The sequence below is a fragment of the Nicotiana tabacum genome, chromosome 13 (assembly GCF_000715075.1).
Source record: "Nicotiana tabacum cultivar K326 chromosome 13, ASM71507v2, whole genome shotgun sequence".
Classification (NCBI taxonomy): Eukaryota; Viridiplantae; Streptophyta; class Magnoliopsida; order Solanales; family Solanaceae; genus Nicotiana; species Nicotiana tabacum.
The window spans coordinates 41,318,296-41,462,474 of NC_134092.1; the positions used below are offsets into that span (position 1 = coordinate 41,318,296).

At 37.6% G+C, this 144,179-nt stretch overlaps 2 protein-coding genes, 1 long non-coding RNA gene and 2 other non-coding genes across 8 annotated transcripts; 3 read left to right on the forward strand and 2 right to left on the reverse strand.

Annotated features, from left to right (window-relative positions):
- Nucleotides 1-29,969: 29,969 nt before the first annotated feature.
- TRNAD-GUC (transfer RNA aspartic acid (anticodon GUC)) lies at nt 29,970-30,043 on the reverse strand. Its single transcript has one exon. It is a non-coding gene; the product is annotated as a tRNA-Asp (tRNA).
- Nucleotides 30,044-55,227: 25,184 nt separating this feature from the next.
- TRNAA-UGC (transfer RNA alanine (anticodon UGC)) lies at nt 55,228-55,300 on the forward strand. The gene has a single exon. It is a non-coding gene; the product is annotated as a tRNA-Ala (tRNA).
- A 26,830-nt stretch (nt 55,301-82,130) lies between these two features.
- LOC107827043 (respiratory burst oxidase homolog protein E-like) lies at nt 82,131-90,216 on the forward strand. 3 transcript variants are annotated; one of them, XR_012697988.1, is made up of 16 exons: nt 82,131-82,603; nt 82,698-83,390; nt 83,682-83,844; nt 84,537-84,585; nt 85,385-85,498; nt 86,139-86,561; nt 86,641-87,024; nt 87,125-87,220; nt 87,442-87,557; nt 87,636-87,806; nt 87,889-88,042; nt 88,134-88,322; nt 88,455-88,583; nt 88,833-88,911; nt 89,575-89,734; nt 89,873-90,216. XR_012697988.1 is itself a non-coding variant. In XM_075227935.1 (15 exons), the coding sequence occupies exons 2-15, from the start codon at nt 82,772-82,774 to the stop codon at nt 89,682-89,684; spliced, it is 2,796 nt and encodes a 931-aa protein (XP_075084036.1). In that variant the 5' UTR covers nt 82,132-82,603; nt 82,698-82,771; the 3' UTR covers nt 89,685-89,838. The 3 variants fall into 3 exon arrangements, 2 of the variants coding, with proteins under 2 accessions (XP_075084036.1, XP_016509586.1); XM_075227935.1 differs by lacking the exon at nt 89,873-90,216 and having other exon boundaries at nt 82,132-82,603; nt 89,575-89,838; XM_016654100.2 differs by lacking the exons at nt 82,131-82,603; nt 89,873-90,216 and having other exon boundaries at nt 82,623-83,390; nt 89,575-89,838.
- LOC142167828 (uncharacterized) lies at nt 89,873-98,227 on the reverse strand. The gene is made up of 2 exons (XR_012697989.1): nt 97,870-98,227; nt 89,873-90,731 (listed from the first exon to the last, which is right to left on the reverse strand). It is a non-coding gene; the product is annotated as an uncharacterized LOC142167828 (long non-coding RNA).
- Nucleotides 98,228-101,426: 3,199 nt separating this feature from the next.
- On the forward strand, nt 101,427-109,630 carry LOC107778186 (peroxiredoxin Q, chloroplastic). 2 transcript variants are annotated; one of them, XM_016598391.2, is made up of 4 exons: nt 101,431-101,815; nt 101,902-102,039; nt 108,735-108,824; nt 109,349-109,630. In XM_016598391.2, the coding sequence occupies exons 1-4, from the start codon at nt 101,630-101,632 to the stop codon at nt 109,565-109,567; spliced, it is 633 nt and encodes a 210-aa protein (XP_016453877.1). In that variant the 5' UTR covers nt 101,431-101,629; the 3' UTR covers nt 109,568-109,630. The 2 variants fall into 2 exon arrangements, with proteins under 2 accessions (XP_075084037.1, XP_016453877.1); XM_075227936.1 differs by lacking the exon at nt 108,735-108,824 and having other exon boundaries at nt 101,427-101,815.
- Nucleotides 109,631-144,179: the final 34,549 nt, after the last annotated feature.

Sequence of the window (144,179 nt, forward strand, 5' to 3'; positions counted from 1 at the left end):
GTTATATTATTGTTGTTGTTGTTCCTAAACTTGTAAGATTCTTGCTTCCTAACGTGTTGTAATTGTCTTCTTTGATTTCGTGTTGTTCCTTCTATGAATTTCTATTGTTACGCTTCTCTGTCATTTTATTATACCGTTATATTCCCTGCCTTGTCTCTTATTATTCCAGTAGGGCCCTGACCTAACCTCGTCACTACTCTACCGAGGTTAGGCTTGGCAATTAATGGGGTACCGTTGTGGTGTACTCATACTACTCTTATGCACATCCTTTTGTGTAGATTCAGGTACTTCCTACCAGACCAGGTATCAATGAGCTAGTCCATACATGGAGACTTTAAGGTACATTTGCCAGCATCCGCAGACCTCGGAATCCCCCTCTATCTTTATTATGTTGTTTTCTTATCTTCATTAGACTCTGATGTATAGGGATATTTAGTATTTCTCTTTAGAGTTTGTGACTTATATCTACCGGGTTTTGGGAGTTGTTTATACTTGAGTTGCAGTTTTTATTTATTACAGTTGTTGACATTTTGAGTTTTAGCTTAATATTTCATTTATTTCACATACTTTTTAGGCTTACCTAGTCTTAAAGACTAGGTGCCGTCACGACATCCTACGGAGGGAAATTGGGGTCGTGACAAGTTGGTATCAAAGCTCTAGGTTCATAGGTGTTATGAGTCACAAGCAAGTTTAGTAGAGTCTCGCGGATCGGTACGGAGACGTCTGTACTTATATTCGGGAGGCTATGAAACTTTTAGGAAAAGTTTCACTTCTTTGATTCCTTATCGTGCGAAATATTAACTTCGGATTCTAAATTTCTGTCTTTCTATTCTCTCACAGATGGTGAGGACACGTACAGCTGGATCGGATAACCAGACTCCCGCGCCCCCTGCTAGAGCTGGGAAAGGCCGGGGTATAGGCCGAGGACGTCAACGTGGTGCAGCCAGAGCACCCGTACGAGATACTATAGAGAAGCCACCAGTAGCTTCAGTTGGAGGGAGGCACCTGAGACGCCTGTTACCGCACCAACCCTCTAGGAGACTCTCGCCTAGTTTCTGAGCATGTTCAGCACTTTGGCTCAGGGAGTGTTGATACTACTCGCTCCTGCCACATCTCAGGCTGGGGGAGGAGTAAAGACTCCCACCGCCTGTACCCCAAAGCAGCGAGTCCAGGTTGACCAGGTTCCTGAGGTCATACCAATACAGTCGGTAGCCCTAGTGCAGCCCGAGGTTAGGGTAGTAGTATCTGAGGAGGAGCAGCTCAAGCTCGAGAGGTACAAAAAGTACCACCCTCCTACCTTCAGTGGCTTGGCGTCAGAGGATGCCTAGGGTTTTCTTGAGGAGTGCCACTGTATCCTTCGTACTATAGGTGTTGCGGAGTCTAGTGGGGTTTCTTTCACTACGTTCCAGCTTTGAGGAGTGGCCTATCAGTGGTGGCGAGCATATGAGTTAGGTAGTCCGACCGAGGCAGCTTCACTCGCTTGGACTCAATTCTCGAATATGTTCTTGAGGGAGTATGTTCCCCAGAGTTTCGGAGATGCATGGCGCGTAGAGGTTGTGCAGTTGCACCGGGGTTCTATGATTGTGTCGGAGTGTGCGGTCCGGTTCAGTTATTTGGCTAGGCATACACCAGCCTTGGTTGCTACTGTTCGATAACGGGTTCGTCGATTTATTGAGGGGCTCAACCCCAGTATCAGATTTAGCATGGCTCGAGAGTTGGAGATGAACATCGTATACCAGTAGGTAGTGGGGATTGCTAGGATATTGGAAGGTATGCTGACTCAGGAGAGAGAGGAGAGAGAGGCCAAGAGGTCTCAAGAGTCTGGCACATATAGTGGTACTCGTACCGCAGCTGCAGCTCGTTAGGGTAGGGGTTATGTGAGTCGCCCTGTTCATTCAGCACTTCCAGCCGCCAGCGGTACTCCGTCCACTCCTAGGCCCCAGGCTCCCTATTATGCACCTCCATTGTCAAGTGCACCTCCTGCACGGGGTGCTTTCAGCGGTCAGTCCAGCCGATCATGTCCGAGCCAGCCACATCAGCTACGTCCTCCGAGAGCTTATTTTGAGTGTGGTGACACTCATCATATGGTGAGGGATTGCCCCAGACTCGGGAGGGGTACACCTCCACAGACCACCCAAGCACCGCGTGCCCCACCGGGTCCTCAGGCTACGATTACAGCACTAGCTACCACTCCACCTACACAGCTGGCTAGATGTGGAGGTCTAGCAGGTAGAGGTCACCCTAGAAGGGAGGCCAGGCCAGATGCTATGCTCTTCCTTCTAGGACGGAGGCAGTTGTATCCGACTCTATTATCACGGGTATTGTTCTGGTCTGTCATAGATATGCATCAGTCTTATTTGATCCAGGCTCCACTTATTCCTATGTATCATCTTATTTTACTTCGTATTTGGGTGTATCCCTTGATTCTTTGAGTTCTCATGTCTTTGTGTCTACACCTGTGGGAGATTCTATTATTGTTGACCGTGTGTATCGGCCGTGTTTGGTTGTTATTAGTGGTTTTGAGACCAGAGCTAATTTATTGTTGCTCAGTATGGTGGATTTCAATGTTATTTTGGGCATGGACTGGTTGTCGCCCTATCACGCTATTCTTGATTATCACACCAAGACGGTGACGTTGGCTATGCCAGGTCTACCGCTGCTAGAGTGGAGAGGTACTTTAGATTATGCTCCCAGCAGGGTTGTCTCATTTCTAAAAGCTCAACAGATGGTTGAGAAGGGGTGTGATGCGTATCTGGCATATGTGAGGGATGTTAGTGCTGATACTCCTACTGTCGAGTCAGTTCCGGTAGTGAGGGATTATCCAGACGTATTTCCGGCGGATCTTCTGGGCATGCCGCCCGACAGGGATATCGACTTTGGTATTGATTTGTTGACGGGCACTCAGCCCATTTTTATTCCATCCTATCGTATGGCCCTAGCATAGTTGAAATAGTTAAAGGAACAGTTGCAAGATTTGCTTGATAAGGGATTCATTTGGCCCAGTGTGTCACCTTGGGGTGCTCCAGTCTTATTTGTAAAGAAGAAGGATGGTTCTATGCGAATGTGTATTGATTATGGCTAGTTGAATAAGGTTATAGTGAAGAATAGGTACCCATTGCCACGTATTGGTGACCTATTTGATCAGCTTCGTGCCACGGTGTTCTCTAAGATTGACTTTCGTTCAGGCTATCATCAACTGAAGATTCGGGAGCTAGATATTCCGAAGACTGCCTTCAGGACTCGGTATGGTCATTACGAGTTCCTTGTGATGTCTTTTGGGCTGACCAACGCCCCAGCAGCATTCATGCACTTGAGGAACAGTGTATTTCAGCCCTATCTTGACTTATTCGTCATTGTGTTTATTGAAGACATTCTGATGTACTCCCGTAGCCGGGAGGATCATGAGCAGCACCTGAGGATTGTGCTTCAGACATTGAGTGAAAAGAAGTTATATGTAAAATTTTCGAACTGTGAATTCTACCTAGATTCAGTGGCATTTTTAGGTCATGTAGTATCGAGTGAGGGGATCAAGGTAGATCCGAAGAAGATTGAGGCAGTGTAGTGTTAGCCCAGACCGTCCTCAGCTACGGAGATCCAGAGTTTTCTTGTCTTGGCAGGGTATTATCGTCGATTTGTAAAGGGTTTCTCGTCTATTGTAGCAACTATGACTAGATTGACCCAGAAGGGTGCTACGTTAAGGTGGACCGAGGAGTGTGAGGAGAGCTTTCAAAATCTCAAGACTGCTTTGACGACAGCCCCAGTGTTGGTATTGCCTACTGGTTCGGGGTCCTATACGGTGTATTGTGATATGTCATGCATTGGTCTCGGCGCGGTGCTTATGCAGGACGCTAGGGTGATTGCCTACACGCCTAGGCAGCTGAAGGTGCATGAGAAGAACTATCATGTCCACGATCTCAAATTAACAGCTATTGTTCATGCCTTACAGATCTGGAGGCACTATTTGTATGGTGTCCCGTGTGAGGTCTACACCGATCACCAGAGTCTACAGCATCTGTTCAAAAATAAGGACCTTTACTTGTGGAAGATTAGGTGGTTGGAGTTGCTTAAGGACTATGATGTCAGAATTCTATATCATCCCGAGAAAGCCAATGTGGTGGCCGATGCCTTGAGCCGCAAGGCAGAGAGTTTGGAGAAGGTTGGAGAGGTGGCTTACAGACTGGCACTACCACCTAGTCTCTCTGCAGTTCATCCATTGTTCCATGTTTCCATGCTCTAAAAGTATCACGGCGATCCGTCTTATGTGTTAGACTTCAGCTCAGTCCAGTTGGACAAGGATCTATCTTATGTTGAGGAGCCGGTGGCCATTTTGGATAGGCAAGTTCGAAAGTTGAGGTCGAAGAACATTGCTTCAGTGAAGGTTCAGTGGAGGGGTCATCCAGTCAAGTAGGTGACTTGGGAGACCGAGCATGATATGTTCAGCTGTTATCCTCATCTTTTCACCACTTCAGGTATGTCTCTATACTCGTTCGAGGACGAACGTTTGTTTTAAGAGGTGAAGGATGTAATGACCCGGCCGGTTGTTTTGAGTGTATTAGCCCTGACCCCCCTAATTATTTCTTTTTCTATGTTATATTGTGGTTACGTGTCTTGTCGAGAGGTTTCATTTTGGTTTCGGAGAGAAATGGGACACAGTCCCAAAATTGGAAGTTTAAGTCATAGGAGTCGACCGTAGTTTGATCTGTGGGAAGACGACTTCGGAATGAAGGTTTGATGGTTCTGATAGCTCCTTATGGTGATTTCGTTCTTAGGAGCATGTCCGAATATTAATTTGGAGGTCTGTAGGTCATTTCGGCGTTAATTGGCAAAAGTTGGAAAATTTGAAGATTTTGGAAGGTTTGACCGGTAGTGGACTTTTTGATATCGGGGTCAGATTCTGATTCCGAATGTTCGAGTAGGTCCGTAATGTCAATTATGACTTATGTGCAAAATTTAAGGACAATCGGACTTGATTTGATAGGTTTCGGCATCAGATGTGGAAGTTAGAAATTCAAAAGTTCATTAGGCTTGAATCGATGCGCAATTCGTGGTTTTAGCATTGTTTGATGTGATTTGAAGGCTCGACTAAGTTTGTATGATGTTTTAGGACTTGTTGGTATGATTGGTTGAGGTACCAGGGGACTCGGGTGTGATTCATATCGTGTTCGGCGTATTTCGAATCATGTAGAGGTTGTTGAAATCTGGTATTCTGGTGTTCTGGTGTTCTCCTATGCGATCTTGATTGGGCTAACGCGATCGCGAAGGGTAAATAGGCATTGGGGAGAAACGATTCTATGCGGTCGCTTGAAGTGGGCTACGATCGCGGAAGGCTGGGCTCCATTGATTCGCGAACGCGTGTATATGGTCGTGTTCGCGTTGAAGAATTTAGGGTCTGCAGGTCACGCGTGTTCATCATTGCGGTCGCGTGGGGTGTTACGCGATCGCGTAGCTTGACAAGGGGCAGTGATACACGTTCGCATAAGTGCTTCCGCGTTCGCGTATTAGGCTTTTGAACTGATGGTAATTTTGTTCTATGCAATCGCGTGGGAATTTCCGTGATCGCGTAGTGTAAACACCTAGGCAACAGATTAAAATTTCAAATCGAGGGTTTGCTCTCATTTTTATTTTGGGACTTTGATAGCTCGGATTGAGGCGAGATTTTGGGGGATTTTCAGAGAAAATATTTGGGTAAGGATTCTTCAACATTGTTGATTAATTTTTACTAATCTATCATTAATTTCTTCATTTAATTAAGGATTTTGGTTAAAAAATTGGGAGGAAAAGGTGTAAAGTTCTTAGATTTTTGGGTTTTGAAAGGCCAAATGAGGCCAGATTTGGATAATTCTTGTATGGTTAGACTCGATATCGAATGGGCATTTGGTTTTTGTAACTTTGGTCGGGTTTTGAGACATGGGGCCGGGTCAACTTTTTGGAGCGATTTTTAAATTCTTTGCCAAAGTCGTATTTTCATTATTTAAATTATTTTTCTATAGTTATATTTATAGTATGTATTTGTTTTGGCTAGATTCGAGCCGATCGGAGTTGGAAAATCGAGGAAAGGCCTTCTTACTAATTGATTGAGCAAGGTTTGAGGTAAGTGACTTATCTAACCTTCTGTGGGAAAAATTCCCCTTAGGATATGGTAGTGTAATGGTAAATTTCATTACATGAAGGCCGTGTACGCGAGGTGACGAGTGCATACTCAGGCTAAATGTTAAAAATCCGATTTTTGCTAAGTAGTTCCTTTTATTTCCTTAATTGAGTTATTCTAGCACGTGTAGTCATGTTTAGCCTAATGTCACATGTCTACGTGTCTTATCTCTTACTTGCAATTTGTGCAACATGCTTAGTTGAATTACCTACTTTCTTTGATTCCGTATTAATTCTTTAATTGTAGGATTCATTGCCTGTAATCTCATTTTTCATTTGTTGTGTGTTGTTTTCGTGATTTTTGTTGAGATAATTGTTTTGTTGTGGCACGAGGTTTCTGTCGTGCGAAGTGTTATTGTGGCACGAGGTTTCTGTCGTGCGAAGTGTTATTATGGCACGAGATTTCTGTCGTACGGTTACTATTGTTTGCATAAGGTTACTGTCGTGCCCCTGTGAGATATTTACTTTAGGGACTACAAGGCGGTAACTCGAGGGTGCCGCTGTTGATTTCCTCTATTGATGTATTGTTGTTGTTGTTATTCCTTAACTTGTAAGATTCTTTCTTCCTTACGTGTTGTAATTGTCTTCTTTGATTCCCTGTTGTTCCTTCTGTGAATTTCTATTATTACGCTTCTCTATCATTTCATTATACTGTTATATTCCCTGCCTTGTCTCTTATTATTCCAGTAGGAATTTGACATGATCTCATCACTACTCTACCGAGGTTAGGCTTGGCACTTACTAGGTACCATTGTGGTGTACTCATACTACTCTTCTGCACATCTTTTTGTGTAGATCCAGATACTTCCTACCAGACCAGGTATCAGTGAGCTAGTCCGTACGTGGAGACTTCAAGGTACATTTTCCAGTGTCCGCAGACCTCGGAGTCCCCCTCTATCTTTATTATGTTGTTTTCATATCTTTATTAGACTCTGATTTATAGGGATATTTAGTATTTCTCTTTAGAGCTTGTGACTTATATCTACCGGGCTTTGGGAGTTGTTTATACTTGAGTTGCAGTTTTTATTTATTACAGTTGTTGACATTTTGAGTTTTAGCTTAATATTTCAGTTATTCCACATACTTGTTAGGCTTACCTAGTCTTAAAGACTAGGTGCTATCATGACATCCTACGGAGGAAAATTGGGGTCATGATAGTAATATCTTAAACCACACGAGATATTACAGTAATAAAGTTAAACATGAAGGAAGGTGACTAAAATTATTCCTAAAAACTATTAGCTAATACACTATTAAAATTATGTTATGAAACAATAAAAGAAGAAGAGGAGTATTGTAGAGAAAAGTAGATAGAGAGAATTCTTATTGATTTGGGATCAATTACAATGGAATAGAACCCATCTATTTATTGGGAAAAAGTGACTTAGCCACCAAGTAACAAAACCTAAAATCTCTCTAAAATAAAGACATTCACCTTAAATACAATTCTATTTATAACACTCCCCCTTGAATGTCTATTCAACAGATAATGTGCCTCGTTAAAACCTTAACTAAAATAAAACCCAGTGGGAAAAAAATTCTATAGAAGAAAAAAGAGTACACATCCTTTTTGTTTCCTCGTTAAAAAACTTGCAAGGAAAACCTAGTGGGACAAAACCTTGTAAGGGAAAAAGAGTACAATGCGTATTAACTCCCCCTGATAAGAACATTAATTCAGATATTTGAGTCTTTGCATTCCAATCTTGTGCATCATCTTCAAAAAATTATTGGTATAGATTTGATAAATAAATCAGCCATATTAACTTGAACGAAAATGTTGCACCTTGAAATCATCATTCTTGATAGAGATGTATTGCCTTCATGTGATCTTGTTGGAATCGTCATTTCAATATCTTCACATAGGGGTAAAGACTCTTACTATCATATTATCATGCTTATAGTTATAGCAAGATACATATGTGTACAAATTGCACTTAGGATGTGGTAATTCAGGACCAAGAAATTCTCCAAAAATTGTATATGCTATTAGCATTTTAAATCATTCTTGGATTATCATATAAGTATAGTCAAATAAGCCATATAAATAGACTTTAGATTTATATCAAGTTTTCATGTCATGCCAGACATATAAGACACAAGAAAGTGACTGTACACACTATTGACTTTATACTTTCGAGTATTTGAACTACATGTCCAACACTACACGTCTTTCATATGAAACCAATTTTATTTGAATTTTGTCTCTTCCATTTGGCCAATATTTATGTGGCTTCATTCGGCAGACTTAAGATTCTCATCTATACTTAGCGCTATCATAGATTTCATCGACGAACATTCTATATCACTTTCAGCCTCTTTTTTCATAAAGACATAACATAGAGATCTCTTCATTTATGTATTAAGGTACCTGAACCTCTCCTGAGATTTTATGAAGTGTTATGTCATGTGAACTTCTAGATCACTTGCCTCTTTATTATGATCATTTGCTCATCTTCTTTATCAAAAATTTTATTTGAAACTGATATGTCTATACGCTTTAAGCGTACCATACACTTTGTCCTTCTAGAATTTATTCTAATAAAAGTATTTGTAGTGAGAATATAGTTACTTTCTTTTGATCAGCAAATGCGTCTGGCATGCTTTGCAATATATTATAGATGAATTATCTTTTTATGAACTTTAAGTTCATATTATCTTATTCGTGGATCTAGATGTAGAAATGATAATTCATTCCACGTAACGTTTTCTCAATTATTTATCATGTCTCTCCCTCATGTTAGAAAAACTAACTTGTTTCCTCAACTTTGGAAACCCGCCTTGTGCGTTATGGTGTTAATTAAAATATACACCGCACATCAATAATAATAAGATGGAATTATTTGGTTCCTGATCCTGAACCACTTATGAGGGGAGAATATAATATACTTTCGTATATAACATATATCAAACTGTTATAGATAACTTTGTTCTCATAAGAAATAGTTTAGATATTAAGTGGAGGCACTCAATAAATTATTTTGCTAAACCAATTGTGATGTAAACCAAATTATCAAGATAAATTGTCTTGAATAGAAAATCTAGAAATTATGCTCTAAATTAAATTATTGAGCAAGTTACCTCACAAACACCAGGTTGCAGGTTAATAATAATCGCATATGTAACCAATTCATAGATGCATCTTATGTGGTATACATGGTAGGTGAATGGGCCCATATTCACGTTTGATATTTCCAGCATTCATGGGATTCAATTCCAATTTTAGTTGATCTACTAATTAATGAGAACAAGCAACATAAGAGAATTCATAAAGAACTTTCGAGTTCTTTAATATTTACCTATGTGAATTCTCTTTTCTTTTTTGCAAATCATACTCAAATTAATATGGCTAAACCAATTGTGCCAACTAAATAAATTATCAATATTGATAAACTTCAGCTTTACACAATGACGTGTGCAATTATAAAAATACTCCAAGTTTATTATGATATGGGTTTTATATCAATAAATATCCAGTTTACTGCGTCATGTAATTTCACCATATTCTTTATTTGTGTAGTACAAATCAGGCAATAAAGCAGGTAGTTTTCATATACATATTACCCCGCTACAATTATAGTAATATAAAGATATTAAATCTTCTGATTATTTATAATCTCAATATAACCAACCGCTTTTACGAATACTTTAGAAACTCAATTAGTTTCTTTGAGACTTACTACAACACAATGCCTTATTGATAATTGACTTTATTCCTTCAAAATAATAATAATTGGCTCTTCTAGATCTCTCAATTAATTTGGTACTTTCACATATTCATCAACATCTATATGGTGAATATCTCTTTTAAAGAGAAAGTTATACCATAATGGTGATGGTCAAAATTATATGCAAATCTGTTTCTTGCATCACTGTTATCCTTTAATAATCACATTACCAAAATATTTTGGCGTACAATAGGTACATGACCAATGACCATTCATGCCATAATAATGACATTATTTTATTATATCATCTCAACCTCCTTCTAGAGGTGAGTGCGGTATATTCACTACCACTAGCACGTTCATATTCTTCTAAGAATAAATATGTATTCATAAATCACATGTTGTCACATTCACATCATGAATGAACCATAATCATCAATATGTTCTTTACAAAATCTCATGTCAAAACCATGACACATATTATTTTCACAGAGTGAAGAATTATTTTGAGAATCCTTATTATTCTCATTACCACAATTATGATAATTATAATTTCGTCCATTGCCACATCCACATCCATTGATACCTTCACAATAATAATTTTTGCTCTTTCATACTTATCACATATTGCTACCACATTCTCTTAAGGGAATGAGAATGAAGCAAATTCAATGGGACGGGTTTCCACTTCTTGTATCCACAATCATACATGAATTTGATCATGGCAAGGCATAGAAATTTTACCACTTCAGGTGGTTGTGATTTCTTACAAACTCCATTAGAGTTATAATCAAAATTTATTAACTTTACTTGTATTTAAAATTAAATTATAGAATGTCAAGAATTTAAAAGAAATAAGGTAAAATACTTACCTTAAATCCAGAATTTATTCTTGAAGGAAGTTCAGGGAATAATTGACAATCATTATACTCAATATTATGTACAAGTTGAGCACCATGCACATATCCCAAAGTCTGGTGATCAAAGCAGATGCCCCTACTCAATTTGTTAGAGTTTCGTGCTGATAACGTGTTATGAAACAATAAAGAAGAATATTGCAAAGAAAGAGAGAGAGAGAGAGAGAGAGAGAGAGAGAGAGAGAGAGAGAGAGAGAGAGAGAGAGAGAGAGAGAGAGAATTCTTATTGATTTGGGATCAATTACAATGGAATAGAACTCCTCTATCTATAGAGGAAAAGTGACTTAGCCACCAAGTAATAAACCCTAAAATCTATCTAAAATAAAGATATTCACCTTAAATACAATTCTATTTATAACAAGTTAGTATTTTACTAGGAGTTTTTGACTAGACACGAAGTTTAAGAAAAATAGAAGATTTTTATAACTTGTGATCTACAATAATTCATAGATATTTGTGTGGCTATAAATCATCTCATTAAGGGTAAAAGAAAATTTTTAATGTTGAATTGTTTTTGAAATTTAGAAAAGGGCTCATTCTTTTTTAAATTGACTAAAAGGAAATAGGTATACTTTTTTTCAAAACAGAGAGTATTAATTAACATAAAAGAAAAAAGACCCTCATGTTAAATCATAGAGAATAGAGGGAGATTGATAGAAATATCCCCGCAAGGGGCTGGTCTTAGCCGAATATCACCAAAATCAGCAGTAATTAAAAAATAGTCCCCGGATTCACACATAACTCTTCAGGGGTTTCTCTATCGGCTTCATCGAAGTCTACTTAATTGTCATACTTTTGCTCCTCAGGATTTCTCTATTGGATTGTTAGAGTTGATGCCATTATTACTCTACCTATTTGTTATGTTGTTCATCGAAGCCTACCTGATTATCATACTTTTGCTCTTCAGGAATTCTCTATCGGGTTGGTAGAGTTGAAGCTACATTTACTCTACCTATCTGTTAAGTTGTTTATCAAAGCCTACCCAATTGACATATGTTTTGGGTTGTTTTAATAAATTATTCTTCAAATTTGCAACTTCAATTTCGATCAAACCCCCTCCCCCCTGAAATCTGCTCCAAATGATCTCAAATTTAAAACAAAGCTTCCAAATATCAATCTTCAATCACCAATTGAGTAAAATAACACCAAATCAAAAAGACCTACTTTGTCTTTTTCAACACTTTCTAAGGTCTAACAATGAAATTTTGAGATTTGTTTTACCGTAAATTACTAAAATATGTGTTTTAACAAAATATTTCAGCATAAATTATCAACATTTAAACGATTTTAATAATAATCGTTTATTAGCTCATATTTTCCATCACCAAACAAGAATTTCAAGCTTTAAAAAATTAAAGAAATATGACAACCAAGTCAAAAGCAGTAACATTTTGCTAAGATCAGTTAAATGGGACATTCTGCCAATATCAATCCTGTTAGGAACACACAGTGCAAATGTTTGGAGAATAGAGGCAATCCTCGACCACCGAAAGCCCAAGAATGGAATTTGGAAGATGGAGGACATTGGCCCAGCAAAGGGTTACACGAGTTGTAGTATCATAGAAAATTACACATTCGGCCATTGAAATAATATTGGGAATCTTACAGAAATGTCCTAACAAAGTCCCAACTTACCAACCTCTAGCCATTAATCATAAATTTACCAAAACTAGCAAAACACATAAAAAAATTAAATACTCAAGTAAATAAGGTTCTTTCTCTCCAAGAATCACACACAAAGATTGTCACGACCCAAAACTCAACCTGTCATGATGGAGCCTATCATGGTACTAGGCAAGCCGACCGCTCAAACATTACCAACACTTCCAAATTTAAAGTATACTAGAACATATTTCAATAAGTGAAAATGTCATAAAACGGGATAGAATGTCATAACTCAATACAAATATGTTTCCCAAAACCAGGGTGTCACTAAGTACATGAGCATCTATACAATACTAAGTCAGATACACTATCTAAGAAAAACAGAAATCGAATAAACAAACTGATGGATCGGGGGGAAGGAGAGTCAAGGTCTGCGGACGCCATGGCAGCTACCTCGATAGTCTATGAATGACTGAACTCTGTGAATCAGCAACCGCTGTGACCAGAAATACCTGGATCTGCACACGAAATATAGGGCGTAGCGTGGGTACAACCAACTCAATAAGTAACAAATCTAACCTTTGGACTAAAAGTAGCGATGGGCTCGAACATTACAGCTCATATACGGAATTAACAATACGGAAATCTAAGGAAAACATGACAGTGATATCTCAGATATTCATAATCTGCAGGTAACGGTACAAGAATTTAGGCATGCTTCCGGGTTAACAATTAAACTTAGAACAGATAAAATATGTCAAGTCTGAATGATATGAGGAACATGATATCTCTTTATTTACATGCCAATATACATGTCGTATGAGATGTAACACAACAAAAGCCTCGTGTACTCACACTCTCGGAGTACTCAACCTGACTTTCTAAATTCTCACTTGTCACACTCAATCACTCAACACTGTACGGTGCAGATCTAGCCCAGGGCAGATCCAACCCAAATGCAAATAAGTCCAGGGCAGATTCAGCCCAAATGCAAATAAATCTATGGCATATCCAGCCCAATGCAAATGAAACAATAGCAACTGCGCTCATTGTGGGTGTGTAGACTCCAGAGGGGCAGATCCAGCGCAAGCGCTATAATAAGCAAAAACCAAGAATGAATCAATAAAGTATGTTGCGCCGTGCAGCCCGATCCCATAAAGGTCACTCACAAATAGTCCATCGGCCTCACTCAGTTATCAATCTCTCCAGTCCCTCGGGCTCACAACACTCGTGCTAAGAAGCCCAAATCAATGATATAATATGTGACTATATACTATAACGGAGACTGAGATTTGATATGCAATGATGAATGAGACTGAGTAGATGACAGCAATTAAGCAAATAACTCAATAGCAAAGATCGACCACTATGGGTCCCAATAGTACCAGCTTATTGAATAAAAATGATCACAAGTGATTTACCTCAAGAAACCCCTTGAAACTCCTCTCAAAAATTGTCTTAGACCGAGTTTGCAAAGTCCAAAATGAGAAAAATCACGAAACCCTCGAATGTAACATTCTGCCCAGAGCTTTCGCTTCTGTGGATCATTTAACTGCACCTGCGGTTCCGCTTTTGCAGTAATTCTTCCGCTTCTGCAGGCCTTCCTCAACAGGCCCATTTTCGCTTCTACAATGCTTCTTCCCCATCTGCGAACTCGCAGGTGTGGAATTTCCCTTCGCACCTACGCAACTCCCCCAGCTGGCCAATCTCCACTTCTACGCCCAATACGCCGCAGCTGCGACCACGCAGGTGCGGAAAATAACCTCGCACCAGCGACCACTGCCCACTTCCTTCCAGGCCGCTTCTTCTATCACCTTCTCACTTCTACGAGCTCGCACCTGCGATCAAAACTCCGCAAATGCGATCGCACCAGAGCTGGTGCACTTCAGCAATCTTTAAATTCTAATTTTTAATCTGTTAACCATCCGAACTCCACCCGAGACCCCCAGGACCTCAACCAAACACACAAACAGGTCCTAAAACACGATATGAACTTAGTCGAGCCCTCAAATCACATCAAACAACATCAAAAACACGAATTGCATCCCAATTCAAGCCTAATGAAAACTAAGGAATTCTAACTTCTATAGTTGATGCCGAAACCTATCAAATCAAGTATGATTGCCCTCGAATTTTGCACACAAGTCATAAATGACACAACAGACCTACTCAACCTCCCGGAACCAAAATCCGAGCTCGGTAACTACAAAGTCAACTCTCGGTCAAACTTCTAAATTTTCAAAGCTTCTAATTTTCCAACTTTCGTCATTTCAAGCCTAAATCAACTACGAACCTCCAAATCACCATCCTGACACACTTCTAAGTCCAAAATTACCCGACGGAGCTATCGAAACCATCAAAACTCCATTCCGGAGTCGTTTACACATAAGTCAACATTCCATCAACCTTTTCAACTTAATATTCTAACCTTAAGACTAAGTATCTCATCGCATTCCCAAACATCCCCGGAACCTAATCAACTACCCTGGAAAGTCACATAACAACAATTAAGCATAAAATGAGTAGTAAATAGGGAAACGGGGCTACAACACTCAAAATGATCGGTCAGGTCGTTACATCCTCCCTCTCTTAAACAAACGTTCGCCCTCGAACGGGTCTAGAAACGTACCTGGAGTCTCAAATAGGCATGGATATCTACTCCGCATCTCTCGCTCAGTCTCCCAAGTAGCCTCCTCAACTGGCTGACCTCTGCACTGCACCTTCACTGAAGCTATGTCTTTTGACCTCAACTTTCAAACCTGCCAATCCAAAATGGCCATCGGCTCCACATCATAAGTCAAATCACCATCCAACTGAACCATGTTAAAATCCAAAACATGAGGCGGATCGCCAACATACTTTCGGAGCATAGAAACATGAAATATCGGATGAATACTCGACAGACTAGGCAGTAAGGCAAGCTTGTAAGCCACCTCTCCAATCCTCTGAAGCACCTCAAATAGCCCAATATACCAAGGGCTCCACTTGCCCTTCTTCCCAAACCTCATAACACCCTTCATGGGTAAAACCTTGAGCAGTACCTTCTCTCCAACCATGTAAGCAACATCACAAATCTTCCGATCGGTGTAACTCTTCTGTCTAGACTGCGCCATGCGAAGTCGATCCTGAATCAATTTAACCTTGTCCAAAGTATCCTGAACTAAGTCAGTACCCAACACCCTAGCCTCACCCGGCTCAAACCTTCCCACCAGAGACCGACACCGTCTCCCATACAAAACCTCATACGAAGCCATCTAAATGCTCGATTGATAGTTGTTGTTGTAGGCAAACTTTGCGAGCGGCAGACACTGATCCCAAGAACCCCCAATATCTATGACACAAGTGAGTAGCATATCCTCCAATATATGAATACTGCCCTCGGACTGTCCATCCGTCTGAGGGTGGAATGTTGTACTCAACACTGATCCTAAGAACCCCCAAAATCTCGTTGCACTGCTCTCCAAAACTGCGATGTAAACTGTGTGCCCCAATCTGAAATGATGGACACCGGCACACCGTGAAGGAGAACAATCTCGCAGATGTAGATCTCAGCCAATCGCTCTGAAGAATAAGTAGTCCCCACTGGAATAAAGTGTGCGGACTTGGTCAACCGATCCACAATCACCCAAATAGCATCAAACTTTCTCAAAGTCCATGGGAGAACTACAAAATCCATGGTAATACGCTCCCATTTCCACTCCGGAATCTCAAGCCTCTAAAGTAATCCGCTCGGTCTCTGATGCTCATGTTTTACCTGCAGATAATTTAGGCACCGAGCTACAATCCCCACTATATCATTCTTCATCCTCCTTCACCAATAGTGCTGCCTCAGTCCTGGTATATCTTTGCGGCACCCGGATGAATGGAATACCGTGAACTGTGGGCCTTCTCAAGAATCAACTCACGTAGCCCATCTACATTAGGCATACAAATCCGACCCTACATCCTCAGCACTCCATCATCCCCAATAGTAACATCCTTGGCATCACCATGCTGAACCGTGTCCTTAAGGACAAGTAAATGGGGATCATCATACTGCCGCTCTCTGATGCAATCATATAAGGAAGACCGAGAAACCACACAAACTAGAACCCTACTAGGCTCTGAAATATCTAATCTCACGAACTGGTTGGCCAAGGCCTGAACATCAACTGCAAGCGGTCTCTCACCAACAGGAATAAATGCAAGGCTACCCATAATCACCGCCTTTCTACTTAAGGCATCGGCCACCACATTGGCCTTTCTGGGATGATATAGAATGGTGATATCATAGTCCTTTAGCAGCTCCAACCATCTCAGCTGCCTCAAATTTAGATCCTTTTGTTTGAACAAGTGCTGGAGACTTCGATGATCCATAAATACCTCGCAAGAAACACCGTAAAGATAATGCCTCCAAATCTTCAATGCATGAAAAATGGCTACCAACTCCAAATCATGAATGAGGTAGTTCTTCTCATGAAGCTTCAACTGACGCGAAGCATAAGCAATCACTCTACCCTCCTGCATCAAGACACACCCAATACTAATCTAAGAATCATCACAATACATTGTATAAGAGCCCGAAGCTTAAGGCAAAACTAGAACTGGAGTCGTGGTCAAGGCAGTCTTAAGCTTCTAAAAATTCTCCTCACGCTCATCCGGCCACCTGAATGGAGCACCCTTCTGGGTTAATTTGGTCAAAGTCAATGCAATATATGAGAAACCCTCCACGAAGTGAGGATAATAACCGGCCAAGACGAGAAATCTCCAAATCTCAGTAGTTGAGGACGATCTGGGCCAACTTTGAACCGCCTTTATCTTGTTTGGATCCACCTTAATTCTTTTCACTGGACACCACGTGCCCCAAGAACGCCACCAATTTAAGCCAAAACTCACACTTAGAGAACTTGGCATAAAGCTTCTCCTCCCTCGGCCGCTGCAATACAATCCTCAAATGCTGGGCATGCTTCTCCTGGCTATGTGAGTAAACCAGGATATCATCAATGAATACTATGACAAACGAGTCGAGATATGGCTGAAATACATTGTTCATCAGATGCATGAATGTTGTTGGGGTGTTGGTCAGCCCATAAGACATCACAAGGAACTCATAATGACCATAATGGGTCCTGAATGCCGTCTTTAGAAAATCTGAGTCCCGAATCTTCAATTGGTGATACCCAGACCTCAAATCAATCTTAGAGAATACCCTCGCTCCCTGAAGATGGTCAAATAGATCATCAATACGCGGCAAAGTATACTTGTTCTTGATTGTAACTTTGTTCAACTACATATAGTCGATGCACATCTGCAGAGTACCATCATTCTTCTTCACAAACAGAACTGGTGCACCCCACGGCGACACACTAGACCTAATAAACCCCTTATCAAGAAGTTCCTGAAGCTGCTCTTTCAATTCCTTCAACTCAGCTGGTGCCATATTATACGGAGGAATAGAAATGGGCTGAGTGCTCGGCACCAAGTCAATATCCTTGTCGGGCGGCATGCCCGATAGGTCTACAAGAAACACATCCGAAAAGTCTCGCACCACCGGAACAGAATCAATAGTAGGGGTATCAGCACCAACATCCCTCACAAAGTCGAGATATGACAGACACCCCTTCCCAACCATCCGTTGGGCCTTCAAATAAGAAACCACCCTGCTGGGAACATAATCTAGAGAACCTCTCCACTTGATCCTTGGCAAACCCGGCATCGCCAATGTCACGGTCTTAGCATGACAATCCAGAATAGCATGACATGGAGATAGCCAATACATACCCAAGATCACGTCGAAATCAAACATACTAAGCAATAAGAGATCAACTCTAGTCTCCAATCCCCCAATAGTCACTACACACGACCGATATATATGGTCCACAACAATAGTATCACCTACCGGTATAGATACATGAACAGATTAAGCTAAGGACTCACGGGGCATGTCCAGATAACGAGCAAAATATGACGATACAAACGAATAAGTGGAACCATGATCAAATAATACAGAAGCATCCCTGTGGCATACTGAGACAATACCTGCGATCATTATGTCTGAAGCAACAACATCTGGTCTGGCAGGAATAGCAAAAAGTTGAGCCTGACCGCCACCTGATCAGCCTGCCCCTCTAGGGCAACCCCTAGCTGCCTGAGCCCCACCCAGAGCTGGCTGGACGGGTGGTGAAGTAACTGGTGTTGAAGTCGTGGCCTGAATCCTTTGCTAAACTGGACCTCCAGTAAGGCGGGGACTGATAAGCAGGGGTTTTGACTACTTATTTGCATATTTTTACTTTAGTTTTAGCTCAAAAATGCTTAAAGATATTCCCGAAAACTGATGAAATATGCTTACTTGCAGGAGCATTGGAAAAAGATCCAAAACGATGAAATTCAACTCAAGAAGGAGTATTTTTGGACAAGAACTAAAACCAAGCAAAAAGAGCAAAGTGCGGACCGCACACTATTGAGTGCGGCCGCAGACTATGAAGGACCTCTGACAAAATTTATTTACAAAGTGTGGACCGCACAACTATTGTGCGGACCTCACAACTATTATGCGACCGCAGAAGAAGGTTCAGAGAGATGGAGTTCTGAGTCCATGAAGAAGTGTGAATCGCACTATTATTGTGCGGCCACAGAATTCAAAAGTGCGGCTGCACTCAGAATTGTGCGGCCGCAGAAGTCCATTCTGTCAAGCCCAGCTTCAAAGTGCGGACTGTACACAGAATTGTACGGACCGCACACAGAATTGTGCGGCCGCAGAACCTCCGCTGGGGCAATTTTGTTCTATAATTTCAGCTGTCTATAAATAGTTCTTTTTGTCAAATTTAGGTCAAGTTTGAACTCTAGAAAGTAGATAGCCATTTTTCCTTTACTGCTTTGGAAAACTTTGTATTAGTTTATCATTTTAACATTGGATTTTCATCCCTTTATCATTTAATATGAGTTTAATCTTATTTCCTTCCTTAGTTTCTTCATTTTTACTTATGAGTAGCTAAATATCTAGCTAGGGTTGTGACCCAACCCTAGTATGGACACCTAATGGGTGTTTGATTTAGGGCTTGTTTAAGGTTGGGTGTATGATATTTAGCCTATTTCTGGCTTGAATTTAGGAATTAATGGTTGCAAGTATTGATTCATGCCTAATTGACTTAGTCTCTACTTGATAAAGAGAGACTAAATCTAGGAAACCTTGGCTAACAGGAAATTGAGGTGCACTCAAGAAATTGATAACCCCAATTAAAGGGTTGAATCTAGAGATAGTAAGACCCGACTTGAGCATATATCAACGGTTTTGTGAATTACCTATTTGGACTTGAGAAAGCCAAATTGGGCAAAACCACTCTAACTACCGAGAGGTATCGAGTGGGTAATCGCGTGTTGATTGCTATATTACACCCCGACCAACGAAACATGCCCTAAAGCCCACAACCCATTAGGTAACCACCTAGGTGGAAGTCACAACCCTAGATCTTTTATAAACTTAAAAAATAACAACACCAAAAATAACGTTCTATAGCTTTACATTTTTAAACAATAGAATAAATTTTAGAAGTAGAAAGAAACAACCAAGTATATGGAAGTGCATTTTAGGCATGCCATACACCTAGTCTAAGTATATACCTAATCCAATATAAGCTCTCTGAGGAATTGACCCCGACTCAAAGTTGGGTAATTATAATTGCATTGACCGCTTCTCACTCCCAATCAGTGGTGTGAATTTAGGCGACATCAATTTTTGGCGCCATTGCCGGGGAGCTAAAAATGGATTTTAGCTATATATTTGGTTTTGTGTGTGACTTGTCTTCTTTTCCTTCCGAGTTACTAACCTTTTTTTTGAATCGATTGTAGGTACAAAAATGGCTCTCAACAATGATCCTCTCGAAAACTTGCCTTTGGGGGAGGAAGTGGACGATGACCAAGGTGATGAGGTTCCTCTTGAACCTCAAGCAAAAAGGCGAGGCCGACCGCCTCATGACAATATTCCCGTCCCTCCCCCACCTCCACCAAGAGCGGCTCCACACCGGGTGTTGCCAAACGAAGGATATGCAAGTGCCATAGTCCCACCCCATATTAGGGCGGGCAACTTCCAAATCACCAATGTTATGCACACATTGCTATAGCAACGGAGATTCTTCACCGGGGCTCCGAGTCAAAATGCATACAAAAACTTGAACGGGTTTGTGGACACTTGTTGGGGAAGTAAACAGACCAACGTCTCCAAGGATGATCTAAGGTTGAGGCTATTTCCCTTCTCTCTATGGGGGAAAGCCTTGGATTGGTTAGAAAGATTGCCAAACCATTCTATCCATACATGGGATGAATTGGCAGAAAAATTCATTGCCAAGTTCTTTTCTCTCGGGCATATGGCTACTCTTCGAGATGAGATTCTAGCATTCAAGCAAAAACCCAGTGAGCCTTTGCACAAGATTTGGGGAGAGGTACCGTACTATGGTGAAAGAGTGCCCAAATAATGACATGACTGAGGCTATGATTCAACAAACTTTCTACAGGGGGATCAATACTACCAATCAATGCGTGGTCAACCAACATGCTGGTGGGAATTTCATGAAAACACCATATGACAAAGCTTGTGAGATTTTAGATGAAATGGCGGATACTTCATCGGCATGGCAAAGTAGAGCTAATGTTCCTCAAGGTGATCCAAATATGATTCACCTACACAAAGAACTGCATGATCATGGTCAAGAAATTGTCGGGTTGACCACAATAATGAATCAATTAGCCAAAGCTCAACTCAACGAGTTCAAGGTCCTAAGCAAGTAAATGCAATGGAAGGTGTCAACATGAAGGTGAACATGCGAAGGCAAAAGGGTCAACAAGTGCAAAACCGTGTGGAACAATTTGTGCAAGATGATAGTAGGTTTGACCAAGACGAATCATACAATGAGCAAGAAGAAGAAGTGCAATATGTGAACAACTACCAAGGGCAAAGAAAAAACTCTCAAGGCCTGAATCAACAACAATGGCGATCTCAAGGAAATCAAGGAAATTAGAACAATCAAAACCACCAAGGTAATTGGAGTGGTGGTAACAGCAATCAAGGTAATTGTAACAATAACAATAATCAAGGCAATTGGAATAATCAAGGCAACCAAGGCAATTGGGGTGGCAACAATCAAGGATATTGGGGAGGCAACAACCAAGGGGGTTGGAACAGTAACCAAGGGAATCGGGGGCCGGGCTTTCAAAGGCCCCTGATGTATCAACAACCAAGCAACCCGCCTCCTTATCCGTCTCATGGTTCTAGCTCTTCCAATAATGAGATGGGACGGATTGAAAATATGTTCAAATAAATGATGGAGAAAAATCCCGACTCCGATGCTCAACAAGCCTCCCACAATACTTCAATCCGCAATTTGGAGGTTCAATTAGGGTAAATCTCGCAAGCTTTAAACACCCATCCTAAGGGGGCACTACCTAGTGACATGGTGGTAAACCCGAAGGGTGGGAATAATATGGGACATGCCATGGCCGTAACCACAAGGAGTGGAAAAGGTGGGGAGGCAACAACCTCAAACCAAAGAAGAATTGTGAATGATGATGTAGTGATTCAAGAAGATGAAATTTCAAGCAATGTGGTTCAAGCTAATGAAGAAGTGACAATTGATATTGATGAAAATGTGAAGGAGACACAAGAAGAAGTGAACCCGTCTAGGGAACACGTGATTGACATACCGAAACTGGTAGGGTTAAAGACCAAGGAACCAATGCCAAGGCCTCCTCCTCCATACCCTCAAAGGCTCGCCAAGCAAATAGCGAGAACCAATTCAAGAAGTTTATTGACATGATGAAGAGCTTATCCATTAATGTGCCATTGGTTGAGGCATTGGAACAAATGCCCGGCAATGCAAAGTTCATGAAGGATTTGGTGACAAAGAAAAGATCAATGAATTGTGAGACTATTAAGATGATACATCAAGTGAGTGCTATTGTGCACTCAATGGCTCTGAAATTGGAAGATCCCGGCGCTTTCACAATCCCTTGCGCTATTGGGAGCACCGACTTTGCCAAAGCTCTATGTGATTTAGGGGCGAGTATCAACTTGATGCCATACTCGGTGTTCAAAACTTTGGGAATTGGGCAACCAAGACCCACATCTATGAGGTTACAAATGGCGGATCGACTATGAATAGACCATTGGGTATTATTGATGATGTGTTGGTTCGTATTGATAAGTTCATCCTCCACGCAGACTTTGTGATTCTTGATTGTGAAGTGGACTATGAGGTGACTATTATCTTGGGTAGATCTTTTCTTGCTACGGGGAAGGCTCTTGTTGATGTGGAAGTCGGTGAGCTCACCTTCCGAGTGGGCGATGACAAGGTGGTTTTCCATGTATGCAAATTTATGAGGTAACCAAATAGCAATGAAGTTTGTTCATTTGTGGACTTAGTGACCGAGGTGATTGTTGATGATGATAGTTCCATGATGAATATTAATGATACTTTGGAGGCCGTATTGCTTAATCATGATGATGATGAGAAGGAAGGCTATGTGGAATGTGTAAATGCATTGCAAGGAATGGGGTCATACACTTATGAACCCTGAAAATTGTCCTTAGATCTTGAGAACTGTAAGACTCCTCCAACAAAGCCCTCAGTCGAGGAGCCTCCCACTTTGGAGTTAAAGCCATTGCCTCCACATCTCAGTATGAATTCCTTGGGAAATTTCTACTTTACCGGTTATTATTTTCTCTTGTTTGACTAACGTGCAGGTAGACTCTACTTTGGCAGTGCTACAAAAGAGGAAGAAATCTATATGATGGACATTGGCAGATATTCGGGGTATAAGCCCCGCCTTTTGCATGCACAAGATTATTTTGGAGGATGCCAAACCCTTTGTTGAACATCAAAGAATATTAAATGAAGAAATGCAATAGGTGGTGAAGAAGGATATCATAAACCGGTTGGATGCCAGGGTTGTTTACCCCATTTTCGATAGCTCGTGGACCTCTCTGGTGTAATGTGTCCCAAAGAAAGGGGGCATGACTGTGGTCACAAATGACAAGAACGAGATGATCCTCACAAGAACGGTGATCGCGTGGAGAGTGTGTATGGACTATCGGAAGCTCAACAAAGTCACTCGGAAAGATAATTTTCCACTCCCATTACTTGATCAAATGCTTGATAGGTTGGTCGGTTGAGATTTATATTATTTCCTTGATGGATATTCCGGCTACAATCAAATTCTTATTGCTCTGGAGGACCAAGAGAAGACTACGTTCACTTGTCCCTATGGTACTTTCGCATTCTCGCGAATGCCATTTGGGTTATGCAATGCACCGGCGACTTTTCAATGGTATATGATGGCTATCTTCACCGACATGGTGGAGGATTTTCTTGAGGAATTCATGGATGACTTTTCTGTGGTCGAAAATTCTTTTGATGATTGCTTGAACAACTTGGATAAGGTCTTGGCAAGATGTAAGGAGACAAACTTGGTTTTGAATTTGGAGAAATGTCACTTTATGGTCGAAGAAGGCATTGTCCTCGGCAACAAAATTTCAAAGCATGGTATCGAGGTCGACAAGGCCAAAATAGAGGTGATCTTTAAACTCCCACCCCTACATCTGTGAAGGGAGTGAGGATCTTCTTGGGTCATGCGGGGTTCTATCACCGATTCATCAAGGATTTTTCCAAAGTGGTGAACCCCTTGTGTAAACTATTGGAGAAGGATGCCAAGTTCCATTTCAGCGAGGACTGTATGAAGGCATTCGAATTTCTCAAGTTCTAATTGACTACTACTCCTATTATCACCGCATCGGATTGGAGCTTGCCTTTCGAGCTCATGTGTGATGCAAGTGATGTGGCGGTTGGAGAAGTTTTGGGGAAACGTATCAACAAAAACTTCCATCCGGTCAACTATGCTAGCAAGACAATGAATGATGCCCAAGTCAACTACACAGTGACCGAAAAAGAGCTACTTGCTATTGTCTTTGCTATGGAGAAGTTTCGCCCGTACTTGATGGGTACAAAGGTGATTGTCCACACCGATCATGCGGCGCTTCGGTACTTAATGAGCAAAAAGGATTCAAAGGCAAGGTTAATGTGGTGGGTGATTCTATTGCAAGAGTTTGATCTAGAGATTCAAGACTACAAGGGTAGTGAAAACCAAGTGGCAGATCACTTGTCTCATTTGGAGGAGGAGATGAGGCCACATAACAGCCTTGAGATAAATGATTCCTTCCCCGACGAGCAACTTCTAGCTATTTCAATGACTGGGATGCAATGGTTCGCCGACTTAGCAAATTATCTTGTGAGTGGTATTGTACCGAATGAGTTCTCTTCAAACCAAAGGAAGAAGCTCAAACAGGATTGCATTGACTATTATTGGGATGAGCCTTATCTCTTCCGAATTTGTACCGATGGTGTGATTTGACGATGTGTACCGGAGGAAGAACAAGTGGAAATTCTTGAGGCTTGCCACCCTTCACCATATGATGGTCACCATGGTGGAGCTAGAACGGTAACAAAAGTGTTGAGTTATGGATTCTATTGGCCTACTATTTACAAGGATGCTAGCGATCTCGTCAAGCATTATGATGAATGTCAAAGGGCCGGTGGGATTTCTAAGAAAAATGAGATGCTCCTCACCACCATCTTGGAGATTGACATTTTTGATGTGTGGGTCATTGATTTCATTGGTCCATTCGTGAGCTCTTGTGGGAACACTTATATTTTGGTAGTTGTGGATTATGTGTCAGAGTGGGTTAAAGTCGTGGCTTTACCCAACAATGAAGCTCGAAGTGTGGTGGCATTTTTAAAAAATAACATCTTCACAAGATTCGGTACTCTAAGGGCCATTATTAGTGATGGGGGATCGCACATTTGCAACAAAGCTTTTGATACCTTACTCACCAAGTATGGTATCACTCATAAAGTATCAACCCCCTATCATCCTCAAGAAAGTGGGCAAGTGGAAGTTTCCAACCGGGAGATCAAGAGCATTTTGTCAAAGACAGTGAATGCCAACCGGACGGATTGGTAAAAGAAACTTAATGATGCTCTTTGGTCTTATAGGACGGCTTAGAAAACACCAATTGGTATGTCTCCATACCGGTTAGTGTTCGAGAAAGCTTGTCACCTTCCGGTGGAACTTGAGCACAAGGCTATGTGGGCATTGAAAAAGCTTAATCTTGAATGGGATGTCGTTGCAAACTTAAGGGTGGCACAATTGAATGAGCTTAATGAATTCCGGTACCATGCTTATACAAGTTCGTTCATACATAAGGACAAGATGAAGTACCTCCCTGACAAGTACATCCGGAATAAGGAGTTCAAAGAAGGTGATCTTGTGTTATTGTTCAATTCTCGGTTACAAATGTTCCCGGGAAAGTTGAAGTCTAAGTGGAGTGGTCCGTTTGAGGTTGTGAATGTGACACCCTTTGGTGCATTAGACTTGAAGAACAAAAATGATGAAGTGTTTAGAGTCAATGGTCACTAGGTAAAGCATTATCTTGGCAAAGTTGATGATGGCCACGTCGTGGCATTAATTTATTTCAAGTGATTGATGGTAATCTGCGTCGTGCCGCGACGTTAAATCAAGCGCTTCTTGGGAGGCAACCTATGTTTTTTTTCATTTTTTATTTATTCTTTTTTAGATAGGTTTTGTATTGAGCTAACTGGTTTTGAAGTGAATTGCAGGAATGAGTGTGCATTGTAGGTAATGTGTTCGAAAACATTGGCCAAGTGTTGAAAAAAAAATGCGGACCGCACAATTTTGTATGCCACAGCAGAGAAGAATCTGCTCCCGCACAATTCTTTGTGTGGCCGCACAACTGGAGACCCAAAAATCCAACTCTCTGAAGTTTTGAATTGCAAAGAAAAGGCCATTATGCGGCCGCACTCACTTTTGTGCGGACCACGGAACTTCAGCAAGGTTCAGGTAAAGAGTCTACGGCCGCACTCAGCTTCAATTTTGACCGACTTTGCTCAACGTATAAATAGGACCTCATTGCACTATTCACAACTTTACACACTCTAAACCTTTGAGACCTAAGCAAGTAAAGTTCACACAAAGTACCTCACACTCCATATTCATTTCATCAGTGTAAATTCTTACATGCATCCTTCATCACTGGTATGTTCAATTCATGTTTAGATTTTTGAATTTTTTAGTTTTTGTTCTTAATTAATATAGTAATATTTAGGCCTAAAATGTCAAAAGTTCTTCATGTGCGCTTGAAATTGTATGGGTAATTTCATGTGTGCTCATTGGGGACTGGGTAGATCATTTATCATGTTTAATTTGCAAATACAATGTTGAAATTGTGCAAAAACTGCAAAACCTAAGTCAGTGCCATTTTATTTTTGAATTGTACAGCCGCACACAATATTGTGCGATCCGCAGATCTTGAGTTAGGGAAAAATGTGATACATAAAAAGTGCGGACCGCACTCAAAATTGTGCGGTCTGCGAAAATATGCGTGCAACCGCACTTTGGAACTTCAGAGAACCAGTAGTCTGAACCTGGTTTTGTGCAGCCGCACTCAAAATTGTGCGATCCACACTTCAACATGTGCGACCGTACTTTTAAATTGGGTGATTGTGCGGTCTGCAAAAAAATTATGTGGTCCGCGGAAAAATATGTGCGACCGCACTTTGGAACTTCAGAGAACCAGTATTCTAAACCTAGTTTTATGCGGCCGCACTCAAAATTGTGCAGTCTGCACTTCAGCATGTGCGACCGCAGTTTGAAATTGTGCGGTCCGCACAAGGCAGTTTGCGGCTGCACTAAATATTGTGCGGTCCGCACTGTCTCTTTTGTACATTGATTTCCTGCATATGTTAACATGCTTCTGAACTTTAACTGACTTATGTGCTTCGTATTGCAGTGGTTCGATCACGAGGCAGAGGTGATACATCTAAAGGGAGGGGTAAACCCTCCCGAGGCCGAGGAAAGGGCACTCAACCTCTGGGAGTGCAATCAAAAGCAATAGCCAAAAGGCCGACCACTGGGAGAGGGTCACTCAGTAGAGGTACAGCCTGAGGACCAGTCCCAACCGCCACAATTCACTAGGATATACCAACTGCGCAATGAACCCTCCACCATAGCAAGTTCTTCTGAGGGTTCCGATGCCGGAAGCCAGGTTTCAGAGCCCTCCTCTACACACACTCCCTCTGCACCAGTTGTAGTAGATGATGATTATGTTCCTGATGATGGTAGGGGAGGTGACACTAGAGTGGGCGGCCTAGAGAGGTAAAAGAAGAAGGAAGTATGGGAAGATAGGTTCGTGAGTTTGACTGCCTTCACAAAGTTTAGAGAGTGGTGGCCTCAGAGATCACTCACACTTGAGCAATAATTCTTGCTGAAGGATTTGGATAAATACAATCCAAATATCCTTAAGCAGTTCAGGGAGCGCAAGGGGTGGATGTGGTTCACCCAGAGTGTTATAGATGCAATGAGAACTTAGTACGGGAGTTTTAAGCCAATGTGGCACACATCAAGAAGGGTACCAAAGTGACCAAAGTGAGAAATTTGAAAGTCAGATTTGACATAAGCACTCTGAACACTTACCTGGGATTCGAGGAGGTAGAGGCAATCCAGTACTTGGAGAAGCTTGTTATGGGTGATGCCGCTCGCCCTTGGTTAGCAGAGATTTTAGCTCCTCCAGGACCACCACCATCGTGGATTATAGCAGGGGTTCCTATTGCACGGGCCATGCTCAACTTTGAAGCAAAGGGGTGGCAAACTTTTGTGTGCAGCCGTATTGACCCAAGCCAGAATGAGAACAATCTTCCGATTCCCCGAGCAGTTTTGGTGGCATCTATCATGGTAGGGTACCCAATCAATGTGGGCGCCATCATGTCGGCCAACATGTCAGTGGTTGTCCGGAGAGGTCAAAGATCCTACCCATATCCCAACACCCTCACAGATTATCTCACGGATGCAAAGGTGGAGCCAAGGAGTTTTGATACAAAAGTGCGGGCCAAGAAGCCCTTCTCATGGTACTCCTTGCAAGCTCCGGGAAACCCAAAGTTCAAGGGTAAGGCAACTGCCACCATTGGCCAGTCTGATGAGCCATCGGTGGTGGTTACAGATTCTGCTGCTGATCCATCTACATCTCCCATGCCTTCAACAGTGGCCGGTCCTTCCACCGAGATAGCTGACATACCACCCCCTTCATCTTCTAGACCATCAGCATTAGTACCAGTGCCTGCCTCATCCACATATCCACTCACTGCGCTGTGAGTCTCCCAGACATTGGCGAGTCTCAACAACTGGATGCAGACAGCTACTTCAAAGTTGTCTGACATATCCAGTGTTGTTGCAGCACAGTCTTCTACATCAGCAGCACCACAGGTTCCTCCGTCAGTGAAGGAAACATTAAAGAAGATCCTGGACAACCAGAAGACCATTATGGATACACTGGTGGCACATGGGGGAGCTATTGAGGAGTTGGGCAAACAGGTGAAGAAGATGAGGAAATCCTAGGCCTCGAAGAAATCAGTGGAGAGATTGAGAAAGGAGGTGACAAAGATTGCAGCAGCTGGTGATTTACCATTTGACGTACTAATAGAGACAGATCCATCAGTACCAGCAGACCCAGCAGCACCATCAGCAGAGGCACCAGCTGGCCAGTCTGACGAGCCAAACCTTGCTGCCCATACTACCGAGGAGGTGCTTTAGATGTCCACCAACCTCGTTGTTCCCCGAGCAGAGGATGATGAGATCCAGTTGGAGGAGCTCGAGGGTGGTGATGATGCCATGCACCCTGAGACCACATAGGGAGTTTTCTTTACTCTCTACCCTCCCTTATTTTGATTTTGCTAAGCATTGGGGATAATGCTTATTTTTATTCAGGGGGGTGGTTTATTTTGGTTGGATTGATTTGATGACATTGGCCTGTAATACCTTTAATACTATTTTTCTTTTATCTTTATTTTCTCGTTCATTATGTATATATTCCTCCCTCTCTTTTGATGTATATATTCTATTCCCCTCGGTTTGTATATTCATTTGTCTTACTTTCAGTAGCTTATTTCATAGCTTCTTTATTTTGTTTTCTTAGTAGTGTAGCTTCTTATTTATGTTAATAGCTTCTTTTTTATTCGGTAGCTTCTTTTTATGTTTAAGTGAGCAATAAGCCTTTGGTTTTCTTAATGTCACGGTTCTTTCCAAAGGTGGGTTTTGTGTGAACCGGGTGACTCTTCCCAACGATGGATAGCGTGACAACCTTCTTAAGAGATTGAGTCTGTTTTTGATGTTTAGGTAAGTCTCGCCTAGCCTCTCCCGCCGTTCTCCAGGAAACTAGCGGCTCGCAGCTGTTCAGCCGCTTCTCTAGGAGATAGGAGATGTGCCGCTGACTGGGTTCAGGACACAACCATCGTCCGAACCGTCTGCTACCAAGTCCATGGGTTGGAACCCATAACAAACTGAAAAAGCACTTCTGCCGGTCGACGAATGCGTGCGGAGGTTGTAGCAGTGTTGAATGAACGGCTGATTTGGAACCAGACCGGGTAACTTTAAAGGTGGTCCGAGGAATTCTACCGTACTCCGTGCAGCTATGGTTGTTGATCCTGCAGAGTCTACCCAAAGGTTCAAGCCAGATTGTAGGAAGTGGGCGATACGTTTTCTCCCTGTCCCCCTTTTCACAGAAAATGGAGAGATGAATTGATATATTTATTGAATCCGTCGGGACTGACGGGGCTCGAACCCGCAGCTTCCGCCTTGACAGGGCGGTGCTCTGACCGATTGAACTACAATCCCAGGAAAATTAGGTGTACAGCCTAAAATAAATTTAGATTCGAACCATTTAGTTTCGCTGTGTTGTAACAGAGACACGAATGATATACTTAATTATTATTATTATCTAATTATATATAATAATTATTAAAATTAAATGTAGTAGACTCATAGTGGGCTAATTCATGAATTGAATCAAATGGGGCCTTTTAATTTAACTAATTTGAACTTAATTAAACTAAAGAGTCACGCTCTTTAAACGCCCTATAAGAAAAGAAGAAGAAAGAGGTCGAGATGAATGGAAGATGCTTCTGGAACTAGTTTTTGATAGGGTCTATCTTAGCTCGAAGGAAAGAACAACCAAAGTGACACCCTGAAACAGTAGTGTTAATGAATAAAAAAGGGTCAAGCATGCTTCACTTGGTACCAACACACTTAACTACACGCTTATGGTTTAAAATAAGCTTTTGGAAAGAAATGGCTCTAGTTATTGACCTTGTAACTCTTGTGTTAACTTAGGCAATCATCGGTTAGTTTAGTTGAATCATTAGTGATATTCAATCTTGAATACGGTTGTTGTAGGCCCTCGACTCTATCCTCTTTAACAATCCGGTTGTGTGAGAGGTGAGATATTTTGTTACAAGTCTAAGTACCCATGCGAATGGTCTAGAACTTGCCCAGAATATGTTTCTAGGCAAAATTCTAAGTTTTTTTGGCTTGAGAAGTGATTGTAGGCTCTTCTTGGCCCGTTTTGAAACCTTCCATGGCCCACCAATGATGTTATCCTTAGTCAACCCTTCTGAGACTAAAGCCTTTTTCATTCGATAATTATGTTACAAGCCTTTACCCATTTTATATTGACCCTCTTTTGGCACCCAGCTTTCCATAGCACTCATGAGAAACAAATGGTGAAAACATATGTTTGGGGGAGAGATGAGGAGTTTGAAAGTGGTATCAAGGCATAATAAGAGAAAAGAAATGAATAAAAGGAAAGGCAAAGAAAAAGAAAGAAAGAACAAAAGAAAAATACAAAAAGAAAGTGAATAATGTGAAGGATTGAAAGGATTCAAAAGAAAGTAAAAGTGCAAAGCATGGAGAAAACAAAGAAGGAGAATATGAATATCATGACCAAGAAAGAGTGATGTCAAGTCTCTCTAGTTCCCCTAAGAAAAAAGAAAATGACTCAAAGAGTCGGCAAAGTATGAGCCAAAAAAGAGAAAATAGAGTGCTAAAGGAAAGATGAACCCGTTTCATTCCAACATTTCCCTCCTTAGTCCAAAAGCCTTCATTACATGCCGAAAAAGCCCTACGTGATTTCAAGCCGAATAAGCTTACATTAGTGATGATCTACATGAGGGGCAATCATATGGTACTTAGAACCATATTTGTGACATTCTTTTGAGAGTGATGAGCGAATCTTTCACGAATCATTGAATTGAGTGCTACGTTCTTGAGTGAGATGAGCTTACGGAGGGTATAGGAGGAGGATTTTGGGATCCACAGTGACCTACATTAAAGTACGGACTTCCTTGATGAGTAAAGTCAACTCTTGATGCTCAAGTGTCACATTAGAGCTATTTGTTCTTTAACATTCAAAACAGGGCCTTGTTGATAATTCATGAGTGTGTGGGTAATTGTTGGTCTCAATTGATGTGTGTTTGATGCAACTTAGGCCAGCTGAAATAGCTCTTTTCTTGTGGAGGTGGGAATTACCTTATTTACTTGAGGACAAGAAAAAGCTTAAGTTTAGGGAGTTGATAAATGGGGATTTTGACTTCTTATTTGCACTCTTTTAATTTAGTTTTAGCTCAAAAATGCTTAAAAGTTTTCCCAAAAACTTATAAAATGTGCTTACTTGTAGGATCATTGGAAAAAGAGCCAAAACGATGAAATTCAACTCAAGAAGGAGTATTTTTGGACAAGAACTAAAACCAATCAAAAAGAGCAAAGTGCGAACCGCAAAATATTGAGTGCGGCCGCAGACTATGAAGGACCTCTGACATAATTCCTTTGCAAAGTGCGGACCGCACAACTATTATGTGGCCGCAGAAGATGAGGTTCAGAGAGATGGAATTCTGAGTCCATGAAGAAGTGCGGACCGCATTATTATTGTGCGGCCGCAAAATTCAAGAGTGCGTCTGCACTCAGAATTGTGCGACCGCAGAAGTCCATTCTGTCAAGCCCAGCTTCAAAGTGCGGACCGCACATAGAATTGTGTGGCCGTAGAACCTCCACGGGGGCAATTTTGTCCGATAATTTTAGTTGTGTATAAATAGTTCTTTTTGTCCAATTTAGGTTAAGTTTGAACTCCAGAAAGTAGATAGTCGTTTTTCCTTTACTGCTTTGGGAAACTTTGTATTAGTTTATCATTTTAACATTGGATTTTCATCCCTTTATCATCTATTATGAGTTTAATCTTATTTTCTTCCTTAGTTTCTTCATTTTTGCCTATGAGTAGCTAAATTTCTAGCTAGGGTTGTGACCCAACCCTAGTGTGGACACCTAATGGGTATTTGATTTAGGGCTTGTTTAAGGTTGGGTGTATGATATTTAGCCTAGTTCTTTCTTGAATTTAGAAATTAATGGTTGCAAGCATTGATTCATGCCTAATTGACTTAGTCTCTACTTGAGAAAGAGAAACTAAGTGTAGGAAAACTTGGCTAACAAGAAATTGGGGTGAACTCAAGAAATTGATAGCCCCAATTAAAGGGTTGAATCTAGAGATAGTAAGACCCGACTTGAGCATATATCAACGGTTTTGTGAATTACCCATTTGGACTTGAGAAAGACAAATTGGGCAAAACCACTCTAACTACCGAGAGGTATCGAGTGGGTAATCGCGTGTTGATTGCTATATTACACCCCGACCAATGAAACATGACCTAAAGCCCACAACCCGTTAGGTAACCACCTAGGTGGAAGTCACAGCCTTAGATCTTTTATAAACATGAAAAACAACAACATCAAAAATATCATTCTATAGCTTTACATTTAGAAACAATAGCATAAATTTTAGAAGTAGAAAGAAATAACCAAGTATGTGGAAGTGCATTTTAGGCACGCCATACACCTAGTCTAAGTATACACCTAATCCAATATAAGCTCTCTGAGGAATCGACCCCGACTCAAAGTTGGGTAATTATAATTGCATCGACCGCTTCACAATCCCAATCAGTGGTGTGAATTTGGACGACATCAGCTACAAAACTTCTTCACATGACCAACACTCCACACTCAAAACATCCTCTCTCAGAAAATGGTGGAAAGTACTGAGGAGGACCCTAAGAACTAGAACAACTACCAGAAGAACCCGGTGCAGATGAACCCTGAACTAAAGGTGCATAAGATGAACTCTGAGCTGGGAGTGCACTGAGAGATGACTGACCCGATTGAGCACTGTATGATCCTTGGCTAGCTGATGCGCCATGATGAAATGGACGAGCCATCTGATAGGGCCTATAAGGACGACCCCTGCTGTGGTGGAACTGACCCCCAGAAGGAACACCGCTGAAACCACCCGAACCACGAGGCCTCTTGACCTTCCTCTCCTCACGCTTCTGAATATGATCCATCTCTAGCCGCCGAGCAATATCAACTACCTCATTGAACGTAGCACTTGATACACTCTCCCGAGTTATAACAAAATGCAACTGATAGGTGAGGCCATCAATGAACCTCCTAATCCTCTCCCTCTCAGTGGGAACCAACCAAACTGCGTGACGAGCCAACTCTAAAAATCTCATCTCATACTGGGTCACATACATGCCATCCTGACGTAGCTGCTCGAAATGCCTATGTAGCTCCTCCCTACGGGTCTGTGGCACAAACTTCTCCAAGAAGAGAATGGAGAACTCATGCCATGAAAGTGGTGCTGCACCGACTGGCCTGCGCCTCTCATAGGCCTCCCACCATCTGAAGGCAACCCCAGTAAACTGAAAAGTAGTAAATGAGACCCCATTAGTCTTCAGAATACCTGTCGTACGAAGAATCTGTTGGCACCTATCCAATAAGTCTTGGGCATCCTCTAACTCAGCCCCTCTGAATGATGGAGGTTGGAGTCTCCCAAATCTCTCTAGTCTCTTATGCTCATCATCACTCATAACGAGACCCACCTAGGCCTGAGCAATTGAAACCGGATGGGCTGGTAGTACCCTCGATGTCTAATGTCCCTGCATCACCTGCTCTGGAGTACGGGTGACGGGAGTCTGAGTACCTCCCCCAGCCTGAGAAGTGGCTGGCACAGTCTGAACAGAAACCACCTGAGCAAGGCTAGAGTAGATAGTCAATATGTGGGCCAGAACCTCCTGAAGGCCTGGAATCACAATAGGCACAGCCGGTGCCTGAGCTGGCCCTACTAGCTCAACCATAACTGGAACCTGCTCCTGAGCTGGAGCAACTAGTGGATCTGCAGGTGCTGCTCTATCTACTGTACGAGTTGCACCTCTGCCCCTACCGCGGCCCCTACCATGACCCCAGCCTTTCGTGGCCCTAGCTGGCGATAGTATTGGTTGTCTATCCGGTCCGGTAGCACGTGTCCTCACCATACATGAGAGAATAGAATAATAGGAAATTTAGTTCCCGGAATCAACAAATTCGCACGATAAGAATATAAGAATATGAAGTTTTCCTAAGGGTTCGGCAGCCTCTCGAAGATAACTACAGATGTTTCTGTACCGATCCGCAAGTCTCTACTAAACTTGTTCATGACTCGTGAGACCTATGTAATCTAAGCTCTGATACGAACTTGTCATGACCCAAAACTCAACCTGTCTTGATGGCGCCTATCATGGTACTAGGCAAGCCGATCACTCAGACATTACCAACACTTCTAAATTTAAAGTATACTAGAACAGGTTTAAATAAGTGAAAATATCATAAAACAGGATAGAATGCCATAACTCAATACAAAACAAATTTCCAAAACAGGGTGTCACTAAGTACATTAGCATATATACAATACTAAATCTGATACACTGTCTAAGAAAAACAGAAACCGAATAAACAAACTGAGGGATAGGGGAAGGAGACTCAAAGTCTGCGGATGCCAAGGAAACTACCTCGATAGTCTCCGAATGACTGAACTCTGTGAATCATCAACCGCCGTGACCGGAAACAACTGGATCTGCACACGAAGTGCAGGGTATAGCGTGGGTACAACCAACTCAAAAAGTAACAAATCTGACCTTTGTACTAAAAGCAGTGATGGGATCGAACATTACATCCCATATACAGAATTAACAATATGGAAATTTAAGGAAAATATAACAGTGATATCTCAGATATTCATAATCTGCAAGTAACGGTACAAGAATTTAGGCATGCTTCCGATTTAACAATTAAACTTAGAACAGATAAAATATGTCAAATCTGAATGATATGAGGAAAATGACATCGCTATATCTACATGTCAATATGCATGTCGTATGAGATGCAATACAACAAAAGCCCCGCATACTTAGAAGTGTTACTTATCTCAAACCGTGCAAATCTCCACTCCAACAAGCCCTTGCCTCGCAAAATGGCCTCTGAATGCCTCGAATCTAGCCACAAATTATTCGATACAATCAACACGAGCTAAAGGGATCAATTCCACAAGAAAAATACTAAGTTCTTAATCAAAAGTCAAAAAGTCAACTCAAAAGTCAAAAAGTCAATTCAAAATTCGTCCCCCGGGCCCACATCTCGGAATCCGAAAAAGTCACAAAACCCGAAATTTCATTCAATCACGAGTCCAACCATATCAAATTTACCAAATTCCGATACCAAAACACCACTCAAATCCCCAAATTAAACTCTCCAAATCTCTAGCCTCAAACTCCCAAATTCCACCTCAAAAACATACAAACTAGGTGGGAAATTCAATGGAGAAACAAGATTATTGAATAAAAATGATCACAAATGACTTGCCTCAAGAAACCTCTCGAAATTCATCTCAAAAATCGCCTTAGACAGACTTTGCAAAGTCCAAAATGAGAAAAATCACGAAACGCTCGAATTTAACATTCTGCATAGTGCTTTCGCTTCTGCGGATCATATAATCGCACCTGCGGTTACGCTTTTGCGGTAACTCTTCTGCTTCTGCGGACCTGCCTCATCATGCCCCTTTTCTCTTCTGTGATGCTTCCTATGCATCTGCGAACTCGCATGTGCGGAATTTCCCTTCGCATCTGCGCAATTCCCCTAGCTGGCCAATCTCCGCTTCTGCGCCTAATGCGCCGCATCTGCGACCATGCAGGTGCAAAAAATAACCTCGCACCTACGACCATTGCCCACTTCCTTCCAGGCCACTTCTGCGATCCCCTGCTCGCACCTGCGATCAAAACTCCGCAGGTGCGATCGCACCAGACCTGGTGTACTTCAGCAGTCTTTAAATTCTAATTTTTGATCTATTAACCATCCGAACTCCACCCAAGGCCCCCGGGACTTCAATCAAACATACCAACAAGTCCTAAAATATGATACGAACTTAGTCGATCCCTCAAATCACATCAAACAACATCAAAATTATGAATTGCACCACAATTCAAGCCTAATAAAAATTATGGAATTCCAACTTCTACAATCAATACCGAAACCTTTCAAATCAAGTCTAATTAACCTCAAATTTCGCACACAAGTCATAAATGACACAACAGACCTATTCTTACTCCCGAAACTAAATTCCGAGCCCGGTAATCATAAAGTCAACTCTCGGTCATACTTCTAAATTTCCAAAGCTTCTAATTATCCAACTTTTGCCATTTCAAGCCTAAATCAACTACGGACCTCCAAAGCACCATCCGGACATACTCCTAAGTCCAAAATTATCCAACGGAGCTATCGGAACCATCAAAACTCTATTACGGAGTCGTTTATACATAAGTTAGCATCCGGTCAATATTTTTTACTTAAGCTTCCAACCTTGAGACTAAGTGTCTCATTGCATTCCGGAACTAAATCAACTACCCCAGCAAGTCACATAACAACAATTAAGCATAAAATGAACAGTAAATGGGGAAACGGGACTACAACACTCAAAGCGACCGGTCGGGTTGTTACAAAGATCCTCTTTCATATTTTTAAGCGAGATTAGCAACATTAGATGCAAGACGGAAAGAAAATTTTATGGATGAGGTAGTAAATAAGGTGATGAAATACAAATATATATATATATATATATATATATATATATATATATATATATATATATATATATATATATATATACACACACACACACAAAAGCTAAGAAAAAATAAATTTTTTCAATGGGTATGGTTGAGATTCATTGAAAACATATAAATAAGTCAATATACAAAATTTGAGGAAGATTGGAGGACTGATTTGGTATCAAAATTCATAGTTAAAATCTAGTTTAAAAAAAATTTGCGACACATGTATCAAACATGTATCACGCATGTATCTCACACGCAGGTATACATGGATATACATGTGATACACATTTGATACAAATATAATACATGTGTGATACACAAGTGATACACGGTGTGATACATATATTATTTTTTCATGTTCATCTTCTACTTCGAATTTACAATTCAAACCACGTCAAAACTCCACCAAATCATCACAAACTGAGATTCAAGCGCCTTAAAATGTACCCAATCTATTCTAATAACACCCACTAAAAAGAAAGCAAAATTTTGACCTTCTTTTGGCTACAAATAGCTAATTGGTTAATATTAGTAATATTTTATGAATTGACCAATTTTTATAATAAGCTACTTATAAATGGACATAGCCGGTATTTCTTCCTATAATTTTTAGTATTTCAAATTTGAGGTCCTTTGTTTTTGTAAATAATTGTTTGCCCAAAATTTCAAAGGAAATAATTTGTACTTCAAGTAAAATTTTGAAATAATTATTTGAGATGTATTTCAAATGAAAATTTTCAAATCCAAATCTCATAACACAAATATCTTCAACTTTCATAATTTTTTGGTATGAAGTTCAGGCCAAACGCAACTGAATCAAGACTAACTTTAAATATTCTGTTTTCAACGACTCAAACTTTGTGATGCATACTAAACAAGGTCTTTATGAACATTATCTTTTGGTAAATACATCTGTTCTGATGCTGCTTAATTCAAGAAAACAACACGCATTGGACCGATATTTGAAATAATTAGTTTTTCTGTATGTGCGTTGCACGTGTATCACTTATTAATAATCACAAATTATACATATTAATTAATGAAAAGCATAAATAGAACTTCAAGTTTTTTCATTAAGATTCAATTGTTTATTTTCTATTTTCCTTCTTGGTTTCCCCCAAGAGGCGTACTCTCCGGCCAACTCTATTTCTTCTGGCCATCTTATTATCAATTAAACTTCGGTATATTTCCCTTCTGACATTTGATTGCCCTAGTATACGATGCATAAAGCAACACTCTTTTATCAACTTTATTTTCTCTATCCGCTTCAACTATAACAATATCAATTGCAACTCGGTATAATTGTCTTCTCAAGGTTGATTGTTCTTTTTTGAAATATTGCAACCTTATTTTTTTATTTTAATGTACATATCATGCACGAAATCATCAGCTTCATCATGTACTCCTATAATTAAAATTTAAACATTTTGATAAGTGTTAAGAGTTTAAATCTGATCAGTGATGATAAACGGTTAATATGCATAATAAGTCCTTTTTCTAATAAATGAAAAATCATGAGGTGATCAAATAAGATAAACTTAAGGTAGAAGTCCCAAAGGTGACCATGTACTATTCAAAATTACTTGATTTTTTAATAAGGTCGTAGAGCTAGATAGCTTCCTCGGATGAGCCTTTTTCCATATTATCACAATAATGAGCTCATCTTTCTCTTCCCCTTTGGAAATGAAATTAGATAAATGCAACGTAAATTCACAAAAAGATATGTATAATATATGAGAATAAATTAAGATGTGACTTAAATAAAGAGAAAAGAGCAGAAAGAATTGATACATTTATCAACATGATAGACTTTACTGTTGCTTTATCCCCTCTAGTTCCCTGAAACGATTCACATGTAATAAAAATATATTATCACAATTTATAGTAAGTATATTGCCAATAATGTAACTTCAAGAATTCAACAAAGTAAAAGTATGCAGTAGAATGTTGACTCGCATAATTATTGATAAACATATATTGAAAAAAATATTTTTCAATATATATAGAATCTAGTCTGCAAGAGCAAAAAGCATATGATAGCAAAACTGTAAAAGTAAAATATGACTCTGCAATTTGTTTGACATAGTTCAATTTGAATCAAAATTTTAAAAAGACTAAAGGCGTGTAGGCTTAAATATGAGCAAAGTACAAATGTGATTCCAATATAATAACTGCAAAATTGTAAGAATATAAAAGATAAATAATTCGTAAAAAACTTGCTCATTTTCTTGATAACGAACAAAAAAAAAACAATCACTCTTGAACATATCAATACCCATGCGTAGTACTGTAGTAGGATTGTTCTGTGCAAAGAGTAGATGCCATAAATATCTGAAAGATTATGATAAAATATGATCCTTCGTAGATCTTATTCATCTGGTTTGAAATTTAAATACTTCTCATGATTAAAATATGATGTTGTAATGAAAAGTGAAATTCATTTGCCTATATGCTTATTTTGTGTGCCTGTGTGCTTGTTTGTTTTTGTTTTATTTTGTGTGAGTTGGTCTATAGGCAAAAGAAATTCTGATTTTATTTAGTCCGTTCTTGTACGTTTCAATGATTGTTCCTAATATCTCAAGTATTGCTATGGGTTTTCCAAATACAGTACGTCTTTTTGGAAAAATTTCTTAGAAGCCTATTAAAAATCTACACAAACTTTAAACCTTCGACTTGGAAATTATGTATTAGAAAACACTACAAAGTATGACTTTTCCTTAAAGTTTTAGCTTGATCTTCTCTGTTTGGCAATAGATTTAGGGGAAACTTAAGCTTGTCTGTGGGAAAACAAAAATCAGTTTTTATTCACTAAAATATTGTACGTTTTGGATGTAGCTAGTAATTTCTCAAATAGTATAGGGCTGTTCAAACACTTAATTTTCTGGAAAGCTTTCTTTAATGTCTACTAATATAGTCACACTTTCGGCCTTTGGCTTGCAAAATAATGTATCAGAAAATTGCACTAACATAACAAATTATGGCATTGATCATGTACAAATTCAGATTATAAAGCACTTTGTAGAAGTTAAACTGATAAATTACAGCCATAACATCTAGAAAACGACTGCAGAGAAACATAAAAATATAAGAGCATTAAATTTGAAACTCAATTAAACTCTAACCAGGACGGTAAACTTCAAACTAAATTGAAGTGCAATCACCTCGGAATTAACCACTTTGGAGAATGAAATTTAGCTAAATAACAAACTCAATTAAGGTGCGCATATCAGAAAATCAATGGACAAAGCAACATAAGAAGTATGTACATATATGAATATCTTCTACTATATAAATATAAAGAACATACAAGTCGATTTCCACAGAGATAAACATCGCTGACAATTTAGTCCTAAAAATAGATAGAGGAAATAATAGCACAAGTGGAAAAAAGTAGTATAAAAAGAAGATGAGAGTTTGGTGCATGATAAATAAGAGGGCAAACGTGCACAAAAACAGAAGATGGAGAAGTGAGAAAGAAGAGTTAATTTCAGTTATGATCATCCAATTTATCATTTATTTCATAAAAGTCACTTAATTATTTTTCATCACTTAAAAGTCACTCAACTTTATATTTTTAACTTAAAAGTCATTCTAGTTCAAAACCTACAAAATATCCAATAAAAAATATGACATGGCATTACATTTAATTAAAAAATCTAACAATAATGTCACATAAGCTTAAATAGACCATATCTAAGTTAGACTCACTTCTTCTTCAACCCGATTTAACCTATAACCAAAATAAATTATTAATATTTGAACAATTAACTGTTCACAAAATAAATGTAATGCCACGTCATATTCTTTATTGGATATTTTATAGGGTTTGAACTAGAATGACTTTTAAGTTACAAAGGTAAAGTTGAGTGACTTTTAAGTGATAAAAAGTAATTAAGTGACTTTTGTGAAATAAATGATAAGTTGGATGACCATCAGTGAAATTAACCCCGAGAAGGAATTGTCATCCAAGAATTTGATTTTTAAAGACAAATGAATAAAACGATGGCAACTCTTCAAGACTCTCTTTAAACATGTTCTGTAGGTAAGAAACGGTGGGAACAGCTCTCTTGAAACGGCATCTTTCTGTAGGTTTTTTTTATGTGGGATTTTTTAATTTTATGAAATAAGTTAATTGCAATTTAGTTAAATATTAGGGGTATTTTAATAATTTGACTTTAATATTTTTAATATAGTACTAGATTTAGTTTACGTGCGTTGCACGTATTTTTCGCGTCTATCAATAAATAAGTGTATAAAATTTAGAGTAAAAATAATTATGTGTAATAGCAATTGACGTCGGGATAGTGCTACATTCATTTAATTAAAAAATAAATGTTATTGACAAAATAGTTGAATGCAGGGTTATTAGATATCTTCTGAACTTGCAAAGATTAAGAATTTAGGTAGGTTAATTATATAATTTTTGTATTTACATATATTATATTGTACGAAGATAATTATGATATGTTATATGTTTATATCTGATCTAATATCTCTTTATAGACGGCGTTCTTGGTGCAAAAAATATTATTCCAAGTATTAAGTGTTATATATATATATATATATATATATATATATAGTATGTATATCATATAGTATGTATGATTATCCTTGGTAAAATATTTCTTAAATTATATGCTTTTTTGGATTTGGTTACGGTTATTCGAATGAGTGAATAAATTATGATAAATTTTTCTTCTCTTATTAATTATTTAGTACTTTTATCTCCCTTTTCAAGTGTTATTTTCCCTCCTCTACGTATATTTATTTTTAAACTTCTAATTATTTAACTTTTCAACATCAATTCACTTTTTCTAAAATAACTATTTTTCTTATCTCTTTTGATTGATTCATAAACGGGAAAGTAAATCTTTTTAATTTTTCTCCTTGGTACATGAATTTCATGAAAACATTTAAGGTCTCTTATTATAGTTTAGCTTTAGACAATCAATTTTATTGCGCCCCTACGATTAGCTATGAAATTTTATTTAATTAATTTTATATTTTTTTTTCTATTCTTCAATCTTAGTGATTACTTTTCTTACAAGTCAAGTCAGTGTAACGACCCGACTAATCGTTTCAAGAATTTAAGTCTCGTTCGGTGTCATAAGGCCCGGAGCAACTTCGTATTATGAGTATTGACTTGCGTGCGTGGTTGAATTCAGATACCGGATGGTTCAGAGTGATTTGGGACACTTAGTCCCTAAAAAGGAAGCTTAAGTCTTAGGATTTTGACCATAGTCGGAATTGTATGAAGACGACTCCGGAATGGAGTTACGCCGGTTCTGTAAGCTCTGTATGATGATTTAGAACTTAGGAGCGTGTCCGAAAAATTATTTGGAGGTACGTAGTAGAATTAAGCTTGAAATGGCGAAACTCAAAATTTTTAAAAGTTTGACCGGGGGTTGACTTTTTGATATCGGGGTCGGAATCCGATTCTGAAAGTTGGAGTAGGTCCGCAATGTCGAATGTGACTTGTGTGCACAATTTGAGGTCAACCGGACGTAATTTGATAGGTTTCGACATCGATGGTAGAAGTTGAAGTTTCAAAGTTAATTAAGTATGAATTAGGGTACGATTTATGATTTTGATGTTGTTTAATGTAATTTGAGACTTCGAGCAGGTCCGTATTATGATATGGGACAGGTTGGTATGATTGGACGAGGTTCCGAGGGGCTCGGGGTGGTTTCGGAACAAATTGGAGCTGTTTGGACTGCTGTTGCTGAAGTCTGGTTTTCTTCTTCGCGAACGCGAAGGGAGTCCTGCGTTCGCGAAGAGGAATTTAAGGGGCTGCTGGTTTGGCCTTCGCGAACGCGAAGCAGGGGACGCGACCGCGAATGCGAAGAAGGAGCTGGGCAAGCCTTCGCGAACGCGGCCAAGGCAATGCGAACGCGAAGAAGAAAGGAAGAGTGGGGTCTGAGGTCATTTGGCCTTCGCGAACGCGAAGCGTGGAACGCGAACGCGAAGGAGCTGATCAGTTGGTCATCGCGAACGCGACGAGGAGGTCGCGAACGCGAAAAAGAAATGATGGGGCAGAAACAGTTGGCCTTCATGAACGCGACGAGGAGGTCGCGAACGCGATGAAGGATTTGAGGCAGTTGAGTTTTGGCCTTCGCGAACGCGAAGAAGGCCTATCTAGGCAGAATTAAAAGTCCCAAAAACGGGGGTCTGAGTTCATAACTCAAAATCAAATTTGGAGCTCGGTAGGAATTGATTTTTGGATAGATTCTTGCGTGGGTGTTTGGGGTAAGTGATTCTTATCCAATTTTGATTAATTTCCATAATTATGCCTTTGAATCCATCATTTAATTCGGATTTAATGGGGGTCGAGTTGTTATTGGAATTCGATAAAATTGGTATGGTTGAACTCGTATCGGAATGGGTATTCGAATTTCATGAAAATTATGTCGGGTTCCGAGAGGCGGGTCCCACGTTGACTTTTATTGACTTTTTGGAATAAATTTTTAAGTCGACGTATTATTATTCTGAATTATTTTTGATGAATTTTAATGAAGTTATACAATTAATTTGGATAGATTTGAGCGGTCCGGAGGTCAATTCAAGCAAGAAGACGATTTTAAAATATCGGCAGAACTTCAAAAAAGTAAGTATCTTGCTTAACCTCGAGTGGGGAAATTACCCCTTAGGCATCGAGTCTTATGTGCCATTTCTGAAATGTGAAAAGCCGGGTATGCGAGGTGACGAGTACATACTCGGGCTTATATGTGCAAATTTTATTGGATTAAAGTTTTAGGCATTATTGTGTAGTAAACTGGGTAATTGTGGATAATTACTAAATCATCTGTTTGTCATGCCTAAATCCTTGTTGTTGAATTTATTTTTATATGACAATCTGATGTGATTGCTACTTGAAATATTTAGGAAATTTCGTGAGAATTGTTGGTTTAATATTTCTTGGAAATTAATTTCAATATGAATTTTTCCTATGCAAACGATTAATTAAATGAACTTAAGAAGAGGTGTTAATATAATTATCTAAATCTGAATTTAATAAAGGCGTGACATATGTTGATTATTTTTCTATCTCGGTTGATTACTTTTGAGGTTTTATATATACATTGTGTGGGCCTTGGTCTATTGGTTGTGAAATTAATTGATTTTGTTATATTCTTGGAATTTGTTGTGACCATTGGGCAAATTGTAATGTGAATTGATTTTGTTATTTTGTCGTAATAATTTGCCGTGTTAATTATTGTGTTGTGTGAGTTATTATTTTGAAGAGATAAGGGTGGCATTTCACTGTTGTTGTGTTTGTTGGAATATTGACTGGGCAGAGCGATAAGGGCGGCTATAGGAGCGATAAGGGTGGAAATATGAGTGATATGGGTGGCTATTGATATCGTCTAGGCGGAGTGATAAGGATGGCCATAGGAGCGACAGGGGTGGCAATAGGAGCGATAAGGGCGGCTATTGTCAGGGACGATATGTAATGATGTGGAGTTGTGGTGTTGGTGATTTTCATGTGATGTTGTGATTTTCTTATGTTTATTTTTATTCCTTATGCAATTTGTCTTGTTGTTGATAAATTGATAATAATCTGATTTATGTTGAAATTGGGAGCCTGTTGCTATTGCCAGATGGATTACCGTAAGTAAATAATGAGGATATTGGCACGTAAATTGTCCGTGCAGTTGTGATATGAAATGTGGGTACGAGGTGCAGTGATTAAATGACAGTGATATTTGGCACTTGAATTGTCCGTGTAGTTGAGATATGAAATGAGGTCACGAGGTGCCACGGAAATAATATGATTTGATTATAGGCACGAAGTGCCGTGGAAATATGAAAAATGGGTTGTGACCCGTATTTACGAAAAATATGAATATAGGCTGAGACCCGTATTTTTTATGACTATGAAATGAGGTGTCACATGGTGACCCTTTTAATTGAAAGAATTATATTCAAAATATTTATTTGGAAGGAGTTTTATTTGAAAAGAATTATATGAAAGAATTATATTTGAAATATATTTATTTGAAGAAATTATATTAGAAGAGTTTATTCGTAAGAATTATGTGTGAAAGATATTTAATTGAAGAACTTGATTTAACTGGGTGTAATTATATTTATCAATTATTGTGCGATATTAATGGTGATTTTATTGTCTTACTGTGCACATTGCTGGTTGTTTTATGTTGCCCTTATCGTTATTTATTTCCTATTATTTTGTATACTATATTGCACGGGTTATTAGACTAGCGAGTGTATTGACTGTACCTCATCTCTACTCCACTGAGGTTAGTCTTGATACTTACTGGGTACCGACCGTGGTGTACTCATACTATACTTTTGTATATTTTTGTGCAGAGCCAGATATTGGAGATATCGGACTTGGGCAGAGCTTAAGCGAGATCGTAAGGATTCAAGGTAGAGTTGCTTGGTCGTCGCAGTCCCTTGGAGTCTTTTCATTTCATTGTACTGTTAATTTTGAATCAAATAGCATTGTATATTAGGTCCTCGTGATCATCCCATGTATTCAGTTAGAGTTCGTGACTCAGTACTACCAGTCTTGGGAGGTTGTATATTCTTATTTGTTCCGCTGTTAGTTTTGATTACTTATTTTTTTTTAAATGGCTTCAAAATGTAATTGAAATCGGCTTACCTAATCTTAGAGACTAGGTGCCATCACGACGTCTGTGGCAGGATTTTGGGTCGTGACAAGTTGGTATCAGAGCTCTAGGTTCACAGGTTCTACGAGTCACGAACGAGTCTAGTAGAGTCTTGCGGATCGGTACGGAAACGTCTGTACTTATCTTCGAGAGGCTACAGAACTGTTAGGAAATTTCCATTTCTTTCATTCCCGTCGTGCGGAATTTGTTGAATTTGGAATTTGAACCTTTGTATCTATATTCTCTCACAGATGGTGAGGGCATGTGCTACTGGGTTAGCTGAGCAGGCATCCGCACGTACTGCTAGGGCTGCAAGAGGTCGGGGCCGAGGTAAAGGCCTAGGAAGGGCACGTGCTGCGACTAGAGCACCTGTCAGAACAATAGTTGAGGAGCCACTAGTAGCTCCAGTTGGGGGACAGGTACCAGAAGTACCTGTTGTTACCCCCGGTCTTCAGGAGACCTTAGCACAATTCCTGAGTATGTTTGGTGCATTAACTTAGGTGGGATTGATCTCTGTTGCACCAAATATTTCGCAGATTGGGGGAGTAGCTCAGACTCCTACCAAAACTCCAGAGCAGCAGGTTCACGTTGGTCAGGTTCTGGGTATAGTAACGGTACAACCTGTTATTCTGGTTCGGCCTGAGGTCAGGCCCGAGGCATCAGAAGAAGAACAAAAAAGACTTGAAAGGTTTAAGAAATATGATCCACCAACTTTCAGTGGCACAACTACAGAGGATGCCCAAGGATTTCTGAAAAATTATCACCGTATTCTCCGCACCATGGGTATTGTGAAAGTGAGCGGAGTTGTCTTTACTACATTTCAACTGTTAGGCGCAGCGTATCGGTGGTGGCAAATCTATGAAGAAGGTAGACCAGTCGATGCAACACCACCAACTTGGACTCAATTTTCGGAAATGTTCTTGAAAGAGTTTATTCCCCAGACTCTCCGAGATGCGTGGCACACGGAGTTTGAACGGTTGCATCAGGGCACTATGACAGTGTCAGAATATGCTATCAGTTTCAGTGAGTTAGCCCGTCATGCACCTATCTTAGCTCCTACAATTAGAGAACGGGCCCGCAGATTCATTGAGGGCTCGATTATTATATTAAAATATGCATGGCTAGAGAGTTACAAACTGATGCTCCATTTCAACAAGTAGTGGAGATTGCAAGGAAGATTGAGGGTGTTTTAGGCGAGGAAAGGGAGTCTAAGGAGGCCAAAAGGTCTCGAAGATCTGAAGAGTTCAGTGGATTTTACTCTACGGCTAGAACCCATTATAGCGGAGGCTCGATCAGTCGGTCAGCTCAGTCCACACATCAGATTACTCGGGGTGCTCCAGTATATAGTGCACCACCGACACGAGATTCTTATAGTGGTTATTTCAGTTATCCGGCACAGACTCAGTACGAGCAGTCGCGACCTCAGAAGGGTTGTTATGAGTGTGGTGATACTAGGCATATCATGAGAGATTGTCCCAGACTTAAGAGGGGTGGATTTCATCAGAACACTCCAGCTACGAGCTTTATTCCAGTTGATACTCCACGTGCACAGTCAGCTAGAGGTGGAGGACAGGCGGGTAGTGGGCGCCTAAGAGGTGGAGGCCCGACCCGTTGATATAATCACTATGATATTGGCTGAGGCCAATGCACCAGATGGTGTCTTTACAGGTACAATCCTGATTTTATTATAAAAGGATATTTTTTCTTAATTTGATTTGGTTCTGAATATTGAGGTGAGTCCTCCTATTATGCTCCACTTATGGGTGAGCTTCGTAAATTTGTGACTCACTTATATGTTTATCCCTGTTGGGAGATTTAAAGATGTGAACCCGTGTCTGCCATTTTATTATTGTACACCATTGAGGGCTATAAGTTCAAAAGTATTTTTTATTATTTATTACAGTGGGTTTAATGTGTTTCGAAATATTTGATTCCAATTTTTATGAATTATATGCCCTACCAATATGAGGGTTCATTATGTGTTATGAAAACTGTTTATGAAATTTATTGAAAAGAAGAAAGAAAGGAAATTGAAATTTCAGTTGGCACAATGTGCAAAATACTTGTGATTCGGAGTTGAGGACGAGATCCTCGTATTTTTATATGGTGTGAAATATTTAAACCGGGCTGCAAGCCACGATGGAAGTTATATAAGGACGAGGTCCTCGTGGTGAAATATTTATGAGTTTAAATTCTCTCTTTGTAAAATTTAATTTGTACAATAATATTAATAGGGAGTCATGCCTGTTAGGCTTATTTTGATAATTCTTGTATATTTTTTGCTCATATTCAGCTATTTTCGTGTTATAAACATTGAGTTTTAGCCTATGAGATGAATGTCCAGGTGGCGTTAAATGTTACTCAAAAATCCGAGTAAGTAATCATGAGGTCTGCATGCCTCACATTCTGTTGTCAGTGTTGTGAAAATTCGAAATGAGGTGGGGGTTAATATGAGATTAATTGATGATACTGAAATTAATTATGAACAGCTTTTAAGACCAGAGATGTGGTGATGAGTGTATATATGATGTGCTTCATGTCCGGATATCATTATGATAATGCAGTGCTTGTAATGTTGAGATTAGTGTTATTGATATATTCATTGTGGTGCTTTGTTGGGTTGTGGATATGTTGTTAGGAGTTATTTGGTGTTACTCTGGCAGGTGGCTAGGCCCATTTGCAGGGGAGACTCTGCCGAAATTTCTGATAATTTTGGGAGTTTAGAGGATTGAGACGTGCAAAGAAGAGACAAAATTATGTTATGTGTTTGAGGGCGAATGATCCTAAGCGGGGAAGAATGAAACACCCCAGAAAAATTTTGAAGTACTTCAACACTATCAAGATAGTTGATGTGTGCAAAGGCACGAGTTGCTATAGCCAGTTGAGACTAATACCGTGCGTCGAAGTAAAAATCAGGCATTTTGGAAATGATTGGAGGGTTAGAGATTTTTCTCTAAAGCTTATAAGAATGGAGAAAAGAAATAATCTCAATTGAGATGGTGTTGTCGGACCCGTGTTAAATTGCGGGAATATAGAATCACCCACAAGCAGGTGTGCAAGAATATACTCAGTAATTTAAAGACCTCAGAAAGATTCTTAGCACGTTCGAGGACGAACGTTTGTTTAAGAGGTGGAGAATGTAACGACCTGACTTGTCGTTTCAAGAATTTAAGTCTCGTTCGACGGCATAAGTCCCGGAGCAGCTTCGCATTGAGTTGCGTGCGTGGTTGAATTCAGATACCAGATGATTCAGAGTGATTTGGGATACTTGGTCCCTAAAAATGAAGCTTAAGTCTTAGGATTTTGACCGTAGTCAGAATGGTATGAAGACAACTCCGAAATAGAGTTCTGTCGGTTCCGTTTGCTCCGTATGATAATTTTGGACTTAGGAGCGTGTCCGAAAAATTATTTGGAGGTCCATAGTGGAATTAAGCTGGAAATGGCGAAACTCAAAATTTTGGAAAGTTTGATCGGGGGGGGGGGTTAACTTTTTGATATCGGGGTCGGAATCCAATTCCGAAAGTTGGAGTAGGTATATAATGTCGAATGTGACTTGTGTGCAAAATTTTAGGTCAATCGGACGTGATTTGATAGGTTTCGGCATCGATGGTAGAAGTTGAAGTTTCAAAGTTTATGAAGTTTGAATTAGGGTGTGATTCATGATTTCGATGTTGTTTAATGTGATTTGAGGCTTCGAGCAGGTCCGTGTTATGTTATGGGACAAGTTGGTATGATTGGACGGGGTCCCAAGGGGCTTAGATGTGTTTCGGGGTGATTTCAGACCAAATTTGAGTTGTTTGGACTGCTATTGGTAAAGTATGGTTTCCTTCTTCCCGAACGCGAAGGGAGTCCCGCGTTCGCGAAGAGGAATTTGAGGGGCTGTTGGTTTGGCCTTCGCGAACGCGAAGCAGGGGACACGAACGCGAAGAAGGAGCTGGGCAAGACTTCGCGAACGCGGCCAAGGCAACACGAACGCGAAGAAGAAAGGAAGAGTGGGGCCTGAGGTCGTTTGCCTTCGCAAACATGAAGCGTGGAACGCGAACGCGAATGAGCTGGTCATCGCGAACGTGACGAGGAGGTCACGAACGCGAAGAAGAAGTGATGGGGCAGAACTAGTTGGCCTTCGTGAACTCGACGAAGAGGTCGCGAACGTGATGAAGGATTTGAGGCAGTTGGATTTTGGCCTTTGCGAACGCGAAGCAATGGTCGTGAACGCGAAGAAGGCCTATCTGGGCAGAATTAAAAGTCCCAAAAACGGGGGTTTGAGTTCATAACACAAAATCAAATTTGGATCTCGGTAGAAAGCGATTTTTGGAGAGATTCTTGCATGGGTGTTTGGGGTAAGTGATTCTTATCCATTTTGATTAATTTCAATGATTATGCCTTTGAATCCATCATTTAATTCGGATTTAATAGAGGAAAAGCAAGATTTTTGTAAAATCTTCAAAAAATAAAAATTTAAGATTTGGAGGTCGAGTTATTATTGGAATTCGATAAAATTGGTATGGTTGAACTCGTATCGGAATGGGTGTTCGGATTTCATGAAAATTATGTCGGGTTCCGAGGGGCGGGTCCCGCGTTGACCTTTGTTGACTTTTTGGAATAAATTTTTAAGTCGACGTATTATTATCCGAAATTATTTTCGATGAATTTTAATGAAGTTATACAATTAATTTAGATAGATTTGAGTGGTCCGGAGGTCAATTCAAGCAAGAAGGCGATTTTCGAATATCGGCATAACTTCAAAAAGGTAAGTGTCTTGCTTAACCTCGAGTGGGGAAATTACCCCTTAGGCATCGAGTCTTATGTGCCATTTGTGAAATATGAAAAGCCGGGTACGCGAGGTGACGAGTACGTACTCGGGCTTATATGTGCAATTTTTATTGGATTAAATTCTTAGGCATTATTGTGTAGTAAACTGGGTAATTGTGAATAATTATTAAATCATCTATTTTCCATGCCTAAATCCTTGTTGTTGAATTTATTTTTATATGACAATTTGATGTGATTGTTACTTGAAATATATATGAAATTTCGTGAGAATTGTTGGTTTAATATTTCTTGGCAATTAATTTCAATATGAATTTTTCCTATGCAAACGATTAATTAAATAAACTTAAGAAGATGTGTTAATATAATTATCTAAATCTGAATTTAATAATGGCGTGACCTATGTTGATTATTTTTCTATCTCGGTTGATTGTTTTTGATGTTTTATATATACATTGTGTGGGCCTTGGGCTATTGGTTGTGAAATTAATTAATTTTGTTATATCCTTGGAATTTGTTATGGCCATTGGGCAAATTGTAATGTGAATTGATTTTGTTATGTTACCGTAATAATTTGCCATGTAAATTATTATATTGTGTGAGTTATTATTTTGAGTAGATAAGGGTGGCATTTCACTGTTGTTGTATTTGTTGTAAGGGTGGCTATTGATATTGTCTGGGTGGAGCGATATTGATATTGTCTGGGCAGAGCGATAAGGGTGGCTATAGGAGAGATAAGGGTGGCTATAGGAGAGATAAGGGTGGCTATTGTGAGGGACGATATGTGATGATGTGGAGTTGTGGTGTTGGTGATTTTCATGTGATGTTGTGATTTTCTTGTGTTTAGTTTTATACCTTGTGCAATTTGTTTTGTTGTTGGTAAATTGATAATAATCTGATTTATGTTGAAAATTGGGAACCTGTGGCTATTGCCAGGCGGATTACCGTGAGTAAATAATGAGGATATTGGCACGTAAATTATCCGTGCATTTGTGATATGAAATGTGGGTATGAGGTGCAGTGATTAAATGACAATGATATTTGGCACGTGAATTGTATGTGTAGTTGTGATATGAAATGAGGGCATGAGGTGCGGAAAAATAATATGATTTGATTATGGGCACGAAGTGCCGTGTAAATATGAAAAATGGGTTGAGACCCGTATTTACGAAAAATATGAAAATGGATTGAGACCCGTATTTTTTATGACTATGAAATGAGGTGTCACATAGTGACCCTTTTAATTGAAAGAATTATATTCAAAATATTTATTTGGAAGGATTTTTATTCAAAAAGAATTATATGAAAGAATTGTATTTGAAATATATTTATTTGAGGAAATTATATTAGAAGAGTTTATTCGTAAGAATTATGTGTGAAAGATATTTAATTGAAGAACTTGATTTAACTGGGTGTAATTGTATCTATCAATTGTTGTGCGATATTAATGGTGATTTTATTGTCTTACTGTGCACATCGATGGTTATTTTATGTTGCCCTTATCGTTATTTGTTTCTTATTATTTTGTATACTATATTGCACGGGTTATTAGACTAGTGAGTGTCTTGATTGTACCTCGTCTCTACTCCACTGAGGTTAGTCTTGATACTTACTGGCTACCGACCGTGGTGTACTCATACTACACTTCTGCACATTTTTGTGCAAAGCCATGTATTAGAGATATCGAACTTGGGCAGAGCTTAAGCCGGATCGTAATGATTCAAGGTAGAGCTGCTTGGTCGTCGCAGTCCCTTGGAGTCTTTTCATTTCATTGTACTGTTAATTTTGAATCAAATAGTATTATATATTCGGTCCTCGTGATCATCCTATGTATTCAGTTAGAGTTCGTGACTCAGTACTACCAGTCTTGGGAGGTTGTATATTCTTATTTGTTCCGTTGTTAGTTTTGATTACTTATTTAAAAAAAATATCTTCAAAATGTAATTGAAATCGACTTACCTAGTCTTAGATACTAGGTGCCATCACGATGCCTGTGACGGAATTTTGGGTCGTGACAGTCAGTCTAACAAATTGACATTTAATATTCTTTAATAATCCGTCATATTATTCGAAGTTTTGATCCATCAATGAACAAAAGTTTATATTTCGAGACATGTTTAATGAATATTATTTCCTTTTCTTTTCTTCACCTGCTAGGCTCCTTAAATTTTCAAATTTTAATAAAATTTAGTGACTTAAAATTAAAGATATTCTTCAGACATGCATCGTCATAAATTCAAGTTTTTTCAAGTGAACTATTTGATCATTTACTCGTAAAATATGGCCAGTGGTACATGATACATATAAAAAATGACAATCAGACCATACCCCCGAGGGTGGCCAAGTTGATTGAGCAGGAAATCCCCAAATGGGAGGTCGTAGGCTCAAACCCCATGCATGCTTTCTCGGTGGAGCGATTCCCTAGTTTACAAAAAAAAATTATATATCTAAATAATGTCCACGCTATAAAAGGTTACAAAATATGATTTAAAATCATAGATGAGTTAATATACGTCTAAAATAAAGTTTATTATGAAAGAATGTAACATATATTACACTAGTATTAAGAAAGTTGTCACATTTGGTTTTATATTTGCTGAAGTAATTCTTTCCAAATTTATTTTATACTTGAGGGAGTAATATATCTTTTCGAAAAAATTATTAAAATATATATTATCTAATTTTATTTATCTGTAGGCTATAGAGTATTTGACTTCATATCCAACGTATCTATACCCGATCCAACATATATATATATATATATATATATATATATATATATATATATATATATGTGCGCATGGTCATCACCAAGAGGAGTTTTGAATTGTCTACCACACAAATAAGAATTATTAATACGAAAAAGTGGTTTCAAATAAAGAACACAATTCAAAGAAGAAAAAGATTATATAAACTAAAATTTAATTGATTTTAAAGTCCTAAATATTAGGACTTTCAACATAATTCAAATAATTAAGGAAAATTTAATAATTAAAATTTTAAATTTCTAAATATTAATTAATAGTTAAATTATAACTTTTTCCAATAAAATATATTTATTTTTACCCTTTAAAATAGCTTTCATATTAAATAAAATAATTATTAAATTATTTCTCTAAAAATTAGAAATTTAAAATCAACTAAAATTTTGCATATTAAACCCTTCTGTGTTTGAACTTCTATGCAATAAGTCATAATATATAGGGCTCATGCATTCTATAAGCATGAAGAACCGAAACAAAATATTTCATTTTATGAGAAAAAGAAAACTTAAGGCTCAACAAGATGCAATTTTCTTCGTTGACCAATGAAAAAAAAGATGTCATCGTTTGTCCTAATTTTAATTTAAAAAACATATTATAACTTATAGACGAAATCTGTTCTTAACGAATTGTCATCATTTTTTAATTATTTCAACAAATGATCATTTTTGATATTTCTATATATATAATTATTTAGCAAATACTATTTCAGATCAAATAGATATCAGTACCGCTCATTCAATTAGAAAAAAATATTAAGAAAAGAGGAAGAAACTTAAAAACCAGGAAGAAAAATAAAAACTTGACTACTCATATAGGTTTAACCAAAAATATTTGGGCGACACATAACAAAAAGACATACATTAGCAAATACTATTTCAGATCAAATAGATATTAGTACCGCTCATTCAGTTACAAAAAATAAACATTAAGAAAAGAGGAAAAAACTTAAAAATCAGGTATAAAGAAAAATAAAAACTTGACTACTCATGTAGGTTTAACCCAAAAAGTTTGTGCAACACACAACAGAAGACATACATTACAGATTTTTAATAAAGTTTCAAAACAACTATTTACTAAGATAATTTTAAACTGATATTGGTACATGGGATATCATAAATAAAAATCAAAACTGACAAGCACAAAAAAATTACCTCCACACACGTCCACGTTATCAAGACTTTATGATAAAAAATATAAAATACTGACTCCTTTTATAGAAGTGTTTAGCTCCTTATTCTAAACGGTTATGATTTTAAAATTGTAGAAAACCTAACTTCTTCTTTTTTGTGTGTATCCTTCGGCAATTTTAGTAAAAGAAGACTAAACCTAAACTAACATTAATTGATGCTTCTTGTTCGATTTTGGTAAAAGAATACCAAGCCTAAAGCAAAAATAAATGCTGCTTCTGATTTCGTTTTGGTTTAAAATTCTAGACAACAAAAATTTAACTTTGTAACCTACGGAAACTATTATAATTACTAAAAGAATACTAAACCTGGTGTCATTAATTGTTGTTCCTTATTTACTTTTGGTTTAGAATTCTGGAAGACCAAAAAGTGGCTTTAACTATGATAAAAGAAACTAAAACCAGACTAACATTAATTGCTCGGAAATTCTGGTTAAAGAATCCTAATCTAAAATGACACTTATTACGGAAGAAAAATATAATGCTAAAACCTAAAGTGACATAAATTGTTGGGCAATTTAATTTTGGTTTTCTCGAAATACCTTTTTGTATTATAATTACGAATTTATCCAACATAAATTGTCCTTACACAGGGTAAAAAAAGGTGAACGACATTTAGCTAAGAGTTCGTGTTTTTAATATAGTATAAATATAGATAGATAGATTAAGTGTTGTAAGAGTATTGTGAATAAATTCATAACTTGGGGATGTAGCTCAAATGGTAGAGCGCTCGCTTTGCATGCGAGAGGCACGGGGTTCGATCCCCCGCATCTCCACTTTTTAATCTAATCTTTCGAATATTATTTTTTAATTAATTAATTTCGCAAATCTTAAGTTTTTTTAAAAATATATATATACGATCTTTTATAAAGGTAAGATTTTTCTGATCTCACCCCTACCTCCAGCTTACTACGAAGACCAGCAAAGCAACATAGCTAGCTAGTGCCTCAATTAAACAGTACAACGTTTTTGACTGGACAGCTCTCCAACCTTTTTCCTTGTAATATACTCCATTAGAATTATCTCACTTAGGAAAAAGCTTCAAGTGTACTAGTCCACTAATTAATTCTAGTAAGTTGTGTTTGTGAAAGAGAAGTTTGCAGTCAATTAATTAAGATATACTAGAGGACATAATCTCACGAAGTTTTCAATTGCTTCAATTATACCAGAAATTTGGAAAACAAAGTCCTTGTAAGGTATTAGGAACCATTAGAGACAAGGAGGTGCAGTTTATCTTGATGGTTTTAATTAATTAAACCAATGTCACTATCAACGTATAGAATCCCTCGATTTCTTTCTCCTTGCTCTTTATCTCTTCTAGAATTAATCATCATTTACGAGTAACCAGGAATTTAAGCCTTCTGATTCTGATATATGACATGGACATAAAATTGATATCCATATCTTAGTTCTTGCTTTGCATTTTGAGCCATTTTGGGCTATTCGACCAACTGGGTTAATGGACCAACGTGCTTACTCCTAGAGAAGTAGAGTAATACAGGCTTCACAATTTCTAATGGATTTCGTAGAGCTATCAAATTTATATGGCTATACTTTAGTTGTTTCTCTAATATGGGACTGCTATAAAGTGCAAAAGCAATCTTATCTGAATTTAACTTATGTATACCGAAAGTGTAAATCGTTTTCACATTATCAATATAATCTAGCATAACCTATTGTAGTAGGTCTGTTGATCCTACTCCTTCCGTTCCAATTTATGTGAACATATTTGATTGGGCACGGAGTTTAAGAATAAATGAAAAAATTTGGAATTTATAGTCCTAAACAAGTCAAAAAAGGACCCGGAGTATTTGTGTGGTTATAAACGCTTCTCATTAAGGGTAGAATTGGAAGTTTAAGCTAAATTGTTTCCAAAATTAGAAAGGGGTCATTCTTTTTTAAACGGACCAAAAAAAAAATAGGTTCACATAAACTGAAACGGAGGGAGTATTATTTAGGTTACGTACCAACTCGTGATCCTATGGTTCGTTACATGTAAACTGAACTCGGTGTACTGCAGTTACACTCGTTTTGTTATAGATGTTAAAAGTGCATTCTATATATGGGCGGCTCAAGAACACGCGGGGCCTAAAGCCAAAGTTTAATATGAGGCATAAATTTTTAAAAGAAAGTTATAAGATTGTTTTTAGTTGAAGTCTATTTTTTTAACTTTTTGAGATACAAAATTATTACTAATCTTTTTTATAATCGATTTTTTCTAATAATTCCTTTTCAATTGATAATATAGTCAATTCATCATTTAATCTTTCTTGAGAAATTGTTGATCTTAGATAAGATTTTATAGAGCAATAAAAGAATAGAACAATTGGAAGCTTAAAAGTATTGTTGAGCTATTGAAATCTTGGAGAAAGAAGGTAAGTAAGAATCTAAAAGATAAAGACATAAAATAAGTAGGGGTTTATGAAATATGAAGAGAATGGAAATATGAAAGAATGCCTTGGATAAACTAAGGAAGAGAGTAAATTAAATTTCTTACACGTTATCCAATGAAAGAGTAAAAAGTAGAAAATTGAAACATTAGAAAAATTATTCATCAATTAATCCATTTTTAAGTAAGTTAAGTTATTACTTTATTTATATATATAAAAAGTTTTCTTTCTTGTTATATTAAAAACTCCACTTTTTTATTAAAAGTACTAAATATTATTTTTTAAATACCTATAAACCTATTATTTTTAAAAAATGAGGCCTCCCAAATTTGGGTGCCTAAGGCACAAGCCTTACCTTCCATAAAATTGGAGCAGGCCCTAATTTCTATATAAAGGGTTAGCATGTAAATTGGTCTTCAAGTGGAGCTGAAATTGTTGCTATCATTATTTACCAGCTGATTAAGAACGCTTGCCAGTCTTTATCACCAAAATGAGGGAAATTAAGGTCAGGTAGAAAGTAGAAAGATTGAATAGGATACTACTACTACTACTACTATAATTTTAATCTAAATCCAATAATAGATTAGCACTCATCCTAGAAGTTGTTTGCCTTTAGCTAGGTTTCAGCAAAATAAAGGGCATGCGAAGACAAGTTCAGTCATCATTTATTAGACATAAACAAAGGCCAAGGCTTATGAATGTCCGTTGGTTGAGTTTTAGCTTTCAAAATCTAACTTACTACAACCTTAGCTTCTTTGTTTTTGCATGAAATACAACAAATCAAAATACTAGTCAGCTTAGCACAGGTTGGTGATTAGTTTATTTATGGAAGAAACAAATTATAGGCTGCTCGATCTAAGATTAACTCATCGCGTAATGAGATGGTTCTAATTGTTATATTCAATTACGAACGCACACTTAGGTAACATAATGCCATAACCCAAGCTTATTCGCGCCTAAATAAAATAAAATAATTTAACTTCAAACAGCTAAAAGTAAAAGTGAGAATATAGTTCACTTAAGTACTTATCATGGCTAAATAATAATGTGTATATGGAAGGCATATATCCTGCAATTACGTGCCTTGTTCTAATTATATATGCGTCCTTTGTACATTGCATGAAAAAAATTTAAAATCACGAAAAGATTAACCTTAGAGTTCAAAAATTTAATTCTGAGCTCTTTACTAAAAATCCCACTGGGAAAAACGATAAAATTAAAGAAGAATACGCAATATTGACGAAAAAACTGTGATTTAGAATAGTTGATATAATTGGGATAATAATTGATATTGATGAGTATGTTTTATTACCGTAAGCTATAAATCCTACGGTCAAGAAGTCATAATTTGAACAACAAATCATGAGTTCAAAACATAATGACTCTATGGTAATTAGCGTCTAGTTAGATCTTTCTTATTCCCTGTTATAATAAGTTTTGTAAAATGCACTAAAAGGAGCTACACAAACCTTGGGGAGGCCAGAGAAGGAGATATTAAAGCTGGATGATAATATAATTACTATAAGTATTCATTATCAGTCTTTGCTCTCAAGGCATAATTTTCCACAACTATGATTTTCTACATATGAAAGTTAGGCCTTGAGCCCATGCACAGTACAATACTTGTAAACCTTAGGTTGATAGATACATACTTTTCAAAAAGAAGCTTAGTCTAGTTATTGGTCGTAATTTGACTAGAGCCCATGCACAGTACAATACTTGTAAATGAATTTTGTTTTTTCTTCCATCTAGAGAGAGGGTTTAACTTAAAAAAATAAATAATACAAGACAGCTCACTTACAGTTCGAGAGTCAAACTCCAACACGTCATCAATATTTAAAGCTACTATCTTAGAATTTCAAATGTTTGATCACATATGGAACATGTCAACATCAACTCACGCACCAACTTCTGTAAAATAATTGGTATCTTACTTCATGACCAAGAATCAGAAAATAATAAATCTTATTTAAGCAAAACGTTTTTAAAGCTTCCATTGCATGCCATAATATAGATTATATTACTATCAATTCACTAGTTTGGACACGCCTTCAAATATTTACACCTCGTTGAATTAGGCTAAATGAATATTTAATATTCATGTTGTGTATTTAGCCTCGTCACTGTCCATTATTCTTGAAAAGAAATTAGTTGAATATTCATGCATTTTTTTGTTTTTTGTTTTTAAGTTTTACATTGACCAGACATCTTTGTTCCAAAAGATTGATGTCACGTTGTCAACAAATAACAATTGTCTGTGGATCAAAACTAACACCGACTAACTTCGGTAGGTATTGGGATCTGTCCACGGACAACCGTCCGAAACTCATGGCAGTGCTATCTCGTGATCACTCAATCATACAACTATTGCTCCAAGAAACCAAAATGAAAAGAAAAAAGAACCATAACAAATGGGAAATATTGGAAATAGATCTAGTAACAGGAAGGAAAAAAAACTAATGAGCAAAAGAAACAAGAGCTCGTTAGAAGGAGAGATTTACAAGAAGTCAAGAACTAAAGCTTGCAGGAAATAGAGACTAATAAGAAGGAAAAAACCGGTTATTAATTCCAGCAACTGAATACGGATTTAGTGTGTGATTAGTATGGAGATAAATATTTTCCGAAAAATGCGCTCAAATTTTGTTTGCTTAAATCTTTTGAAAAATATGAACTAATTTAAAGGAAAATGACTTTTGTAGAAAAAGTAGGAAAAATATTTTCCGAATCTCCAAGCATGTTTTTAACCCTCCCCAACCCACACCTTCTCACCTCACCCACCTTACAACCCCTACAACTCTGACAAACCGCCTCTCTGCCACCTCCCCGCCAGCCCAACCCCCACCAGCGACCACACCTCAACCTCGACCACCACTCTAGCCCTAACACCCTACTACCCTCCCACCCCAATCCCAACCTTAATCCTGACCCTCGACCCTGACCCTGACCCCGACACCGACCTGTGACCCAACATCGACCCCCTAACAAACAACCCACAACTCGCCCTAACCTCTCATTTGATTTCACCACGCGCTCGACCCTCGACACAAACCCTTGACTCCCGACCCCTAATGTAGGCGCCTAATAAGTGTGAATTTTAACCACTTATAAGTGTCTTCTTGCTATTATTTTTAGTCCGAATGTACTGATTTTGTCCCCTAATCAAATGAAAATGATTGAATTGCAGTGTGCTGGAAAGTAAAAGTTCAATGAAGAGAAATGACTAAAAAGGACATGTTCTAGCCAAATCCAGTGAAGAGGAGGAGTGTTGAGATAAGTGTGGTCCGCAGAATTATAATTGCGGCTGCAAAAGCAATTGTGGTCCGCAAAAGAAGAAATGCGTCCGCAAAAGAAAAACTGAAGCTTCAGGAATTTTAGGCAAAAGTGCGGTCCGCAGAATAAAATGTGCTCACGAACTTGTCCGCAAAACAGGTTTGTACTAACAAGCTTGAAAGATCAGAGAATGAGTTGTTGGATAAGTCTGAAGCCTCCTCAAATGCGATCTGTAAAACTTAAAGTGCGGACGCAAAAGTTGATGTGATGCCGCAAAAGCTGAAGTGCGACCGAATAACTTTCCCTAGTAAAAGCACAGGTAATATCAATCCAGCAAAGTGCAGACCGCAAAAGCCGATGTGCGGCCGCGAAACCCTACGAAGGGCATTTTGTCAGAGATTTTGGGAGCCCTATAAATAGAACTTTATGACTTCTTAAAGGTATCTTTTCATTGTAGCATCTAGGAGTTAGTTACCTTTAGCTATATTGAGAAAGTTTGAATTACAATTGGAGAAGATTATCCAGTCTTTCTTTTATTTTTGATTTTATGTCTTTGATTTCTTCTTATTTTTATCTTTCCAAGTATTTTATTATAAGTAGCAAGATTTTTATCTAGGGTTGTGATCCAACTCTATTGTGTAAATCTTATGGGTTATTGTTAGTATGCTTGTTATTGATTGGGTTAGTGTTATTTAGCCTTGTTTATGCTTTAAAGTTAGAATTGGTAGTTGCAAATATTGATTAAAGTCTTTTTACCTTGTTCTTACTTGAGAAATATGAACTTACTCTAGGAAATATTGGCTAACAAGAAAATTAAACTAGTTGAGTTATTGATTAGTTTAATTAACGGATTTGAACTAGAGATAGGGATAATCTAACTCGAGCTCATATTCAATTGCACATATAGCTACCCATTTGGACTTGATAAAGCTAAATTGGGCATAATCACTCTTTAACCGAGAGGTATTGAGTGAGTAATTGAGTATTTTGAGCCATAACGACCGCGATCTATCAAGCAAGCATAAATTGACCTTACTCATTAAGTTTACACCTAGGATAATATTATAACACTAGGCATTTATAAAACATCAAAAATATTTTGCTTATTACTTGGTTGCTAGCTTAGTTCACAAATCATCTTAGTTTTATTAGTGAAATTGATACACCACTTTGTTTGAAAGATAAATTGAGTTATATCAAGTTTCTCACTTAAATATTTACCATAACACCCATATTAAACTCCTTGAGGTTTGACCCTGACTCGCGTTGGGTAATTATTATTGTAAATATATGGCATTGCATGAAATTCTACGGACCGCACTTTTATTTGTGCGGCCGCAAAGATAGATGGTGGGCAGCAAAGGATGGATTGTGGCGGTAGAATCTGATTGCGGACCGCAAATGTAGGGGCATCCCAAGTGCAAAAATGAGGAGCCTTTGAACTTTTCTGACATCAGGCGGAGCCAATTTTGCGGCCTATGACACAATTATGCGGCCGCATGAGAGCACCTTTAGAGAAGTCATTAAAAATAGGTTGACATAAGTGAGTTCGCACTTGAGAAAGTGCGGACCGCACCTGAAAAAGTACAAACCGCATAGCTACAGGCTCTCTACCGCCCAAGTAACAGAGTGCGGACCGCAGTTGAAATTTGCAGCCGCACTCACTCACTCTCTCTCTCTCTCTCTCTCTCTCTCTCTCTCTCTCTCTCTCTCTCTCTCTCTCTCTCTCTCTCTCTAAACTGACCTAGGAATAAGTATAAATAGAATATTAGGTCCCCCTTTTACACTTTTCTCCATTTGACCTAATCAACAATGTTTGACTAAAAACTCAACTGCACGCACGGTTATTCACTTTGAGTCACTCTCGTTCCAATCATCAAATTTGCACTGGCACATTCTGGTATGCAACACTTCGATCTTGTTTAATTTTTTTTTGAATTTTTTTATTTTTAACTTCTTTTTTAGGCCATCTATGATTGCATCCCTTTATCTATTCTATGTGGGGTAACTTAAGAATGGGGTATTTGTAAAATAATGTTTGGAATGGGTTAGAATTGTTGCTATCATATTTTTAGCCTGTTACCCAGTTAGATTCAACAAAATTGCATAACGTAGATGTTCACTGAGCTTCGTACTTAGTTGTTCCCGTTGGTTCTTGATTGTGCGGACCGCATTTGAAATTTTGCGGTCTGCATTGTTAGTTTAAGCCTCCTGGACGATTACTTAAGTTCTGCGGCCGCAACTTTATTGTGTGGATGGCAGTGGGAATCTTGCGGCTGCAAAGAGAGGTCTGCACTATCCTTCAAAGAACTTCTTCTCTAGGACCTAAGTATTTTTACTCAAAGTGCGGACCACACTTTTAATTTGGCGGATCGCAGTTGGATTTCTGCGGACCGCACTTCCAACCTACCCTCTGCATGTTTTATAATGAACTCCCCCCTACTTTTATGCTTTCCCCTATTGTTATTGTGACTTATAACTACCTTGTACCTCATGTCAATGACTTGTATAACCACTAACAACTCTCCTTGTGTGTCAACAAACAATGGTATGATCAAGAGAAAAGGCGTAGACTTCAAAGGGTCGGGGTAACCAAAGGGCAGAGGTAGATTTTAGAAGAAAACAGTCGGTTGGGGGAGAGGAAGAAGCTTGTCAGACTCTGATTCATATGTCCTGTCTACGGAGGCCTCTGAAGGCAACTCATTGCCTCAATCTGAAGAGCACAATGAGGAGAAACCCCTACTACAGGGTCAGTCTGAGCCCCGAGTTAAGCCTTCAAAATCTCAAGACAAATCCAAGGCACAACCATCACTATACATGAGTCCAATACACCTGCACCTGACTCTAATTCTGATGATTCCCTTGACGACGAAAAATGGGGAAAAGTTGTAAGGGATGGGAAAGAAATGACCAAAACTAATATGGTCTAGGAAGACCGGTTCTTGAGTTACAATGCATTTGTTGACTTCAAAAAGGGGTGGCAAGAAAGATCCCTAACTCATGAGAGGCAATTCCTCACAAAAGATCTAGACAAATACAATATGACAGTATTGGAGCAGTTTACAAAAAGAAAAGGTTGGATGCAGTTCACTGAAGTGCTAGTTGATGTCAAAGAGCAACTTGTCTGAGAGTTCTACGCCAACACAACACACATAGTCAAAGATGCCAAGGTTACCAAAGTGCGGAACCTCAAGGTTTAATTTGATTAGAAAATATTGAATGCATATCTGGGACTTAAGAATATCTGGGCCTTGAGGATGTTGAGCCAAAGGAGTACCTAGTCAAGCTAAATGAGAAGGAGGAGGTCTGACCGTGGCTTGTTGAGATTCTTGCACTAGAACCTACCTCTCCTATGATAGGTTCCGGATTTCCAATCTTCCTCAAGACCTTGAGCTTCGAGGCAAAGTGTTGGAAAATATTTGTGTGTACAAGACTTGACCCGTGCTTGAAAGAAAACAATCTACCATTATAGAGGGAAGTTCTCATGGCTTCCATCATGGCCGGATATCCAATTAATATGGGTTCCTTGATGTTGGCCAACATTACTCTGGTAGCACAACAAGGAAACACCTCATACCGTACCCCTGCACCATCAAATAGTACTTGACATATGCAAAAGTGGAGCTTAGACCATTTGACACCAAGATTAAGCCAACTGTCCCCTTTGATATGTATAAATTACAAGACCCCAGAAATCCCAAGTCCCAGAAGAGTAGCCAGCCTCGCACTACTACTAGCTAGTCTGATGAGCCTGTAGTAGCAGCTTCTGGTCCTCTTGATATCCCCTCATCTTCAGCTGAGCTATCTACTCATTCTATGGAAACACATTCTGAGCCACCATCAGCTCATGCTCCACTACCTACACCAGCTCTGAGGCTCGTTCCTATGCCTACTAGCCAGTTATTTGCCTTGTGGGTTTCTCTTATATTGGTGAGTCTTAAAAACTAGATGCAGATAGCTACATCAAAGTTTTTCGAGCTATCTAGTGTAGTCACTAGGCAACCCTCTACATAGCCAAACACTCCTGACACTTTTGAGAAGCTTGCAAAAATCTTGGACAACCAAAATGTGATCATGGTTTCTTTGGTTTAGCATGGTGCAATGATGGAGAGGTTGACCAATCAGGTGAAGAAGATGAGGAAGAATCAGGCCAGCAAGAAGTCAGTTGAGTCACTGCGGGCTGAAGTGAAATAGATAGCTGAGGCAGGCAACTTGCTCTTTGGCATGTTGACCTAGCCACACCCAGCTTAGACTTCTCAGGATGCCCCTACCACTCACACTGACCTAGTCTTGCATCCAGCACTACTGCTGTGGTGCGTGACATGTTCACATCTCAGGCAGCTCCCATGGATGATGATATTATCCATTTAGTTGAGCCAACTCGGACTGACCCACCTGGTGATACCCTGATAACTGAGGATGCATAGGGAGTTTCTTTTCTCCTATCTACTCTTTGATTCTATTTTGTTAAACATTGGGACAATGCTTACTTTTACTTAGGAGGGTGGAGAATTTGACTTGATTGGATGAGTTTTTATGACTTTGGGATGTAATAATTGGATGATACATTTTGACAGTTTTTAGTAGTTTGATACATTCAATAATAATCAATAGTTTTATGTTGCTAGTGTAAATAGCTATGCATTTATTTATTATTATTGTTAATAAGCCTTTGGTTTTCTTCATGCCACGGTTCTTTCCAAAGGTGGTCTCTTGTGTGAACCGAGTGACTTTTCCTAAGGATGAATAGTGTGACAACTTTCTTAAGGGAATTAATCTGTTGTATGTTTTGGTGGTGGTAGTAGTAGTAGTAGTAAGTACTAATGAATAAAATCTCTAATCAAGATCTTCTAAATGAAAATGGGTTATTTATGCTTCATGAGGCACCAGCATAACTAATTGCATGCTTACAGTTTCAGACAAGGTTGTTCTAAATCATTTTTTAGGAAGTAACTCTAGTAAAGTGACTTTGAGGCTCTTGAATTATCTTTGATAACCATTAGATGGTTGAGTAGACCATAGATATCTTTGACTCGGCTATGGTTATTGTGGATTTTAGACTCTATCTTCTTTTACGGTCTATTTGCATGGGAGGTGAGGTAAAATTTTGTTGCTAGTCCAAGTGCTTGAGTGGATAGTCTAGAGCTTAGCCCGAATGTGCTTCAAGGTAAAATTTTGAGTTTGCTTGGTCTGAAAGATGATTGTAGGATTTTCTTGGACCATTTAAGCTTTCAATTGCCACCATATGATCATTATCCCTAGTCAACCCCCTTTGAGCCTTTTGCCTTTCTCCTTTGGTAACCTTGCTACAAGTCTTTCACCTTTTGTTCATGATCTCTTCTTGGCACCTAAACCTTCCTAAGCACTCATATATAATACGTGGCTCAAGGCCTATGTTTGGGGGGAGATTTGAGGAATCTAAAGAGTTATCAAGGTACCAAAAATAAAAATAATTATCTTCATGAAAGAAAAAGAAAGAAAAACAAGTAATGTGAACAAAAAGGAGACCAAAAAGGGGGAAAAGAGAGTTTGATGAAATAGAGTGAGCCAAGTATCTCTAGCATAAAAATCAAGGAAGAAATGAATAAAATTATCAACAAAGAATGATGGCAAGTCTCTCTAGCCTCCAAGAAAAAGAAATTTACCTCTAAGGGTCTATTTATGATGTTCTATGACAAATGTGAGCCAAGATATGGTAAGTGAAATGCTTAAGAAAGAGTGTAACCACTTGTATCTCATATAGTTTCCTACCAAACAAAAAGCCTTCATTACAACCCGAAAGAAGTCCTATTTGATTTCAAACCTAGTATGCTTATATTAGTGGAGATGTAAATCAGGGGTAAGCCTATGGTACTTGAAACATAACTTGTGACCATTCTTTGTAAGAGAAGAGTGAAACCTTTGATGCACTAGAAATTTAGTGTTGAATTTTGAAGTGAGCAATTCAAATGGAAGGTAGAAAAGAAAAAGTTTGGAGTCTACCATGATTAACATGAAAGAACAAGAATCCTTGATGAATGAAGTTAACTCTTGAGACTCAAATGTCACACTAACGTCACATGAGATGAGCAAGTTACACCTTTTTTAGAAAGTTGACACCTTGTTTAGAATGCATGAGTATTGTGGGTAATTGTTGGTTTCGATTGAGTATAAATAACTTGTGGGTGACTCCTTGAAATGACCTTAGAATGTGGGAATGAGGATGCTAATCTAGTCGTTTGAGGAAAAAGCAAAGACTTATGTTGGGGGAGTTAATAAGTATCAATTTTAACCACTTATTAGTGTCTTCTTGCTATAGTTTCTAGCCTGAAAATACTGATTTTGTCCCCTAATCTAATGAAATGATTGAATTGCAGGTGTGCTATAAAGTATAAGTTCAATGAAGAGAAATAAATCAAAAAGAAGATGTTCTAGCCAAATTCAGTGAAGAGTAGAAGTGCTGGGATAATTGCGGTCTGCAGAAGTACAACTACGATCCGCGAAAGAAGAAATGCGGCCGCAAGAAGAATTGAAGCTTCAGGAACTTTAGGCAAAAGTGCGGTCGTACTTGGTCCGCAAATTAGGTTCGCACTGACAAGCTTGAAAGATCAGAGAATGAGAAGTTAGACAAGTCTAAAGCCTCCTCAAATGTGGTCCGAAAATTTTAAGTGCGGCCGCAAAAGCTGATGTGTGGTCGCAAAAGATGAAGTGCGAGCGCATAACTTCCCCTACTGGAAATATCAATCTAGCAAAGCGCGGACCGCAAAAGTCGATGTGCGGCCGCAGAACCCTCTGAAGAGAATTTTGTCAGAGATTTTGGGATCTCTATAAATAGAACTTTATGAATTTTTTAGGGTATCCTTTCACTGTAGCAGCTAGGAGTTAGTTACTTTTAGCTATTTTGAGCAAGTTTGAGCTACAATTGGAGAAGATCATCCACTCTTTATTTTATTTTTGATTTTATGTCTTTAATTTCTTCCTATTTTCATATGTCTATGTCTTTTATTATGAGTTGCTAGATTTTTATCTAGAGTTGTGATCTAACTCTAGTGTGTAAATCTTATGGGTTATTGATATTATGCTTGTTATTTATTAGGTTAGTATTATTTAGCCTTGTTTTTGCTTTAAAGTTAGAACTGATGGTTGCAAACATTGATTCATGCCTTTTTGACCTTGTTGTTACTTGGGAAAGAGGAACTTAGTGTAGGAAAACTTGGCTAACAAGAAATTGAACTAGTTGAGTTATTGATTAGTTTAATAAACGGATTTGAACTATAGATAGGGATAATCTAACTTGGTATCATATTAATTGCACTTATAGCTACCCATTTGGAATTGAGAAAGCTATATTGTGCATAATCGCTCTTTAACCGAGAGGTATTGAGTGAGTACTTGAGTATTGAGAGTCATAAGGTTCGGGGTTGGGTTGGGTCGGATATCGAGATCGGGGGTCAGAATTGGGGTCGAGAGTAGGAGTCGAGGTCGAGATCAAGGTCAGGATCGAGGTCGAGAATCAGTGGTTGTGGTCGGGGTTGAGAGTTAGAGTTGAGAGCTGAGAGAAGGGTCAGATATTAAGATCGTGGGTCGAGGGTTGGAGTATAGGTTCAAGGTTAGGTCAGGTTGGCTGGAGAATAGGATCGAGGATTGGGGATTAAGGTTGAGATCAAGGTTGAGATTCGGGAGCTAGGTCGGAGTCAGAGATCAGGATCAAGATCGGGGTTGATCGAAAGTCAAGAGACGGGATCAGGATCTAGGATTGGATCGGGGTCAAGGGTTAGGTGTCGAGGGTTAGGGTCAGAGTGGGTGTTAATGTCCGGGTCGGGGTTTGCCTAGATTATACATAAATACTCTTGGAAAGATATTTTTGGTTAGTACTACTAATCAAACACTAAAAAATAAAGAAGAAAACTAACCAATTATTTATTAGGAAAACCTTTTCTAGGGAAAACCTTTTTCGTGGAAAATATTTTCTTTCGTACCAAATGATCTCTTAAAGTGTTGGGATTTGAATTGGGGTTTTTTTAACAATTAACATGGGATATAGGCCCACCCGTGCATCTTACACATACTTTTATTTTTTATGGGGTAAAATTAACGAATTACAGGTGGACATTCGTCGAGCTGACACGTAGCAGTAAAGGCAGGTAGGATATGAGTCAGCAAATAACTGGCACCGGCTACAAGCATACGGCCGATGTTGTATTATTTTCGAAGACATTAAAATTGGAGACGAGAGTTTGAAAGCAAGATACCGGTTGAAGAAGGCAGGATTAAAGGAGCAGCTGTTACAGAGAATATTGGCATTTACACACAACTGTTATGCAACCATCAAGAAAGGTCTTTGTTCACCTTAAAGAGGAGCTTGATTTGGGGATCTTGTCTCCCTTAATTTAGCTATAAATAGAGAAATTTGTACTCATTAAAGGACACGAAATACTTGTATGAAAAGGCTAATATTACTCTCTTATTCTGCTAAACATTGCTCTACTAAAATTTAGCTCCTTATATTGTTCTTGTTTCCGGAGAAGTTCAATTCAAGGCCCAGGCTTGTTTTTCCTTCAATTATTTTTATTTTATTCAATTTTGTTCTTCGTTACTTTATATTCTCGGATCAATTTAACTCACGTAACTATAAACCACATTACAAATTCAACTATACCGTTTTACGGGTAAACAGTTTGGCACCCACCGTGGGGCATAGATAGTTGCGATATCACTTTGATATATTCATCTTTTACTAATGTACTTTGAAGTCTTTCTTTAGTAGAGCAAACCACTAATACGGCGTCTAGCGATGTCAACAACTCACTTAATATTGGGAAAAATAATAAGCACAAAGATAATTTATGTGGTGGAAATCAACAGGATGATTCGACTAGTAAATCCCGTATCTATAGAAATGAGACAACTCTTGTCCGGGAAAAATAAAATACTCGGTGTGCGAGGAGTCCTACCCCTAATAATATGGATGACGAACCCATTGTCGAGACGGTAAAAGTTTTGAGAGCTCAGCAAAGGAAAATCATGAATCATCTCTCACGACAGGACCATATAATGATTGAGATCCAGAAAGCACTATCGGTTTCCTCAAATAATTCCAATTGAGGAGTTTGAGCCCCTCCATGCATGCCTACAAATCAGACAGCACAAAGAACCGGTAATATTGCTTCAAGGGAGGAGTTCAAATTTAATCATAATCAAGCAGGTGGTGCAGGAAGCGGATCCAGGAATGAAAACAACACAGATGATCCTTTTAAAATCGAGCTCATGAGGTTTATACGGGAAATGAATGTTCAGATTGATCAAAATGCTAAGGAGTTTCACGCTCGAATGGATCAGATCTCCGGGGCACCTCTGGTCCTAAAGAGCCCAGGCTCAAAGAAATATACCTAGTTGTTATTCAAACCTAATGTGGCCCCCAAGTTGATTCCAAAAGATTCAAGATGTCGGATGTTCCAAAATACGATGGAACATCATATCCACATGAGCATATTACAACTTATACCACAATTATGAAAGGAAATGATATGGCTCTGCATGAGATTGAACCAGTTTTGCTAAAGAAATTCGGTGAAACCCTAACAAAGGAAGATTTAACTTGGTATTCACTCTTACCTGAATATTCAATTGATTCTTTTGAAATACTTGTATATTTATTTATCAAAGCTCATGATGTGGCAAGGAAAGTCTAAGTCATAAAGGCAGATATATTTAGAATCACTCAAGGAGACTTTGTGTTACTGCGAGAGTTCGTAATCCGGTTCCAAAAGGAGATGATGTTATTGCCGACAGTACTGGATGAGTGGGCAGCAGAAGCATTCACCAAATATCTCTATCCCTTAAGCTCTGATACTTCAAGGAAGTTGAAAGAAAGTCTACTGGAATTTCAGGAGATCACATGGGCCGATGTCCATCATCATTATGAATAAAATATTAGGATTGAGGATGATCATTTGGGTTCTTTAGTGTCATCTAAGGGTCGTAATCGCGATCAAAATCAAGAAAAGATCAAAAATGATCCTGATGTGAACCGGAGATCATCCAGGACTTGTTCTCAATCTTATATTTCGGCTATGAGAAACAATAAGGAGGCAAGGTTTACAAAACCAATTCGATCATATCCCAATCAAAGGAATCCTAATTTGTGGTACGAGTTTTACGTAACACATGGTCATAACACTGGGGACTGGCGACACCTTCGTGAAGAAGTAGCAATGTTGTTGAAAAATGGTCACCTTAAAGAATTTTTTAAGTGACCGGGATAAGAACAACTATGAGAGGAGTCGAGATGCAACGGAACCGGCAAAACCAACCACATGATCTCCCCGCCTAACAATAAACATGATTTTTAGTGGGGTCGAAGTAAATGGGGTGACATTTTCGGCAGCGAAAAAGATGAAGATATCGGTTACTCATGGAAAGAGAATCTGAGAAGTATCAGAAGATGATGAAATCACCTTCACGGAGAAAATTGTCGACAGCCTTATTTTACTACACAATGATGCTCTAGTAATATCTTTAAATATTTTAGACTTTAAAATTAAACGTGTGGTGTTGATCCAGGTAGTTCAGCCAATATCATCCAATTAAGGGCCTTGGAACAAGCAAAGCTAACTAGAACCATAGTTCTGGCGGTAAATCTTCTAGTTTGGTTCAACTTAACAAGCATAACGACCTGAGGAGAGATCGTGTTGCCTGCATATGCCAAAAGGGTGATGAAATCCACTTTGTTCAAAGTTGTGGATGGCGATATGGGCTATAATATGATTCTTGGTAAGCCATGGATCCACGAAATAAAAGTTATGCCATCAACTTACCATCAATTGTTGAAGTTCCTTATATCGGATGGGATTAAGAAGATTAGAGGTGATCCACTTGTCGCAAGGAAAATGAACGTTATCACCATATCTATTAGCAAGGCGGAGGGAATCAATATATAGAAAATATAGAAACCGGTGTTAACTTCTCCTCGGGTACCAGCAAAAGATGATAGAGAGAAAGAGACATCAGATGTTTACCGGGTGCCCAGATCTTTCCAGGTATCGAAAGAAACGGATGCAATGAAGTCAACCGTGGGAGAGCTTGAGAAAATCGTGTTGTTCAAAGAATTCCCGGAAAGGAAGGTTTACTTAGGAACGGGGTTGACCCTCGTACTCAGGCTTAGAATTATTGAATTTCATAAAGCTAACATTGATTGTTTTGCATGGTCTCATTCATATATGACAGGTATTCGACTAGAATTGGTTGTCGACAAATTAAGCTTAGACTCTAATTTCCCTCCAAAAAAGTAAAAGAAGCAGCAGCTAGCCGAGGTTAGGAACAGGTTTGTTAGAGAAGAGATAACCAGGTTGCTAAATATAGGTTCAATACGAGAAGTAAGGTATCCTAATTGGTTAGCTAACATAGTAGTTGTACCCAAAAAGAATAATAAGTTTTAGAATGTGTATAGACTATAAAGATCTAAATAAGGCTTGCCCTAAGGATTCTTTTCCATTGGCAAACATCGACCAAATGATCGATGTTATGGCTAGGCATGAGTTGATGAGTTTTCTTGATGCGTACTCCCGATATAGTCAAATTAGGATGCACCCGGAGGATCAAGAAAAAACCTCATTTATCACAAATTTTGGCACATATAACTACAATGTGATGCCTTTTGGGCTTAAAAATGCTAGAGACACTTATCAGAGGCTCGTTAATAAGATGTTTGAGCGTCAAATTTGCAAAACCATGGAAGTTTATACTGACGACATGTCAGTTAATTATCTAAGTACAGGGGATCATTTGACCCATCTTCAAGAAACATTCGGCATCTTGAGGAAGTACAACATGAAGCTCAATCTGGAAAGGTGCACTTTTAGAGTTGAATCTAGGAAATTTCTTGGCTTCTTGATTTCTCAAAGAGGAATTGAAGTAAATCCCTACAAGATTAAGGCCATAGAAAATATCCTTGACCAACTGAAAAGTGTTAAGGAGGTGCACAGGTTGACTGGCAGGTTGGCAGCCCATAGCAAATTCATATCAAGGCCATCTGAGAAATGTCACAGTTTCTTTTTACTATTAAATAAGAAGAATGACTTCTCGTGAACTCTGGAGTGTCAGCAAACGTTGAAAGACTTGAAGAGGTATTTGTCCAGTCCTCCTTTTGATGTTTAGACCAAATAAGGTAGAACGATTGTTAATTTGTTTAGCGATATCAGAAGTTGCGGTAAGTGCAGTTCTAGTCCGAGAGGAAAGGTACGCGATTCCCTATATATTATGTTAGTAAAATACTGTCATGTGTGGAAACACGTTATCCACACCTAGAAAAGTTGTCTCTAGCTCTCGTAGTCTCCTCTCAAAAGCTTAGACCCTACATTCAATGTCACTCGATAGCCGTTGTGATGACTTTTCAGCTAATGAACGTCCTTCATAAACCTTAATTATCGGGTTGTTTAGCTAAATGGGTAGTTGAAATTAGTGAATTTGATATTGAATATAAACCTAGGATTGCGATTACGTCACAAGTTTTGGCCAACGTTGTGGCTGGTTTTAGTTCGAGAATGATACCTTTAGCTGCAAAAAGAAGCATTTATGGTATCGGGAACTATTTTCGGTGTTTGGACCTTGTTTACGGATAGAGCTTCCCACGTAAAGGGTTCTGGTCTTTGGATAGTGCTAATCATTCTTTCAGGAGAAACCATGAGACATTCCATTAGAACTGTTCCATTGAATAACAATGAAGTCGAGTACGAGGCTATGGTTGCAGGACTTGAATTAGCCCGAGGACTAGGCTCCGAGGTGATTGAAGTAAAGTGTGATTCCTAGCTGGTGGTAAATCAGATATATGGATCTTTGATGCCAAAGAAGAGAGCATGCAGTAGTACTTGACTAAGGTTCAAGTTTTACTCTCCCAGTTCAGGGAATGGTCAATGATCCATATTCCAAGAGAAAAGAATGTGGAAGCGGATGCATTGGCTAACTTATGTTCGTCCACAGTGATGAAAAGTGTTGAGTCTAGTGCAGTTGTTCAGCTGTTACATTTGGTCCTAGACGTAGATGGCTATTGTGAAGTTAACTCAACCAATTTGGACTGGGATTGGAGAAGTGTGTTTATCAAGTATTTAAGGCATGGAAAACTACCAGGTGATTCTAAAGCCTCCGGGGCACTACGAACAAAAGTTGCCCGGTATTGTCTCGTTGATGGAAAATTATACCGAAGGTATTTCTAGGGTCCGTTGGCTTGGTGTTTAGGACCATCAGAAGCTGACAATATGATGAGAGAAATTCGCAGAGTTTGTGGAAATCACTCTGGTGCAGATTCGTTGTTTCCCAAGTTAATGAGAGCCAGTTACTATTGGCCCTGGATGGAGCAAGATGCAAAGGTGTTTGTACAAAAATGTGATAAGTGCCAACATCATTCTCAATTGGTGTATCAGCCGACGGAGCTTTTACTTTCAGTGGTGTCACCATCGCCATTCATGAAATGGGGTTGAATATAGTTGGTCATTTGCCTCAAGGGCCCAAGCATGTAAATATTTATTTTAATTTTGAGTGATTATTTCACAAAGTGGGTTGAAGCAGGTGATTTCAAGAAGATTGGAGAACGAGAAGTGATTTATTTCATTTGGGATCATATCATTTGCAAGTCTGAAGTACCAAAAGAAATTGCTTGTGATACTGGGCCACAATTTATAGGTTCCAAGATTACAAAATTCTTAGAAGGATTGAAGATTTAAAGGATCACATCCTCCCCATAACATCCAAGTGCTAACGGTCAAGCGGAATCAACTAACAAGGTGATAATTGAGAACCTCAAAACAAATTAGAGGATGCTAATAACAGATGGCCAGAAGAGTTGCCGGGAGTATTGTGGGCGTATCGAACAACGGCAAAGTCAAGCACAGGAGAAATGCCTTTTTCCCTTGTGTAAGATGCAGAAGCTTTGATTTCGGTGGAGATTGGGGAACCGACCATTAGGTATTACCGAGAAAATAAGCAGGAGAATGATGAAGCAATGTTGATTAAGTTGGACTTACGTGAGGAGCACAAGAACTTAGCTTATGTAAGAATGGTGGCCCAAAAGAAAAGGATGGAAAGATACTATAACCGCATAGTAAATCTTCGCTATTTCAAAATCGGAGACTTGATTTAACGGAAGGTAACTCATAATACCCAGGAAGTCAATGCTGGAAAGTTGGGACCAATATGGGAAGGACCTTACTGGATTTCAGCTATAAATGGTAAAGGAATATATCAACTGAAAAATCAAGATGGAGTAAAATTACCAAGCAACTGGAACTTGACTCACCTCAAAAGGTATTATTGTTGAAGATCCTTAATGAAACCGAACGTATGCGATGCACTCTTTTTTCCTTCATCCATTTTTTGTCTCAAATAGATTTTTCTTGAAAGGTTTTTAATGAGGCAACAACGTAAAGCATCCTCCGAAGAAGGATCGTCGATATCAGCAAGAACTCCAGTGTTCGAATTCTCATACTTTGCATCCGAACACTGGAGAGGAGTTATTGTATAATAGAGCACTAAAAGTGTCAATGAAATTGGGGACTGCTAGAACCGAGAATTTTCTCTTGAACTTAAAAAGTTCAGTTACTATGAAAGACCTCGAGTCAGGACAGGGGAGGGTATGACTAGCTCTGTAGAAATAAGTTGTACAAGTTAGCTGCATATATTGGCAGTTTTATTTACTTAAGCGAAGAAAATGTACAAATCTTTTGGCTTATGTAAATGTACTTTGAAACGAAAGGAATAAATAAAAGTCCTTTTATTTTTATCTTATTTGTTGTCCGAATGATATGACTTGGTCTTTTTCCGTTGAATGTTACTTAAACTTCAAATGCAAGTGCCGGAATGAACATGAGACATCCTTTTCAAAAGAGGTGTAAACATAAGAGCCCTCTCTTATGAAACCCTCAAATTAGAGGGTAAAAACCGGAAGTATGAATGCCCGGTACTAAAGTTGACCGAGTGTGAAAAATTCCCAAATTTTGCCAATAAAAAAACAAAAAGATACTTTTGCATAGAAGTTAGGAAAAATGAGTATCTTTTATTTCGAAAAATCCTGAACCAAATAAAGGCTCTGGGGTAATTACAAAAGAAAGAGAGAAAAAATACATTAGTTTGCTTTATCAGTAGAGTCTGAAGGGCGAGAAGTCTATGCTGCATCTTTTGAAGATAAAGGTTGCTCAGCATCCAATTCAACACCTTCATCTTTATCTTCTCCTTCATCTTCAGTTTTCGAGGACTCAGAGCAAGTGCTCGAGGAGCTTGAAGCAGTGGGCCGAGTAGGAATGTTCTCGAAGGAAGTTATCTCCAAATTAAGGGCTTTAACAATGCATTCATCTGTATTTAAAATGCCTTCTTTGACATCCTCCAAAGTTTTTCTCCTCATGTGATAAAGTGCAGGAGTTTTGTTCAAGCAAGAAAGAATCTTCTTGATCTCGGAGTTTGGTTTGGAGTCTTTGGATTTTCGATAGAAACCGCTCGTTATCAATCTTCAAGATGTCACATGTCCGGGAAAGGTCAGTATTGATCTTTGCATGTTTGCGATTTTGCTCCATGACCCTTTTGAGCCTTTCCTCCATTCTTTCCCTCTTCTCCTCGGCCGCAATAACTTTCTCGGTTTTGGAACGTAAGTTTGCTTCCAAGTTGTTACTTTTTTCCATGGAATAAGACTCGTATTAGGCTGCCAAAGTTATAGCATACTGCAGCTCAGCCCACTTGGCCTTTAACTCAGCAAGTTCAACATGCAACTGAGTGGCCTCTTGGCTATGGGCCATTTTTTCTTGCTCGGTTTGCTCCAATCGGGCTTCGAGTTTGCCTATCTGAGCAAGCCTTGCCTCTAAAGCCGGGAGGTGTTCCGCTTGTTGATCCCGTTTAACAGCGATTGGATCCCGTTCAGTAGCAAGTGCCTCTTTATCTTGGATCAACCTATGTAAGCCCTCAAAGGCGAGGAGTTTAGCCTTTAAAGTTGGAGATTAGAGTTTCCAAAGGCGTAGGTTAGCAAGTGAAAAGGAAAAGAGAATGATGAGATGATACCTGAGCAGCAAGGTGCATATTGTTGTTGATTAAATATTCCGCAGAGAGACCACCCATTTTTCTTCGATCTTTGTACGAAACCAAAGGTTTCAAGTAGTTGGCTACTCCCACCAGTTTGAAAAGCAAATAGAATTCATCTGAAACCAAAAAGGTAACACTGCGTTTATCGTTAGGATTTCGGATGGACATCGGGAAGGCATTTTCTATATTCCCTTGATCGGGTGATCGGGAGAAGCACATCTTCCTCTTGTTCGGTTGGCATCGGCTGTGAGGTAGGAAATGATGGTGCAGGAGCTGGTGATGGAATAGAAGTTGGAGGAGCATCAGAAGTAAAACCCTTCTGACCGGAGGCAACAACTGGAGCCCGGAAGCGGGACTCAACATTCTCAACTAAGTCAAAGTCCGTAAAGAGTCCTTCTACATCTTCCGGTTGAGCTGGGGGGGTTCTTCTTTTTCTTCTTCTATGAAGAGAAACTGCTTCACCATTATCCTCAATTGTATCTACATGGACCACCGTGGTCGGTCCTTCTAGGATATTTTCCGTGATTGGAGGCTTCTCATGTTCCTTCACCCGAACCAAGAGCGGCATCACGAGCCCTCTTTAGGTCAAGGGATTCTTGAATTCATTGTTGAGCCACCTTCGGGTCATGTGAAACTACGACGATAAAAGTCAAAATTCTATATTGCATAGAGTTAGAGGTTAAGAAAGGAAAGGGGAAGTTTTTATTACAGGAATCAAAGGCAAGCCACCATGCGCCATATTACCGGTCCTACTTGAGCTAAACAAAATCGATAGTTCCAGAAAAACTCCAAGATCATTGGGTCAATTTCCTTGCAAAGTCTTAAAGTGAAAGGGTACGTGTAAACGTAAATGTACCCTAGTTTGCTTAAAGTAATCCTTGAAAAAAAATCGATCTACTTTCATTTGGTATTTTGGCCTAAATTCCTTGACTCTGGGTGGATGAAACCTCAATATCTTTTCAGCCACAATCCTCTTTTACGACAAGAATACTAGCCGGGAGAATAGAAGAAGGATATTCACCAACATCTCTGTTTATGTCGTTATCGGGGTCAGAAGATTCCTTTTGAATATGGAGATCCATCTTCCAAGATAACTGAGAAGGGATGATTGTGTTAGTAGAGGGAGGACCGACATCGGATTTCTTTAACTTGTTCTTCTCGGATGGGCCGCCACATATGCAAGTGCCTGTGTAACCAAAGGAATAAATAGCAGAAGACATATTGACGGAAAGTATGAATTTGTAAGTTTTTACTAAGAAAGGGGGAGTTGCAAAAAAACTTAAAGAAGACTCAAAGAAAAAAGTTTGTAATAATTAAATATGAAAGTGGTGAAAAGGGGAGAAGTTTATATGCGGCAGAATGTAAGGTCATCATTACCTAGGTAACTGACAAAAATACTTGTCGAATCAAAGGACAACACGTGTTCAGTTCATTAAATACAAAGACACGTGCGTCCTTTCAAGTGTCAGAGACTGTTAAAGAACTTTTTCGCCAAGAAAAGAGGTCCTATTTACTTCCCCGTCACATCAAGTTGAGTCGCCGAAAAGTAGGGGAACTATCTGTATGGAATAAAATTAACGAATAACAGGTGGACATGCGTCGAGTTGACACGTGGCAGTAAAAATAAGTAGGATATGATGAGTAAGCAAATAGTTGGCACCGGCTACAAGCATGCGACTGATGTTGCATGAGTTCCGAAGACATTTGAAACCGGAGATAAGAGTTTGCAAGCAAGATATTAGTTCAAGAAGGCATCATTAAAGGAGCAGTCGTTACAGAGTATCTTGAAATTTACACACAACGGTTATACGACCATCAAAAAAGGGTGTTTATTCACTTTAAAAAGGATTTTGATTTGGGGATCTTGTTTCCCTTAATTTAGCTATAAATAGAGAAATTTGTACTCATTGAAAGACACGAAATACTTGTATGAAGAAAGGCTAATATTACTCTTTTATTCTGCTAAACATTGCTCCGGTACTCCATAATTTCGCTCCTAATATTATTCTTGTTTCCGGAGAAGTTCAATTCAAGGCCCCGACTTATTTTTCCTTCAATTATTCTTATTTTATTCAAGTTTGTTCTTCGTTACTTTATATTCTTGGATTAATTTGATTCACATGTCTATAAACCACGTTACAAATTCAATTATACTATTTTACGGGTAAACATATTTTTCGACAATCTCTTCGGCATTACGTTATTCCTTGTCTTTAACCGCCATTAGCTAATGAATACTTTTGAATACATCTAAACTGGTATTACGATAGTAATTTAATTGTGTTTTTATATATCCCTATCGGTTGGAAAACCCCCCATTGATTTGAGACACAATCAGAATTCACAAAGGATTTCTTACGCGGCTAACTGTTCCTTATGCTCTCTTTAGCTAAAAAATGGAATTCATCAAACATTGCACAACTCGTTATTTAGTATTCTACTTGGCCTACTTAATTAAAAAATAAGGCATGCATAATAAATGCCTATTTTCTCTATTTTCTGAAGAGTATATGCTATCTTTAATTAGAAGAGGCGATAGCGCCTAACTTAAAAATAAATGTTCTTTCCATTCTTTACCTTTAAAGCTAGGGGAATATATAGCCTGTGGCGCAAGGTGAAAAACAGAAAATGCCATCACTAGATTGCAACTTTTATTAACTTCTCTTTACTATTTAATCTTGTTTATATTAAATCATCTCCACAACATTAAGAGTGCTGACTAATGATTATAGTAGTAACTAGTGTTATACCCGCATCATGCGCGGACAAACTTAAAGAATCTTATGAAATTATGATCTCATATATCATATTATTTTAATAAATTTTAGTTGCTATTTTATTTTTTAATACAATGTGCAGAAATATAACAAAATTTATATAATTGAAGGATACACATCAATAAATTATTGATTTGTTATTTTATTTTTTATTAAATTAGCAAGCACTTAGTACTAAATATTTACTAATATAACTTTTTATTAACTTGTCAATTGGCTTAATATTTTGTTACTGTTTTTCTATAATATAACATAGATATATATTTTCTTAATCTAAAAATATTTTTATTATTTTTTATGTTTAAAATTCTTTAACTGTAAATTTATCAATATATTTTTTGAGTATTATTTACTTACCTCTCATTTTTATTAATTAATTTAGATTATAAATATTCTAATATTATCTTTATCCCTCTCTTTTTATACATTCTTTTCTACTGTAATATTTGATTAGTCTTCTCATTTTGCATTCTACTTGTAATTAAAATTATGTAATATCTTTTTTTTTGTTTAAATTATAATTTTGAATTCATCAAAAATATAAAAAGATAAGCCTTTTAATTTTTTTTTAAAAATATATAATATATATATATATATATATATATATATATATATATATTATGTATATTATATACAAATTTTATTTTATTTATTTAATTATTTTTCAATAAGGAATTATGAGTTATATTCTTCTATTTAATAACTAAAACTTCCTATATGAAAACATTAATTAATATATACATTTTACGTTATCACTTGAAATTCCTTCTTTCTTTAATATTCTTCCTTTATGACTCTTTGTTTATTATAATTTCAATTATGTGTATATGTACGAATTTTCTCATCATAATTCTACTTATAAGTCTTATATTTCTATATTTTTTCTAAAATTTATATTTTTTTTGTTCCTTGCTTATTTTAATTGTATTATCCGCTACTTAGTATTGTCAAATTATGACATGAAATTTTTAGCAACTTACCACAGTAATATAATAAAATGGATATAGTTTTGTATTACTCATAAAATTTAACTTGACTTTATTTTGGATGACTATTTCTCAGAATTTTCTCGTTGTTCAAATTTATCAATAACATTTTTTAGTATTATTTATTTATATTTTTGTCAAATAAATTTAAAGTATGGATAAAATTATATTATCTCTATTTTCTCTTTATACATTAGTTTTTGTTCTATAATATTTTAACGTTTTTTGTTTAGCTTTTATCTATAATATGAATATTTTATATTATTTTTCTAAATGTGTGGTGTTGAATTAGTTCAAAGCCTAAACAGAGAAGTTTGTTTGTTATATGTCATAAATCTACTAATAACTATAATAAATATTATTTTAGTATCACTTTCAATAAGCAATTAAATTAAATTCTTCTTCCTTTTTGTATTTAGTATGAAAGTTGACTTTTACTTTTTTTATTAAAATTATTACATAAAAATTTACATTATTTATTTATATTTTTATTTGTTTCTTTGAATTATGTCAAATGTCTATATTTTTTATTTTAGTTTTAACTATTATAATATTTTCAGTTACGTGATCTTATCTATATAGAATGACCATATGAATTATTTCAAAAACAAAATCTTATCTCAAAGATCAAATAAGTCTTATCATTTTATATATCTCAATACTGAAATTTTGTATTTACATATTTTTTTCTCCCTTTTGGGGGGTTTTTTTGTCCATATTATTAAGTTACCCATAATTTAGAATTGTTGATATCTTCCGCTATTCTCATTATAACAATGACTTTTGTTTTTGTTTTTCTTGTAATAAATTTTTTTATCTACTTTTATTCTTGTGTTCTTTTATTCTATAGCTTAGATTAATGTTTAAACTTATCAATAATATTTTTGAGTATTATTTATTTATTATCCTTATTTTATTTTTTACATTACTCAAAGTATAAATTTTCTCACACTATCTCCACCCCCTCTTTCTATTATTATTTCCCTTACTATAAAATTTGATATAATTATTTCATCTAGTATTTAATTTAATAATAAACAAAAAAAAGTAAGTGTGCATATGCTCATACTTTATACTTTATCAAAATCTCAAAGTATTTTTTCGTCTTTGGAGTTCTTTTTTGTTTTCAATTCAAAAGCTTGGATAAGTTTTTGTTTGATTTTGTTTAACAGAATAAATAGAGAGAAGAATATAAACTATTATTATTATTATTATTATTATTATATACGTAAATCTTGAACATATAGCTTAACGCATATGTCGTTATTTCAAGCATAAATTTATGTTCTCCTTTATTTTCAATATAGAATATTGAGTTTTAATTTTATTTTAAATTTTTGCTATTTACTGTGTGGAAGAGCAATTTACTCTTTTCTTTTTTTAACAGTTTATATAGCTTTATTCATTTCGTCTTCCTTTTTGTTAAAGTAATTCCTATAACTTTTAATATCCATGAATGTTTCGACGGATTTGTCTTCTCTTTTTTTTTGCCATAATTATAGTATTCTATATGGCAACTGCATCTTTGTAGGAAATTGATGCGTCTTTTAATTATCTTAATAAATTTCTACTTTTCTTTTTTTCATATTTGTCGGGACAAAAGAAACTACTTAGCCGGATATGAAACAATTAAAGATTCATTACAAGATTGAATTGAAGATTGCCATATAAGAGTCAAAACTAAATTTTAAAAAAAATTAAGATTTTCATTAAATGGGATTCCATATAAGTTCTATTTTCTTATTTGAAAATCTCCCCCCTAAACTTACTTTAAGAATGCCAAGTGGCTTTTTAATAGCTTGTCATTTGGCTTAACCATAATGCTAATTATATATGATAACTTTATTCCTTTAATATATATATATATATATATATATATATATATATATATATATATATATATATATATATATATATATATATATTCGAAGGATATTTTAACAGAGAGATCGAATCAAAATTTACAATATAAAAGGTCGATGAATTAAAACCTAGAATACTATTATAAATTTTCAGTTGTATATATTTATAACGTAAGAAGAATTCTATCATTAGTTTCATTTGACAAGTCACAAAGATGGATACCAGAAACTTTATTTTGGGTCTCGCAAGTTGTGTGGTTTTTTTGTTTTACAAACTAGTGGACAGTGGACACAAATCTTACACTTTTTGATTGCAAATTTTGGCCCGTTAATTTGTGAAACAAGAAAAAAGAAAAAAGAAAAAAGAAAAAAGAAAAACTTACATAACTTGTGTGAAAGTGTAAAACACAAAACAAAAATCCTAAAATATACAAAGTCTTCATTTACCATTTTTGTAAATGAAACCAATATGTCGACACGTGGTTGCCTGGCGAGGCCATTGTATTAAGCATATATAACACAATAGTTTACCAGTTACTATGTTGTTATGTGATCACCCGGCTGCTGCTATTCTTCAAAGAACTTTTCAAACAAATCCCACCTACTCTTTCTAATTCTCTCTCTCTATATATATGGCACGAATGTGTATGAAAGAGCAAAACCAGGAAGCGTGGAATTCATGTTAGAGAGATCGGTTGAGATGTGTTTGTTTCAAGCACGTCATTTCAGAACGAAGAGTTTAATCTAATCCCTATGGTAATGTCAAATTCCCCCCCCCCCCCCCCACCCAAAACCCACCCACAACTTAGTAATTTTTCGAGACTACTGAATATATGCACTTAATTAGCAGATAAAGCACTGAAAAGAACGCAGGGAGCTAAAGCTAAAAAAATCTTTACTTACTACTATTTACCGGAAGCGAGAATGCAGCTGATGTCATTTTTAAGGTCATCTCCTACCAGCTCAAAGCGATCCAGTTACAACCGGAACTTTGACATGCCAGAGGATTCTACGGCGGAAACGTCGGAGCATGTTGGTGGCGCAATGTTGCCGATTTTCCTCAACGATTTACAGAGAAACAACGACAAAGACATAGTTGAGGTCAGGCTAGAACTTGATGATAATTCCATTGTTTTGTGTAGCGTAACACCAACTCCACCGCACAATACCAATGTTGCTGCTGGGGAAGAAGAACATTCTCCCAGCGGAATTCCATCGAACAGCACGTATGCATCTGCCATCGCTTCTAGAATTTGCCGGAAATTCCAGTGGCTGAGATCACCGGGAAGGGATGATCACCATCAGTTTCATGGCAACCAGCTGATGACGACGAATTTATCGGCGGCACGAGAGGAGATGAAATCGAAATTGCAGGTGGAGAGGAATAAACCGAGTGCTGGATGCGCGCTTGGAGGGTTGAGATTTATAAGCAAGAGCACGAGAGAATCTGACATTAATGAGCTTTGGGGAAAAGTTGAGACGCGCTTCGATGCTTTGGCCAAGGATGGTTTGCTCTCTAGAGAAGATTTCGGTGAATGCATTGGTACATTCAATTTATTTTTTCTTCCTAACTACTTGCCCGATGAATTTAAAATATATGGAGAGATTTGCCCTTTCATGCAAATCACAAAATGCCACTGCCGGATTCACAATGCTTACAGTGGACACTTCCCTCTTTCATTTTTAATTTATTTTTAAAAAATAACAAATTTATATTTAAAAATAACTTTAACATAGGGTCGTACATAGTAATATCTTCAACTGTAATTATAATAGTTTAATAAATTAATTCTAAAATATATATATATATATATATATATATATTTATGTGCAGGAATGGAGGATTCAAAAGAGTTTGCAGTGGGGATTTTTAATGCATTGGAGCGACGACGACGGAGACAAAAGACGGCAAAAATAAATAAAGCAGAGCTTCACGAATTTTGGTTGCAAATTTCGGACCAAAGCTTTGACGCTCGACTTCAGATTTTCTTTGACATGTGTGTCTCTCTCAATTCTCATCTTCTATACTTTTCGGTTTCCGCTGTCTTCCTCTTCAATTCCCCAGTTTTTACTTTGTTTGTAAGCGTGCATTCGGCTTGCCACACGAAAGCTTTATCGTCCTCTTCTGTGAAATAAATAAATTATGTACATTCACTTCTTCTCGCGTACATCGAATTCTCGCCTGTACGTAATATATATAATCTGATTCTGACAATCTACTACGTCAATAATCCCATTTTTCCCAAATTATATTCTACGAGGTAACAGGTAAAGCAGAAAATATTATACGCCTAGAAGGTACACTGAATCAGATTCTACTGATAAATGCCTTGAAGGACCGAGGGTGTGTTGGGGGAAAAGAGAACATAAAACAAATAAAATGCAAAACAAGAACCTCAATAGCACAAGGCAAACTACATGTGATATTGGAGAATACGCCAATAATTAAAAATAAAATTAAAGTAATTTAATATTATAAGACCTGATTGAGTAAAAATCTCTTTTATCTACGGTTATGTTGGTCAATTTCAAAAAGTTGACAATCCCAATTTCCACGTCAATAATTAGTTCACTCTTACTCTTAGTGTAGACACTTCTCCGTGTAAACATTTATTGTTGTCTAATAGTTCACTGTTTAAACTCTCAACCTTTCATTAATGACGATGTAAATATCGTGCTTTCCTTGTAGGGCTGATAGCAATGGAGATGGGAGAATCACGAGAGAAGAAGTTCAAGAGGTAAGATTATCATTGGTTGAACTTTCTCAATCAAAACAAAAAAGGGTGTACTACTAAAAGAAAAAACAAAAAGAGTGGTTACGTTTTGGTCGACCATATATTACTTGTGTAATTTCCATCAGGAATAGGGCCATCTTAAATTATTGGGAAAATACAAATCCTATTTCTGGGTTTACTGCATAATATTCCCTCCGGTCCCACTTTATTTGTTTTTTTTTGGCCCTTTTGTAATGCTTACCATATTTGATTTTTTTTCTATATAAAAAACGAATTAACTTGTTTTTTTATTTTCAAAGTTGCCTCGTAGAAACAATCTCTATCTCAACAAGATAGAGATAAAATCTACATACACACTACCCTTCCAAATCCCCACTATGTAAGATTACACTAGGTTTTTTGTTGTTGTTTTCAAAATTGCCCTTGGAGTAAAGAGTGTAGGAATATTTGTTATATTTTTAATGAACAAATTAAGGTTAATATGGTCAATTTCGTTGTTAATTAATACTAAAAGGTGTATTATTTAATATGTGTGAAAACAACAAAAAAATCAATTAAAGTGCATCGAAGAGAGTAGTATTTGTAAACCAATTTCGCAAATTTCATCCATAGATAAGGGTAACGAAAAGAATTCCTCAATCAAGTTATTATCAGTAATTATATATAGTAAGTTAAAGTCAAAAACTCAAGATGATAAGTAACTCGCTGCAACATGTCGGACTAAACTAATTGAACATGTACAAATTCTTACATTTTGAATTATCACTATTCACTAATCTGTTTCTTCTTGTTCCTTCACCAGCTGATAATGCTGAGTGCTTCAGTAAATAAGCTCTCCAGATTGAAGGAATGTGCAGCAGAGTATGCTTCTTTAATAATGGAGGAATTAGACCCAGAAGGTCTCGGTTACATTGAGGTATATAACAAGAGATAAAAAAATGTTCGTACCTAGTATCTACTAATTTGCCCTCCTTATTTCCCCAGAGTATTTAAGCACAGGCATATTTAGGATTTTAAGTCATTTTGCAAAGTGCTACTGCAAACACAATTTCTTCATATTTATTTGGGACAAGGAGGGCGGGTCCTGTGTATGTACATTCCAAATACTTTCAACTATATATAGTTTGAGACAAAGACAACTGTATTTACTACCAATAATAACGAAACAGAGACCTCATCTCGAAGCTTCTAGCTCTAAATCATAGGAAATCCAAGCATCCCCTTGGATTTGCCTCCAAATAAGAGAAAATTATCTTCTAGTTTCTCCCAACTTCATACCAAAGAAAGAACAGAAAGGAATTAACACTTTCTCCTTTTCTTCTCTAATCATTGCTTGAACATATCACTACGAAACAGCCCAAGTATAATGCAGCTTCAAGCTCAAACAACATCAGAATACTTCCACTATGAACTATCAAGTCATCATTTTATCTAGGCATTACAACATATAATTAAGCATCAGCACAACACAAATGTGTCTATCTGATTCATGTACCAACACTTGTTTGGTTAGAACTGCAAGTGATAAAGATCTCTTTATGTGCCTTTTCATTCAGTTATGGCAGTTGGAAACACTTCTTCTACAAAGGGACAACTACATGAGCTACAGCAGACCTTTAAGCACAACAACCCTTGAATGGAGTCAGAACCTAGGAATCAGCAAGACCAACATCATAGTAAAGAAAGCAAGTTGTGCCCTCAAATGCCTTGTCTTAGATAACTGGCAGAGGGGCTGGATTCTGCTGCTATGGTTGTCGGTGATGACTGCACTATTCACTTGGAAATTCTTGCAGTATAGGCAAATGGCAGCATTTCAAGTTATGGGTTACTGCTTGGCAACAGCTAAAGGAGCTGCCGAGACTCTCAAGTTTAACATGGCACTAATCCTTTTACCAGTTTGTCGAAACATATTAACTAGGTTACGGTCAACAAGAGCCAGGATACTTATTCCATTTGATGACAACATCAATTTTCACAAGGTAAACACAGCATACCTGAGTTTCTTCTGAATTTGTCAGTAGTATCATATTCTTCTTAACTGTGTCATCAACTTAGCAGATTATTGCACATGCCATAGCTGTTGGCATAATACTTCATGCAGCCAACCATTTAGCGTGTGATTTTCCCCATCTGGTTAACTCATCGCCAGAAAAATTTGCACTCGTAGCTTCTGATTTTGACAAGTTAAAGCCAACTTACAGAAGCCTTTTGATTGGTGTTGAAGGCATAACTGGTATTTCTATGGTAACGTTGATGACTATAGCCTTCACACTGGCAACACGACGCTTCAGGAGGAGCATACTGAAGCTACCACCCCCCCTGAACCGATTAACGGGCTTCAACGCATTTTGGTATTCTCACCACCTTCTGGCATTGGTCTACGTATTGCTAATACTACATGGAACATTCCTGTTCTTTGTCCACAAATGGTATCAGAAAACGGTACGGATTATGAATAGAATTAGTACAAATCGAACATTAAATTTATTTACATTTTTCCATTGATTATATGCCAACAATGTGTCGCTGATAACTATTGCAGACATGGATGTATATCTCCATTCCCTTAATCCTCTACATTGCAGAGAGGAGTTTGAGAATATGGCGTTCAGAAGACTATGCAGTTAAGATCTTGAAGGTAAGTTACTAATGAGGCCTTCAACTCTAGCGAACTAAAAGCAAGATACTGATACATATGGGTAAATAGATGAAATTCATTAACTACTCTTGTATTCTTGGGAAAATACAAGCAACTAGCCCCAAAAGTTAACTGTAAAACCACCTAAAAATATAGAGAGAGGAAGATCAAGAACAAAAATAGGAGGAAACAAATGAAGAATTGATTTTCGGACCTTACAGGTTTCTGTACTTCCAGGAGATCTCTTAAGCTTGATCATGTCAAAACCAGAAGGCTTCAAATACAAGAGCGGCCAGTACATATTCCTGCAGTGCCCAACAATATCCTCATTTGAATGGTAGGTATGGTTGTTTCACATTCAAGCTGACTTTGTTCCACCAACAGGCATTAAACGTACATCTCAACTTTTCTCCAGGCATCCATTTTCTATAACATCCGCACCAGGAGACAACTATCTCAGTGTTCACATCCGAATTGTAGGTGACTGGACAAAAGAACTTAAGAGGGTATTCACAGAGGATAGAAGTTCAGCATGTGTAGTTGGTCGAGCAAAGTTTAATGAACATGAAAATGTTGATCAAAGAGGGTAACTTTACCTGTACTTCTGACCTGTCAAACCTACATCAAGATTTCCCTTCTAAGGTCTAAAAATTCTATGTATTACGCAGCTTACCTCGAATGCTAGTCGATGGACCCTATGGTGCCCCAGCACAAGACTATCAAAATTATGATGCCTTGCTTCTTGTAGGACTTGGTATTGGAGCTACACCTTTTATAAGTATCCTAAAGGATCTATTGAACAATACAAGACCACATGAAAACGTAGTAAATCTTACTTCATCATTAAATTCAAAGCAATAATGTTGAAATCTAGGCTCCAACTAAATATCTTTCTTTCATGATGCTGTTTCAGGATTTGAATACTGAGACTAGCGCATCAGATGATAGCTGGACAAGTTTTGTCTCTTCAAGCACAACATCAAGTGTAAAAAAGAAATCACAAAGAATAAGAAGTGCACATTTTTACTGGGTTACCAGAGAACCTGGATCCTTTGAGTGGTTCAAAGGAGTGATGAATGAAGTTTCAGAGATGGATCACAAAGTAGTAGACACATACTTCTTGATAGATGTCCTTAAACTGCCCACCCCTCTTCGCTCCTCCTAATTGGAATTCTATGTTGGTCTATTTTTGTTAATTGACTCAGTTATCTCCTGTATTCTGGTAATGGAACAGGGTCGGATAGAGATGCACAATTATCTAACGAGTGTTTATGAAGAGGGTGATGCCAGATCAACTCTCATCACCATGATCCAGGCACTTAATCACGCAAAACATGGCGTTGACATCCTGTCTGGCACGAGGGTATGATCCATCACTACCCTCTCCACAGCTTCTCAAAGAGAAATGTAAAAGAAAAAACAAATTGACAAGTAAATGAAAAAGGAAATAAAAAGGTGTTTGGCTTAGCTCAATGACTTAATTCCAGCCAAAAAGGAAAAGGTTTTACTACTATATAGCTGCCAAACCTTTATGAAAGGTCTTCAACAATAGAACAGAAAATAGTAAGATTGCAATACAACAGTACTGACACCAAAACAAATTATATTGCAGGTGAGGACACATTTTGCAAGGCCCAAATGGATGGAAGTATTCAAGAGAATAGCTTTGAAACATCCCTATTCGACAGTAGGTAAAGAATTTCTACAATCTCAACAATGATAAGTTATTAAGCATGGGCAGTTCCAACAAATGATGCCTCCTACCTGATTTTGCTTGATCCCTTCTAGAGCTAATGGTCACAACCCACAAAAACGAAACAACCTTGTTCCAATGAATAGCATTACATCGTAGAGACAAATAATAATTAATATAAAAATTATATACAAGCATGGCGAAGAATCTAAAAATGCAGCAATATTTGCTATATCCAAAGAATAACATGGTCGTTGATTAGACGATGATAGTGGACAGAACTCTACAATGATAGCACATCATCAAGCGGTTTAATAGCATCCAACAATATTCAACGGGGACTTGTATCTTAAGTTTCTTTAGAGAGGCATAGGTCAGCTGTTATAGAAGTCATGGATAGTAACTTTTTTACTTCATGAAGTATTCAAACAGTTAAATCAACTAATAGCAGAAAGTATTTAGCTTCTTAAAGCATTTAAAAGGTGGAACATCCAACCAGGCACTTCCCAGTTAACATTGAATATTCAAAATGAAAAGTGAACAGAAATAGAACCACAGCCAAAAAAACAAAAGAACAAGTAAAAATTAAAAAGAAAAACTGCAAAATGAAACTGGAGATTAAAAATAATCAAAGTAAATTCACTAACAAAAAGATTTGCAGGAGTCTTCTACTGCGGGATGCCTGTCTTGGCAAAGGAGTTGAAGAAGCTATCACAAGAATTAACTTACAAGACATCCACGCGTTTCGAGTTCCACAAGGAGAACTTCTGATATTAGAAATTTTCACTTATAAGCCAAGAGGTTTTTTCCCTTTTAATTTTGTAAGTATTTTGTGATACATTTACATGTATACATCGATTCGGAGAAATGCAAATGCAAAGTATCAAACAAGATACTATGCTGAAAGAGAGTTCTTTCACTAGAAGACTATAAATTTCATTAAAGTAATCATTTTACAGAAATACACAAGAGCCATATTATTGTACCATCATGCACATCTCATGTGCTGCATGTCAAGAATGGTGTATCAAATTCTCAGAGCATTTGCAAAGATCAATAAGTTGCAATTGTTAGGACAGCCAAAGACTGTTACAGAAAGAGGGGCAAGAGCAATAATAAGGAAATAAAAAGAGTGACATCTGCTTTGTTCGGGCACCAAGTTACAAGGCATTCATAGTATCAAGGTTTCTGAGCAGCAATAGGATGTTTCTTTTGTTATTTGTACATAAAATTTGTGATTGCTAAAGGTAAGTTTGTTCTTGTGTATAGTCATTAGTAAAGCCTGCTGATGTATTTCTATCTATTTTTGTTTCTCTTTTTCATTCTGTCAAAAGAGAAGTCCAATGACATATCAGAAATTACACATGGAAGACCCTTATCAAAAAATTACTAATAGAACAGAGCAGTCAATCAGAAAAGCAAAAGGATTTTTTTTTTAAGAGATCGAATAAAGCATCATAACTTTCTGAACTTCCATGAAGAACTCAAGTAATTTGTATTATCTTAGAAAGTCAATGTACTCTTCTTATATCAAATATTCCATGATACATTCAAACAAAATTTCTCTACAACACAGAGAAAATTAGTATCATCACACTTGGACATTTGTCATGCATAATTGATAATAGAATCACAACCTACCTACCAAAAAAGAAAAATCATAAACTCTACATCTCAGAAAGTTATTCATCCTTCAATCTCCTGAGAAATTTGGAAGCCCATCGCCGCACCCTACGCTTCAGTGTATAGCCAACAAATACTCCAGCAATAAAACAAATGGCACAGAGTTTTGAGCAAGTCCACAATGATACCACTTGTCTGCAGAAAAAGATGGACAGAACTTTCCATGTGAAAATCACAGCATTTTCATTACTATCTACATCTTTTCCAACAAGACATTAAATAAATTGATCACATGTACATGATTAATGCATTGGTCACATGGTGGAGGCTTGGATTTAGTAAGGGAAGATCACTTAGATGGAAACAGACCTTTTGATATTGCAAATAAAAGAGTTGCAAAGTTTGGTTAGCTGAAATACAAAAATGATCAAGGATAAGGTGTATGATATTAATAGCAAACTTGAATATGGACTTCCCATCTTGGAAGTATAGAGTTCAGGTACTCATTATCTCTCTGGGTTCACAGATATAATCAATCATATCAATTAACTACCTCAATCCTAAACTAGTTGGGGATAGCAATATGAATTTATACCTTTCTCTATTTGCGCCCATTTCAGATTGGATCTGATAATTGTTATGCCACACAAAGACATGACATTTTTATTGCCTCTACACATATCGTGTATCTATGGGATTTAAAATACAGATACCTTGTTCAACAATTTCTTTGAGTGAGAAAGAATATGCGATGCTAGCCAATTTCTTCGTGTTAGTAGACATCAATCACAAGTCACAAATTGGAAGAAAAAGATTTCTTTTAGTCCCATACCCTACACAGAGACAGGGCCGGCTCTAACAGTGTATGGGGTAAGGCAAGTGCCTTAGGCCCCCAATTTTTGGGGGGCCTCATTTTTAGGAATAATATATATTTTATAGGTTTATAGGTTTTAATATATATATATATATATATATATATATATATATATATATATATATATATAGTACTTTTGTACTTTTCATATAAAAGGAAAGAAAACCTTTTAGATATATTAATAAAATAAAGATTTGACTTACTTAAAAATAGTAGAAACACGTTGGGAAAGTCGTATTGAAAGTATTAAAGCAATAAGATTTCAGTCTCCACAAATAAGAGATGTTTTTATAAAATTAGTAGAAGTTAGTAAGGATCCAAAAACAAAAAGTGAAGCAAGTTGTTTAGCAACATATGAGCTTGAAAATTTTGAGTTTTTATTGGGCATGACTATTTGGTATGATGTATTATTTGCTGTTAATTTAGTTAGCAAAAGTTTACAATCAAAAGATATGCATATTGATGTGGCCATAGATCAACTAAGAGGTCTAATTTCTTTTTCTAAAAAATATAGAGAAGAAGGATTTACAAATGCTATGATTTCAGCTAAGGAAATTTCATTTGAGATGAATATAGAACCTGAATTTCGTAATAAACGTGTAATACATAGAAAGAAACAATTTGATGAGAATGCTGATAATGAAATCACAAAGTCTCTTGAAGAATCTTTTAGAGTTGATTACTTCTTATACATAGTAGATCAAGCCATTTTTTCACTTCAAAATAGATTTGAACAGTTTGATGTATATGAAAATATCTTTGGTTTCCTATTTAGTGGTAAAAAATTGAGATCATTAGATGACGAGAATTGGAAAAAATATTGTCTTAACCTTGAATGTTCCTTAAAACATAACAGTCACTCTGATATTAATGGTTTAGACTTATTTTCCGAATTAAAAGTGTTAAGAGAAATAGTACAAGTAGAAGATAATACTTTAATCGATATACTCAATCAAATAAAAAGACTTAATTCTTTTCCAAATGCTTGTATTGCTTATAGCATAATGTTAACAGTTCCTATAACAGTTGCTTCAGCAGAAAGAAGTTTTTCAAAATTAAAATTAATAAAATCTTACCTAAAATCAACAATGTCTCAAGAAATATTAAATGGCTTGGCTATATTATCAATTGAAAAGGAATTATTAGAAAAAATCGATTATAAAAAAATTATTAACAACTTTGCATCTCAAAAAGCTAGAAGAATAGATTTTAAATAAAAATATATATTATAACGTTCTTATAAATACTTAGGCCCCATATTAAACTTTGGCCTTGGGCCCCGCATGCGCTTGAGCCGCCCTGCACAGAGAATTGCTATTTTGGTTCCTGAATATACGGTAACTCCTTAGTAATGCTGCTCGGTGGGCCGGGCCTGAACCGGACCGGACCGGGCCCGCGGTCCTAACGGGCCTGGTGGGCCTGGTGGGCCGGTCCTGGGTGGGCCGGTCTTGGTGGGCCTCTGAGCCCGTCACGGGCTGGTCTCCATGGTTGAGCCCACGAGCCCGGGACCGTTTGGCCCGGGACCGGCAGGCGGGCCTGGGCCGGTCCTGGCGGGCCTGGCGGGCCCAACGGCTATTTTAAAAAAAAAAAAAAAAAAAAAAAAATCAAACGGCCATATTTAAAATCTAGCCGTTTGGGCTGAAAATATGACCGTTTTTTAAGTTAAAAAAATGGCCATTTGGCCCCCAAACTTTATTTTAACCCCAAACTTTATATAATTACACTTTTCCCCATTTCTCAACTATAAATACCCCCTCATTCTTTCATTTTTATTCACCAATTCATCAATATCTCTCAATATCTCTCAATCTCTCTCAATCTCTCTACTACAATTACTTAATTTATTGTTGAAATTTCGTGAAAAATTGTGAAGTTGTTGAATTGAAGTTTTCAAGTGTTCAACGATTTTCAATTTTCAAGAAGTTGTTCGGCAATCCGGTAAACTCGTTTCAACTCTTACGTTTTTATAATATATTTTTGTGTGGTTTAGTTTGCATAATTATAATTAATATGGCATTTACTTTGAAAAAAATGTTTGGTAAAGGAAAAGATAAAACCGGTGAAAGTAGTGGCCAACCAACTACCCTTCCCCGGCTCCCCGACCTAGAAAAGATAAGCAAGTTGAAAGTAGTCGCCAACCTAGACGTCCTCCTCCTTCCGTAATTCTTGATAGTGATCACCCTTGTTTTCAATTTACCGATAGTGAATTTTATCATAATGTTGCACCAGGTGATAGATTAGATGATGAAATTATGAATGCTCTTTATCCTAATGAAACCATCTTAGAAAATAATGAGGAAAATGAGGATGATGATGAAACTCAAGCACCGGATTTAGATGATACACCTACTAGTCCTCTTAATAACCCAAGTGATGCACCGGTCGACCCACCTGTAGAAACTCCTACTTTTAATAGAGAACCTGCTAAACGCTTAGAAACATCATTAGTTTGGAATTTTTTTACTCAAGTAAGAGAAAAAATAAGGCTAAGTGTAAAACTTGTGGGAAATTAATGTCGCATAAATATGTAGGAGACCGTAGCGGCACAGGTAGTTTGACTAGGCACATAAAAACACACCCTAGAGATAAGGCTAGATTTTTTCAAATGAAAGCGCATCTAGAGGGGACAAGTGTAGATTCTGCGATTAACCCTAGTACAGGTTCAAATCTAGTTCAACCAGGAATTAACACTGTCACTGGAGGTATTTTATATTACGATCCAAATAGAGATCGTGAAGAATTAGCAAAGATGATTACTGTTATGTGCTTACCTTATACTTTTGCTTCTAATCCTAATTGGGTTCATTATATTAGAAGAGTGTTTAATCCTACTTATAAAGGTTGGCCTCGCGCAACAGTTAAGAGTGATATTTATAAATTCAAACATGAATATGAACAATATTTGCGTTATTTATTTACTCATATACCTAATCGGATTTCTATTACTACTGATATTGGTAGAAGTGGTAATGATTGTGATTACCTAACTGTTACAAGTCATTGGATAGATGAAGAATGGATAATGCAAAAACGCATAATTGCATATAGAATAATTAATTCGCGTCACACAGGTAAATTTATAGCTAACACTGTTGCAGATATTTGTAGATATTTTTGCTTTAGCGATAAAATAATGGCAATTTCAATGGATAATGCTTCTAGTAACACCAGTGCTATAGGCATGCTTACAACAACACTAAATCCTGCATTTACTAATATTTTCCATGTTAGATGTATTTGTCATATTTATCATTTAATTGTCGGTGATGGTATGCGAATATTAAACATAGAAATTGAAAAGGTTAGAATGGCTCTTAATTGGCTTTTTATTCAAACCGTAGAAGTAGACTTAGAGAGTATTTTAAAAAATGTGATGAATATGGCCTTAGAGAAAGAAAGGTTCCTAAACCTTGCCCGACTAGATGGAATTGTATGTACGAAAGTTTAGTAGTAGCATATGAATATAGAAACCCAATTAATGCAACGTTTAATTCTCGGGTAGGTGGTGAAGATGATGATGAAATGCTTACCACTCAAGATTGGACTAATGTTAAAATTCTTTTAGATTTTTTAGAACATTTTCAAATTGCAACAAATGCATTTTCTGGGCAATATTATCCTACTATTTCAAACTGTTTAGTTTATATTGCAGCACTATCTGATTTGTTTGTTGAATTTAGTGAGGGTGGGGATATTTATGAACTTGCTATAAATGAAATGAAACAAAAGTTTAAAAAATATTTTTTTCCTATCCCTCCTATTTATGGTCTTGCTGCAATGCTAAATCCTACAATGAAATTGGGAGGTCCTCATTTTTGGTATTCAAATATTTATAAGGCTTTAGATCTTTCAAATGAGGAAATTGCGACACTTGCAGATGCAAAAGCTTCAATTAAGATTAACGCTCAAACAGTTTATAATGCTTATCAACTTGCCTTAGAGCATGCTAGGCCAACTATTCCAACCCCTACTTCGTCTAGCTCACAATCCTCTAAAAGAGTTGCGGGCTTAAAAGCTCTTAAATCTTGGACGGAGTTCAGGGGGTCTCAAGGTGAAAATTATGATGAAACTTCACATCTAAATGAGCTTCAAGTTTATTTGTCTCAGGGACTTGAAAAGGAGAATCCAGACGGCTCTTTTGATCTTTTGGAATGGTGGAAGGCAAGGGAAAAACATTTTCCTGTTCTTGCAAGGATGGCTCGGGATATTTTATCAATTCATGCTTCAACTGTTGCATCAGAGAGCGCTTTCAGTCAAGCAAGACTGCAAATAGGTGATCATAGAGCGTCTATGAGGGATAGCTTGGAAAAATCAGTATTGTTTAGAGATTGGATCCGCTCGGAAAGAAGAAACTTTGGAATTGCAGAAGCACAACCGGCGATAGATGAAGCTTATGAAGAAATGATAGCGGAACTTACGGAGGATTCGGCTTCGCCCGGAAGTGGTGATGAACAAGCTTCTTTTCCACCACCACCAACGCAACCTCCTCCGAACCTTGAAGGATTTATGAGATTTGTTAGAGATAATACATAGAATAATATGTAACTTGTATTTTGGCACATCTTCCTTAGTTTTTTTCCTTCTAATGGTGGTATTAGTACCTTGTTGTGCTCATTCCATTGGGGGAAGGATGACTAAGAAAGATATGTCATTTTTTGGTAATAAAATTTATTGCTTCTACCCATGAGCTTCTTTTCGCAATATTTCTTTGTCTATACTTAGAATTATTTATATGCTACAATATATACATAATATACAATATATATACTACAAGAAAATATATTTATAAGATACAATATATACATAAGATACAATATATATACTACAAGAAAATATATAAGAGAATATATATACATAAGATACAATATAATATACTACAAGAAAATATATTATGCTACAATATATACATAATATACAATATATATACTACAAGAAAATATATAAGAGAATATATATACATAAGATACAATATAATATACTACAAGAAAATATATTATGCTACAATATATACATAATATACAATATATATACTACAAGAAAATATATTTATAAGCTACAATATATACATAAGATACAATATATATACTACAAGAAAATATATAAGAGAATATATATACATAAGATACAATATAATATACTACAAGCAAATATATAAGAGAATATATATACATAAGATACAATATAATATACTACAAGCAAATATATTATGCTACAATATATACATAATATACAATATATATACTACAAGAAAATATATTTATAAGCTACAATATATACATAATATACAATATATATACTACAAGAAAATATATAAGAGAATATATATACATAAGATACAATATATATACTACAAGAAAATATATTATGCTACAATATATACATAATATACAATATATATACTACAAGAAAATATATAAGAGAATATATATACATAAGATACAATATAATATACTACAAGAAAATATATTATGCTACAATATATACATAATATACAATATATATACTACAAGAAAATATATTTATAAGCTACAATATATACATAAGATACAATATATATACTAAAAGAAAATATATAAGAGAATATATATACATAAGATACAATATAATATCAAGAAGTGATATTTATGCATGACAATTTAGTGTTTTACTATTGTTTTGTTATTTTCTTTTTCGTCAAGCACTTTAATAATTAGATATACATATATACTACATATTAATATAGCCATGATACTACAAGAAATTGTCTTTAAAAAAAAAAAAAAAAACCCGCTAGGCCCGCGAAGCCCACGAGCCCGGCCCGTTAAGCACAGGACCATGTGGGCTTAGGCCCGTCACGGGCCGGTTCCACCCATTAGGCCCACGAAGACCGGGACCGCCAGGCCCGGGACCGCCAGAGCCCGGGACCACGAAGCCCGGGACCGCGAGGCCCGGCCCGTTAGGCCCACTAAGGCCCGGGCCCGGGACAAAATACAGCCCTACTCCTTAGTCTAGTTCTACTTTCTTCGTTTATCAAGAGCACAAAGAAATCTTTAATTTCTTAAAACAGTATTAATCAGATTGGTAAGAGATCATGAGAAATGATAATAGTGAAGAAGCTGCAAACCCATTTTTCTCCGAAGTGATTTGGAACGAAGTGGGCTTCTAGTCCCCTTACAATCAAATCGATATTTCGTATTTAGAACTCATTCAGTTACAGGATAGCTAAAATCTCCTCCGTAACAGTACTTTTATGAAGTTTCTAGAAAAAAAATTATCTTAAGAAAATTAAAGAATCCACGTCCCAGTTGAGACCAAAATAACATGCTCTGTTACTCTGAACCCCTCAATTATCATTGGTACGGAGGAGATGTTATTGATAAAAATTTCAACTATAATATATATTTCGAGTTGAAGGCACACAAGAAATTTGAAAAATAATAATAAGCAAACAAGAAACAGAGGAAATTGAGGGGGAAATACCTAGGAGGCCGAGCAAGCAAGAGCTGAGACTGGTCAGCTGCTGAAACGGAACGAGACCCAGATGATTTTGAGCTTGACTTTTCAAGAACAGCAGAAATTGAGCTTAAGTTGCTATCTCCATCCTGTGACATCGCACTGCGAAAAAACCCCTTCAACCCCTCCATAAATAGAGAAATTGGGTTTGAATAACAACTAAATCTTGACCGATTTGGTATTCCCCTTCGACTCTTTCTAGGGTTTTAGGACTTTGGAGTGCTTTTCATGACATCTTCCTTTTTTTCTGCTTAAGGTTTAAGAATTAAGAGGGTGTTTGGGTGTGTTTGAAAAGACTTTTTGACCAATATTGTATAGGTCTATTTTGATGATTCAAATATAATGGTGATGACATTTAGTCCCTCGATTATATTAAAGAGTAGTACATTTAGTATTAGTGACACAATACATTTAAAAATTAACTGTGTTATCCAACTCTGATTCATAAAGCAAATCTTATACTCTGAAGCAAACCGTTTCCTCTCCTTTTATTGGATAACACAAATTATCACTTTAATTTCTCATTTTTAGATAATATCTTCTAAAATTTTGACCTTAAAAATATCTCCCTTTGTACTAGTTTTCAATGAGAAAATAATATTATATAGCCGTTATAAAAATAATAGCCGAAAAAAATATATAAAATTTATATATTTTTATATGTATATATATATACACACACACACACACACATTTTGTATGTTAATATACAAAAATTATACAAATTTTAAATACTTTTTCGCAACCAAATATAAATAATTTCTGACACGAACTAAAAGTGATAATACAACTTGGTTATTCGTTTGCTTTAATAATATGCTTAGAAGTGATCCCGGCAACTCTAATTTTTTTAAATTTTAACTTTTCTTTTTGAAAAAATCAACCGAAATTTTTATATATATATATATATATATATATATATATATACAAATTTTATACATTTTTTCGTCTATTAGTTTTACATCGGCTATACAGTATCATTTTCTCATTGAAAACTAGCACATGAGGAGATATTTTCAAGGTCAAAATTTTAGAAGACATTATCTAAAAATGAGAAATTAAAGTGATAATTTGCGTTATCCAATAAAAGGAGAGGAAACATTTTGCTTCTGAAGCAGAAGATTTGCTTCATGAATTAGAGTTGGGTAACACTGTTAGTTTTTTAATATATTGTGCCAGTGAGACTAAAGGTGCTCCACTTTAGCATACTTATGGGACTAAATATACTCAGGGTTATATTTGAGAGACCAAAATAGACCTACCCTCAAATATAATGGACAATATTGATCAAAAACTCTGTTTGAAAATAAGTCAAATTAACTTTACTAAAAAGATCCATATTTCGAACCGGAGGGAGTAATATTTTAGAATCAAATGTTGAGTTAAAGAGTTTGATTTCTTTTTCTTTTCTTTTTTTTAAACTTTTACTTCAAAATTATTATAACTCTAAATTATGAGTAATATTTAGAAATGAAATGACTTATCTTGACTTATTAGAGAGAACATCTTCGACGATTACATATCAAAAGAAATGTCTTCATTTATAAAAGATATCTTATATACTGAATTGCTTATCATCTCACAGATTGATATTCTTTTATAATCGCGTGAAGCACGTACAATTCACTAGTCTATATATATATAAAAGAGGGACATGAAAGAGTGATGTGGCATGTCTCAAAAGCTAGAAATCATATTTATCTTTTTTCTCCTTTTTTGAACTTTTCTCCTATTTTAATTTTTATCTCATTAATTAATTGAAAAGGCATGTGATGACCCAAAATTGCACCTATTCTTATTACTCTTCAAAAGGCACGTCTCTCTCTCTTCCTAATATCTTAATACTAAATAAAAGTTACTATTAACGAAACAGCGTTACTTCAGTTTCTTCAAATACGTATGTGCCACTGCTTCTTCTTTTGGAAGCCTCATCAGTATGTTCTTTTAAAAGTTTTGTTTGAACATCAAAACATCACTATTAATTTTGTTAACCATGTAATCGTACTGACCAATCACTTTTGTTTCACCCCCCTTACATTTGAGGCAACTTCTCTAATTCTTTTCTTTTCCTTGTATTTTTATGATTTTCCTTCTATATTTACACAGTTGTATTTCAATGGTTGGATGCTAAGATTCCAATATATTTGTATACATGTGCTTTACTGAATTTATGCGCTCACTTTTGTCGGAATGTTGAGCGGCTATTGAAGGTATTTATAAAGCCTTGACTTGGGTTGTTATAAACAATTTATCATTTCTTCTCTTTAAAGAATTACAAAATGCAAAAGGTCCTTTGAATCTTCATATCTCCAAACATGCAAGGGTATTTGAAATATGTAACTTCTATTCTCAAATTTTCACTCATCTCGTTAACAAGTTAAACACATTTACACTTTGGGACGTCTTTTTGTGATCAAAATCCTTAATTACTTTTTTCTATTTTTTTTTTTCATTTTTTCTTTAATTTTCAATTTTCATTATTCTTAAAATTCAGATCAACTCTTAATGCCTTGAGTCTATTTTTTACATGCCTTTATTATTGGGAAGTTAGAGAAGAAGAAAGGGAGAATTAACGCTTTTTTCCAAAAAAAAGTGGGTAGGGATCTATAAAAAAAGAAGAAAAAGAGAGATAAATGGGGAAAGGAATAGATTAGTTAAGACTAAAATTAAAGAAAGATTGACACTATTTGATTTAACAAATTTGGGGTGATGGATTCAATTTTGTGTTTTTCCTTATATTTTTCTGTTGTAATTGTTTATACTCTAATAAAAGAAAAAAATTTAGATACTTGTGAATTACAAAGGAAAAGAAGGCCAAAAAGGAGCCAGCACTATTAATGGTACAATCCCAGTATTTGTAGAATCTTCCTATACTTCTATAAGTAACTCTTTGATACTTCTCTCTCTTTTTCTTAAAAACGTAGTTTACGTCATAACTCTTTGATACTTGTATTATATTCTACATAAAATAAATTACTTATGTAAGTAATATTCAACAATTCCCTTTAGAATTATTTAGGGGAAATTTTTTAAAAGTACAATTAACTAAAATTTTATCTTCCAAAGATATTAAATGAAGAGAGACAATTGTAGTGCGCACAATCTTATTACATAATTGTTAATATTATTTATGAACATTATTTATATAGGAATGTTACACAATTAATTTATCTTTCAAAGATATTAATTGAAGAGAGACAATTGTAGTGTGCACAATCTTATTGCATGGTTGTTAATATTATTTATGAATATCATTTGTATAGGAACATTACACAATTAACTTCTCTTTGAGAAGACTGTTTAAAACTACAAATAGGTATGCAATATTTTATTTATTTGTTTTGTTTCTGCTTAATTTTTCCCTTTGAACATTTGATTTGATTTTATTTTTTGTATATTTGTCTCAGATGATATAGTTTTAATTTTAGTACTGCAACTTTTTTTTTTATATCAATTCAATTACAAAATAAAATATCTAATGTGGTTAATTAACTGGTGAGAAAAACAAGAGAGGGAACTGATGTTGATCGCACTGTCGTAGTTGGTTGGGGTCAGCAACGTTCCACCGCGCAGAAACCAAATTCCCACTTTCGCCACATATACACTTTAGCCTCTTCAATCTTTTACTCTATACAACAAAGCAAACAATCTTGATCTTTATTAGTCACTGCCAAAAAATCTTAGAAAAGTTACTCTCTTTCTTCTTTCAATCCCTCCACCCCCACAAATGGCTTCTTTGTCCATATCTGTAAAGCTGGCTCTTCCAAATTCACTGCTCTATTCTCAAACCCCTAAAACCCTCCTTTGTCACAACCTAAGCATTGTCTCAAGATCCAATTTTTATGGTCTCAAGCTCCTTCATTCCCCTTCTTTGACAACCCCTTCTTCAACTAAAAGTTCTATTTTTGCTAAGGTACATACATTGCTTTCCCATTTTACTGCTTTTTCTTTTTTCTGATTTCTTTAAACACTATTAGGAATTTGTGGCATGTTTGGTAGGTGGAAAAAGGCTCAGTGCCTCCACCATTCACATTAAAAGATCAAGATGGAAAAGATGTGAGCCTCTCCAAGTTCAAAGGCAAGCCCGTGGTGGTTTATTTCTATCCTGCTGATGAATCTCCTGGCTGTACAAAACAGGTAGAGTAAAAAGACACCTTAAATGTGCGTCTAAATTCTGTTAATTTCACATTGGTTTGCACATTTATAATCATAGAAAAAACATGATTTTGCTCGTCTTATTGAAGTACAATCCAAAAATAACTGCACGTAATGCAAAAAATTGCACAAAGAAGGGCCTTCTTAGTATGATGAGCTGATAATTAAAATTAATTAGCTGAATAGATGCGAATGAAATCTTCCTCTTAATGCTAAGTATTTGATTACAAGGTTAGGTTGGATGAACTCTATAAATTTTATCACCGAAAGATATCTACAAACTGAAGTCCTATTCTGTGAAGTTAGATCATATGAGACTACTCTCATTTTTTTTTGGGTAAAAATGTAAATAATACCATTAACTCCCAAAAAACCCATACACCTAAAGAGCACCTATCTTCCAAAACCACCTTCTAGGAAGGGTGCAATGAAGGACAGGCCTCCGACGTAGTCCGTGAAGCAACTAATTACAAAGTAACTTGTGTAGTAAACTATGACAACTGCTAGCTTTCCTCAAATCCTTGAGTAATTCTATTCTTTCTATGTCTATTGTTCCTCTGAAGATCTTCCAGTTTACAATTGTTCCTCTGAAGATCTTCCGGTTCCTTGCTTTCCACACATGGTACACCACTGCTCCCCAAATTGCTGCAATCAGCTCCTTGTGGAATTGTTTCCATTGCCTTCTCTTTATCCCTTCAAGCACCTTATGAACTTCTCCTTGTCGTATAGTAATTCCTGTCCGTTGTTGGATGCCTTCTCGCACAACTCCTATCCAGTCACATTCTGCAGATAAATGCAGAGGGGTCTCCACAGCTTGGCTGGTGCAAAGACGACATGTTTCATCTTCCACTGGGATATGTAGATGCCTCGGTCTATCCTTTGTAAGCAATCTGCCCTGTACAGCTAGCCATACTATAATTCTATGTTTTGGTTGAGCTAATGCAGTCCAGATTAGTTCTGCAATCTTTAGTCTCCCATGTTGTCCCACCAATGCATTATAGCTGCCAGTGATAGAATATTGTCCATCTTGCTTCATGTTGTATCTTCCCTGAGTGTACCAGCCTTGCATGACTTATTTTAGTGCATTCACCTTCTTCCAATACCAACTGCAATCTTGGGGTGGTTTATGAGTCCAAATATTAGTATCAGTCTTCATGTAGATGCTATGCACTCACTTCACACATAAGGAGTTTTTCTTCTCGGCTAATTGCCAGAGTAGCTTCCCAACAGATGCCATGTTCCAACTCCTGCAATTTTTGATATTAAGTTCCCCATATTTCTTTGGCCAACACACCTTTTCCCCTGCCACTAATGATACTTTCTTTTTCTCATCTGTACTTCCCCACAAATATTTCCTGCATTTCCTATCAACTTCTTTGAGAATGCTTTGGGGTAGGATGAAGGCAGATCCCCAGAAGCTATGGATAGAAAATAGAACTGCTAATATGACCTGTAGTCTCCCTGCATAGGAGATCCGCTTTGAGTACATAGTGGTGATCCTATTGGTGATTTTGTCAACTAGTTGACATTCCAATTTACTTCATTTCGTGGATGAAAGAGGCAGACCAAGATACCTGGTGGGAAAGGTACCTTGTGTAAATCCAGTTATTTCAATCAATTGGTCCCTGGTTTGATCATCAATCCCAGCCATAAAGATACTTGATTTGTCCATGTTTGCAACCAGCCCTGAAACATCACTAGAATGTGATAAGGCCTCCATTACTCTTTTGACAAAATTGGTATTTGCTTTGCAGAAGATCCTAAGATCATTTGCAAATATCAAGTGTGAAAGTTTTAATTGTTTACACATGGGGTGGAATGCAAAATCAGGAAGGGCACACATGTATTTCAATACTCTGGACAAGTACTCCATAACAAGTACAAACAGGAGAGGAGACCTAGGATCGCCTTGTCTAAGTCCTCTTTTTCCATCAAAGTAGCCATGCTCTTCCCCATTTACTTTAATAGTAAAGGTTGGAGAGGATACACAAGTCATCACTCATCACTAAGTTTATAAATCTGTCTGGAAATCCATAGCCCCTTAGTACGACCTCTAGGAACTCCCAGCTTACCATGTCATAAGCTTTTCTTAGATCAATTTTCATCAGGCATCTTGGTGTAGTTTTCCACCACAGTGTCTCAATAAGTCGTGGCAAATCAGTACATTGTGTACTATGGATCTACCTTGCACAATGGCAGACTGATTGTCAGCCACAATTACACTTATTGCATCTTTAAGTCTAGTATAGATCATCTTTGATATGCACTTGTAAAGCACATTGCAACATGATATAGGCCTATACTGGTTGGCTCTTTTAGGTGCTGCAGTCTTTGGAATCAATGCTATGTTAGTTGAGTTTAGCTGTTTCAAGAGTCTTCCATTGTGGAGAAATTCCAGAATAGCATCAGTTATGTCTTTGCCTACAATATCCCAGGCTGCCTTGAAGAAACCACTACCATATCCACTTTGGACCTGGACTCTTGTTTTGATCAATTTGGAAGATAGCTTTTTTAACATCCTTCTCAGTGTATGGCTTAAGTAGTTTAAGCTGCTGTATAATGTCCAGTACTCGACCATTCTTCAGCTTACTGTTAAAAGCCTTAACTCTGTGATCACTCCTTCTTCCTAGCAGTTCCTTATAATAATCAATAAAAGTATTGGCAATTGTATCAGGATCAGTCTGCCAATTACATGCTGCATCCTTCAGTTGAGTGGTATTGAGTGGTATCCTGCTTCAATCTTCTATGCTTGATTACAGAGTAAAAGTACTTGGTGTTATCATCACCAAGTTTCACTTAGTTTGCCTTGCTCTTCTGTTGAAGGTACATTTCAGCTATATAGGAAGATTGTCTGAATTTGGTGTATTTCTCTTTCTCAAGTTCTTGGTAAGCAGCATTCAAAGGGTCAGAGTGAAGAAGCTCCTAGGCTTGCCTAAGAGCCTCTCTGTCCATCTCAGATTCAGTAACAAGATTCCTGAAGGATTTAGCATTTAGCTTCTTCAACTTCCTTTTCCTAAGTTTTAACCTTCTAACTACCTGTAGCATTGCACAGCCTTGAATCCGCACATTCCATCCAGCTTCCACCTTGTCTCTAAATTGAGGATGTGTGGCCCAAACATTACAATACTGAAATGACCTCCTGATCCTAAGATTCTCATCCAGCAGTATAATATTTTACTGGGCTATGATCACTTATACTTTCTGGAAGGTAAGTTGATGTATTTAGTGGCATTGTGTCCAACCATTCATTGCTGATGAAAATCCGATCTATTTTTGAAAATATCCTCTGTCCACTATTGCTTCTATCATTCCATGTTTATCTTTGCCCCAGATGAGGAAGCTCAATCCACCAACAAGTGTCCACACAGTGATGAAATTCTGAAACCTCTGCCCAAGTTATTGGATTACCTCCCACTTGATCTTCTGCAGTCAGTACTGAATTAAAGTCACCTATCCATGGTTGCTTGCACACCATACTGTAGTTCACCAATGTGTTCCATAGTTCCTTCCTCCCTTCTCATGTGTTAAAAGCTTACACAAAAGATATGACAAAATCCAGTTTCAATGTAATATATCGTATAGCACAAGTGACAACCTGAGCTGTTGTTCTAATGTCATCACAGTGTAGTAATTTGGCCTCCATGTAATCCATGTTCTCCCATTATAGTGAGCTACTAAGTTAGTGACATATGGACACCCCCCAAACATTTTTCCGGCGGTAGATTCAATCTTGTTACTCTTTATTTTTGTTTCTAGTAAACCAACTAGTCCCACCCTTTCATTACTGCAAAGGAATTTAACTTCTTTTTGCTTATTAGGGCAGTTAAGCCCTCTTATATTCCAGCATAGGCAGTTAACCATTCCCATAATTGGGAAACTTCTGGCCACCCACATTTGTGCCATTACCTTTTGACAGTTGTTTGTTGTTATCTTTATTATTCATGTTTACTATATTATCTTCTGTATTACTTGGACGTTCCTTGTTAGTACCTGAAATGTGTTTGGAGTTACCACCTTTTGTTGTTGGTTAATCCTCAACTATTGCTGCTGTTTAGCTCTAAGTTGCTCGGACTCGGGAGCAGGTGTCCGATATGGGTGCGGATCTAGAGGTCGGATCCTTCGTGATCTGACTTTTAAGATTCGGGGATACGGATCCAAGTGTTGATATGAGTGTGGAGATTCGGCTAAAAATAATTCAAATATCTAAAAATAGAGTTATAAAAATATGTCTAAATTATGTGAAGAACTTACAAGGTATTCCGAGAAGGAGAAAATATTGATCAAGAGTATAATTCGAGAAGGAAATAAAAGGAAAAGAACTGACATATAAATTTTTATATACTAGGTATTCCATTTTCTCCAATTTCACCCTAGCTTTCGTTTTTATTTCAGAAATGGTTATTTCGTTTTGGTCAAAGTACCCAAAATCGGTTGACCGGTTCCGGTGCGGATCCCCCACCCTCACCCCCACCCCCACCCCCACCCATGTCGTGTCGACATGGGTGCGGCACCAAAAGTGAAGAGTCCGAGCAGCTTAGGTTTAGCTTGGTTGCGACCATTTCTCTGAGGGGTAACCCCTACATTATCTTTGCGGCCTCCTGAGTTGGTTTCTACCTCCTTTGCAGTTTCCTCAGTTCCCTTTTTCTCCACTGGTAATTGCTGATTAACAGTCACTTGCTTCTCAACAGTAGGTGCTTTGTCATTCTTCTCCTGAACCACATTTTTTTGGCCTTCTTGAGACAATTGACCTCATCATGGCCATATTTCTCACTGTATTTACACAGGGTTGGCTTCCATTCATACAATACCTTCTGCTCTACCAAACTTCCTCTTTCATTCCTGAAGATAACATTATCTAGTAGGTTAGCATTCAGTTCTACCTCAATCAATAGTCTGGCAAAGTTCAACCCGTACTTGCTTTCAGTGTTTTGATCTATCATTAGTGGTTTACCTACCAAACTCCCCGTCTTACTCAGTCCCTTTGGACTCCAATATTAAAAGTCGAGCCCAGGAAATTTGATCCAAATTGGTACTGTGTACAACTCATCTCTAGTAAATTCCATGTCAGGATTCCAGGCCTTCACAATAAAGGGTTTATTATCAAAATGATAAATCCCCCCTTAATTACCTCATTTTTCCCCGCTCAGAATCAAATCGAACCAACACAATTGCATCTTTTAGCATGGCAATTTTATTGATTCCATGCTTTGCCCACAACCTTCTGATATACCCCTGTGACACAGTGAAGGGAGTGTGAGCACCTAGAACATAACACACCACCACATTCTTCCAATAGTCAATTTCAGAGCTTATGTTTCTAACTCGATGTCAACTATGGTTGAATCTGCAGGCAGTGTCGGAGCAACGTACTCCAATTTAAATCCTGCGTTTGACACTTTCGAGATGTCAAAATTGTCCCAAATTGATTGCTTCTTCTTTGGTACAGTCCTCTCTTCCTCTTCCACCATATCCGCTCATGATTTGTGCCCACTGCTTGCTGGGGAATGACTCCCAGCACTAGTTGAAGCTTGCACAACATTAGCCTACTGTTTCTGAGCTTGCAATTGAGAAATCTGTTCACTCTCTTTTTGATGAGTTACTGTTTCATTGATTTTCTATCCAATCTGAATCTCTTCTTGGATGTCTAAAGCTGCCTTATTCTTCTGCCCTCGAAGGGCATGGCCTTGTGATAATGTCGCCTGAGCTTGGAGAGCCTTCTGCGATGGCATGCATGCCCTCTTTCCCATGGCCGTAGCAGTTTAGCAAACGTGCGCCGAGAGAGAAAACATGCCTAATTTATACTTTTATAGTTATAGTTGTGGAAAATAGTATTCCAATAGACTACTCTCATTTACAAATTATATACCAAAACATACACAAGATATATGAATATTAGATTAACCATGATCATTGGACATCCGTACTTGTCTGAGTGGTCCCCCAACTTCCTTTGGCATGTCCTGAACATGATGAAACATATCTGGGAGGCGGCACTCCTGTAAGGTTCCCTCCATACTTAGTGCTAAGTATTTGACTACCAGGTTCTAGGTTGGACGACTAATTTTAATAGACTAGCAATTTCTCTGGAATAGCAGTGGGCCCCTGAATAGAGTGGCAGGCAAAGCTTTTGGTGAGATTGGAACCCTGCACCTAAGTGATGTTTAGTGAAGTTTACCATTAGACTACAACATGCTTTAACTCCTATTCCGAGTGATGCTCAATTCAAGTCTGACCATTGTGTGGCTTGTCTAATATATTAGACTTTTGGGTAGCTCCAGTATTTCACCTGGAACTTCTTGAGTGTATCTATGTTGGATGGATTATCTCCTGTATTACTGATTCAGAAAGACAGTGCAATTGGTGAAAAATATTATCGTTAGACATAAATTAATTGTAATCCAATCCAGGAAATTTCTCAAATATGTAAACAAATTTATTATTTACCTTAATTTCATCTGAAATAGGTTTGAGACAAGTTAAAAATACAAGATTAGACCTACTGTTTGAATTCTATTTTAGAGATAACTAGAATTATGTCATCATTCTTATTTTATTTCTTTTTTTAGCTGGAAGTTAATTGCTTTACTCCTGAAAGCAAAACTGTTCTCTTCATGCCTCAAAAGTGTAAGCATAAAAAGTTACCATGGTGATCGCAAATGTGTGAACATTTTATACAGGCCTGTTCCTTCAGGGACTCGTATGAAAAGTTCAAGCAAGCAGGAGCGGAAGTTGTTGGGATTAGTGGTGACGATCCAGAATCCCACAAGGTATTATAGATTTACTTGGTTGGTTAAAATAGTTAGCTCGAGTTCGTCTATGATAGGTAGTCAGTAATCTGGAGTTTTGATTCTTATAATCAAATCAAATTACATTAAGCTTGCTCTTCCTATATGTGTCTTTTCGTCTAAAATTTGCAAAGAGTATTAATAGCTGTGGTTTTACCCAAAAATACCTTGTATGTTTGTTTTTATACACAACTGGTCAACTCCCTGATGGTCTGATTTCACAGACAGACAACAATCAGGTTCCTGTTTCTAATTGTACTTGGGAGAGCTGGATAGTTAATTACTTAGGCTGTATTGATTTGAATTTCTATTGGCACCCTGTCAAAATTATACTTTTCTTTGCAAGATAGATTTACATTTCATTACTTCTTATGTCAAGGATGTACACCAACTCATCATGTTTCAAACTTCTTGTATTTTTTTCTTCTTATTATGAGTTTGTATTCTCTACATTTCTGCTGTTCGATATTGCCAACTGTTATAACCGAGGTATTTGGGTTGTACAGGCTTTTGCAAAGAAATACAGACTTCCATATACCTTACTGAGTGATGAAGGCGACCAGGTTAGAAAAGAATGGGGAGTCCCAGCGGACCTTTTTGGTACATTGCCTGGAAGACAAACTTATGTACTTGACAAGAATGGAGTTGTTCAACTTGTATATAACAATCAGTTCCAACCTGAAAAGCATATTGATGAGACATTGAACCTACTTCAAAGTCTCTGAATGTCCACCAAATTTTCTTTGAATATTTCCATTTCTCCCACTAGTTTCCTTTTATGCTTAATATATATATTATGTGATTCTGATAAGATATACAACCACTGTAGTTAGATGTCAAAAGGAATTATCACTTCAGGATCATAGCACAAATTATGCTCTAGATTGTTGAATCACTATATGTGAGCTATGTTGCGCGGGCTCGTCAAAAATATTGTCTAGTGTGTCGGACTCTCCAAAAATAAATATTGTTGCACCTGATAGCAGAATTATTTATTGAGCTCAATCGTATACTATTTGAAGGTTTCTGGTTAACAAATGTTTAGTTCTTACACACCGATTCGCTTAGAAGTTTTACGCTCAGGTGGCTTAAGAATCAATTTCTAGTAGCGCATATAGTAAGTTAAGATTGGTAACTTAGAACATATGGTAGGTAAGATGGTAAATAGTATGTTATAACTGGTTTAAATGTATTTCACTTTAAAATATCAATTATTTTAAGTTATTTTTTGGGTTTGCTTTATTTTTTTTCTTTGGGAAACTATTTGTGTGTTTGGATTTGTTTCCAGAAGAAATAGTTTTGCATGTGTTTAAATAATTATTTTTCCAGAAAATAACCTTTTGGGTTTTTTATTTTACTTAAAATGGAATAGCTATTTTTGCAAGACAAATGTTTTTTTTATTTTTGGTTTTGTTAAAACAGAAAATTTATCTGCATTTATTAAAATAAATGAACAATAAAAAATTGTTCAATAAATAAATGAAATTAGCAAATAGTCACTTTTAATCCTTGCTATTAGAGTTTAATTGGTATTTAAAAAGCAATTAGCATTTAGTTACTTCTTTTACACAAATATTTTTTTGGAGAAAAATACTCCCAATTAAGACATGAAACAATTCCGGCAATTGGCGTTGAAGTTCAAAAATTTTACAAGTGAAACACCAATTTAATATGCTGAATTTCAAACTACAGTAACGATTCATGGGGTTCAAACCTTTATAAGTTCAAACCCTAATAACAATTTATGGGGTTCAAACTTTACGATCTAAGTGCGAAGATTTATTGGAGTTTTAAACCATAGGAATGATTCTTAAGATTCAAACCTTTATAAGTTTAAATCCCAATAACATTTCATAGGATTTGAAAATTCAAACCTTTTTAAATGGAAGTGAATAAGTGATGATTAGAACCTTTTTTGACAAAGCATATGAATAGCTGGAAAACAGAGTTAGCCTTCTGAAGTTTTTGGCAGCCTCTTCATAAATACTCTTATCAGTAATAAGTCAAATAAGTAATTAAAAAAAGTACACATCCGTCGCAACAGAAAAATATCTTGGTTAATAAAAGTCTCACTTAGGCATCCTGTACTTGTGAAGCAATTTAAAATCTATATTTTAAAGAAAGATTTTAAAGAAATTTCTAGGCTTTTTGTCTTTTTCTCTCATGACCGGATTTCTAACCGAGTCGCGATTAGCACTCGGTGTGCCTTAACTTGACCGAGCAACCTTCTAATCTATTCTTTCTTTTCTACTAAGCGGGTCAATATGTAAAACTAGAAGAGACATCTTTCTTCAAAGACTGAAAATTTAATCTAAAAACATTATGCAAAAGTCCAGTTCTTAACATTCAATATCGAATAGAAACAAAATAAAATCTAAACTTTACTTTCTGATTTGGTAACGTATATGAAGCCTCTGTAGAATCTGGGTGGATTGCTCTGGACTCCAGCTAACCCTCAACTAGAAATAATAAAAATAAAATAAAGAATAAAGTCAAGCAATAAATTCTATGGCCTGAGACGAAGCTCATCAAACGTCTGCTAGGACGGGAGGAGGTCATAACTCGTGGCATGCTCGTCTATATAACCTGCGCCTTTATTGATATAAGCCAATGTAGGTTCCATAGAAAATATCATAGACCCAAATTTCACCAAGTTGTGATAGCACCTAACCCAACCTACTAGATAAGCCAACTAACTTATAACATCATCCAAATTGATAATCATTAATAAATCAAGAAGTACAAATGCAGAAATTGATACAGCTATTCCCAAAAACGGGTGGTACAAGTCATGAGCAACTAAGAATTGAAATTTTACAATATTGAGCAAGTAGATATACATCATATGTTTGAATATATATAAACAAAAATACAAATTTTAAACTACCATGAACAAGATGGTAGCTAATAACTGGAACGCTAAAGTCTTCAATGCTCATCCTCGAACTCCACGGCCGCTTAGCCCCAAAATCTGCATGCAAGATGCAGAAGTGCAGTATGAGTACAACCAATCCCATGTACACATTGAGTATCTTGACTAACCTCAGTAAAGTAGTGGTGATGTTTTAAGTCAAAAGATACTCACTTTATAAACCTGTGCAAGTAATGAGCAGAAAGCAAAACAAGAGCATACACGAATAATGATAAAAGGATCAAATAAGAGAAAAACTCAATTAGTTTCACGGTCATAACAATGTAAGCAAAACCTTAGGAAGCAAATTCCTCGAAAGGAGGAGAAATATACAAGAAACAAGTACAAGGCATCATTTCTGATGCATTGTGCAACTCGATCCAATTATAATACCATTGTAGTGTGCAACCCGATCTAATAATCATACCGTTACAACGTACAACTAGACCCAATACATATCGTTACAACGTGCAACCCATTCCTAATCACATCATTCTATATAGAATCGCTCAACATATAGGTAATAGTAATACACCAGGTAGGATACACGTAAATAACAATAACAAACAAGGCAGGTTGCATATAAGTAACAATGATAAACAAGATAGGATATACATAAGTGACAGTAACAAACAAGATAAGATATGTCTGTGTGCGCGTGAGACATTAACAATAAGATAGGATGTACATAAAGTAACAATGACAGACAATGTAGGAAGCATATAAGTAACAATAACAGATAAGGTAAAATGCATGTAAGTAACAGTAATAGATAGGGTAAGATGCATGTAGGTAACAGTAACGACCAAGGTATGATGTATATATATATGTGAATGAGGAAAGAATAAACATAATATAATACATGGCTCTTACCCTCACCAACACAGAAACAACCATCGTGCCATGAACTCTCATCCTCACGGCACAAAAATACTCATCTTGCCAATATCATATCAAATCGCACAGAAACACCCATCATGCTAATATTATATCAAATTACAAGAAAACATCCATCATGCTAGTATCTCTCACCTCACTGCACAGAACACTAGTCATGCAATATGTCACAACCTAAAATCCCAACCAAGGAGTCGTGATGGCGCCTAACACCACTTTCTAGGCAAGCCAGTACTTAGCAACAATAAATAAAGTGTCACGACCCAAAACCATAACCGGTCGTGATGACGCCTAACGCACTTGCTAGGCAAGCCAAACATAACAAAAATAAAATATAAATACTGAATTAATAGAAATTGTACAATTCTAAGACTGACTAACATAAACAACAACGTCGATACATACCAAATCCCCGGAACCGGTAAATACAGAGTCATGAGCTCTAAAACAAAAGTACAAATTTGAAACGCCAAATAACAACACTGTCTGAATGAAAAACAACAACACATAAAGGAAAAGAGATGCCAGACTATGGTCGAGATGCAACTCTACCTCGTCTCTCCAAGATACTCAGCAACAAACCTCAGCTACTGGTGGTTCGGTCAAACACCTAGATCTACACAATTAAGTGCAGAGTATAGTATGAGCACAACTGACCCCATGTACTCAACAAGTATCATAACTAATCTCGGCGAGGTAAAAGAAGCAAGCATTATAAATGATACTCGCTAATCACCTATGCAATTCATAAATTCCAACAAGTATAGAACAATAATGGGATCAAGTCATGAATCATAGATAGAACCACCTTGGTGCACACAATAACATAACGTACTCTGCTCAGTCAACAATCCAGCATATAAAGAAGCTATGCATCAAGTCAGGTAAATAACCAAGGAAATTGCACGTAAAGATGAAATGCAATAACCAAATCAAACACTGGCCAGCCTTTCTTCAGAACTTCAATTAGCGAACCAAATCCCTGATCAGCTTTCCTCAAACATCGTGTACACCATCTAGAAGGAACATGAGAGGGTGACCCTAGGGGGACGGATTCATATCCACACGCAACATAGATAACTCACCTGTTGCACGAATAACTCACATGCCAATAATATCAATATCTCAGATACGCACAGACAACTCACATGTTGCACGGACAAATCACGTGCCAACTCACATGTTGCACAGATAAATCATGTGTCAATATCACATGTTGCAGGCTTAATGTCACAATCTACCTGGCGTGTCCACAGGCTTAATATCATAATCCGCCTGGCGTGGTCATAAGCTACCAGTCCAATCGATATCACACAGAAAGCAGTTATATAAGAATACATGTACATGATTAATGAACATCAAATTTTATACTCTTGGAAAAGTATAAGTGATACGCTAAGGTATATGCATGTGCAAAGTATGCTATCACAACTCAGCCAGGCAAATACATCACGAAAGTAGCAATTTATTAAGTTCAATCAGGAGATTAACCTTTATGTAACCTCAAACATGGTACAAATAGCTCACAAAAGAAGTACAGATAGAAGAAACATCACAATATAAAGCTTAGAAATCAACTCAAGGCATATCATAGCCTATGCACAACCCCGACCATGAATAAATACCCCGATGCATGCACATGGGCTCAACCCCACACATGTGCGTCACCCGTAGCATGCATCTATCACAAATAACTCAGGCAACTAGTTGCCTCAACTAAGTTTAGGTAAGATACTTACCTCAAGCAAACTAAATCAGTACTCTAAGAAGCCCTTCCTACGTGAATCAAGCTCCGAACAACTCGAATCTAGTCAAAATAACTTATTATCATCAATAAAAGCCATAGGAAAAAAATTTCAAATGATAAAGCTATGTTCTTTATCGAAATCAAAAAGTCAACCCGGGCCCATACCTTGGAACCCGACAAAACTCACAAATTCCAAACACCATTCCAATACGAGTCCAAATATATATGTTTCATACAAATCCGACCTCAAATATATCCTCAAATCATCAATTTATGCTTTAGAAAAGGTTTTACTAAAATCCTCAATTTCTTCACTTAGATTCACCAATCAAATGCTCAAATCAAGGTTGGAATCATGAATAATATACAAATCCGAGTAAAAAAACACTTACTCCAATCCAAATTGTGAAAATCCCCTCCAAAATCACCCAAATCCGAGCTCTATAACTCAAAATATATTAAAATGACTAAAACCCTTAAAAAATAGAGTACTTATGGTCTGTCCAGGCATACCCTTCGCGATTGTGGGACCAACTTCGCGATCGCGAAGTACAACCAAACACTGCCCAGATAAAGCCCTATGCGAATGCGAGACCTTGGTCGCAAATGCGATGCAAAACACCCCTGAGCATACGCGGTCCTCCTCTCGCATTCGCGAAGGCTAAAAGCCTGACGCCCAAAGCTTGCCTCCCCTTTTACACGAACACGTCTCCCCTCTCGCGATTGCGAAGACCACTGCCTCTGAAAGCTCCGCGAATGCGAACTCCCCTATACGAACGCGATGAACAACTACACCTGCCAACAGATTTCCCTCAGCGAAGGCGACTGCCCTATTGCGATCGTGAAGAAGGAAACTAGATAACAGATATAAGCAATTCCAAAACATGGAGAAATGGCCCGAAACCTATCCAAAACACATACGAGGCCCTCGGGACCCGTCCAATCACACTAACCAATCCCAAAACCTAATACGGACCTACTCGAGGCCTCAAATTACACCAAACAACATCAAAATCACGAATCGCACCTCAATTCAAGCCTAAGGAACTAATCCAAAATTCCAAATTCAAAACATACGCTGAACAAGCCTAAACAACTCGGAATGACCTCAAATTTTGCATGCAAGTTCCAAATGGCATAAATCATAATGGACCTATTCCAATTCCCGGAACCAAAAGCCGAACCCGATATCATCAAAGTCAACTCTCGGTCACATTTATCAACCTTCCATACCTTTAACTTTTCAAATTTCGCCAAAAAGCACCTAATCAACCTACGGTCATCCAAATCCACATCCGGACGTACCCATAAGTCCAAAATCACCATACGAAACTTTTGGAATATACCTAGAATCATACTTGGTGTCTCAAAATGGTAAGGATATCTGCTCCGCATATCCTGATAGGTCTCTCAAGTATCCTCCTCGACTGGCTGACCTCTCCAATGAACCTTCACTGATGCTATATTCTCCGACCTCAACTTTTAAACATGCCAGTCCAAAATGGCCACCGACTCCACCGGTTGAAGTTTAAAATATGTGACGGATCTCCATAATACTTCTGGAGCATGAAAACATGAAATGCTGGGTGAATTCCTGATAAGCTATGTGACAAGGCAAGTCTATAGGCCACCTCCCCAACTCTCTCATGCACCTCAAAAGGACCAATATACGGAGGGCTCAACTTTCCCTTCTTCTTGAAACCTCATCACACCCTTCATAGGCAAAACTCTGAGTAGAACCTTCTCACCCACCATGAATGCTACATCACGAGCCTTCCTGTCAGCATAACTCTTATGCCTGGACTGTGCTGTACAAAGCTGATCCTGAATCAACTTCACCTTCTCCAAAGCATCACAGACCAAATCAGTGCCCAATAACCTTGCCTCCCCAGGCTCAAACCAACCAATCGGAGAACGACATCGCCTCCCATATAAGGCCTCATACGGAGCCATCTAGATACTCAACTGATAGCTGTTGTTGTAAGCGAACTCTGCTAATGGTAGAAACTGATCCCATGATCCTCCGAAATCAATGACACAGGCCCGTAACATGTCTTTCAAAATCTGAATAGTGCGCTTGGACTACCCGTCTGTCTGGGGATGAATTGTCGTACTCAGCTCGACCTGTGTGCCCAACTCATGCTGCACTGCTCTAAAAAAATATGATGTAAACTGCATGCCTCGATCCGAGATAATAGAAACAGGCACACCATGAAGGCGAACAATCTCCCGAATACAAATATGAGCCAACTACTTTGAATAATAGGTAGTCATGACAGGAATAAAGTCTGCAGACTTGGTCAGTCTATCCATAATAACCCACACTCAATCAAATTTCCTTGAAGTCCGTGGAAGCCCAACTACAAAATCTATAGTGATATGCTCCCACTTCCACTCTGGAATGTCAAGACTCCGAAGCAAACCACTGGGTCTCTGATGCTCATACTTCATCTGCTGGCAGTTCAAATACTGAACAACATACTCAACAATATTCTTCTTCATCCTTCGCCACAAATAGTGCTGCCTCAAATCATGGTACATCTTCACAGCCCTCGATGAATGGAATATCGCGAACTATAGGCCTCCTCAAGAATCAACTCTCACAACCGATCCACATTTGGATCACAGATCCGACCCTGTAGTCTCAATACCCCATCATTACTAATAGTAACCTCCTTGGCATTACTATGTTGCACCATGTCCCTCAGGACAAGAAAATGGAGATCATCATACCGACGCGCCTTGATGCGCTCGAACAAGGACGACCATGATACAACACTCGCAAGCACCCTGCTAGGCTCCAAAATATCCAACCTCACGAACCGATTGGCCAAGGCCTGAACACCAATTCTAACGGTCTCTCCCCAACTGGAATACAATCAAGACTCCCCATGCTCTCAGCCTTTCTATGCAAAGCATCGTCCACAATATTGGCCTTCCCTGGATGATAAATAATGGTGATATCATAGTCCTTTAGTAGCTCTAACCACCTCTGTTACCTCAAGTTCAGATCCTTTTGCTTGAATAAATGCTGGAGACTTCTATGATCTGTGAACACCTCACAAGACATGCCGTAGAGATAATGCCTCCAAATCTTAAGCGCGTGAACAATGACTGTCAACTCCAAATAGTGTACATTGTAGTTCTTCTCATGGGGCTTCAACGGACATGAAGCATAATCAATAACTCTAACCTTCTGCATCAACAAACATCCAATGCCAATTCGTGAAGCATCACAATAGACTGCATGAGAACCCGATCCCGAAGGCAAAACTAGAACTATAGCTGTAGTCAAGGCAGTCTTGAACTTCTAAAAGATCTCATCATACTCATCAGACTACCTGAATGGGGAATTCTTTCACGTCAATATAGTCAATGGGGCTGCTATAGATGAAAACCCCTCCATAAAATGACGATAATAACTAGCCAACCCAAGAAAAATCCGGATCTCAGTAGCAAAAGACTGTCTGGGCCAAGTATGAACTGCCTCAATCTTTTTTGGATCTACCTAAATCCCTTCACTGGGCACCACGTGGCCCAAGAATTCCACCGAGTCTAACAAGAACTCGCACTTGGAGAATTTAGCATATAGCTTCTTCTACCTCAAAGTCTGGAGCACGATCCTCAAATGTTGCTCATGATCCTCCCAGATACGAGAATAAACCAATATATCATCATTGAAAACTATGATGAAGGAATCAAGATAGGGCTGAAATACGCTATTCATCAAGTGCATAAAAGCCACTGGGGTATTGATCACTCTAAAAGACATCATCAGAAAGTCATAGTGACCGTAGCGGGTCCTAAAAGTCATCTTCAAAATATTTGAAGCCTAGATCTTTAACTGATGGTACCCCGATATCAAATCAATCTTTAAGAATACCCTTGAACTGTGAAGCTGATCAAACTAATAATCAACACGTTGTAGTGGGTACTTGTTCTTCATAATATCCTTGTTCAACTGCCTGTATTCAATGCACATCCTTATTGAACCATCTTTCTTCTTCACAACTAGTATCGGTGCACCCCAAGGTGATACACTAGGCCTGATGAAACCCTTATAAAGCAACTCTTGTAACTATTCCTTCAACTCTTTCAATGCTACTGATGCCATGCGATACAGTGGAATAGAGATAGGCTGAGTGCCCGGCACCAAATCAATACTAAAATCAATATCCCTGTGGGGTGGCATGTCCGACAGGTCTGCAGGAAACACATCTGAAAACTCTCTCACCACTGGAACTGACTCAATAGTAGGAGTATCGACACTAACATTTCTCACGAAATCCAAATATGCCAAACACCCCTTCTCAACCATCCGTTGAGCCTTCAAATATGAAATCACTCTACTAGGAACATGATCCAAGGAGCCTATCCACTCTAACCTTAGCAACCTAGGCATAGCCAATGTCACGGTCTTAGACTGACAATCAAGAATAGCATGATGTGGTGACCACCAATCCATGCCCAAAATCACATTAAAATCTACCATACTGAGCAATAAAAGATTGACTCTAGTCTCATAACCCCAATGGTCACCACATAAGACCGACATACACGGTCCACCATAATAGAATCACCCACCGGTGTAGATCCATGAACATGCATATCTAAAACGTCACGAGGCATGTCCAAATAACGAGTAAAGTATGATGACATATATGAATAAATGGAATCAAGGTCAAATAACACTGAATAATCCCTGTGGCACACTGAAACAATACTTAAAATCATGGCGTTGGAAGCAACTGCCTCTGGCCTAGTGGGAAATGCATAGGAACGGGCCTGGCCATCGCCTGGATGACCTCCCCTACTAGGGCGACCTCGAACTAGCTGGGACCTATCCCTAGCTGGTCGTGCGGGTGGTGTAGCTACCGGTGTTAAAATAATAGGTTATGAGCTCTGCGGTGGGGCCCTACTCAGAAGTCGGGGTCAATCTCTCTTGAGATGAGTCAAGTCTCCACACTCAAAACAACCATTCCTCTAACAAAGCTAACCTTGATAACCAGAATAACTGCATATGGAACTATCACGACCCAAACCGATGGGCCACGACGGGCACCCGGTACCTTACTCAACCGAGTACCAAAATAACATATCTTTTTGGATCATACTATCATAGATAACTGAGCCGGAGAGGCTGTCGTGAGATAAGTAGAATACAATATGAAATACCAACTTATACTTAATACATACGGGGCCTATAAGGCCAAAATAACCACTCGTATACTGAACATAGGCCGACAAGGCCATACAATCTCTTATGTATATGACATCTATTTACAAGCCTCTAAGAATACATAATTGTCATAAAGGTCGGGACAGAGCCCCGCCATACCAAACAATACACGTCTAAATCATACTGACCAAACAAGCAACTCCGGAGCAAATGGAGCGCACCAACATCTTTCGCTGAGCTGATAGCCTACTTGGAGGACTCTCAACCTGTCTATCAGGACCTGCGGGCATGAAACACAACGTCCCCAGGAAAAAGGGACGTCAATACAAATAATGTACAGAGTATGTAAGGAATAAAAATTAGTAAATAATAGACATGAGAGAAACATGGAGTAAAAGACTCAACATGTAAATCTGAATAACTCTGTGAATCATTAATATTTACAACGTCATGCATATGCGTATAAATGTCATACCATGCTTAGGTATATGCGTTCATAACATCATCAAGCCTCTGAGGTCATCCCATCATATCATCTCGGCCACTGTGGGCAAATCATCAACGTATACCAGCTGATCAGGTGTGGTGCGTATATAACGCCGTAAACTTTTTTCCATACACACATATATATATATATATATATATATATATATATATATATATACACACACACACACATACATATACATATATACGTGTATATAATGCCATCTGGTCATGGGTCAATATAAATGAATGCAGTGCATGAGAAGTACGCCAATAAAATCTGTCGGAGTGTCATAAGACCATTATGCCTTTGATTAACATCATGAAATAAACTTTATCAACTTACGTATTTTTTGAGACCCATGAACAGATGATAGAATAATATGACACATGGGGAATCAAGAACATAAGCATCTATAGTATTTCTATGAATAGAGTCATTTATGGAAGTTGTGCATTTGCTCGTTTCGTTCATGTTGTATAGATCATGCCAAAAAGAAAGAAGGGATAACCTTAATATACCTGGAGTAGGGAAAGATTCGTATAATATTCTTGAGAAGGATTACACCGTACTCCCTTAGAATCAAAAAATCATGTTGCTATTATAATATGGAGTCTCATATGAATTTTGAAATCCCCTCACCTTCGTTCTTGGCTTTACCTTTATGTATAACTCCCTTACCAAATGGATTTTGGTATTAAATCAAGATAAGTGTAGGGATGAGTATCGTTCTTGGCTTTTCATTCTGTCATGTCTTCAACATTTCTCCAAGCTATATTATTAACAAAGAAACCAACCAAAGGTAAATAAGGACTTATTATACACATTGGTGTTATGTCCAAAACAAAGTTGTATCAAAGACTTTCACGTGTAAAGTAGGTACCATATGTGTTATGACTCATCATACATATTGGTGCCATTTTGGCTTATCTTTAATGCCATGTGGCATCCCCAAAGGAGATTTTAACCACTTAATTATCAATTATTCACATAATTCCCTAATTAATTAGGTAATATCCCATTACCCAATAATTAAGAATTATGTCAACTTACTTAAAATACTACTCACTTTTAATACACTTTATCCACCTTACTATCATGGCCATGTGGTACCTTGTATGGTACTAGTCCATAAATATCAGGTATTTTAGCTCGGGTCGTATTTTATCCAAAAATGTCAAACTTCGACGAAAATTCATTTTCTTTGATTTGCTTACCCTCTCACCTTCACGAATTTACTCATCACTTGTTTGAAATATCATAATACCTATAATCTCAAAATAATCTCATTCCCGAGCTTACGTCGATTAACTTACGACGAAACTTTAACGTACGAAATTGCGGGATGTAACATCATTCCCCCCTTTGGAACATTCGTCCTCGAATGTTGACTGATGCACTTATCATTACCATAACCTATAGTTCTTCCGAATACTTTAGTACTCTTCTTGACATCTAGGCAATTGTTCTTGTGAATAAATCCAAAGGCCAGAGCATTCCCCCATTTAGGCCTCTTTTCACACCATGACTTGTGGTCGGAATTCTTCCAATCTCGTAACTGTTGCTAACTTCTATCATGTAGCCTGCACGACTTTTTCCCTGTAAGTGCCCCTATGCGACTCTTCTTTCCTTTTTCCTCCAGGTTTTAGCCCATCTCTAGGCCTCACTTTGTAAACATATACAGAGCCTAACAAGATGTCCCTCTGGGCATCTATAGGTATACTGAAGTTCTTCGCTCGGTTCTTTGTCGAACTTACGAATATTGCTATATCATATTTCATAGACCCAATTATCCATCTGTATGACTTTACTGCATCTAGGTAGGTCATACTATACTATAACTCTTACTTCGATTTATCGTTACTGAGGTCTGCTACCAAACTCCAGGTTACTTTCGTTGCTTATCCCATATGTATAAATCTAAGTCCTTTAATGCTTCCTCATTACTGTTCATCTAAAGGTTGGAATCCTTATCTCCTCTCATACGTTGGAACTTTATCCATATAATGTCGATTCACCGTAACGTTGATCCATAGTCTACCACTGATAACTTGACCTCTTATGTAACACTGCCGCTAGGGCTCACGTTGCATCGTGGAACATTTGAAGTGATTTTCTAGATCCACCTGGGGGCGATACGATACTATACTTCCATAATCATATTTCATAGCATCCCAATGTGATTCTCCTTACGTGGGTATTTTAATCCCGTACAATTCATCAAATCATTACTCAATCGAAGGCCCAATAGTCATCCTTTATCTATCACAATTACACCCTCATTGTACTATCAGGGCGGCATTCCATCTCTTCTAAATGCCATTAGTCTTAGACTTCTTTGAGTTCATTCAGGCTATACTGAGCTTTCTATAACTTAGAGAAATCATCAGCTCTCTTGTTTTCATGGGCTTAATCCTGAGGACTTATCCATTCTCGTCACCTTCTCACTCGCCCTTTCTTATCCCTATTACTGTCATAAAACCTTGTCTCTTTACTATACTTTAGCTTGCGACCTATACATATCTATTTATACTACTCGCAACCTTCCTTCAACTTGCTTGCACCATAGATTTCCTTATGTCATCCTGGAACATCAAGCGAGACATCACATCGTCTCTAACTCTTCTTTACTCTCTTAATTAGACCTCTCGATACTTAGAAACCATAGGTTGGGATATATGCCACTGACGACCGCTACCATTCCTGGATATTGAATCCCAGTGCTTCTAACCTTCTATCTGTAGTATGGATTATTCGCAACTTTCTGCATTTGAGTATCTCGTACGCTGTTCACCTTTACCTTACTTACCTTAAAATCTCGCATCACGTCTTCTATCTCTTTCATGACCTCGCTTTAACACATGTATAATTCACATCCATAACTTGAAGCTCTATTATAATACTTGCACCTCTGGTGCATACACAATCCGGCGAGAGCTTCATGCTGACTTCTTATGAGGCCGGTACTCTTCTGTCTGGCTTTATCGTAGAGCCGTTATAAAATATGGCTATTGTACTATCTCTCTTGTACTTCTGATATTAAGAGTGATTCTGCAATGTCCTCAATCATGATTTCTATAATTTTCTGGGTCTAATAATCAGATTCCTGATTTACTTTGTTGATGTAACTCTTTAGTTTACTCTTCCTTTTGATCAACCTTTATGTATGAGTACGCTATCTTCCGATTTGCGGCTCATGGTATGAGTTATTACTTTAGCCTTTCATAGACGCTATGGAATATCCGTGATATCATCATTTAATAATTCAATCCCTTGTCTATGATCTGGACTCAATTCTTTCTTTTAACTTATACCAGAGTCTTTTACAACTGTATGATTGTCAACATACATGCTGCATGGATGATACTCCGAAATCTTGAGTGCGTTCATAACGTAACTAACTCTAGATCATTGATCAAATAATTCCTTTCGTTCCATCTCATCTTTCTCTAAACATAAGCAATTACTTTTTCTGGTCTTTCTGCCCCCTTGTTACGTGCATACTTAACTTATCTTAGTTCCCATGCATGTCGGAATTTTGTGCAATTCATATGGTCTCGAATATTACTTTTGGTTTTATTTCCCACTCATTAGCCACTCTAGGTGCCACTTCTTTATGGAGTGCATACAATGTTGTTGTAAGACTGTTGTTACAAGACCATTTCCTCTTTTGGTCACTGTGCTTAGGTTGAAGCGTTCTTCCTTATTTCCTCAGCTAGTCTTTCATTGTAGTACTTAGGGAGGATCCTCTGATTCTTGTAAAGCTGTGAGCTTATCACACCGTATACCCGATGGAAGTTTTTGATGTCCTTCCTCACCTATAATTACCCGTAGTTACTTACCTCCAAGCCCTTGTGCTTGTAGGGTTGCTTCTGAACTGATATTTTTACTGTCTTCCCAGTGGGACTCTCTTTTATTTCCGTAACACTCATACGGTACCTTTACTATCCCAACTCCTATCTAAATTTATCTTAAGGGTCACGATATCATTATTTGCGAGACTGAATTCCCCATGTTAGGGTTCACTATGTTTATCTTGCACGATCTATTGATTTGTCTGTATCCTCTTGTCTAGCCATAACTAGGCTCTTCCTGAATAAACTACTAAGTACTCGTTGGCCCATTCTCATATCATTATTCCACGTAATCTTTCTTGGATTATTTCCTTTGTCTTAACTTACGTCTCACACTGGCTCCTTATCTTTCAATAACATCTCGGGCAGGAACCCTTACTTCCTTTCCTTGACGTCGTTTTTGCCTAATGTTCTGGAATCGTAGCATATCTGTAAGGTTTGAATAAGTGCAATCTCATTCCTTTCTCATTTTTATCGTATTCTTCCTTTACCATTCCATAGTTACTAGAGCCACTTAATTCTGACTTAACGCCACATCACTCCATATTTCCCCCTTTAGGGGAGTACTAAGATTTAGCGCTACGACAATCTACCTATAGATGTTTTACCTCTTCATCTTTGGCATCCTTGCCTATCATCGATAACCCTTACCTGCCTTGCGGTAATCCTTCTGTACCAAGGATAACAAAATTCTTTACTCGCGAGGGTGACACTTAGTGTAACTGGCACATACAGTCCCTTAAGATTAACTTTGCTCACATTGCTTGCTTTAGGGAAGCGTCTTCCTAAATGACCTTAAAAGGGTATTCTTCTGTTGTCCATTCTATTATCGCCAGAATGCAATCTGAAATTCTCATGATGTCGATCATTATCAAATCATTCAGTCCCTAATTCATGTTTAGTTTATCTTGTTCACCAGCCCATACTGATTTCTATTACTCTGGGGTCTAATTTTTCCTTATGGTAATCACGTTAGAGTCACGAACTTATTTCTCGAAAGGAGGATATGACTTTATGGCCTATACTCTTTTGGTGTCTCAAGGCCTGTCACCTCTCGTCTTTTCCTTCACTTGACTATAGACTCTGTAATACTGTCATTTTTTGATATACCGTTGTCATCCATGTATCATATCTTACTCATAATGCTTCATTAACTCTTTTCTTATTTCCCGTTAACATTTCTGTCTATCACTTTATTTTGAAATTTTCAACAGGACATTCTTTTGCTTTTAGCTCTTCTTGCTCCATCTACTGGCTCTTCGGGTTGCCTAACATTCTTTCTTTACTAGGTACGGGAGCCACACTAAGGTAATATTTATCCCTTTCAAAGACTCTAGTGCCTATCTTTGTAGTACTCATATCTAGCTGTACTATTTTAGAGTGCACCATCTGGGTGTCTCACAAGGAGATCTATTACCACATTTGCAATATCATTCGGAAATGTCAACTAACACAAACAATCCATTCACCATTTTGGGTTACTCTAACCCCAACCAGATCTTGATATTCCGTCCTTCTCTTAAACTATCTCTGTTAGCTCCCATAGGGCATAACTCAGATCGGTGTGGCCGATTGTACATACATCTGTCACTGTTGAAGAAAACTCAAAATGCTTATATCTCCCTCCCTGAATGGTAAATAATGATAATCTTTATTAACTGGGTACCTTGTATCCTTCTTCATCTTGCTTCTTTTACTTCTTGAAACTTGTATTTATCTTCTGAATCTCTCATTGTCTTTCACCATAAAGGTGGATAAATATTCTTGCCTCAAGGTTCCTTATCAATAGGCTTATACGTCTTAGTATACACATGATCTGTTGAATACCTCATATTTATCCATCATAAGCATGATGCAAAAAATTGAGTTCCTCTGACTCAACTCTTCCATAATTATATCTCTTACCAACCGTCTTTCTGGATGTGGGCATCGTTGTATTGCGAATAAGATAGAGTTTAGGAAATTGAGTTCTTACAACTGAGCTCTACCACATGATCTAAAATAAGAAGAAAGAGTGACAGTCCTAAATGCCATGTAGCCTACTGCTTATAAGTGTGGTGCACGACACACCCATAAGCAAGACCTTGTAGACTCCCTAGGACAGAACTGCTCCGATACCACTTTTGTCACGACCCAAACCGATGGGCTGCGACGGGCACCAGGTACCTTACTCAACCGAGTACCAACATAATGTATCTTTTCGTATCATACTATCATAGATAATTGAGCCGGAGAAGCTGACGTGAGATAAATAGAATACAATATGAAATACCAACTTATACTTAAGACATACGGGCCTATAAGGCCAAAATAACCACTCGTATACTGAACATAGGCCGACAAGGCCATACAATCTTTTACGTACATGACATCTGTCTACAAGCCTCTAAGAATACATAATTGTCATAAAGGTCGGGACAGAGCCCCGCCATACCAAACAATACACGTCTAAATCATACGGACCAAACATGCAACTCCGAAGCAAATTGAGTGCACCAACATCTTCCACTGAGCTGATACCCTACTTGGAGGAATCTCGACCTTTCTATCGGGACCTACGGGCATGCCTTAACATACCTGGAGTAGGGAAAGATTCGTATGATATTCTTGAGAAGGATTACACCGTACTCCCTCAGAATCAAAAAATCCCGTTGCCATTATAATATGGAGTCTCGTATGAATTTCCAAATCCTCTCACCTTCGTTCTTGGCTTTACCTTTCTGTATAACTCCCTTACCAAATGGATTTTGGTATTACATCAAGATAAGTGTAGGGATGAGTATCGTTCTTGGCTTTGCATTCTATCATGTCTTCAATATTTCTCCAAGCTATATTATTAACAAAGAAACCAACCAAAGGTAAATAAGGACTTATTATACACATTGGTGTTATGTCCAAAACAAAGTTGTATCAAAGACTTTCACGTGTAAAGTAGGCACCATATGTGTTATGACTCATCATACATATTGGTGCCATTTTGGCTTATCTTTAATGCCATGTGGCATCCCCAAAGGAGATCTTTAACCACTTAATTATCAATTATTCACATAATTCCCTAATTAATTAGGTAATATCCCATTACCCAATAATTAAGAATTATGTCAACTTACTTAAAATACTACTCACTTTTAATACACTTTATACACCTTACTATCATGGCCATGTGGTACCTTGTATGGTACTAGTCCATAAATACCGGGTATTTTATCTCGGGTCATATTTTATCCAAAAATGTCAAACTTCGACGAAAATTCATTTTCTTTGATTTGCTTACCCTCTCACCTTCACGAATTTACTCATCACTTGTTTGAAATATCATAATGCCTATAATCTCAAAATAATCTCATTCCCGACCTTACGTCGATTAACTTAAGACGAAACTTTAATGTACGAAATTGCGGGATCTAACCGGAACCCTGTGCAGATGAAGCACAGTAAGAACTCTGTGCCGGCAGTGCATTGAATGATGACTGAACCAGACGAGTACTATATGATTTGTGGCTAACTTATGAACTATGATGAATATGACAAACTATCTGAGCAGGCCTAAAAGGACGACCTCTGCTATAATATGACTAGCCTCTAGATGAGGCACTGCTAAAACAACCTGAACTACGGGGCCTCTTGGCCTCCCGCTCCTCCCGCTTAAGCTTGTGAACACGCTCCAGCCGCCTAGCAATCTCAACCACTTGGTCAAACTTATCATCCGTCTTGGCCTCTCAAGACAAATTGTAACGTAAGCCATAGTTGAGGCCATCAATGAACCTCCTGATCTTCTCTCTCTCTCTATGGAAACTAACCATACTTCATGACGTGCCAAATCTACAAATCCTATCTTATACTGGGTCACAGTTATATCTCCCTAGCGTATCTACTCAAATTCCCTATGCAACTCCTCTCTGCGAGTCTGTGGAACAATATTCACTAAGAAGAGAATGGAAAACTCATGCCATATAAGTGGTGCTGCGTCAGCTGGCCTGCCTGACTCACAGGTCTACCACCATCTGTAGGCTGCCCCTGTCAGCTGAAAAGTAGTAAAGGCAACTCCACTGGTGTCCATAATACCCGTTGTGCAAAGAATCCAATGACACCAATCCAGAAAACCATGAGCATCATCTGACTCTCCTCAACTGAACTCGGGAGGATCAAGCCTCTTAAATCGATCCAACTTCTTTTGCTCCTCATCGGACATACATGGATCAACTCTGGCCCGGGCAACAACAACTGGTTGAACTGGTAATACCCCTGGTGTCTGATAACCCTGAGCTAGGTGCTCCGGCGTACGGGTGGCGGGAGTCTTGGCTCCTCCCCCAGCCTACAAGATAGCTGGTGCAACTGGTACCATACCCGCCTGAGCCAAGATCATGCATACACTCAAGATCTAAGTTAAGGCCTCATGAAGACCAGGTATAACAATAGGTATCGCCGGTGTCTGAGCTGGTCCCACCAGCTCAACACTATCTGGAACCTGCTTCTCTACTGGAGTGACTGGTGGCTCCACAAGTGCTGCTCTAGCTATAATGTGAGCCCCACCTCGGCCCCGACCTCTCGTGGCTCTAACTGGTGGTACTGGTGCATGTCCGCCTGATCCGGCTGAACGTGTCCTCACTATCTGTGAAAGAATAGAAGAGTAAAGGTTCAAACTTCAGAATTAATAAATCCGCATGACAAAAATGCAAGAAAGTGAAGTTTCCTAACTGTTTGGTAGCCTCTCGAAGATAAGTATAGATGTCTCCGTATCGATCTGCAAGACTATACTAAACTCGCTCATGACCTATAGAACCTATGAACCTAGGGCTTTGATACCAACTTCTCACGATCCAAAATCACCAACCAGTCGTCATGACGCCTAACGCACTTTCTAGGCAAGCCAAACATAACAAAAACAAAATATAAATACTGAATTAACAGAAATTGTACAAGTCTAAGGCTGACTAACATAAATAACAATGTTGATACATAACGAATCACCAAAAACTCGTAAATACAGAGTCATGAGCTCTAAAATGAAAGTACAAATCTGAAATTCTAAATAAAAATACTGTTTGAATGAAAAACAATTGTACATAAACGAAAAGAGATGGCAAGACTGCGGGCGAGATACAACTCAACCTCGTCTCTCCAAGATACTCAACAATAAACCTCGGCTACTGGTGGCTCGGTCCAACACCTGGATTTGCATAATTAAATACAGAGTGTAGTATGAGTACAACCAACCCCATGTACTCGGCAAGTATCATAACTAACCTCAGTGAGATAAAAAAAGTAAGCATTATAAATGATACTCTCTAATCACCTGTGCAATTCATAAATTCCAACAAGTATAGAACAGTAATGGGATCAAGTCATGAATCATAGATAGAACCACCTTGGTGTACATAATAACATAACGTACTCTGCTCAGTCAACAACCCAGCATATAAAGAAGCTATGCATCAAGTCAGGTAAATAACCAAGGAAATTGCACGTAAAGATGAAATGCAATAACCAAATCAAACACTGGCCAGCCTTTCTTCAGAACTTCAATTAGCGAACCAAACCACTGATCAACTTTTCACAAACAGTGTGTACACCATCAAGAAGGAACATGAGAGGGTGACCCTAGGGGGATGGATTCATATCCACATGCTGCACGAACAACTCACATGCCAATAATATCAACTGCATGGACAACTCACGTGCGGCACGGACAACTCACATGCTGCACGAACAAGTCAGGTGCCAATATCACAATCCTCCCGACATGGTCACTAGCTCAATATCATAATTCGTCCGGCATGGTCGAAGTCTCAATATCACAATCCGTCTGGCATGGTCACACGCTACTAGTCCAATCCATATCACACAAAAAGCAGATATACAAGAATACATGTACATGATCAATGAACATAACATTTTATACCCTTGGTCTGGTATAAGTGACATGCTAAGGTGTATGCATATGTAAAGTTTGCTATCACAGCTCAATCAGGCAAATACATCACGAAAGTAGAAGTTATCAGATCCAATACGGAGATTAACCTTTATATAACCTCAAACATGGTACAGATAGCTCACAAAAGAAGTACAGATAGAAGAAACATCACAACATGAAGCTTAGCAATTAACTCAAGGCATATCATAGCCTAAGCACTAACCCGAGCATGAATAAATACTCCGGTGCATGTATATGGTCTCAACCACACATATGTGTGTCACCCGTAGCACGCAACTATAACAAATAACTCAGGCAACTAGTGCCTCAACCAAGCTTAGGTAAGATACTTCACTCAAGCAAGCTGAATCAGTACGTTAAGAAGCCGTTCCCGCATGAATCAACCTCCGAACGACTCAAATCTAGCCAAAATAACTTATTATCATTAATAAAAGCCATAGAAAATAATTCCAAATGATAAAGCTAAGATCTTTATCGCAAAATAAAAAAGTCAACCCAAAAAGCCAACCTCGGGCCCGCACCTCGAAACCCGATAAAACTCATAAATTTCGAACACCCATTTCAATACGAGTCCAAATATTTGTGTTTCATCAAAATCCAATCTCAAATCGATCCTCAAATTATCAATTTATGCTTCAGAAAAGTTTTTACTAAAATCTCCAATTTGTTCAAATAGATTCACCAATTAAATGCTAAAATCAAGGTTGGATTCATGAATGATGAACAAATCCTATTAAAAAACACTTATCCTAATCCAAATCCTGAAAATTCCCTCCAAAAATCCCCCAAATCTGAGTTCTATAACTCAAAATAGGTTAGAATGACTAAAACCCTCGAAAAATAGGGTACTTATGGTTTGCCTAGGCATACCCTTCGCGATTGGGGGACCAACGCTAAAAGCCTGACGCCCCAAGTTGGCCTCCCCTTCTACCCGAACGCGTCTCCCATCTCACGATCACGAAGACCAATACCTTCCAAAGTTTCGCGAACGCGAACTACCCCATGCGAACGCGATGAACAACCACACCTGCCAACAAATTTCCTTCCTCGAGGGCAACTGCCCTGTCACGATCGCGAAGAAGGAAACCAGATAACATAAATCAACAATTTCAAAACATGGAAAAATGGTCTGAAACCCATCCGAAACACACCCAAGGCCTCCTGGACCCCATCCAATCACACCAACCAATTCCAAAACCTAAGGCGGACCTACTCGAGGCCTCAAATCACACCAAACAACATCAAAATCACAAATCGCACCTCAATTCAAGCTTAAGGAACTAATCCAAATTTTCAAATTCAAAACTTATGCTGAACAAGCCTAAATAACTCGGAATGACCTCAAATTTTTCATGCAAGTTTCGAATGACATAATGGACCTATTTCAACTCCCGGAACCAAAATTCAAACCCGATATCATCAAAGTCAACTCTTGGTCAAACCTATCAATCTTCCAAACCTTCAACTTTTCAACTTTTGCCAAAAAGCACCAAATCAACCTATGGACCTCCTAATCCACATCCGTACATACACGTAAGTCCAAAATCACCATACAAAGCTATTGGAATCATCAAAGCACCATTCCATAGTCGTTTACACAAAAGTTAAACTCCGATAAACTCTTACAACTTAAGCTTGGAACCTTGGGACTATGTATCCCAATTCACTCCAAAACTTCCCCGAAACCAAACCAACCACCCTAGCAAGTCACACAACCGCAAATACCCATATATAGAACATCAAATATTGAAAACGGGTTGAAATACTCAAAACGACTGGTCGGGTCGTTACATAAAGCAAATTTAATAGTTAACAACATTATAATAAAGATAAAGAGAAAAAACTCATAAATATATAATAAGTCTACAACCCAACGCTATCTAATCCTCTTCCTAAGATTTGATGTCACATGTACATGAGCTACTAAGAGTAATAAGTATAAAGTCTGACAGAAAATAGAATACTGTTTGGTACAGTAAATAGTAAATAAAGGATATGAAGGGGACTCCCGGGTCTGCAAATGGCATGTGCAACACTACCTCATGTCTCCTGAATAGTCCAAGCTAATCACTATTGAGAGCACTTCTTGGACCAAAACGGGGAGTTGCACAAGAAATACAGAAGTGTAGTATAAGTACAACCGACCCCATATACTCAATAAATATCGAGCCTAACCTCGACGAGGTATTGATGAGGCTATTATGACAAGACACTTGCTAAAAACCTGTACAAGTGATAAGCAGAAAGCAATGGCAAAACAGAGAGACGCGTAAAGTCAGAAAGTTTAAATAAGAGAATAAATAACAAGTCCTAGAAATAGCTTCACGACATAACCTTATAAAGCAAACACCATAGTGGAGAACAACAACCAAGAATAAGTACAAGACATTATATCCTTTGCAACGTGCAACCCGATCCAAACATATACCATTGCGGTGTGTAACCCGATCCAATCAAAATACCATCAATATTCTATACTATTGCAGCATGCAACCCGATGCAACATACCAATTCATATGAAAATGCCCAATAACCAATCAAGTATGGAAAAAATCACAACATAACATAAAAGAGAAATAAAATGCATAATTCACGAAGGAAATATGAACACAAATAATGAATGATAGGCAACCTAATATTCAATAACTAGCCTCACACTTATATATAACAACAAAGACTTCAACAAGTGGTAAACAAGATAACAATATAAAAGTCACACAATCCGATATAGCATAGTAGAGCAAGACAAGAAACGAGTAAAGGCATAAGGAAAGTAAAGGCATGAGACAGGTAAAGACATGAAGCAAGTAAATGCATCTATCTAATAGCATATAAGGGCAGGAAACAAATAAAGGCATACGAATAGTAAAGGCCCGATCCAATCATAATACCATTAATACTCAATACCGTTGCAGCGTGCAACTCGATCCAATATACCAATTCATATGAAAACGCTCAATAACCAATCAAGTATGGCAAAACTTACAATATAACATAAAAGAGAAATAAAACGCATAATTTACCAAGGAAATATGAACGCAAACAATGAATGATAGGCAACCCAATATTCAAGAACTAGCCTCACACTTATATGTAATAACAAAGACTTCAAGAAGTCGTAAACATAAGAACAATATAAAGGTCACGCAATCCGACATAGCATAGTAGAGCAAGACAATAAACGAGTAAAGGCATAAGGAAAGTAAAAGCATGAGATAGGTAAAGAGATGAAGCAAGTAAATGCATCTATCTAATAACATATGAGGGCAGGTAACAAATAAAGGCATACAAATAGTAAAGGCATGAAGCAAGTACAAGCACGTGACAAATAAGGCATGTGATAAGTAAGGCATATATCAAATGGAAACTTGTATCAAGTAAGAGTATATAACAAGTAGAAGCATTAAATAAGTAAGGACATGGTATAATTAAAGGCACAAAATAAACTAGTTCTCCCCGCATGCTTTAACCGATAACAAAGTATTTACACTCATCACCTTGAATATACGTTATCCCCACACATAGATCAAATAGAAAATAAACCAATCACGTCCTCATTCCCTTAAATCCAGGTTAACAACGTTACTTACCTCTTTCCGGAATAAAATCAACAATCCAACACAACATTTCCTCTAGAACAAGCCTCCCAACCACTTGAATTTAGTTAAATAATGCCCAAGTAAGTCAAAATAAGTTTTAGCAGCCACCCTAGTATAAAAAAGGTTCGATCTTTGATATATTTAAAAAGGTCAACAAAAAGTCAACTTGGAATCACTTGATCAAAATCCAAAATCAAGACCAAATCCCAATTACTCAATTACCCTCGAGTCCAAATATGCAATTTGTTTCGAGATCCGACCTCAAATCGAGGTCTAAATTTCTAAAATACAAAATCTTAAATTTCTACCCAAAATCCTATTTCTACTTTATGAAACCTTAGATTTAGGGATGAAAATCTATGATAAGTAATGAAAATTGATCAAAAACGTCTTAAAGTTACTAACCCTTGAAGTTGGGAAGACAATTCTCTTCAAAAATCGCCTCCACAAAGTTTAGGTCTCAAAAATGGAATAAATGAACAAATCCCGAAATTTCCTATTTTTACCCAGATGCAGATATCGCAATTGTGAACTCTTATTCACAATTGCGATGTTCACAAAAGCTAACAGCTGGTCGCAAATGCAAACTAGCCCTGAGCCACTGACATCGCAATTGCGACAGATGCATCGCAATTGCATTCATTGCAAATGCGACAAGGAGATCACATATGCAAAGAAGGAACCATCGCAAAAGGGAGCTAAGATTCACAAATGCGAATTTGCCTAATTACCTCCATTATTTCGAATGTGTGACTCGAATTTGTTAATAGTCCATCGCAAATGCGATGTCTGCAGCACCAACAATAGCCAACTCTATAAAATCAATCCAAAATCAATTTAAAACTCACGCGAGCCCCTCGGGCCCCATTGCAAACATTCACACAAGTATAATAACCTCATATGAACTCGCTCGTAAGCTCAAAACATCAAAATAACATCTAAAATCAAGAATCAAGCATCCAAACTCAATCATTTCAATATTCTTAAGTTCAAATTTTTAACATTTCACAATAAGCACCGCAATAGCCTCGGGTCACCCGGGATCCCAACCAAACGTGCGTCCAAGTCCGAAATTATCATAAGAATCTATTGGAATTGTTAAAATACCGATTCGAGGTCATTTATCAAGATTGTTGACTGTGGTAAACTCTAACCATTTTAAAGTTCAAAAATCAAGTTTTCTTTGAAAAATCACATTTAAACTTTTCGAAAATCAAAATGGAATACACACGCAAGTCAAAAATTATCAAATTAGGCTATTCAAGGTCTTAAAGCATGAAACTGAAAGCTAGAACTCAAAATAACCTATTGGGTCATTACACAATATCACTTCTCCTCACGATGCGCACGTATATAAGTACCAAGCAAGGTGAGATGCATAAATACGATCAAGAGGAATGATTACAGTACTACATGCACATAAACATTTCAAAAGCCATTTTGTCCAAATATCACAAACAAAGCCTAAACATGATCTTTAGTATGAATATGGAAACTTAAAAACAAGAATAATATATATATATATATATATATATATATATATATATATATATATATATATATATAGGTATGACTACGACCAAATCAAGCATATCAACAATCTCAAAAATAGTCCATCACGTTCAATTAAGATGTCATAAGCTGAAATATGATCTCTAGAATGAATAATTGTACTCATATTGTCATAAAAATCAAGTAAAGCATAAGTCAAGAAGAACACGCAATCAATCAAAGCGTAAAGTAATGTAGAATCATCCCCGAGTATGAATAACCATGACACATGCATATACGTTCGTCACCTCACATATACATTACTCCTACATATAGCAAACAATATTATTTATAAGAAAACATTCCCTCAAACCAAAGCTAGGCAAGACACTTATCTCATATGGGCTAGTTTAAAGCTCCAAAGCCATTTTTCCTTTAGTGTTCACCTCTAACCGGCTCAAATATTGTCAAATAATACTTAATAAGGTTAAATAAAGTCATTGAAATAAATTTCAAATAATAAAGCTTCAATCTTTAATCAATTCTCAAAAAGTCAATAAAAGTCAACTCGGGACCACATGGTCAAAACTCTAGTCGAGGACTAGATCCCGACCCATAACCTCACGAGTCCAAATATATTCTTTGATTCCAAATTCGATTCCAAATCCGCACTTAAAACCTTAAAATAAACTTTCTTATTTTTCAAGAAATAACCCTCTTTTTTTCTTTTAGAATCATTGATTTATAGCCAAAATCAATATATATTCATGTTATAATCATAGATTTGAGTAATAATCACTTATCCCATCATCTTAGGTGAAAATCGCCTCAATCCGAGCTTCCTAGATCCTAACATGATATAATACGAAATGAGAATTTAGAGCAAAAAGCTAAAATTTCAGCTCTAGGTGTTGGACCCACTCGGAAGCAAAGCGTCCACTCTTCACTCTTCCTCATGGCCTGAAACAAAGGGTGGATGCTAAATGTCCAACTTGGCCTCCACATCTGATGTATTTTTTTGCGCTTTCACTTCCAAAACACATCTGCTAACACCCCGAAATTCACTTGAGCCACCCAGGATCTCGTCCAAACATTCCAAAAAAGTGCATAAACACCATCCAGACCTATCCAAGGTCTCAAAACATATACGGAATTATCATATCTAAGAATCAACGGCCAAACCACATATTAAACCCTCTTAAGTTCAAAAGTTCCTAAACTTCCAACCAAGAGTCCGCATCACACCTAGGCATATCAGACCTCAACCAAACTTTGCATACAATTTTAGATCAACAAATTGAACCTATCGACAGTCCCTAAGCACCTATCAAAATCCGATAACCGCAAAGTCAACTATCAGTCAAATTCAAGAACTCTCAAATTCTTCAAATTGCAAATTTTTGACAAATGGTGCTGAATCCTCCTAGAACCTCCAAAACCAAATACAAACATACGCCCCAGTCCAAAATCATCATACAAACCCACTAGAACCTTCGAATCCTGATTCCGAGGTTATTTACTCAATAGTCAAATCTTGGTCAATTCTCACAACTTAAAGCTTCAAAAATGAGAATTACTCTTCCGAAACACTCCCGAACCTTCTGTAAATCAAAATCAACCATGCGCTCAAGTCATAATACATCAAATGAACCTACTTAAGGTCTCGAATCACAAAATGAAAAGCTAAAATTCAAAATGAACAATCAGGTCGTTACATTCTCCCATACTTAAACATACGTTCGTCCTCGAACGTGCCAAGAGTTATTACAAAACCATCAAATAGATGTATAAACACATCATACACATTCACAATAATGATCTCATGTTACCCCACACATACAAATCTACTAACATATCCTGACTAAAGATCGTCCATGCCAACCTCCGCTTGTACGCTTTTCAGCTCAACTCCGATCCTGAAATTTTCTTCCAAAATATGATTCTAGCATATACCTCTATTGTGTCACCCTCAATAACCTCTATTGAGTTATAATAAAATACCCAAACACAACCTCTATGATACATCACCCATCATTCATATCCTAGCCATTCCTCTTAGTCATAACACTGCTCATTGCCAACCCACTACCGGTCAAAATGACCAACTTCAAGTAGATTCTCATTCCATTCCTTCACAAAACTGCCAGTGATGATAGAAAACTATGGAAACTCATAACCACACATCATATCAACAAGTCATGAAATCCTTTTGTCCGATAAAAATGATTGCTAATTTTCGAGCTAGCTAATGACATTCTTCTTCCAAGCATTACCTTATTCATATTCGATTGCGCTAATTCTAGGTCCATCAAATTTTACTCATCCTGTACAAGCTTTTTGACTGACAAGTCATACCAAATTCCACATGGAACATCAGACGATGTGGTCCGTACACCATACAAGCAATAACCCAAATATGACGAATCTGCGGAAAGGCAACTTATCTCTCAATGTCTCCTCGAGTCTATCATATTCCTTACCAATAAGTATATGAACATATACATAACCCTTTCAAACTATTTTTCAATCAACCATTAAGAAAATCAACTCCACTTAACCCGAACACCTAAATGTACTGATCAAAATTATCAAAGTCATATGATGAGTTGACACTCTAGAAATTTTGATAGAATAAGTACCTCATGCCACATACAACCTTCTAGCTAATATAGAACCTTTCTTGATAATACATACATAGTAAATGTTGTCCTAATTGTGCAAATCTGATCCACCGTAGAGTACACATTCTCTATAGGACTACATGTAACGATCCGATCGATCATTTTGAGATTTAGTATTCTGTTTGGTGGTTTGAGACTTGGCGTAGCTTCACTTTATGTACTATGACTTGCGTGTATAGTCGGTTTAGATTTTTGAAAGGTTGGGAGTTAATTTGGAAGGGTGGTCCTCAATTTAAAAACCTTAAGTTGGAAGAGTTGACCAAGGTTTGAATTTTGAGTAAAGAGCTCGAAATTGGTATTTGATTGTTTCAATAGGTTTGTATGGTGATGTTTGACTAGGGCGTGTTTTCGAATTTGGATCCGGGGGTTCATAGAGGATTTTGACTCTATTTGTCGAAAGTAGGAAAGTTAAAGAATTGGAGAGTTCTTAAGTTTGACCGGGAGTTAACTTTTGTATTATCGAGCTCTGATTGTGGTTTTGAGACCTTAGATAGGTTTATTTAGTTGATTGAAACTTATCTATGTAATTTGGTTGTAATTAGGAATGTCTAAATGTGGCTCAGACACGTTCGACAAAGTTTAAAGGTTTGAAAGCAAAAAAGAAAGATTTCGATCTTTGATTCTTGGTTTTGATATTATTTGCGGTGTTTCGAGCCTTTGGATAAATTTAGATAAGGTATTGGGTCTGGTTGATATGTTTGAACGAGGTCCCGGAGGCTTCACGTATGATTTGGGGTAGTTTCAGACCATTTTTGTTGAGTTTGGAGTAGCTAATATGTTGGTGTGATGCAGTGTATCGCAATCCCGGAGCAAGGCTCACGATCGCGAAGAAGTATTTGTCAGGCATGTGTTTGTCCTTCGTGTTTGCGAATAGGGTTTCACATACACTTAGTTATGGGAGTTAGAAGCATCTCGTTTGAATAATGTATTTGTACTTGGTGGTATGATTTGATGGTATCCCAAGGGGCTCAGGTGTGTTTTGGATCAATTGTTGAGAAACTAATTAAGTTATGAATTTGGAGTTTGACCATGGTCAATATCGGGTAAAGATGACCTCTTTTCGGTGTTTTGAGTGTGCGAGCAGGTTTGTAGGTTGTGTCCAGGAGGTTCCGAATGAGTTTTGGGTGCTAAAACGAAGATTTTCTTTTTGTGCTCTTTTTATTCTGGTGTAAATAATTATAAAAATGCCATTTATGTCCCTGAAATTTTTAGACTTCCTTTAAAACTTCAAAACATCATATCTCCCTAATTTTAAGGCTAAATTGGGTGATTCAAAAGGCTATCTTAGGTGTAATCTCACAAGAATTATGTTGGGCTTATCAAACATGAGTTTTGAGATCATCTAGGATTTGATTCGGGTTGGGAGAGCTGCTACAATTTTACTTATTTTGGAATTTAGTTACTTTTCCCCACAAGGTTTTGGGCTCGATTTTGGGCGATTTTGGTGGGGATTTTTCACTACTTGGATTGGGGTATGTATTTTGACCTCAGATTTATTTAAATTTCATAATTCCAACCTTGAATTTAACGATTGATTGATGAATTAAATTGAAGAAATTGAGGATTTTAGTAAAAACTTTTACGAATCATAAATTGATGATTTGAAAGGCCGATTTGAGGTCTGATTTGGATGAAATTGGTATGGTTGGACTCATATCGAAATAGTTATTCGGAATTTGTGAGTTTGTCTGGTTCCGGGGTGAGGGCCTAGGGTTGACCTTTTGAGTTGTCTTTTTGATTTTAGTTAAAAATTGAAGCTTTATTATTCGAAATCATTTCATATGGCTTTTATTTATGATATTAAGTTATTTTGGCTAGATTCGAGCCGTCCGATGGTTTATTCATGCGGGAAGGGCTTCTTAGAGTATTCATTTGGCTTGCTTGAGGTATGTATCTTACCTAAACTTGGTTGAGGCACTAGATGCCTGAGTTATTTGTGATAGCTATGTGCTATGGGTGCGCATATGTGTGGGGTTTGAGCCCATGTGTCAACACCGAGGTATTTATCCATGCTCGAGGTAGTGCTTAGGCTGTAATATGCATTGAATTGATTGTTAATCTTTAAGTTATGATGTTTCTCATATTTGTAACCCTGTTGTGAGCTATATTAATCATGTTTGAGGTTACATAGAGGCTAATCTCCTGATTGAACTTGATAATTGTTATTTCCATGATGAAATTGCTAATTTGAGATATGATAACACACTTTGCACATGTATACACCTTAGCATGTTATTTATACTAGTATGGGAATATGAAACCTGATACGTATTGATCATATACATGTATTCTTGTATATTTGTTTTCTGTGAGATATGATTTGGACTGGTAGCTTGTGACCATGTCGGGTGAATTGTGTTGTTATGCTTGTGACCATGCCTGGTGTCTTGTGATATTGTGACTTTGACCACGCCGGGCGGGTTGTGTCATTGTGCCTGTGACCACGCCAGGCGGATTTTGATATTGAGCCTGTAACCATGCCGGGCGGATTGTAATTATTAGCACGTGAGTTGTCCGTGCGGTTGATGTTATTGGCATGTGTATTGTCCATGCAACACGTGATTTGTGCGGATCCAGATATTGATATTATTGGAACGTGAGTTATCCGTGCAATACGTGCGTTATCCATGCGGTTGATATTATTAGCACGTGAGTTGTCCATGCATCATGTGAGTTATCCGTACTGCGTATGGATATGGATCCATCCCCCTAGGGTCACCTTCTAATGTTCCTTCTCGATGGTGTACACGCGGATTATGAGAAACTGACGGGTTTCTAGTTGATGTGGGATCTGGGAGAGCTGATCATTGGTTTGGTTCGGTTATTGAGATTTTGATGTGGGCCTTAGCGCCATGATGTGATTTCTATTTAGATCGTGTTGCACACCACAACCAATTGATATTTGGTTATTGCATTTCATCTTTACTTGCAATTTCCTTGGTTGTATACCTTATTTCTCATATGCTGATTGTTGACTGAGCAGTGTATGTGAAGAAAATTGTCAGTACCAAGGTGATTTTATTTGTGATTTCATGATTTAATCATATTACTATTCTGTACTTGTTGGAGTTATGAATTGTACAGGTGATTGGCGAGTATTATTTATAATTCTTGCTTCTATTACCTCACCGAGGTTAGTTATGATACTTGTTGAGTACATGGGGTCGGTTGTATTCATACTACACTTCTGCACTTTGTGTGCAGATCTTGGAGCTGAGAATACTATGGATGACGGGAGCTGGCATTGAAGATGTACTTGCTTTCCTGATATAGCTACCACTTATCCTTGGTAGTTTTAGATTTGTAATATGTTATGTACATTCCAAATATATGTTGTATTTATTTCATACTAGCTTGTAAATCTAAGTCTTAGTGGCTCATGACTTGTGCTACCAGTGGTTATTATATAGAAATTCAGTTATTTTAATTTCTTGACCACTATTATTTTTATTAGAATTGTGTTGAATGTTATTTGGCTTACCTAGCGGGCTGGGTTAGGTGCCATCACGACTAAGTAGATTTTGGGGTCGTGACACGTTGGTGTTTGAGCTCTAGGTTCATAAGTTCTATGAGTTATGAGTAAGTGTCTAGTAGAGTCTTGCAGATCGATATGATGCCGTTCATACCTATCTTCGAGAGGTTACTGGGCATATAGGAAAATTTCCCATCTTTCCTTCCTTATCGTGCGTCATTGATTCTGCTGAAAGTGTATCTCATTGAATTCCTTCCACTCATCCGTATATTATGTTGAGCGCTCGGTATTAATTGTCCGCTGTCGGTTTGTGATGTCATGGATGAGGTATGAGATGTGTTCTCTATGTTGTGGAGTTAGGCCAGTCTGAAGGACTCGAGGCCAGGTTCATACCGCAGCTTAGGCTCAGTGGTTCCGGTTGTGTGAGTATGTGCTTATGGACTCATATGTATGATAGTGTCCTAGGAGTGGGATTGATGACTCAGTGAGTGGTTGGATGGCTATATGATGAGTATTATGTGTGACTGAGAACTAGGCTTAGATGATCTAGATGTAACGAGAAATGTTTGCTTAGGTTGTGAGAAGGATCGTGGGTGCTTGACTTCTATGTTGCTATTTTGTATGGTCTCGAGTTATGTGTGTGTTGAGGGGTCTTTCATGTTATACATTTGTGGAATGAAGTGGATTCTTATGTCTTGTTGGGGAGCTTAGAGTCAAGAGGATTAAGTGACTGCATAGTGGTTGTGGCCATGAAAGGGCGTAGAGAGATTCCAGTTTGAGGCTAAGCAGGTGGGTTATCTCCCGCGTGATGTCCTGAGGTTATGTGATCCTTATGATGTTATGTAAAGAGTTTCCTTCCTATCAGTATATTATGTGCTGTAATTTGAGTTTGTATCGCTTGAGGAAGTTTGCAAGACTGTCGCAATGATGGATATGCGCTTAGCAGATAATGTGAGGCACTTTATGATTAGTGCTACATGGGCTTTTGAAGGATTTAGTTGAATTACAGGACATGATTTTGGCAGTAATGAAGTAAGGTTATTGCGGGTTATCAGATGTTGTGTTCTATGGATTTGAGCCAAGTGGGGGAGTATGCTATCGATGATCTAATTGCATGGCTATGTGTTATATTAGTTTCGGTTTGAGGCATATTTGTGGATCAGCTGCAACTTGAAGAGGTTGGTTTGAGGATGACTTGAGCAAGGGAATTTCCGGATGCATGATGTACTATACTCTATGGGCATATGGAAATCTTGGAATGATTTGGGATTGTTATTCGTGGTGGATGTAGTGAGCAAGGAAAAGTAATCACTTGATTACTTCTTTTTGGGTATTCATGTGCTACTGAAGCACAAGAAGTTCAGTGTGTGTTGGCTTTGCATTGGGGATTAGAGCAGAGTGGATGATTTTCGAGAAGGTTCTAATGAGTTCAAGATTCATATGTGGTATTTGAGGGTTTCCCGAATTTGGATATGGCTGAGATTTGAGATTTGCATTGGATGGTATCGAGACTTGCAGTATTTCTGTATCATTAGTGATTCTACACTTTAGTATTAGAGCGGTTCGTAAAACAACTTCAAATTCATAGAAGGTCTCTTTAAAGCGGGCATCTCAGTTGTAGTACTATTTGGTGTTTAAGAGAGAATACATAGGCTTAATGTGGTTTCATGCTAGGATCTCTTGGGGTGAGCTTTGGTTAAGGATCTTAGTGTATTGGCAAGGAGGAATGTTAACTTTAAGGCAAGTCGAGAGGAACCTGAGGAAATGGGTTAGCTTGGTGGTGGTTTGGATCGGCATAGTAATAGAAGTGATCGGTTCTTTCAGTGTAGTGAGTCTTTACAGGTGCTTTGTGGCAATACTCTTTGGTTGGGTGATTTGTGTGACTTGGTTAAGTTAGAGGGATTCAGTTCTGATGGCTTGGTTACGTACAAATAGGTCTCGAAGATTTCTCGATGGTGTCGACCACGACTTGAGATGGATGTCTAATGCAGGTATAAAGAGTAGGTTGCGTGTTGTGATTTTTCTCCTGGATGGGGTCAAGTGGAAGGTTTCTAGCTGATGGAGTGTGTATCCTGCTTGTGATTTAGAGTTGATAATGGGATTCTCATGTTTTCGTATGATAGCATGATAGATGTGGTACGACATATGGGATTTAGGTTTGCATGTACAAGGTTGCAGTTCCGTTTCGAAAGGAAGGTAATGAGTTCTAGATAGCATGGACGATTTCAGATGTTTAGAAGAATGCTGGCACTATTTGGTATCACCTGAGAAGGGTGCATATTTCAGATGGCGCATTGTATTTTGACTTGCAGATGCTTAACTGGAATTACGATAATTGTCTGGTTATTGACTGCTAATGTTCAAATTTTTCCACCTGGCGTAGAGGACTCATGGAAGTGTTTCTCGTAAGATTATTATCTATAAGAGATGCGTTAGTTACTTGAATAGTTGAGTTGGGATCGGGCATAGAGATTCTTATATTATAGGGATTTTAAGACTAGGAAGATTCTCGGAGACAGATTGTTCCTTGGGTACAGACGATGAAGGTATGTTAAGTGGATGACGACTGATTATATATGTTATGGATAGGTTATTGTGGACTTCTAAAGATTATCTTCCTATTTTGGGAGGATCAGAATTGATTTGTAGGCCACCGTTAGGCCTAATGAGGACGTGTATTTTCCACCGGGTAGGATTTTTTTACTCAGCACAGTTATTATTAAAGGTATGTTATTCGGTTAGAGTTGATCTTATTTGTATCTGATGTGTTCCACGTGTTACTCTCTTGTGCTATACTGGGTTGTGAGATTGTTGACTATTTACACACATGATGCGATTTCGTCTGGGCCTTCTGGAAAAATATTCGAGCGAGATGGTTCTTGGGGTGTTGGGTGGTTGGTGGGGCCTTGGTTATGGTCTTCCTGTTGGTGGTATATATTGAAATCCATTTCTCCATGGTTATGGTCATGCGTTTTGCGTGTTTGTTGATTGGTATGTATATGGTTATTTATTTTGAGCATCATGGTTCGAGGTAATCCATGTGGCCCGGTATTTGGATTGGGTCACGCATCGCAACAGAGTTAT

Bases quoted from the DNA above. Each gene is read 5' to 3' on its own strand.
- LOC107827043 (XM_075227935.1), top strand. From the start codon at position 82,772: ATGCAGCTGATGTCATTTTTAAGGTCATCTCCTACCAGCTCAAAGCGA. The intron at 83,845-84,536 runs GTGTGTCTCTCT...CTTTCCTTGTAG, and splicing joins CTTCAGATTTTCTTTGACAT to GGCTGATAGCAATGGAGATG. The intron at 85,499-86,138 runs GTATATAACAAG...CTTTTCATTCAG, and splicing joins AAGGTCTCGGTTACATTGAG to TTATGGCAGTTGGAAACACT.
- LOC107778186 (XM_016598391.2), top strand. From the start codon at position 101,630: ATGGCTTCTTTGTCCATATCTGTAAAGCTGGCTCTTCCAAATTCACTG. The intron at 101,816-101,901 runs GTACATACATTG...CATGTTTGGTAG, and splicing joins AAAGTTCTATTTTTGCTAAG to GTGGAAAAAGGCTCAGTGCC. The intron at 108,825-109,348 runs GTATTATAGATT...TGGGTTGTACAG, and splicing joins ACGATCCAGAATCCCACAAG to GCTTTTGCAAAGAAATACAG.